Source organism: Motacilla alba, chromosome 11 (assembly GCF_015832195.1).
Source record: "Motacilla alba alba isolate MOTALB_02 chromosome 11, Motacilla_alba_V1.0_pri, whole genome shotgun sequence".
Lineage (NCBI taxonomy): Eukaryota > Metazoa > Chordata > Aves > Passeriformes > Motacillidae > Motacilla > Motacilla alba.
The window spans coordinates 6,674,724-6,816,398 of NC_052026.1; the positions used below are offsets into that span (position 1 = coordinate 6,674,724).

Sequence of the window (141,675 nt, forward strand, 5' to 3'; positions counted from 1 at the left end):
CCAAATCCCCACGTCCCCACTGCCGTGAGCAAGGATGCCTTCTGCTAGACCAGGTTGCTCCAAGCCCCATCTAACCTGACCTTGAACATTTAACGGGGCATCCACAACCTCTCTGGGCAGCCCATGTCAGGGCCTCACTGCCTTCACATGAAAGAATTTCTTCCCAATATCTAATTTAAATTTCCCCTCTTTCAATTTTTACCCACTATGCCTTGTCCTTTTTCTACAGTGGGCTGCCATGACATGGCAGATTGCAAAATACTCATTGAAATCACTTAGAGCAGCACTCGGACTTGCCTACGTGGAAAACTCCCTGCATGGGAAGTGAGTGGTGTAGGGCCACCCTTGGAATACCTCAGAGTAAATTATGTACAGTAAACTCACTAGCCAGCTCTGTGAATGCCATTAGACACTCCTGGCATAACACGGCTCTGGATGGCAGCACTGCTGAGGGCCTGAGCAGCTTCTCGTGGTGCTTGATGCCACCCTAGCAGGTGTATTTCAACTTGTACACTCCAAACACCACAGAGGCCTGTTCACAGACCTTGTGTTTAGTGCTGAACCTTTCCCTTGATTGAATAAGGTTTTCTTTCATGTTTGCCAGTAGAGTTGAGGGGTTCATATTGTCTTCACCACAGGGGTTAGTAAGGATGTCATAAGATGGAGGTATAAAGGGGCATCATGCCTACATTTAGATCAAGGGTTTCCTTCTCCTGCCAAAGAATCAACACTTCCTTTCCACAAGCAGAGCTAACCCTGTACACACCACAAAACAACTGTTTGTGCTATACATGACACAGTATTTGCTGTGCACTTTTGTAAATCCATATTCCCATCCCCCTTGAAGAGCTTGTTAAAGCTCTACAGATGAGGAATTTAGAAATAATTTTCAAAGCATGGTTACTCAAGCTGGAAGTTAGCTTTTAGCCAGACTTTAATATAGCTTCCAATATTGCAAATAAAAAATTGCAACTGCAGCTGGGTAGTTTGGTTTTTGAAATAACTACATCCATAATCTTCAAGAATAATCGAAAGTTAGCTAAAATTTCTGGCACATGTTTGTCACTGAGGGAGGAATTCTGCATCCTTTAAATGGACAAGAGACATCTATTTATTGTCATCAGAAAACAGCTCACCAGCAAAAGGATATCTCAAGTTTAAACAAGTTATGCAAATCTCGCAGTCCTTCTAAATGCCCATTGTAGGTAATTCCCTTCAAGCTTGCTCAGAACCTCTTTGGAACTTCACTTCAGGGCTCACAGAGGAGATAATACAAATACAGGTCATTTTTAAATGTTCTGCTAAATTTCATTTCATCTCAACTAGATCGGAAGATAAAACAGATGTACAGTATAAAGATACAGTATCTTACTTGAGATTTTAATTTTTTGCCTGACATAAAAAACCCTTAAGTAACAAGAGGAGTCACAAAGTAGGAATTCTGTATCACAGGACACTATTTTCCAAATAGAATGTAAAGACATGCAATCATTTCTCTTGATTCCTCTTCCAAAGACCTCACTATTTCCTGTGCCTTGAGTGCCCCATTTAGTCACTGAGTGCGTTGGGTTGAAGGCCTCTGACAGTTCCAAAGTGAGAGGCTACATCATTATCAGAGTAATGACTGCTTGCGTTTGGTTGTACTGATGATAGTATGGAATAGTTTATGGCATCCTCTTGTACATTTTGTTTTTCATCTGCCAATGAAGAAATGTTCTAATAGTGACAAACAGATGGGATACAGCATTTGCCAAAAATGAGCATGAAGCCTTTCTCACATTCTTTTGCACTTATAACCTGCACAAAACCACTGTCACCAGTGAAACTCTATGGATTATAAAATAAATCAAATTGAAATTTGGCCTTCTAAGCTGGAGATTTTTGTTTACTTGTTTACAACATTAAATCTTTAGATGCCCTACCAGATGATTTTCATAAAACCTTGGAGAAAACTCTGGAGGACTCTGTAATTAAGTGAGGGAAAGGCAAATAAGCAAAGCTTACATGTTCTCTTCCAAGTGTCTGGCTTAGTGCTCAACAGACGTGCCCATACTGGAGCTGAAGACAGGGCTGCTGGCAGAGCTTTTTCCAAACCCCAAGCTGGTCAGATTGGATGAACTTTTAAAATGAGAAATCAGTGTCATGTTTTCAGTTCTGATATGAACAGGTCAGCTGTACCTGTGAGCACAGTGGAGTAGAAACAAAGTCTTGGAGAGGTCAAGTTAAGTTTGCAGCAGAAAACCTCACACCAGGGCTCCGGCTTAAAGACATTCTCCTTTGGCAAAGAAGTCTGTGCCTTCTCCCATACTCATTCAAAGTCATTCACCACCACTCTGCAAAGACAGCAGTCACAAGGGAAGAGGAAAACAAGGAGAGGACAAAAAGAATGAGGCACAGGAGAAAATGCCCCAGCCAGTCTTTCTGCAGAGAGAAACAAAGCTGAATCCATGACCCCTCTGTTTTACAAAACCAGAGCCTTAGATCTAAAAATGGGGATTGCAACAAAAAGTTTTGGATGAAGACAAGAGGGTTAAGAATCTTGGAGCTCACACATGTGTGCAAATACATGCAGAGCTATGCTAAGAACAACAGTTGTGTGGGGATTGGCTGGAAACGGTACAGGGGAAAAGCAACAAGAAGGAGCTCATCATTATCAAGTGTGAGAAAAAGTTATCCTGAGACAGAGCTCCCATGAGGGGAATGCATCTTTGGAAAACAAAATGTGACCCATATGGTCAGGGATGTGACCACCTCTGTTGTCAGCACATGGGGACAGTGTGAGAACAGGAATAGTGAATGAACTCCCTGGGCCATGAGCAGGCTGCCTGATCTGCTGAAGGGAAATTTCATACTCAGTCTTCTGTCTTGAAAAGCACATGCTAGAACTGTTGGGAAAAAAACCCAGACTAATAACCTTTTGTTAAAGCTAACTCATAATCAAAATGCCATAAGACCAAGTCCATCTTAGGATTGTATATATAATTCTGGCTGCAGCACCCACCCTGCATGCTTGTTATGAACTTCTAGCGATTTTTAAATTCCTGTGAAAGATTAAAAGCTTTTCCTTGTTGCTGTGATTTGCCAGGAGGATAAGTGCCCCAGCAAATATTTAAGAAAAACTGTCTCCACTCTGCCAGCAATAATTGAATATTTTTTCTATCAAAAAGTTTTATTCTGAACAAAACCACTATTCACTTTTCTAATGAATGTTCTTTATGTTGCAGATAAGCCCTTTTGGGGCTTCCTGTTGAAAAAAAGAATGGCCATGAGTCCCCGTCCTTTGGTAAATCAGGAAGGCGACCCAGTTCCACTGGAGCTACTTAGAGGAGTGTAGCTCTGCAATGCTTGCAGAACCATGGTTAAAGCCTGCACCTCCCTCAGTTTAATCAGCCTGAAACAGCCAGTGGTTTTTGTTCAGATAATGACAATGGAGTCAAACTACTAGACACCTTTCATTGTCCAGACGTAGAACACGGAAGGTTTTTATATGGTTGTTGTTCTGAAACATCATGGTGCTGACATTAGCATGTTCCTCTCTCCTGTCTTTTCTCATTAGAGATAGGTGAGATGCTTCAGGGATGACACCAACATGCTACTCTTTTTTTAGTTACATACTTAAATACCTTAACTCCTGCTTGAAATGTAAGTTATGGGGCACTGTCACTCTGATTTTTTAAGACTTTGCTAAGCCTTCTGATGTTTGCATTCTTGTAACAAACTTTCTCACACACAGTTCTGTAAACAACTTATGTTTTGCATTCTTTCATGGAGGAGGAGGGAATTGATGGACTCTTGGTCTGTCCAGTGTCATTGGAGAGGTGGCACTGTCACCCTCCAATCCACTGTCACTTTTGGAAAACTATAAATGTTGGAGTCAGAAAATAAAGGTCCCTCTCTTTTGTTCACCTGAAGAGCAGCAGTGTCCGTGTCGTCTTTTCGTGTCGTATTACGACAGGGCACTAGGTGACAGCTAAATATTTATGTGCTCTGTGTCACCAGCTTCGCCTCACCCTTGCTATCCATCCACACACCTATCCCACATTTAACCTGAGAACCATCAAACAGATGTTCCCTCAGGATCAGTTTTTGGACAGGGTTAAGTATGAAGTAGGTTGATGTTCATTTGTCTCTGCAGGGAGAAGAAGGGGCCTGATTTTCTTGTTGAAGCTACTGGACCTTAAAGTCCATCAATACAGTGTGTTTTGTTTCCACATTGGTAGTGAGGAAGGAGAGTCTGGATCTGTGTACTGAATTCAATCAGGATACAGAAAATTGTCAGAAATAGCCCATACCTATGCAGACACACACACATTACCACACACATCTAGGAGCAGCTAGTTAAAAAAAAAATTAACAAACTGTAAGCTGTCTGGTGAGACCATCTGTAGAAATTTCATTTTTCCAGATAAAAAAGGCATCTATGTAAAATATATGCAAGGCAGGATAACCAACTATTAGTGTGCATTATGCTTTAACCTTATTATGTGTTTGCTTAGAATAACAACCTAGCTTGTTTTCGTGTTAGTGTCGCAGTAAAGTTCTGGGCCCCTCGCAGCGACACAGCTGACGGTAGTCTAGCTGCTATTCTGTGAATACTGTCATGGTTGGTTTGGTACATGAAACTTGGATGCTTTATTTGTATGCTTTGTAGTTGCTTCTGCCATCTTTGATTAATATCACCTGGAAATCCCTGCTTTTCTGCATGTAGTCACACCCAAGAGGAAAGCCTGACTCGGAAAAGATTAGTGTCACTTTGCTTTTTCCCCTCATCTTTTCCCTGTAAAGGAGGAGAGCTTTCTGATCACGGCAGTGTATCAGTAAAGATAGCCTAGATAGCAAATACCTTAAGGGCCTCAATCTCCTCTCATATGTCCCAGAATTAAAGCTGAAATAACTCTGTTGACTTCAGTGGTGTTTTATACCTGCACTAGTGAAAGGAGAATCAAGTTCTGAGCTTTGTATGAGAGATACTGTGAATTTTTTTCTTTTAGCTTGTTAAATAGACAGTACCAAAGGTACATTTCCATTAACAGGAAGACTGTGGTATTAAGGATGTCTGTCTTTCTCACAAGCTACTTACTCTTGTGTGCTGAGGTGATGATGAGGGTGGCAGCATGAGAGCAGCCCTTGTGCAGACTCAAGGGGCAGATTTAGAGGTCTTCCACACCACAAATGCACAACTTCTTTTCTGATGTTTGGGTCACTAACTCTCTTCAGTACAGCAACTGTCAAACAAGCACACACAAACCAAAGCTAGTAGCACAAAGTGTGTGTGAAAGCAAAGCCTGCACTTCACTTTTGCAAGCTAAAACCTTGGCCCACAACAGTGTGTTAAATACAGGTCTTGCATCAGGTCCAGCATGAGCCAGCTGGGCCAGAGCCAGAGAGAATTCTCAACCAGAAGTGGCCTTGTTAAACACTCTTTACTGGATATGTTTTTCTGCTCATTATTGATCAAGGGCAGGTTATCCACCATTATTTTTTGCTGTAGCCCAGGCAGCCAGTTTGATGCTGTTAATGTCTCAGAAAACTCTTCCTCTGGTTTCCAGTTTGTAGGAGGGGTACCTGCTAAGTGGGTATTCCCACTGCCTTCTTTCCAAATGATCAAGGGCCATTTCTCCAAATAATTGGATTCTTGTCTCTACAGTGCAGCGAACCAGCACAGAAGCCCTAAACTGTTTCTCGAATATTTTTACCTGAGTTTCTGTGACTGAAGTAAAGCTTGTAACTACAAAGGTTGGGTTTATCATTACTTTCAATTAATAACTTTGTCTATCCTTTTAATTGTAATTTCTTATTCACTTCAGGGAACTATTTACATATATTTACATATATTTATTTATACACTTCAACAAATGAACTCATATTAAAACAGGGCATTTCTCTGATAAGCTTAAACCTGTTTCCCTATCATTCAACTTCCCTTTCATTTAACCTTTTATTTTGTTTCTTGGCATTTTGTCTACTTTAAAACACTGCGTTTTGTTGCTAAAGGCACCTTTGGTTTCCAGATATCCTTCCAATTTTGTTTAATTCTTCTCAGTAAAATCACAAATTATACTGAGCATTGCATTGATTTTTAACAAAACAACTGGGATGGGCATATAACAAACCAAAGGAAGCCAGAAACCACGATCCTCTACTTCTGCTGCTAGAAGCCAAAAGCATATTACAATTCATTCCTGCAAGTCCTTTCTTAAGCATGTAATCCCAATTATGGACACAGTCCTTGTGGCTTCAGGGAAAGTAACTTCATGATCCAGAACTCTCCTCAAGAGAGAAAAATTCATCATCTTGCCTAAGAAGGAGTTTCTCTGGAAGCTATAGACTAAGGAGAGTCAGAGCACGACTGGAACTCTTTTTTGCATAACCAGATCAAATCTGGCCTTGGTAATAGTGAGAAATTATTACCATCTGAATTCTAATCCACGGCATATGCAGTCGGGGCTGGGTGGTCTCATTATAACTTCTAGGAGAGCAAGCCTCATCTCATAAACCACCACTGCAGGTGGCACTTCAAATGGAGGTCTGCAGGCTCAGCTGTGTAACTCCACTTCTTGTTGAACTCACAGAGCATTTTTAGCAAAGGAAATGCAACAAAGTCAGTTGTCTTCATATTTTCTGACCCCTGAAGATTCCCACGAGATGTTTATGATCATTATTTAGAGAAAAAAAAAAGAATAAAATACTTGAAGTACATATTTTCTGTGGAGTGATGTAAACTACAAATATTTAAGCAAACATCAGTAAGATGACCCCAACACTGAAGGCAAGCAACAATGAGCCCCAAAGAGGGGAATGCTTCCAAAAGATGTAGTCTGTGTTTTCAGGACACATGTACAAATAATTCAAAGTGTTTTAATAACCTGAACTGGGCTCCATATCAATTTACATGAAGAGCCTTAACTGGTGCCTGTTTACTGGCATTTATTGGGCTCCATTGCCAGGAAGGTCCTGCCTGCCCATCTCACCTCATTTCTGTTTTCACCTCCATGCAAACCTGGCCTATTCTGCCACAGCAACAGCTTGCAGGCATCCTTGAGTGGCATCCCTGTGGTTTAAAATTTGCATGGAAATTATAGCTGGCTCAAAAGCAAGTCCAAAACATCATCACCCATGGTGGCAGGACTGGAAGGGCAGCACTTCTGAGCACCCCCTCAACAAGAGGGTGGTAACTCAGTGAAGAGAAGATGCAGCAATATTTGCCATTCTTGGGAACAAATTTCTTAGGGCTGCTTGTCCATGAAGAGCCCTGCACTTTGGGCCAGACATGTTTGCTCTTGGCTAAAAACCAAGTTTTTACATGAGACAGCCTTGATAGGGAACTTGCTGCTAAGGCACAAAAGTGATGCTGGTGAACTAAAGACATTATTGTGGCTCAGTTAAGAGCAGATACTACTTTTATATTTTATTTCAATGTATTTTGAATTTTTCTGTTTTCAAAAGCATCTAGAATTTAGGAGACATGTATATATATAAAATAAATCAAAATAAATGAGGAAGTGACAGCATAAAGAACTGAAGACTTTGAATAATATGTTTCATTTTAAAATTACAAGAGCATAAATGCACAAAGTCTTAGAGGCCTCCATCCAACAAAGCACTTACATGTATACTTAATTTTAAGTCTCCCTACAGTCACGCTTTGCTGAACTGAGGCATAATAATGGTAAACTTATAGGCCAAATTCTGGACTGAATTCAGTAGATGCAGATGTCTTTAAAAGGAAACAATATGTGTATGTAGAAAGCACATCTCTAGACACGCATGCCTGATCACTTGCATTCATGTTCAGAAACTGTCAAATGCAGGAACATTTGTTTCCCCTGATTTAAAATACTTGCCTTGTTTGACACAGAGCCACTTTGCCAGCACGAAAAATGGTCTCTGCCCAGAAGACCTTACAATCTGAAATTTGGACAGATGAATAGCAGGTAAAATGTAGAAAAGGATGAGAATGGAAGAGAGCTGAAGTAATAGGCTCGCATGGTTATTCATTATAGACATGTGCATTCCGTGGTTGCCAAGTTATAAGTTTTAAATATAGAAGTTTACTTTTATGTACAAGTAATAATTATTAACAGAACACAAATCTTAGGGGGCTCTACAGATCATTTTGACAATCCAGAGTGAATGGGAGTTTTGCCACTCATTTCAATAGAGTCAGGCTTTTATTCTGAGACTCTGCTTTAACCCATATGTCCCCAAAAGGGAGCACACACAGACCTTTACAGCCCAGCCAGCTCTGCTCTGACCTACAGAGCCTGGAAACTGGGGTGCAAACATCTGGCAACTCCCAGCTCTCAGAAAGAGGAAGTGTCATTCATCACACATCTGTAATAAACAGCAGCATGCCAAGCAGCAACAAACCTTCTCCAGCCTTTCTTTACAGCCAAGCCTCCCAACTAACCTCCTGTCATCCAGCAATCAAGTAGGAGACTCTCATGGAAGAAGACTTGCTCCACAACACCTCAACCTGCAATTCTTCCACACTTCTCTGAGATGAAAGGGGAAGCACGCAGTGTAGAACTGCTGGGGAGGAATGGTCTGTGCACATGGCCATGCTCACAGCTCCCACCCCTCCTGCAACCCTGGGAGCTCCTAATGCCTCATACCCCCAAGCTCACATAGGAAAAGGGATTTAAAACTGTCAGGCAGCAGCTTTCACTATTAACTTGCAGTTTTGAAACAGCTGAGACTTAAAGGCTTTGAGGAAATCTGGGTCCGATTTTTATTTTTAGATAAACTGCCAGGGAAATAAATCACACAGTAATGATTTTCAGTAATTTTTATGGGAGAACTGACAACTCACTGTGGTGACTCAGTATTTGCAGAGTACTCTACAATATTGTGTAAGCACTTTAATTTCATCCGTGATTGAATGAATTCAAGGGGTCTGGGCTTTGTTCCTTGAGCACTTTGAAGGTGTTTCAGCATGATGTTGAAGGTAGCAAAGGACAGACTTTGTCCCTGTTGTTGCAGTAGACAGTTTCAGGAATCATGCAAAGTCGTATGGATTTAACATTTCTTCTACTATATCAGAACTTTCACCTCACCCAACAGAAATAAAATTCAGTTATTACAGAGATAGATACTAACCTTAATAAAGTCACTGGTAAGGTTGGAGTTATAAAGGGGTTGGCTATGCTCTTGCCCTGTTTCAGTGAATCTGTTTGGGAGGAAAGCTTTCCAGAAAGATGATTCTGATAAGCAAAATAGCTTTGTAGTACTAACAAAGAGAACCCCCTAAATATTGGAGGTTTTTTTCTTTACGAGTTTGGTTTTGGTTTTGTTCCTTTTTTTTTTTTTTTTTTTTTTTTGAGGGTTTTTGGTTTTTTGTGGGGGTATTTTTAAACTTCTCTCAAAAAAACCAAAAAGTGACACCCCTCTGAACCGAGGCACAGGCTCCTTGGGCTCTGAGTAAAGAAACTGGCATTAGTTCAGTGACTTCCACCCGGCTCCACGCTGTCTGAAAGGTCCTTTCACAGGGAAGTTAATGCAATATCTTGGCCTGAATTACCTCCTTTTTATCACTACCTCCATGCTATTTAGATATAGATTTTTTAGTTAAATGTACTTGTTAAATTTTAATGTTCTTTTGAAACACTGATGAATTCAAATACCACTATATGCAGCTTGCTGGGTCCAAAGAGTCGCACAGTGGGAATGAAGCTGTGCTCGAGCCATGCTGAAGTAGTTTAGCTGGAGCAGAGGATTTTTGTTTTTTCACTGGAGGCATGATGCAATAACCACCCAGCTGATAAGCTTTAACTAATTTGCAGTTTCCCATTTATTCTTATAAAACACTACAGTAAGCTATGTTTGGAGTGGGTCTTCCCCCACATTCCATGCTCTGTGACCTGATTTTCTCCCTGCCACATGTTCAGCACCCCCAGACACTCAGCTGTCTGTGTGAGACAGGCATGCCCTTGTCCAAGGGGTTGCACAGACAGTCACTGTCCCCTGGGCACGGGCCAGGCTGAAGGCAGCCACAGCCAAGTACACACAGCTGCAGTGCATTTGGAGTATTGCACAGACTCAGACTTGGGAGAGAACTAACTCTTAGTGTAGCAACAGGAGCAATCAGATATTATGTGAATGAGAGGAAATAAATACTGGATTCTTTACTTGCAAGTGTTCTTTTGGTTGGGATGATGGTTTGTTATGCAACTGAAATGTGAGAAAAAACAAGGAACCAGTAATTTGCTCTTGCACTCACAAGACAACACCAAATATCTCTTGAAGCTCAATTATGGTGGACAAGGAAGTATAATGGCTGGATCTGGTTATGTCAAGACAAGACAGGAATATTAGATCAGCTACCCCAGCTTGCACAGCAAAAGCTCCTAGACCACCAAAATAGGTTTGCATTAAGTTAATACTTTGGCCTTTGATTAACAGCTTCTACATGGCTAAATTTTACTGTTCAGAGACACCTTGTGATAGTCTGAAGACCACCAAAACAGGCAGAACCCATCATGAAACCCAGCAGAGATTCAGCAGGCACTTGGAAGCAGCAGCTTTATTTCCAGCTTCCACTTCAGTTTGCAGACACTGGTTGTTCTGACACATTTCCCTGCTAGCTGAAAAAGCTCCCTGGTACCCTGTATTTTCTTCCCATGAAGGTGCTTATACATTATAATTGAGTCACTTCTCAATCTTCTTTTTATAATGAAAGATAGAATAAAACAGCCTGCGGCCTTTAGAGCATAGGCAGCTTTCCAGAAGAGTTTATGAAGGAGTAGAGGAAGTCTTAATTTCCCTATTTACAATACAGTATCAGTCATCTCCCTTTTCAAACTTGCCAGAAGCTTTTGATTCCTTTTGGAAAAAGCTATATACTCACATTAAAAGGCACATAAGCATGTATCAGCTCAGATAGCCCTTGGTCCCTCAGCCTGTTTTTGAGGACATGAGCACTATTTATGACAAATCAATTTGGACTTGCATGGCAGGTAAAAATGTAAATCTTATCTAAAGCCAAAGCTCCAGTGCTACTTTAAACAGCAGATTTTATTTCACTGAAGTATTTTCCTTTCATAGAAGTAGATTTCAACTAATCTTACACTGATGTGAGAAAACCCTTTGCAGATGCCAGTGTCATTTCAGACTGTTTGCAAAGGCCACTGATTGCTGCCCGCACAGTCATCGATGGACAGGGGCTGCTCCCCTCCCAGCACCTTCTGGAGGGCCTGCCCGGACCTCTGACACACAGCTATTTTCTGAACACAAGAACCAGCATGCTTTGGTTGGTTTCTAGCATAAGCACCTGTGTATGATCTCATTATTAAAGAAGGAGTCAGTGTGGAAAAGCAAGTTTCACCTCTGGTGGCCCAGGTAGCATCCCCCAAGAGCTCTGCCTCAGCCCCCCTCTGGGAGCTCGGGGTGGCACAGACCTGCCAGGTGTGTGCCAGGTGCATGCCAGGTGGCCCCTCCACAGTAACTTGCTCCTGTGATGGTTCCACAAGTCCATCCCTGCCCTTGCTGGTGCCCAGTGGTGGCCCAGCCCCTGGAGCTATATCCAGCAGCTCCCTGTGAAAGCCTTGCTGTCCCCTTCCTGCTTCCCTGCCTGTGGCAGCAGCTCCCCTTGCTCATCACTGGGGACCCATTTCCATGAAATCTGGCAGGGAAGGCTCCCCAGTGCCCTGGCCAGCCCTGCAGGGATGTGCCTGAGCCACTGGTAATCGTGGCTCGTAGGAGGAAAAAGCTGCTCAGTTCCCTGACACAGCACAGCCACTGGCACCGATGGTATCACAAATCCTGTCAGGGCTTCCCTGTCTGGCACTAAAACCATACCTATTATTTATGGATACCCCTTTTTAAAATTAGATGATTACAAATTAGAAAATACATGTCCTTAAATCTGAAAGTGCAAAGAGGGGTTATAAATATGCTAAGTCATTCTTTTATGTGACCTGAATAATTATGGAAACTGTAAGAGTTGCAATTTAAAAGGGTTTTGAAAACACATCCTCTTTCAAAAGCTACATCAGTAGAAGGTCATCTGTGACCCCTGCATTGTGTGAATTTTCTGATGGAATAGATAGACCTAAAGTAAGATGACAGCTGCCCTCTCATAATTAGCGAGTAGGAGGCTGAAACAAACTGAAAGGCACCCAAAATATCAATATCAAAGCGCACACAAACGAATCGGCACGAAGATAAGCACTGTGCTTAAATCTCTACGAGGTGCCGCGCTGGGCTTAAAGGAAGAGGCTGATTTTTAATGCAGACACAATACATCTGTAATTATGATACACTACAATTATTGCAGCAGCACATGCAAATGCGCAGCCCGAGAGCAGGCTGAGCACACGGCCGAGGTTGTGCGGAGGGGCAGGCACAGCCCGGGCAGAGAGGAACCTGCACGTGCGCGTCCGGCTGCCACGGCTGCAGCCACCCGTGTGCTGCGCGCCGTGCGCCACAGCCGCGTGTCACAGCGGCCTCCACGCGTCACACGTCAGCCCCGTCACTTCTGATGGTAAGGGACAAGTCCCATTGTCTTCTGGCATATCGCATTTTCTTTGAAATGACTTGTCCTAGATTTTTAGATTAAAAATAGCGAGTATATAATTCATATATACCACATAAATTTTATATTAAAAAAAAAAACCCTTAAAACCATACCTACAGTACTTTAGTACCTGACTTGTATATTTATGTGACTATTGTTAGAAGTGACTAATTGGGTTTGATTAGCTTCATCATTAATATTCTGTCCATAATTTAACATGCTTCAATAAAATACCCTAAAGCGGTATAATGATTAGATTTCAGGAATATGTGTTTTGCAATTAAGTTGCTCTTGATTTTGATATGCAGATTAAGAAATGGTGGTCTCATTTAAAAAAAAAACTGCCCTTATTAACTCAGCAGTATACTCTGAAGATTAGGTAAGAAACCCAAGATTTTCTCTTTGTATATGCTAGTTAAAATGTATTTCAATCAAGCATATGTGGGCAAATCAGATTTGATTAGTTTAAGTTCACAGTCATTCTATCTAAATGAATAATGTGTCACCTAACATTGCAAAAATTTGATTAATAGTTTATCAGTTAATTAAAAATGGGGTTTAATTTTTCTTTTTTAGGAAAATGCAAGGTAGATATTCCTTGTCTTCATCATAAATGCAAATTATTTCAGCTTGAATCTATTGTTCCTTGCTCGCTTCTTAGCCAACTGGCAAGAAAATAAAGCTTTTAAAACTATCTCTTTTAGAGAAGCAGTAAAACTTTGTTTGCTTACACATATGGCTGCCAGTTGTCCAAGTTCAAGTGGGATTATTCCTGTACACGCTTATTCCTCCCCCAAACTCTGCAGGGACTTCTTGGAGAGAGCCTTGGACTGGCTTTGCTGCATCCCACAGCAGGTCCAGGAGGACTCTGCGAGTGAGGAGTCCAGGTGAGACCCACCAAAGGGGTCAGGGAGAAGAGAGGAGATTCCAGCCACTGTGGGGAGTAAAAGGGACAACACCAGGGGACAGCCAGCCCTGAGAGGGGAGCACCACAGCCCTCGGTGACTCCTGCTGGCCAGCATCAGCCCATCACCAACCCAGCAGTCCATCATGAGCCCACAGGGGCACAGGAGCAGGGTTGGCAGGCAGGGCTCCAGCCAGGCTGGGTGTCTGAGCACTGCTGCTGTGGAGTTGTGCCATGTGTGTATCTATGTCTTATCTGATTATATATAGAATATTATACAACCAGGGAGGAGGGCAGGATGGAGCTCTCAGTGGTGTGTGCATTTGTGTGAGCATTCTGTACTTGCCTGCTCTGTATCCCCAGCTCTATGTGTATACACACAGACATATCTATCTAGCTAGATATCTCTTTGTGGTACATGATTTGCCTGTAAATACATCTTCAGCCTTGCTGCTGGTTGGACATGAGCATGAAGCTGCAGCAGATTCACCTCTCAGGCCCTCAGATCCTGCTTGACATGTTTTCCTCCAACGTTATGTACGCAGAACAACTTGGAAAAGGAAGGGAGGGGAAACTTCCTCTATCTAAGGAGCTTTGAAAGTTGTTTACAAACACCAACATTAAGAAAATGGCAGTGCTACAAAAAGAAGCAAATATGAAAAGCTAAAAACTAGAAAGACAGAAAACTGGTTTCCTTCAAGAACTCAATTAAGTTATTTGGTGCAACCACATCATATAGTTTTAATTATATTCTCCCACATTACACTTTCTACATGATTTTACATTATCCAGTGCACAGCATGAATAGCACTCTCTGAGTTAGCAAGCGTGAAATATGTACATCTACACATGACTCAAGAACACAATCGAAGATGCTTAGCAGAGGCTTTCCTAAAGATGCTCCAAGTCCCCATGACACCCTAAGGAAAACAGCCAGGATTTTAGCAGGGAACCTAGCACAGCCTTCACACTGCAGGAAACACTCACAGGAGGTGCCTCTCATCACTCTAAGGGTGGCACTGCTATGGAGAGCAGCCTGTGCTCCCTGTAAGCATCACCATCAGAGCAGGTGAGATGGGCAGGATGGTAATTTCTCTGGTAACTCTTCAGCAACAATCAAGAAAATTTGCCTGCTTTTCTTTAAGAAGCCTGTTCCTTTTTTTTTTTTTTTTCTTTTTTGAAGTTGGATTTTAATGTTAAAACCAGTCCAGAATATTAAAACTACTTACTCCTAAACAGCCGGATGAACTCATGCATTCAAGTTCATTGCTTCTCCCCTCCAGCACTGTCCTCCCTCTGGCTCATACACACTGCCTCCAGTGCTCCAGGAGCCCAGACTGCTCCACCCTGTTTTCATCCACTCAAACATTTCTACATCCTTTTCAATCTGTGTAAATCAAACCTCTTATTTCAGTCCTTTTATCACTAACTCTTCCGTTCCCTTGTCACCTGTGCTTTATATCTTTATTTTCCTGCATAAGGCAGCCTCACAGAAATGACTGGAAAAACTATTACCCTTTCTCCTTCTCTCCATAGCCACTGTTGCTGCCACATCAGGAAGAAATCAGCTACTTAATTACAGCGTATGAGACAGATAAAATGCCAATTTTGCCTCCTATTTATAATGATCACTTAATTTTGCAGGCACCCCACAAAGAGCAGAATCTGCATGCTGGTCCCTGGTATTTTCATATTGTTATTAATAATCTGAGCATGAGGGGGGTGAAAGACAGAAGAGATCATATTTGCTGCTGTACAGCTCTGCACTAGCTATCATAACTGTAGCACAATAATCCTATTTGTGAGCAACTAAATGTATCTGTATTAATCACTGAGTCATACAATTATTGAAGTTAGAAAGGGCCTTTCATATCGAGTCCAACCATTAGCCCAGCACTAACAAGCCCACACTAAACCATGGCCCTTGGTGCCACATCCACACATCTTTAAACCCAGCCAGGGGTGGCACTGCCCCACCGCCCTGGGCAGCCTGCTCCAGTGCCTGACCACCCTTGCAGGGAAGAAATCTTTCCCAATATCAACTGAAGGCTATCCTGGTACAACTTGAGGCCCTTTCCTCTTGTCGTTTCACTTGTTCCCCAGGAACACAGCCCACCTGGCTGCGCCCTGCTGTCAGGGAGCTGTGGAGAGCAATAAGGTCCCCCCAAGGTTCCTTTTCTCCCGTCTGAGTCCCCCCAGCTGCTCCTCACAATGCTTGTGCTCAGGGGGACCATCACTGCCCTGTCCTGCTGGCCACGCAGGTACAGGCCAGGTGCCATTGGCCTGTGTGCCCACCTGGCTCATGTTCAGCTGCTGCCAACCAGCACCCCAAGGTCTTTTTCCACAGGCAGCTTTCCAGCCACTTTGCCCTCAGCCTGCAGCAGCACATGCTTCCCTGACATAAACAGTCCCTTCTGACCTTATAGACATCTTTTGATTGATTGAGAAGAAAGATAGAAAGGGAAAGAAAAGCATTATTTGATTATCCATTGAGTAAAAACAAAATAAAACCATTAACAGTCAAAGAACTTAAAAATCTCCAACTGCAAGTGGAAATGTACAGTCACAGTGACATGCACCCAGGCTGTATTAGGGGCCTTTGAGTAACCTGGAAATATGGGTCCATCAGGAAACACAGTTCACTTCAGTGGAAGCTAGGAACGCTCAGACTTCTTAAAATCAGGTCCATAAAGACTAACACCTAGAGAAGTGTGTCCCTAAGATAGCCAGAAGCTAATTGGTCATGGATAATAATATAACATGCTTGCCCTCCACCATTAATATGGGGCTGTACTAATATATCATGGCTTGGTAACATGGTATGAGTGGAATCTATAGCAAATGATTATGTCAATGGTCCATTAAGCAAATAGTACATTAAACCAATAGAAGAGCATTAGGTGTTTGCTCCCTAAATGGGTATATAGCAGCAGGTTTAGGATTTAAGACTCCCCAATAAATGCAATATTATATAAGCTGCAGGTTAGCAATGAATTTGCTCTACCTCGTTGATTTCCATATAGAACCAGACACAAGGAGCCTTCTTCTATCCTAAGGTTTGCACTGTAGCCAATTAATATGAAATATTTTCCTATGAAAAGCCATACAAACATGACCATGTAATTCCCTTCTAACAGAAATGTTTCATTAGTGTTTCTGATAGAGGTCATCAATTCTTCTTCATCACATTACTTCCATCTTATCCAGCAATTATTTACAATACCAATGACACCAAACACATCTCCTATGCTTTCCCCCCCACCAATGTTTGAGTTCAGCTTGTCACAAAAGTTTAGTGATGATGAAAACTCTTGGACAGGAGCCTGAGCAGGGTGAAACCCATGCTGTAGTGCCCTGATGTTGAAAGGAAATTATTCAGATGAAAGAGGTTTGACTCCTGTGCCCATTCCACCTGCAGGGTTGCAATGAGGACTTACAAAAAAAAAAACAAACAAAAAAAAAAAAAACCCACCAAAACAAAACAAAATAAACCAAAAACACAAAACAAACAAACAAAAAACTCCACCACAACAAATTCAACTTGTAACTGGAGATATTTATCCACAGTTCCAGGAATGCATTGGAATTGCAACACTTGCACAGGTCACCAGGCAGCCATCACCTGGCATCTGACCCAGCCGCGCCAGGTGGAAGCTGGACAAGCGTCAAGGTGAGGGGCACCACATAACAACAGGAAGGTCCCAAAGAGCTGAGTCCCTCCACTGTCAAGCTCTGTCTCTGGGCACAGCATTAGCCCCAAAGTCACTTCAGTCGTGTTTTGCTGCACAACCTCTACCAGGCACCCCCCAGCTTTGCCCGGCCTCTCTCACTGCAGCTGCTGAGAAAATTCTGATGAGAGGTTGGGTTGCTCTTTTCCTCCTCAAGCCTTCCAACCCTCATCTTCAAACCATCTGCAAGGAAAACCCCTTCCACCTTATAAAGAAAACACATGAGACCATTCTTCAAACAAACAAAGAAACTGAAATTAAATTATAAAAATCTTTAAGCATGTTCTCATGTGCTGTCCCACCAGCAGAGCACAGGGCTGATGTCCTTCAGCATGCAGCTAGGTCATGACAGCTATCCCTCCCTCACCTTCCCAACCTGCCTGTCCTGTACTCTAGATCGAGAGTCACCTTTTTTGTGTATCCTTTAACAAACTCGCGTAAATAAAAGCCATGTGGTATTGATAGACACTATTACTCTATAACAAAGACTTCAAAAAAACAACATGGATAGGAGATGCAGAACCCAAAGGTTCAGGCCAGTTACTATAAACTGAAAAGGAATTCAAAAATAAACCACTGAGTCACTCAGTACAAGCTGCAGCTGGGGCCACATCTCTCCCACTGTGCAAGCCAAGGAGCAGCAGAGCTTTTGGGGGCACAGACCCTGCATCCCAGAGCTCCCCCACCACTGTCTGTGTGGTTCAGGTGGCCAGCCCTGGTTTTGGGCAGCTCATCTGCAGGTCCGTGCCGTGTCCCCAGGCCAGGCAGGCTGCCATCACTCAGCGTCTCTTCTCCACAGCAGGGCTGTCACCACCACTCCCTCACAGCACGCTCCTGGGGTTCCCAACACGGCTCTCCCCACCTCTTCTCCCTCAAGGGCTGCCCAGGGTGGTTTCTGTGCACCTCTGCTGAGGCCCCCCTGGCCTTTCCCTTGCTGGGGTTTTTCCCCAGCACACCCAAGTTACAGCTCTTCTGCTTCTCTCACACATCAAGCACAAATTGCTCCCCTCCACATGTGTTTTCTGTTCATCGATACACAGATCTGGTGACAGTAATCCTCTCTAGTTTCAAAATGGTTAATGGTTTTGGGCTCAGCTTCTCTCTACTCTGTGTTCAGCTTTCTGGCCTCTACAAAGCGAGCATAAAACAGAGTTTCAGACACTTCTGTTCACTGTGCACAAGAGTAAAGTGCTTGAAAAGATGCAAGATAGTGAAAAATCAGTGCGGTGTGTTTCTGCCTCATTCATGCCTGCCAATATCATTTTAAAAAAATCAATAGATTGCAATTTGCATTCATTTTAATACATTTGCATAAACTCAGGCAAATACATTGAAAGCTTTGTCCCTAACAACTTTAAAGTTAGGCTGGAGCAAAATACCAGCACCAAGAGCTCATTGCAAGCTGCTGCCTTGGGGGTGCTTAAAGTGGGCAGGTTTTCCTCTCCCTGCTCAGCTCCACCTGGGCTGGGCAGGGAGCAGGGCTGGGCTCTGTCCTGGCAGCACGCTTGGCAAGGATGGGCACATCCCTCCTTACAGCAAGGCAACCGTTTGGTGAGCCCAGACTGGTTTTATGACTGCAGGTGAGTTCTCAGGCTCAGACTCTGAGCAGTCTGTTTTGTTTCACTCCCACGTTTTGGAGCCCGTTTTTTTGGTGTTAGGGCCCTGAGGAGCTGATCAGGCTCACACTACCTGCAGCAGTCACTGAGCAGGAGATAGTTCAGGGACACACAGAAATGTGGTTTCACATTGGGACACTGAGGCTGGAGCTGGCCAAAAATCTTTCTTCCCTTAGGTGAGCCCCTGGCTCAGATCTGTGAATTCACCTAGCTCCACCAGCAACTGTTCCTTTTTCCAAGAAGGACTGTATCATTTCCCAAATCCATAGCTGATCAGGTATCAAATTTGTTGCAAGACTATGGGATTGCTTTAAAGAGCATCGGGTCTGCTGGCTCTCAGCTGAGTTCAGCCAGAGCAGCATCCTCTCAGCCTGTGGCACAACCTGCTACGCCGTGGCACTGTCTGTGCCGTGCCAGGCACCAGGCACTTCCCGGCATGCCCGGGTAATCCCCAGCAGGCAGGGCACTGCAGCACTGGCAGGGAAAGCCACAAGCCCCCGTATCCACAGTGCACATCCCAAACTGGCACTGTGCAGCTCAGTCCTTCAGCAGGGCACACAGCCCACCCCAGCAGAGAGTCTGAGCAGAGACAGGGCTTCTCCAAGGCTTTCAAGGCACGTTGCTGTGCAGAAGGGATGCTGGTGGCACGCGGGCGCCGCGTGGTGCCCCTCGACCTCAGCAGCCAGCCACAGGCCACGAGCAGCACCACCAGAGCCTACCAAGAATTAAGGGGAGGAAAAATAACGCTGCTTACAGGCCTAAAACCAAAAATACGGGGGTAAAAATGGAATGAGTAGTGGCTTTTCTGCAAAATGTGTAAAATATCATCGAGAGAATAAAATCTGCAGTTGGCTGGAATATGAAGAGTAAAAAAATTCACAAATACACCGAGGCCTTCAACATTGCATCTAGACCAAAGGGGAGCAATGTGTTGGAAAAAATTCTTTCAAATTCAGTTCAGAGAAGCTGATTTCTGATGTTCTTCAACTCAGAACTTGGAATAATTTTTTCCCCCGTAGGAACTTATATAGAAATTACAAAGAAGGAAAAATATATAAAAAGCCAAGAAATAATGACTTTTTAATCTTTGATGATATCTACTCAGAGGGTAACTATCTACAAGGATTGCAAAATTTAACCTATCATTTCCATAGTGACAACAGAATTTATAGATTAATAGATTTATAGAATTTAAACATTTGGAACGAAACCATCTGGCTCCGCAATAGCCAGCCCCAGACTTAGTGCTTCAATAGCTAGAGCTCTTCTCACTGAACAAAAGCCAAACCTCAAGTCATCAACAGCATCTGGCTATGATAAAGCCCTGCTCCAACACCAACTATTCAGAGATGCTCTGCTAAATTAGCAGGATGCGCCTGAGAAGCTGAACTGCACAAAGGGGTAAGTGGAGGCACAGTAGGTGTCCTCTGGGAAGGCTGGAGAAGGTGCTGAGCATGTGCCTCACTGGGGCAGGAAGAGGATGATTGAAGCTGAGGAGACAGACTCAGTTTTTTAAATCTGCTCTCATAGGGGTCAGCTGCTGTCTGGGTGCTCACAGATATTTCCAGCTGGGGAGGAGGCAGCTCCTGAGAGCAGCCAGCGGGGTGGTGCCATGCCAGGGAGGGTGACAATGCGGAACCCAGCTCCACTTGGCCAAGGAAGCCACCTCCACACTCTCTCCCTGTCCCCATCCTCGGCCTGGGGACTCAAACCACCCCATTCCCCATCAGGGAAGCAGGATCTCCAGGGCTGGGGTGGCCAGAGGCTTGCTCGCCACCCAGCCACCAGCCCATTTGGAAGCCACTTCTGTTCCTCAGTGTTAAGGTAGAAATAGAAAACTTGAAACAAATCTCTGACATTTTATAACTGCATTTGCACTAACAAATGTAGACGACACATTTATTGACATTGTAACAACTCCTTCAGGACAACTACATTTTTTTAAAAATGGAAGAATAAAGATAAATCTCCCACAGATATTGCAATGAATCTTACCCTGACATCCTAACAGCTCTGATTCAATCCTTGAATAGGGAAGAGCTCATTAAAAATATCTTCCCCAGCCGCTGCATGGGGCCGATGGCTCCTTCAGCCCAGCCCCAGCGACTCCGGCATGCAGCTGGTGATGCCAGACAGGCACAATTTATGGTTTCATGAATTTGATGAAGTGATATATACACTCAGATTAGTATGTTTGTAAGAATTGTAAAGGTTTCAGGCCCAGATTTTGTGAACTACAAGTTTAATTGGCCCGCGATTACTGTGACTGCATATGCAAATGAGATCAGCTCAATTTCACATGTAAATGGCCATAAATTGGGCACGTGAGCCTGCTGTGGACTCACTGCCACTCGAGCCAGCCCCTGAGCTCTCCACACCTGCATCTTGCTGGGGCTGCTGCCCCCAGGATCCACCTCCACAGCTCTGTCAGTGTTGCTGGAGGTCAGGTTTGGGCTGGGCAAAGCACAGAGGGATGCACGACCAGAGCGTGGCAGGCAGCAGGGGCTGCCACCCAGAAACTGAGCCAGAGCCTCTCCAAGGAGGCTGCTCCTCTCACCTCCCCCCAGCTTCTGCCAAGGGCTCGTCCATGCTGGTAACTCACCAGCAGCTAGAAACCAATTTTACCCCAAAGTTTTTCATACAGGCTTGGTCGCACTTCAGAATCTTCACAAGTTTTACAGACTTCAGCACCTTCCCCCAAGGACAGCCTCTCCCTCCTGGGTTTTGATTCAAGCCAAGAAGTTCCCACAGTTAATGGGAATCCTGAGCCACAGGGTCGAGAGCGAGCCCTCCTTTGAAGGCCATTTGGCAGATTTGAACCCGGACTGGGGCATTCCCACCCAGGGCCTGGAGCTTTGGGGCACTGCAGGGCAGCATCTTGCCTTGCTGCAGAGCTGGGGACACCCAGGGGGAGATGCTGCAGCACCTGGGGACACTGCAGAATAGCCGCTCAACCCAGATAGAGCAGCTTCTGCTCTGTTTCCCTAAGCATCTCATTTGCACTCTGTAGTTGTTGTTGCTCTTCTTAACAAAGAAAGACTTCAGATCTTCAGCCATGGACTTGGAGCTCTTCAAAAAGAAAAAATTCAAAGGCTAAAAACCTAATATTAATGAAGAAAAACAGAGCTATGCGAGCCTGAGACAACTAATAACCTATGCAGAGCTATAAACTGATAAAGATTTGCTGGTCTTTAGTAAGAACCAAAGCACCAAGAGTTTTCACATAATAGGAAGACTCCTGCATTCAGTCTATGTGAACAAGATGCTTTAGGCTTAGTTTCCTCAAGACTTTTGTGCCATTTATGGACCATTTCTGCATGTAAAACGGGAAATTAGTGCACTAAAAATGACTTACGCACCAAATTAGTCTGTTTTCATACCCACAAAATCCCAAAGCAGCTCTATTTAACTCTGACCCAAGTATTCACCTCAGGGGTGAATTACCTAGAGAAGCTGGAGTCAGACAGAAAAGCATTTGCAGCTTTAGGAAGCTTATTTTACATATTCACCAATAACTTCGTTTTGTGGAAACAAGTGCAGATTTGGTGCATGTTGTGCCATGACCCAACATGGCAGGAACCCTTCCCACAGCACCAGTGCTGCTCCTTCTGACCACGTCTTTCTCTTTAAGATGAGCCCTAAAAATATATTCCAAAATAAAAATGAATCCAAGGTACCCAACCTCAGTAACCTGCACACGTTGCAGGGCCACAATTTCAACCCCCTGCTGCTGCTGGGCTGTGACTCTTACATGGGGATGGGGACACAGGTCTTTCATTCCCACATGGAATATTCCTTCCATGTCATTCCCTGCATGACGCAGGGGCTGAAGGCACTTGGGAAGGAAAGCTGAACACGTTGTACAACAGCCTCCCAGACTGTGGAACTTGTTCCCACCCATTTTGGGAGCATTTTCCAGAAATATGGAAGTCTCCTCCCAGTGCGGGAGGCACTGCTCAAAACTTCCCTGTAACTGTTTCTCAGCCTCTGGGTGTGGGTTAGCCTTCAGGAGGTCGCAAGTAAGAACTGGAGTAGAAATTTGTATCTTTTGCTCCCTTTACCTCCGTGCAATCTCCTCTGTTTACATCTGCAAGCTACATCAGCAAAAACATCCTGCACAGATGAACTCTACAAGTGCATAATAAATAAATAATAACAATAACAGTTTGTGTTAATATAGCACCTCTAATCCAATTATCTGAAAGCTCTTTGCAAATACTAATTAATTAAGTCTTGCAACACCCCTGTGACATAGGTTATTATTATCCCCACTTTATATATGACAAACGGGAGTCGCCAGAATTCCGCTTCCCTCGAGCACGTGTTCAGAGCAGCGCGGCCAGAGCCTGCGGGCTGTGCTCCAGCACCACACAGCACAGCACATCACTCTGGAAAGGGCTGCTCTTGGTAAAGACCATCACACTACAGCGGCAGAAAGATGGGAAGCTCCCCAGCCATTACAGGATACAGCCAGGGCCGGCCCTCATGCGCAGCCGAGCACCAGGCTCTGCTTGCTGCCTTCCTGCCCCAGAGGATCCCTGCACAGCCACACCGAGGGAACATGAGGTCACACCTCACCTCTCCAGCCCTCAGCACAGCATGAAGCAATAATTATTTGCCTTGGGTCTACTCCAAAGCCAGGCTTGCAAAACAAAGAGGTGCTGAGAAAGAGCTCAAGCCCCGAGAGTGCTCACAGGCCTCTTTCCTGCCTTTAGTTTCCTTCAGGTGCTGTGAATTTCAGCGTCCCCTGAAAACTCTGTAATTTATGCCAGGTGGAGCTAATTGTGTTTCATCAGGAAATGGTCCATCCCAGAAGCACAGGTGGGTGGAGGTTGCAGGGAGTGGTGCTGCCCAAGGGCTCCTCACCCTCTTGCCTGTGGCAGCCAGGGAGGCTTGGGCTCAGCCCCAGCTACACAGATAATCCACCCTGCTGCCTTTTACATGCCTCAGCAGTTTCAGTGCTCACCTTTTTCATGAACTTTTAGAAGGTACCCTAACATGGAAGCAAATAATTTTTAGCTTGCATTTTATAAAAAATTAATTGTTTCAAAGAAAGAGAGTTGCTGCTTGCTTTCTGCGGAATGCAGGCTGGGTTACTTTATGTATTGGGAAAATTGAGACAAAATATCTCTGAAAATGATTCTCTTTTGCTCTCTTTGGATAGAGAAACACATATGAAGGCCTTCTGATTTGTTAGAACTGTTTTATGCCCACACTCTTTTTAATCATCTGCTGTAGTCTGGAAGAGCTTTTGGAGCTCCCTGGACCAACCATCCAAGTCCTCTTTGGTACACCTTTGGCAGCATGTGGTTGGAACCATCCATCACCTCATTTCAGCTTACCCCAGCACCAGTGAAGTGGTGTGAAAATGGAAATATTTTACGTTACAGTTGTACCTTTTCAGGAACACGCTGACCTTTGCCCCAGAAGTGTGTTTCTATCAAACTCATCCCTGCAGTGCACTGAGCTGTGGTCTGCTTGGTAGTAACGGGGGAACCACCCTTTCATCCGCAGTGAAATCCATCCTCCCCGTTTTTAACATCCAAGTAATAAAATTCACACAGCTAAATGAAAGATGTTGTTAATTATTTTATGGACTCGCTGCCAATTCATTCTCTGCCGTGTTAGAGTGAGGTCAGTGGGTGAGGTGTATAGTGGGGTGCTGCTGGGGAAGCAGAAAGCTGCAGCGCCACACGTGCCACGTGGAGAAAAACGGGCGAGGAGGTGTACTGCTTTAAGTCAAACAAGATAAGGAGTGTTTGCCAGTTGATTACTAAACCTAGGAAAGATCAAACGGCTCCACTGGAGGAGAACTGGGTACAGCAGCTCGTAGCAAGCGCTGTGGCTAATTCCAGACCAAAGGGGAAGCAGGATAAGAGGAAATTTATGAGTAAGCTCTTGAAGTAATGAAACGAAAGTAATGCTGATTGGCCTCATTTGCAGCAGTTCAAAAGCTGATCAGCATCGCTGAAGTAGTGAAGGATCAACTGACAATCATTTCCGTGGTGAGGAGCGGAGCTGACCCGCTGAACACGGCCCGGGGGGTCCGGGCCCGGGGGCCACAGCTGCTCCCAAATCCCCTCTCTGCATCACCCGCTCACCTGCTGGCCCTGCCAGGGCAGCTCCCTTGGGAAACGGGGCCGGAGCAGTTCACGGGGCGCTGTAAAATGGGGAGACAGAGCTGGAGAGTGGGCAGTGCCCAGAGACACCTCCCAGGAGCTGAGCACCATGCATGGAAAGCACTGCCCCAGGGCAAAGAGGAACCTGTGACCAGGTGGGCTTCACAAGGACAGGACCTGGGCTGAGATCCCAGCAAGAGCTCCTGTCCTGGGAGCTGGAGGGGCTGTGGCAGCCCGGGGGACCATGGCCCCTGCAGCACATGATCTTCCCTGTGCACAATCACGGGAGCCAGGAACCGACAAACCCACATGAGAGCTGCTGGATCTTCGACTGCCCTGGAGCCTGTATTTAGGATAACAACGGTTTGTAGTGCGCTCACTCAGAAATGGGGCGGGGAGGGAGAGTGGCACATTTGTTACTAATATGCCTTTGCTTCAAGACTGACTCTGACCCGTGTCCCGGTCAGAGTTGTATGGGAATACATTATTTGTGAACACGGAGCCATCTGGAGCACATGCGATTCCACTGAATTTGGAAAAAACCATCTGCCTATAGGTTGCAATGAAACGCTGATGGAACATGCAGTTTATGGAAATGTTTGTCTCTTCCTGGCTGATGTGCTGTATTATGACTAATTTTTGAAGGCCACATTGCATTAAGTCAGGATGTGCAGTGGAAACAACATGCCTGATAAAATCTTATGTGAGACAATGAATTGTAATATGTACATTTAAAGACTGTAGAGGGGAAAAAAAGGGCCTTTTTCATCTACATATTGATTCAAGTCCTTACGTAAGCACAAAATCACTGACCATAAACAAATACAGCCAAAACCATTGTGTTTCCAGTAGTGTTTCACATACCTGGGAGGGAAAAAAAATATTAACCCCAAATTGGTAGAGTACTTTTGAGCTTTGTATTTTGACGCTGGACACAAGTGAGCTGGTTTCGTTTAGTCACTGTAATGGGGAGAATACTAATCCACTCCTGCACCAGCAGTATTACAGGACACAGTGGTTGTGCCTCAGTGAATTTCTTCCACACCAAACTATTCGCCTGGAGAACAAAATCCTCCAAGGACTCAAGAGTTCCCGCGTGTCTGTGCGGTAGCCCTGCCTGAGGCTCTCAGGGCCGGGCTGCTCGGCCAGAAATTCCCCGCACGAGAATCTTTTTCTTTTGGGGTGGGAGGAGGGACGGAGCGGCGGGAGGATAGACGCGAGTCTGTGGGTGCCGTGGGGGCATGCGGACACGGCAGAAGGATGCGGTACCGTGGCAGGATGCGATACCACGGGGGGGTGCGGTGCCGCGGGAAGGATGCGGTGCCGCGGGAAGGGTGCGGTACCGCAGGGAGGATGCGGTGCCGCGGGGAGGATGCGGTGCCGCCGGTGGAGATGCTGTACCGCGGGGAGGATGCGGGGCGGGCGCGGCGGGAGGCTCTGCGGGGCCGTGCGGGGCTCGGCGCGGCGGGGCCGGGCGCGGCGCGGCCCACGAGGTGGCAGCAGACCCTTTGGAATGCGGCGGCGGGGCCGGCGGCGGGCGGGGGCTCCGCCGGGACTGCCCGGCCCCGCCGCGCCGCGGGACCCGCCGCCTCCAGAGGGGTCAGTCTCAGGGAGCAGCGGCACCGGCCCGCCCCGGCGGGGCTCTGGCAGGGCTGGACGGTGCGGGAGCATCCCCAGGCCGTACCGGAGCATCCCCAGCCGGAGGATGCAGCCCGAGGGGCAGAGGGCAGAGGGGCAGAGGGCTCAGCCCCCTCTGCCGCCCGCCCCGGGACGCCCCTTCCCGCTGCCGGCACAGCTCGGCTCAGCTGCTGCGGGGCTGCCGGAACGAGAAGGAATTTAATGTTGTCGAGCTCTTTTAAACGTCACGACAGGAGGAAATTGTGCCTGGAATGCCTGTGGTTCCCTCGGGGCAGTGGGGCTGCTGAGGACACGGCAGTGCTGGCTCTCACACGGCCCCTCGCCCACCCCGTGTGTCACAGGCGGAAACAGGTTCCTCTTTTCCTCTTTTACAGGTTCCTCTTTTCCTCTTTTTCTGCTTCATCTGCCTGCCGGGGCAAAACTGAGCCCGAGCCGCCCTGCGCTGTCCGCGCTGCTCCGGGAGCCGTGTCCCCGGCGCTCTGCCCTGGGGACGCGGCTGCTGCGGCTGGGACCGGGCGCGCTGGGACCGCGGGGCTGGGTTTAACTACAGCCACACGGCAAACCCAGACAGGGCACCGTCAGAATTCAGCGGCTGCCAAGCGTATCTGGGGACCTGCGGGGTGATGGCAGATGGCGGAAGGAGTTTCTTTATAAACTGAGAATGCAGACGTGGAATTGCTGTCCACACTGATTTTCCCCCCAAAAGCGCTCGCTCGCTGTTAGAGACTGCTACACATCTCCGCAATTAAGCAGTCAAGACGTGCTGAATAATAAATGAGCACAGAAAGGCCTGGGCTGCAGCTGGGAGCGAGTCCCCGTTAATGTGACAAGTGCAGCGGGCACACGCCGCGCTGGCAGAGCGCTCCCAGCCCCGGCTGAGCCAGGGAAGCTCCCTCCGAGGAGAGCGGCGTTCTCCCCAGGCCAGTGCCTTCTCCATCCCCTGTCCCTCCCCAGCCAGCACGGGGTCCAACCCCCAAACACGCGGTCGCTGTCCCCAGCCGTCCCCTCTCTGCTCACGGGGTTCCCTTCGCGCCTCTGATACACGGCCCGCCGCAAAGGCGCTGCCGAGGTAGTCTGTGCACACGTGAGAATAAAGGAAAAGGTAATTAAAAGACACGACCTACATGAAGCAAGACCATCAAGCGCCTGTTACATTAAACGAGGTGGATGAGTCCTCCATCCTGACCAGTTTTAGGATTTATTTTTGGGCAAAGCATTAGCACAATGGCATTTTACCTCCCCCTCCATACTTTGGGTGGCAATATACCTTTGTTTAAAAGACTGTAAGGAGCAGAGAAGTGAAAGGAATGAATGTAGTTTGAGGTTATTGCTTGAGTGGGCAGAAGAACATGAAAATTCAAAACATCCCAGCATCCTATAGATGTAGGCAAACTCCTGGCTGTTCAGGCAACTGATTGTTCAATAAATGCAAATGGACAAAGCAAAGCATCACTGAACTTGAGAGATAAAGGTCCCCTAACAATAGAGGCTTTTTACAGCATTGAGTCCAATTTTTTTTCCCTGTTTGTATAAGTAAAACCCAATTTGAGCAACTGAAGCATCAGCTCTTTACAGTGAAAGATAATTTGTCTGGAGCAGCCAATAAGATAGTGTAAGATCCTCTAAAGAAAGCCCAAAATATGTATCCTCATTTCATTAATAAATGGCTTGAATCCAACCATAAAAACGATGTGACTTTAATGGTTTTTCCAACTGGTAGCCACATTCCTTGTTAGCGAGAGATCCCATGTGGGAACATTAAAGTGAGACAACCCCACACAGGCTGGGAGTGATGAAACATGACCTAGCAGCTTCAGCATGCATCAGAGGATGGAGCTTGGTGATAAAATATTCAGATAAGCAATTCAGCCCCAAATGATGCTCACTGTCCAGATTTTGAAACTGGGGTTTAAAGAGCTTCATATTTTGAAGTGCCAAGTTTCCATAAGTAAATATGAAACTGAAAGTCAAAAGCTGGTAATTATGACCTGGTTGTGCCTGGATATCTGTCTGGTTGATTTAAACATGTGTTTTGGGTTAGTTGAGGAAAACTATTGAAATCTAGCATCTCTTTGTGAATAAATCTTTCTGAAGTTGGCATGCCACAGGTAGGAAAGGTCATGTGATATGGTATGTTCTCATTTTTTGCTTCAGTAGACTCATTTTTTATTGAATAGCAGAGTAAATATTTAAGCAAAACTAGTGTAAACTGCTGGCAGGTATGCCATGCTAAGTAGCAATCATTTACTTTTAAATAATTAAAAGTCAATATACAAGCATAGCATTCTTGTTGCAGTGCAGCACACGGTGCCACTGCTCTGCCTACATGTCACTTCAGAGCCTGGTTTACTAACAAAGCATTTAGTTCAGCTCATTTGGAGGGAAAAAGAAAAAAGGAGGTTTTTTAATAACCCACCTTCTCTGTTGTGTGTGTTTGCAGGTGTTTTGGCCGTGCAGACCCCAGCTATTTCTGAGTGAGGCTGAGTCTGCATTACTTGTGGGGCTGGTAAGGAAAGCCCTGATTTCCGTTGCATTATGCATGGTGGAAGTGTCAGGATGGCTCTGATGGTGTTTAATTAAATATTTGGCAGTGTTTAATTAATTAAATATTTAAACATTAAATACTAAATAGGATGTGATGTCTGCTTAGTGGACATTATGTCTCAATAGCCATTAGTCATTAAATAGGACTCAAATTGGCCCTAGAAGACTCCCCTTAGCTAAGCAAGGTCTTAAGTACATGCACTTTTGGATCTTCATTAATAAGTAATAGAGGCCAATTCAGACTATGTAGCAACACAGAGATCCCTATTAATGGAAACATTAATGTCTCTGTTTGAGACCAGGCTCTCAGTCTAGACAGCAGATGAGCTGCTGGGGGCAGAGGGGTGGGATGGGGCTCCTCGGGCGGGCACGGGGCTGTGGCCAGGGCGGGAGGGCAGCGACAGCAAAAAGATCCAGCACAGCACCTTCCCTGGCAAGGACAGGGGTCCAGCCTGCCTGTGCCTGTGGTCTACCAGCACCACGATGCCTCTGTGGGACTGTTTTGGGTTAACTTTGGGGGATTTTAAATTCATGACACGGTTTAGTGTTCACACACGCTTAGGCTCGCTGCACGAGCCCTGCTCGCCCAGGGAGCCCTGAGCAGCCCCCTCGAGGTAAATGAGAATCAGGCTCCCTCCTCACACCCACCCTTGGCCACATTCCCACGAGCGTTGGCCACAGGCTGATCCAGCCAAACATTCCCACGTGCCAGCTCTCTCAGCCTGCCCTCTCCCCACAGCACCGGCTCAGCAGCTCACTCGCTGCACACTGAGCACAGGCAAAAGCGCCTGCTGAAGTGGGCTCTGTAAAAGTGAAGGGGACTGACGTTTTAAAGATTTTTCTGTAATATAATTTCAGCAGGGAAACAACATTTTACAGGCCCATGTGGTTTTGAATTTGCTAATTTATTATTCTCTATTCCCCAGACAACCACTAGTGGCAAACACTTCATACTTTTCACCTCGGTGGTATTTTTGGTAAGATTTATTGGTTTTACCATTAGATCCAGGGCTGCACTCTAACACACACTGACACTGCCTTTCAGCACCGTGCTGCTCAGCGGGGGTTGTGTAGCCCACACCAGGGACTCAGACTCCCTGGGGTCAACGAGCAACCCTGGCATCCACCCTGCCAGTGATCTGGGGCTTTTCAGAGTGTGATAAACTGATTGCAACTTGAAGCAAGTCTGAGATTGTTTTAATTGATGCTAAAGTCAAATTATAATCCAGATGGGGGATCCCTAATTAACTCAAGGTTTAACTTCTTTGGGGAACTGTGCTAACAAGCCAGTGCCATCAGTGGGGCTCATGGAGGGCCAGGGGTGGGCAGCCAGCAGGGCCACAGCAAGGGGCCTGGTGTGCTCCTGCCCTGGTGCTTCTCTGTGGATTCAGCATCCATAGATCTCCCGTGCCTCCCAGGCTGCAAACACACTGGTAATCAGATTGTGCTTCTGCCTAGTAGTTCTTACTGGAAATATCATTGAGTTAGCTCTTGAGGGATTTGTGTCTGGTGACATATATATTGGTAGAGAAGTCAGAGGTCGCCTATTGCAAAGATCATCTTGATAGGATGATTATGAAAAAAGCCATGCTGGTTAGAAGACCCTCTAACTAGATTTGGCCATCTTCTTTCAGCGTCACATTAGCAGATCCTGGTTTCTCTCTCAGTTTTAGTGATCCAATCTTTCTTCTCCTGAATTTCTCCCTTGGGAACTTTCTACACAGACATTTTAATATATCACAGTATTCTCTGCAGAAGTCATTTGCTTAATAAAGAGACTGGATATTTTTTAATTGTAATATTAGCAATGTTCAAGAGCAGCCACAATGCCTGCACCTACACCTGGCACGGGCTGGGAAGGGCTGGTCCTGGGCCAAAGCCATCCCAGCAGTGAGTCAGTGCTTTCACCTTCACATTTCCACCATGCACAGCTCCCAGGGCAGCTGGGACTGGCTTTGGAGGGGATGGTGTGGCTGCTGGGAGCAGTGCTCTGCACAAGATGTTCCTCCACCATTTTGCTCCACGCAAACTCCAGCTGGATCTTTTGTAGTTTTTAAGAAATTGTCAGTGATGGGATAGGCACTCTAAAGCAAGCACCCAATCAAATATTGAGCAGCACAGTCAGTCGCTGAATTACCAGCTAGCTGCCAAATGTAGGGTTCTTTTTCAGTTTTAACACTTCTTGTTGCACAATGTCAAGCTGTCAGAAGACGCTGTCTGCAGAACAGAAAACAAATATCAGTGCCACGCTGCCTAGCAGTGCACACAGGCTGCTCAGCATCCTCTGCCCACACCAGCTTCCCAGGTGACACGAGGTGAGCCCACACGAGCTGCAGGTGGGCTGTGCTGCTCCCCGCACTCACTGCTCTCCCACTTATTTCTCCTGGTAGCTTTGCATGCTTGTTGCGTGCTGTTAAAAGGCTTTTCATTTCCTGACAATTTATAAATATGTATTGGGCCTGAAGGATGAGGGTAAAGCAACTGCTGTTTCTTTTTTTAAAGAAAATTAAACATGACAAACTTAGTTATTCATGCAAACCATCCGCCTGTTATCTCTGATTATGCAGGATCCAAATGGTGAAGCTGAGTGAATGAGTGCATTCATCAAAGTAAACTGTCAGAGGCAGGAACACTGGGTTTAACCTACCCCTACCTATTCTCTTTTGTACTTACGTTTCATCATCTTCAACAAGGCAGTGCAGTTGCTTGGTATCAGGAGCACCTATTTCACTACCCCCCTCTCTTTAAGGGGGTTAATTAACCTCTAGAAAACAGAAGAGATGCTGTGTGTAGTGCTCTCCTGCTTTAAAACATCACTTCACCAGGATATTTTAGGCAGATCATATGGTGTTTCAGGGGCAGAGGCTGGAGCACAGTGCTCGTGTGTCCCTGCACTCACCAGCCTGAAAGGACGTGCAGTGTTTTGTTAAGCCTTGGCACTCGTGCATGTGTACCTATGTGTGGGAGAAATACATGGAAATAAACTTCACACACTGGGAAGTGACAGATTGATTCCCAGCCATCCACCAACCTGCCCCACAGCAACAGAGAAAACCTGGGACATGTAAACATGAGAAAATAAGAAAGATTGTATCATACTGTCTGAAATGTCCGGCAAGAGCCACTGTTTGCTGATCTGTTTCAGTGCAGAGAAGCTGCTTCAGACATCAGCTCTTATACTCAGGAACATCTTTGATTTATCTTATGAGGAAGATGGCCTTTACCTGGCCTGGGAGGATTGGATGGGGCCAGGTCCCTTCCTGAGGCACCAGAATCACAGAATGAGCTGAGTTGGAAGGGTCCCACAGAGGTCATCGAGCGCAGTTCCTGGTCTGGCCAGCAGCATCCCCAGGAGTTACACCATGTGCCCGGTGCCATGTGTCCAAATGCCTCTGACAGGCTTAAGCCATTCCTTCTTGTCCCCCACAACCATTAACAGTGTCCTGAATGGCACCTCCTAACTGGATGATGTCCAGGTGCCCACTGAGGCCCCCTCTGTCCTGCACTACCCTTCACTGTCAGTTCTACTCATGTTGGTGCAAGCCAGGGACCAGAATTTTAAGCCCCGTGGTGCTGTGCCATGCCAGGGGGGTTAAAGTGTCCAAGGATTTTTAGGGTGGGCTGGAGGGCAGGGAGGACTTCCTGCAGCTTGCAATACCTTCTGTGGTACAATGTAATGCTTTAGCACCAGGAAAAAGCCACAGCACTCTCCCAGCATGATTTACACTCTGGTTGAGTCAGTGTGACAGCAGGACTACTTAACGCTACCCTCCGCCCCCACTGTTACAGAGTTATGACTTTAAACGCCAAATATGAATCAAAAATTTCCTCTCCATTCAAGTCCTCCTTCTGCCCTTCTTATCTGACTCATTTCCAGGCTGCCCACTGACCTTCATGCTAATTGATCATTACTAATAGATAAGGGTAATGCAGCTTTTGAGCTGTGCTTAGTGTGTGCTTTGTGCTTCTTGATTGGCACCAGCGATATTTTTTTGCCTAGACTGAAATTAAATCAGAAGCCAGTGGACAGCACCCCTGCACACTGGAGTGAACTGCCGTGCTGCTACTGGCACGGCCTGAAATGACTGGAAGAGCCCAATTCCATCAGGGCTGGGCATTTGCAGGAGGCTGGGTCCCCCTAACAGCCCCACAGAGCACGCTGAGTGTCCCCAAGCCCTCTTCCAGCACCAGCTACCTCCCAGGAGGGTGCCTGAGCTCCCTGCTGTGGGTGAAGCACCCCCCAGCTGCCCTTTCCTGGAGGCTGAGGCGTTCCACAGGTGTGAATGAGCTCAGGAAGCCACGGGGCACTCCAGGTATCTGTGGAGCTGAGCCAGGTGTGCCTCTGGATCCAGGGCACTAGAGAGGATTTAAGTGACTTTGTCAGGAGTGATCTGGAGAGCCCGAGGTGCAGCTCAGATCACACTCGCTGCCCGCAGCCCCTCTGCAGCTCTCTAATGCTGGGGAGCGTGTTTCATACTCACATGGATTATTACTGCAATCCTGGAGATAAAGCCATTCATCTTCTGCGGCCCTTGGGAGTCTGAGAAGCTAATGCACATCACAGCAACAGGACATGTACAGCAAGCAGCACAAAGACAGTGAGAGGCACCTGCAGGAGTGCCGAAAGGGAGACAGGAGCCAGAGCAGGAGAGCAAATCTGCACGAGATACACAGATGTACACACGAACTTCACCAAAAATCCCACATCTTCAAGCACTTTCTGGTGAAGCCTTCAGAAATATCAACATGAGCTAAAAGCTTCAAACTCCTTTTGTTCTGCCACCAATTTTCTGATAGCAGCAATTATCAGCCTTGTTCTCAGACTTGCCCGTGCTTGGGAGCAGCCGCAGGTGGAGGCAGGTGCTGGTGGCAGGGGACACCCGGCCTGCCCAGCCCAGGTGTCTGTACATCTGCCCCTTTATCCAGCCACGGTGACAAAAGTAAGAGCACAAGTCCCAACGTCCCATTTTCACCAGCTTAAACCCTGGCGATGAGCACTCTAAGAACCCATTTCAGGCAGAATAGAAAATTAATGAGGGAATAAAAGAGGTTGAGTCACACATCTTACATCTCAAATATGCCTTGCACAAATCGGCCGTGATGAATTGTTGTATGAAGTCTGGGCAAGGCTCCTCGCTGGTCAGAATACTGATAAAGCATGTGTGGGGCTTCTCACATGTTAAACAGAGCTCATTAAGGGAAAGATGCTGTTTATCCTTTTAATTCTGACCACATCAGTCACTCGTCATCTTATTTGGACCCTATTTTTCCCCAGACTGGCAGGTGATATGATTGCATTGGCCTCAATACAATCACAGCTCACACTTTGCTTGACAATCCAGCAGCAGTGACCAGAGCTTTTGTGCTGGTGCAGCTGGGAGAGCCGGGTGCCTGCTCATGGACATCCCAGCCCAGCAAGCCCACGCGGCCGGCACGGGAACAAAACCAGGCAACTTTCAGGCCATGAATATACATCTCGTTCCGAGCAAAAAGGAGGCTCTCCAGCAGCAATGCCAAACGTGCAGATTAATGACAATGCTTTGCCTGTGAAAATGGCCTTGCTGAGTCCAAACACGTTCTCCCAAGATGCCAGATTTTGTAAGTTAGCAAAAATGTTGAGCTGTCTGTTTGCTTTAAACAATTATGTCAGCTCTGCAAGTAAAATATGTTCCCTTGCCTAACCTCCCCATGCTGCTAGGTAGGGCAGCATTTGGCTGGCTCTTGCTTTAACACAGACATCAGGGGACAGCTGGAGATTTTCCCTGAGAGGAGAAGGGCACAGCCAGTGAGGGGAGAGGTGGCAGGACCAGCAGCACCGACAGGACCCCGCAGCAGTGAGTGTTATCACCTGCTGCCAGCCCCAGTACCCCAACAGAGGTAAAAGCCCTGGTCAGGTGTGGGTTTAAGCCTTCAGCAGCAAGTAAAAACAGACCTGTTTTCAGAAGGCAATTCTTTAAGTGGAGATCTGGTGCCACACTTCATTAAAAATACAGTCCTAAAGCAGACAATACAAAGGAGCCTGTTGTTGCTGCTCCCACCTCTCTGCCCAAGGGACAGCTGCTGAAGAAAGAGAGATTAAATGATTTATCCTAGGTCACACTAGAAGTTTGTGGCAGAACTGGGAATTGCAGAGGCTCCCCTGGGTGCCCACCCAGTACATTAAGCACAAACTGAACCCTCTTGTCCTCAGCAGTGGGTGAGAGGCCAGGTCAGGCATTCCCTGTGCTGGGACAGGCTGTCAGAGCCTGGCTCTGGGCTGCTGAGCAGGAAACACTGGCTGTCAGCACCCAGGGCACAGCAGCAATATTTATATCAGAGCTAATGGAGGCAAACACCCATCACTTTGCTGTGATTTACACCCAGCACACCGCGGCCAAGCTGAGCCAGAGGAGCCCAGCCTTCCACCACCCTTCCAAAACCAGTGCCCCAACCAATGGGACAGGGCTAGGGCCAGCCTGCAGGGCATTTCTCCTGTGAGCAAACACTCACTTGACAAACGAGTCACACAAACACACTTACCCCAGGGCTGGCACTTGATGTGAGACCACAAGGGGCTCCCAGCCTGGAAAACACTGCTTGGACAAAGCTGGGCTAGATGGCAACAGCCTTGAGAGAACTGCAGTGGAAATAAAACCAGAGGGCAACCTAGTGACAGCGCTCAAACACACATCCCAAATATTTCATTACCAGTATCTCCAGAGCCCATCTAGGCAGCTTTCTGGTATGCGGAAAATCGGGTTTGGGAGAGCCAAAAAAAAAATCCAGAATGGTTCTGGGGGGTGTGCTGAGATGGTTGATTAGAATATGAGACACTTCGGAACACGTGGAGGGGGAAGAAACCAAACTCATGGAAAACAATAAAGCAAGCAAACAAGAAAACTCGCAAGAAGAATAAAGGGATTGTTCAGTTGTGCACTGCACTGCAGGGACTGTGGGGTGGCACAGCTGGGAGTCCCTGGGCCACAGAGCTCCTGGACACTCTGGTACCTCAGCCTGCTCTGCAGGTCTCTGCTCACACAGAGCTCCCTGGCCTGTGCGTGGAACCTCCTGCACCTTTTAGCCACTAATTCACAAAAGTAGCTTCTTGGGATGCAACTGCATACTGCATTAATCTTGTCTCAATCACAGCAAAGAACTGTGTGAAAATACACAATTGAAGGTACTTTCCATGCTATAATCATGTGACAGTTCTTCAGAGAGAGCAGAACTGTGCAACAAATCCAAAAGCCATGACACTTCTGACTGTGATGATTCCACTTCCAAGCTAGCAGCAGGTGAGGACAACACAGTTTGCTCTTTCCAGTATTCAAAGACAGTTTAGCATCAAAAAATCTTTCTGAGTGATCACAGTCCAGGAGAATACATCTAATTCCCTTTAAAATAATTTGGAGCTTCACTGGGTAGAAAATTGCTATTTCTGCTCCAATGCCAGAGAATTCCATTTTTAATTACAGAAATTTCTGTTATGCACAATTATAATATTCTTTCATATTCTCCCTCACTCTTAGCTCGAACACACTATTAGCTACTTAAACTGCTGCTATGCATCAGGCAGACACAGGTCACTCCTGCTGCACAAGAGTGCTGATGGTCCTGCCTCCAGAATCAGCTCAGACCAAAGAACAGAGGATGAAGCACCTTTTTTTTTTTTTTTCATATATTCCAGGACAAATTACCCTAATAATCAATGACTGTTTGGATGCAACCTTCAGTCAGATGCAATCAGAACGTAAAAATGTTAAATACCTTCTCCAGAGTGCAGATATATGGACTGATGCCTTGTGGAATGCAAGCTAAGGACCAGGTTCAGCGAGCAGAGTGAGAAATGCAATGTGAGACTCCACAGCAGAAGTCAGTGAAAAAGTGTAGCCCCTCGCTACTGCCTGTGTTTGCAGGATCAGGAAACAGGGGGATAAATTCTCATGTCCCAAACCAATAAACACAAAATGATCTTTACACAATAATTAATCATCCTGTAGAATGAATCAGCTGAACCAAAAAATATCAGCCTGTTTCTGAGGAGCTGTTGGGGGCAGCAGCTGGAGACTGGCAGCTCAAACCTGTCCCAGTCGGATGAGAGGAGAAGCCTCCAAGCACACAGGAGTGTGTCCAGACACACATCCCCAGGATTAGTGCTTGCAAAGGTGCAAAGATGATGAATGAGTTGCCTTAATCTGTGGCTGCATTAAACAGATTGTCTCTGTACATTTAGTACCTGCTTTTTCAGTTCCAGCGGGAATTTAGTACCTTTGCTGATCAGAATCGATAACTTTAATTGCTAGTTTAGAGTTAGGTGCAAGGTGCATTGACACTAATGAAAATTAGTTGCTTAATTTGCCAGTGACACCAGGGAGCACGCTGGGGAAGGCAGAGGGAAAGCCAGGCAAGGCTGCTGCTCTGCGTGCCCCATTCTGGGCACAGAGGGACAGAGGGAAGGGTGGGAACGGGGTGGCACAGAGGGACAAAGGGACAGAGGGATGGATGGGAAGGGATTGGGACAGAGGGATGGATGGGAAGGGGGGGCACAGAGGGACAGAGGGATGGATGGGAAGGGGCTGATGCAGCCAGGCAGCAGGAGGGCGTGCAGGCACTGGCCACGCTCTCCCAGGAGCCCAGGCAGGGGCCACATGGCTGCGTGGGTGGGCACAGAGCACAGAGCAGTGGCTCGGGTGCTCAGGAGAGCTGCCCTCCTGCTGCTGCCCAGGCAGGTCGGGGCACACACCGGGTGCCCTGGAGCCCAGGGAGGGGGGCTCCCCACGCCACTGGCACAGGCAGGCTGCTCTGCAGCCTCGGGGCTTTCTGGGCACCCGGCAGGTCCCTGGCTCCTTGAGGAGCAAAGCAAAGCTCTCCTCGTAGCCGAGCGAGCCCAGCGGCGCTCCGAGGGCAGCAGGGCTGTGCCCACCTGCACATGGCATGGGAGCCGGGCAGGGCTCCTGGTGGCCAGCACAGCCACCCCACCTCGCCAGGGCCGCCTCTGGCCTCTGCTCCAGCCGCAGCCTCTGCTCACCAAACCGAGGAGGCACATGCATCGACCCTCCAGGGTCTTCCAATGAAGCTCTTTCGGTGTGGATCAGAGTGAAAACACAGCTACCTTGCGGGCACACTGGAAGCCCTCACTAGCCAGCAATTGAAAGGCTTCTGGCTGGCCCCGTTCCCTTTGAAGCATGCCTGCTGGCTGTAGGTTTCTCTTGTGCTCCCTCGCAATTACAGCACTTTTCAGCTTCTCTCTCTCCTTTTCTCTTTAATTTAAATAGATTGAGAGGAATTAAAAAACCCTCATCAATCAGATTTATCAAATAAAACTGTTGAGGTAGGGCCAGCTGCAGCTACATATGTCAAACTCAGCTGCAGATATGAAAGGAGAGGCTGTAATTCATAGGGTGCTCAGCTTTTTGAGGGTTTAGCAGCAAAGCTAATCCCATTGCTATATTCCTAAAGCTATGCAGATGCCTCCAAGCTAGGCAAGGATCAGTCCCTGCACACACAGGTCTGTCTGGACCCTGCTCTCTGTGAAAGGAGGTGTCCGTGCTGTACTTGCTGCCTGGGCACATTCCTCCACAAGCTGCTGCAATGTCCCCCTTCTCAGGGCTTGGGAAGGACTCAATAGACCTTTGGTTTCTTTCCTTGTACCACACATGTGGCTGAACAACCTGGGTACATCTTCTGTCTGAGACATTGGGCACAGGTTACTCCACTTGTAAGAGCTCAGGTGAAAGAGAAGAGTAACAGCAAAACTTCTCATGGATTATTAACGTGGGTCAGCATTTCCCCAGCCTTTGCAAATTTTGGTTCACAGAGGTCCACTTTTGTTGAACACTATTAGCTGAGGGACAACGCTGCCAAAGAAATCCAAAAGCAGGTAACATCCCCAGGTACCTGCATGAGGATCTTGAGCCGTGGGTGAGAGCAGTCTTCAGGGGGCACGAGCTGAAAATGATGAGGAACAGATATCTTGGCAATGGAGGAAGTCAGAGGTGGCACAGTCTTCCCCCATTCTGTTAAAAATACTGTTATTTCCATGTGACCCCCAAATGCCCCTGTTCTGGGACACGAGGGGTGCCCATGGCTCTCCTGCAGATCCTGCTGGCCACTACTTTTTGTGAATACCCTGATCACAACCCTCCTTCCGTCATGGCAGAGCGGCAAGGGGAGCACTGAGAAACCACAGCATCCTCTCCTCTCCCTCTGCTTTTCCACACTGCTGTGGAATGGCCAACTCTGTGCAAGGAGCATCCCAGCAGCTGCTGACCACAAACAGCACCCCAGGACCCTCAGGGACAGACACGTGTAACGAGACACGCTCAGGGATGCAGAAGTGGGGAAGGACTTCATGGTTTTCCTCATGGTTACTTTAACAAGAGCAGAGTTTAAAAGCTGCTCTCTGCAGAGGTCGCTGCTGCAGCATCCAGCACCTTCCTCAGCAGAGGTGCCCAGACCTCGTCTCCCAGGGTAAGGGCTGTCAGCCTTCCCTCGCTCACAGAACCGAGCTGCTCTCAGGCTGCTGCCAGGCCCTCGTGTCCTCCAACAGACTCCATCTGCTGGTTTTTCAGACAAGCAGCTCCTACAAGGACAAAAATCTATCGAGTTAAATAATACATGCTTCATCTTCTGTTTCTCTCAGCAAAACGGTGCAATTTTTGGAGATATTTTGTAAATTCAGATTTATGATGATTATTTTTCATGCTATGGCTACCACAGTGACCATAGAGAATTTATGGAGGTAATAATGTATTTAAATAGCCAATTTTGAAAAAAACTGAGCCATTGCAATGGATTAACACTCAAACCATTAATATTCAAACGTATTAAGTCACTTGAAGGATTTTTTTGTGTGTATGCATATTTTGGGGTATATTCTCCTCATAATACGTGGAGAGAAGATATGCTTTACTGTTGACATTTAACACATTTTCTTTATTGCTTTTCATTTCACTGTGAGTAAAAGCGTTATTTGTCCACCCGGCCTTCCTTAGGACGAATGCCATCATTTCTGTTTGCAGAAGCAACCAAAAATTAAAGGAAATATTTTAGATGTCAACATTAAATGTCAAAAACTGTTTTTAAGTAATTAGTAATACTCTGGCACATATGCATTTTATTCAGAAAATTCCTGTTAAAAATATTCATTGGGGGATATTCAAATTTATTATGTAGAACAACATGGCATTAACGTGCTGGCTTCTATTTAATGCTTTGGATCATAGCAACAAAGATACCAATGGGAAATCATTAAACAAATATGAGATTTTTTTTTTGCAGAATAATGGGTCTATGTTTGGTATCACTTGAAAAAAGAAGAAACCCCTCACCGAGCTCAAACCGACAGAAAAAAAAAAAAAAAAGCAACGATCAGGCAAAGTACAGCAATATTATAAATGTTACCAGGTTTCAGAAAGTGATTTTGTGTTAATTCCAATGTTGACGCTGTCCGAGGCTGCTGAGGGGAGCGCGGGGTGCGGGAGCGGATGGACGGTGCCGGCAGGGCGCACAAAGGGCTGCCTCTGCCTGGGGGGCGGGGGGAGCTTTATTAATTATATTTCCTTTCGAGCCCTCACAATAACATGTCAGTAATGTACACATTCTGTAGTTAATTGACGTTAACGATTTGGCCGGCCGGGAGCCTCCCCGCGCCGTGAGAATCGCGGCCGTGCCGCGTTCCTCGGCCCCGCGGCGCGGCCACAATTAACTCGATGAGCGTGGGGCCGCTGAGCCGCCCCAGGGCCCTGCCGGCCCCCGCCTCCCAGCCCTCCCGGGGCAGCCCTGAAGGAGCACAGCCCCCGGCGCACAGCCCTGCACAAAGGGACATTCACGCACCCCCAGAGATGGCCGCCAGCACGCACGGCCACCCTGCCGCGGGGCACAGGCGGGGCTGCAGCACGCTGCTCTGGCTCCCCGGGCACTGCCACCCGGCGGGATCTGGGCTCTGTCTCTCGTGCAGGTGAGCAGCAGGTCCCATAGCCAGCCATCCCAAAAAGCCCATCCGTCCCAAAGAGCCCAGCCATCCCAAAAAGCCCATCCGTCCCAAAGAACCCAGCCCCAGCCGTCCCAAAGAGCCCATCCACCCCAAAGAACCCAGCCCCAGCCGTCCCAAAGAGCCCAGCCGTCCCAAAGAGCCCAGCCCCAGCCGGCCCAAAGAGCCCAGCCCCAGCCGGCCCAAAGAGCCCAGCCCCAGCCGGCCCAAAGAGCCCAGCCCCAGCCGGCCCAAAGAGCCCAGCCCCAGCCGCCCCACGGGCCTGCAGCTGCCCTCGAGGTGCCATCCCCCCGCAGGCTCTCAGCAAAGTCAGGTGCATGGTCACAGCTGGGAAGTGATGCCTCCCAAACCAGCCCCTGCCTGGGTTGCTGTGGTATTTCACCTGTGGTGCCACTCAGCCAGCGTGGAGTGCCCCAGATTCCCATGATTTACATCTCTGGAGTCAACCCTTTCCGTGACAGCAGCCCCTGGAAAGGTGGTTTGTCTTTAGGCAGGCAGCTGGGGAGAAAGCCCAATGGGCAGCAGCAGGATCCAAACCCACTGCAGCTGCCAGCACTTCCAGGCCTTTTGGAAATGGCAGGAGGAGCCTGGAGTCCTACCATAGTCCAAGAGCACATGGAAGTTACAGCAACAGCACCAGCGGGTTGCTCTGGGCAGATGCAGGATGGCATCCTGGTGTGCTGCACCAGTGCATTCCCTGCATCCTCCCAGCACAATGGAAGTCATGCACATTTCTCCATGAGGACCAGTAACAGACCTGCTTTTGTGTAGGGCATTTCCTCCCTCCTTGGGGCTACTCTTAGGCTCATCCCACTTCAGTGCCAGATGTGCATCACACCTGCCAGTGCTACAGCCCCAGTTCCTTCCTCTCTTCCCACCTTTGATCCTGCCAGCACAGAGCCTCCACCATCACTCATCCAGGCCGTGGCCAAGCACAGAGCACAGTGGCTGAGCCTGTGCTGCTCCTTCACAGAGGATCAGTAGCTTGTCTGACTCCTTTTTCTTCTTACCTGCATTAGCAGAAGTCAGATCTTCTTTATGTTGTCCAATGGAAGAAGCCAAGAGACAGGGAAGGGGGGAGAGGAACCACAAAAAAACCCCATGAGTCGAGGTTTGGTAGAAAATCAGGTTAAAAAGACCAACCCAGTCACTGCAAGCAAATACCACCCCCTATTTAGGGGTTTCTAGACCAGCCATCCCACAAGCAGCACCTCTCCCACTCCCAGCAGAACAGGGTGGCCCAGGCAGCAAAACATTCAACAAATTGTTCTGTTGCCACTTCTCAGGGGAAAACATTTGCTTAAAAACAGTCAGATGAATTTGGAGTGATCTATAGGGCACTTTGTTATGTTAATGACTGTTACCAACTGTCTGTTCTTTATATTAAAGTGTTGACTCATTGTCAGTTGGGGCGAGACAAGACAGCTTGCTTGTGCCTTGCAGTCCTTTTGCACTCACCCAAACTACTCATGTGAAGACACTTTAATATGAAGAGACACTGTCTGTGGCTATTATTAATCTCCTGACTGAAGCCCAGAATACTAATAACACCACGCAGGATCAGCTAACCTTTCCTCAGAGCATCCTTCATTCTGCAAGATTTTGGCCAAAACGAAAACATTTTTCTCTGCTCTCACAAGGCTGACAAGCAGACCTCCCAATCAGAGATGTAAAAAGGTTTTCATTTGCCCTCTCCTGTGCTCAAATAACGCCGTCATCATCATCATTCTGGCAGAGGTAAGAGGGGTGCCTCCTGCAAGCCCAGAAACATCAGCTTTACCCACATCAGACAGCAGCATTTGGCAGGTCTGGCTGAGGTGAGAAAGCAACTTGTTTATTCTCAGACTGATCTTAAACCCAAGTGTAACAACCAAACCTCACTGTGAGCTGTACAGTCCAAAAATGTCATTGGCATCTGGTAGGAAATGGAAGATGGATAATGGGGTGAAAAGATAAAGGTTATCTTTTAAGTCTTGTAATGGTCAATAACTTGACACATAGAAAAATTGGGCAGAGGTGCAGAGGCTGGTGTCCTGATAGAGTGCCCCCCCTCAAAAAAATCCACACACCTTGCACAGAACTGCAAAACAAAGCACCATATTACTCTTCTCCATCTGATGCTGCTGCTCTGGGATCCAATCCAAGACAGCTCAAACCATTTATCCTGGCTGCACACAGAGCACACCGTAGGTAAGTTTGTGTAACTGGAGTCTGAACACGATAACCTGAGCAAGTCACAGCTGTCCCTACGTCTCCTTTTGCCTTGGGAGGAGCCCAAACACATTCCTACACAGTTTCATTACATTTTTACTCTCTTCTTTCCAGCCAAACCACTTATTTTCAGTTGTATGTGAGGCCTCTTCCATCCATATTTAAGAAAAAGCAACAGTGCTAGATGCAGAGCAGTGTCTGCTCCCTGCCCGTGCACACCAGCCAGTCTCACCCTGTCAGCTTTAGTGGACTTCCCATCCCTGTGTCACCAACAGCTTCTTTCTGGAAACACATCTGTACCTAAGTTACTTTGGGCTCCTGACCCTACTAAGAATAAAAGAATCTGCCCCCCCAAAGGAAGAAAATAGACCCAGATTTGCTTCTAGCACCAGGAAAAACAGCCACCCCACATTTGTGATAACTGCATGATTTTCCAGAAAAATGTTTAGGCTTGTTGCTTTTCTCTGTCAGAAAAAAATTGTTTAGCTCTTGATTAAACCCCTTATTTCATTTCCAAGGAATGCTACTGTATACAGTTTGTGAGAGACCCAAACATTCGATGCTTTGATGTTGCCTTTATAGTATAAAAGTATAATATATGTGACCAAACGCTGAGTTTTAAATGAAGAGTGACCAATTGTAGTACTGCCAGAAAGACCTTAAGTGCATTTAGATTTACAGAAGCATTTCCCCTCCCCAGGCACTGTCTGTAAACAAAGCAACTTCTCTTTTTTCAATAGTCATGGGAATTTAGGAAAGCAACAAAACTCTTACTTCTTTGGCCAAACCAAGGCAGAAGTTAACATTTGAGACTCATAACAGCAAAAGCTGATAAAGGAAATGTTTTCCCCTCAAATAAAGACAGTTCTTGTCAGGCACCTGCTCTCCTCCACCCCAGGAGCAGGGCTGGGGCACATCTGACAGAACAGGCACCAGGTGGGAGAAGCTCCACACATAATTTTTCCTCATATCCCAAGCAAATACATATGCTGAGGCAAACATTTAGGATTTCATATTTTTCCTCCTTGAATATTATTGCCCATCATGCTGAAAATCAAAAAATCAGTGCATTATAAAAACATTTGTTTTCTTACTATATGAGTTACATGAGAATATGTTTGGCTTGGTAAAACAAACCCAGTTTTCAGGTAGATTTGCACCTCCAGTAGACAGTCTGCTCCCCTGCATTGCCAGCATCTGTAGGACCAAAGCCCCTGGGATCAGAAAGGTTTTTCTTCCTTCCTTGATAACCATCTCGTTTAATTTGCCCTCAAACACACCAGTCTGTGGAGTTTTGAAATCCCTGGTTTTATTCTGCCTACAAAGAATACTTCCTTTCTTTTTCTAATGTGAAACTCACTTTTAACAGAAATAAAAACCTTCATATACAAACCTACCCTTTCTGCTTAGCATAAACTTCTTATTTCAAGAGATTGAAAGGAGATAGCTCATGTAGCATTGCACTATTCTGCAGTCTTAAATGTTTGATTGTGTATAAGTTGTGGCAATAGTGGACTACTCAAAATTTGAGAGAAACACATTTTGTAACTTGAAAGCTGGTTTGCAGATAGTGTGGCTGGAAGAGCACAGGATCACCATCAAAATACTTACTGTCCATCAACTCAAGCCAAGTGGATGCTCTGCTGTAGTTTTCACTTCAAAGCAGAGAAGTTTCACAAACTGCTACAACAACAAGAAATGTACATGAAAGTCTGCTCATATTTTTACATACTTTTCTTCTGCCGTCTCACAGACACACAAAAAAATAAAATACAACCCCAAAACCTCTCACCAGTTTCTCCACCTTGACTGGTCACCCCGTGGCTGGGGTGAGAGCAGGATGACCAGAAGGGGAACAGTCCTGCTGCTTCCTGCCACAGGCAGCGCATGACAGAGCTACATCCCCTATTTGAAATGCCAAACCTGAACAGAGACCACAAGAGTCCAGGCCAAGCTGCTCCTGGCCTTGCCAGCAAGGCAGAGCTGCTCTTAATCCCCAACAAATTCAAGGCTAGACAAAGCTAACCCGTGTTATTTCACAGCATATGCCAGTGTCGCCCTTTTTTTGATGGTAGAGGCTTGTGGAAGATGGGGTATGAATGATCTGGTGCTTTAAGAGCTTGTTGATAAACACCCAGAGACAGCAGTTCCCTGAATCCCCAGAACAGAAGGTTCATGCCAACAAACAAGGGGAAGTGGGTACATCCAATGTCATCCTGCACGCTCACCAGCCCCTGCTGCACTGCACACTGACCCCCAGCTGTTCCACAAGGCTTTACCTTGCAGGTGTTACTCCAAATAAAGCCTGGAAAAAAGCCCATTGCAGGTTATGGCAACTCCCAAGCTGAAGTTGAGGTTCCCTGACATTTTCCCCCAGGAGTGGATGCTGCTGTGAGCCTCAAACACTGGCAGTGAGGTCTGACCTGACAGCCTGGCTGAAGAAGAGTGTCCCACCCAGCCGTCCTCCTGGATTCAGGCTGCTGGGCCATGCTGTGTGGGCAGCAAATAGCACCCAGGAAGAGAGAGAACCCTGAGCCAGGCCTGAGGGCTGGTTCTTACCTCCACCTTGTGCAAGCAGGGATGTAATAAACCCCTCGTGTTGTAATTCTGGAGAACCAAGAGAAGATGCTGACCTGAGACCTAGAAATAGAACCAGAGAAACCACCCTCCTGCTTTAGGGCAGACAAGCTATGCACAACTATTTCTGGGATCTATTTATACCAAAAACTATTTCTGTTAGGTACCTACAGCATTTACAAGAGCTGAGCATCTGGCTGACTCAGTGGGGACTGCCATCCTCCATCCTTTCCGCTCACCAGCCCTGTTCCCCTCCACCCCAGCTCACAGCTGCAGCCTCAGCTCACTCATTTGGGGCTATTTCCTTCAATGCACCCACAGCAACCCCCAACTTCCAATTTCACAGTGGCAGTAATGCAAAATTGGCACTGGATTCATTTCTGTTGTTCAGTTCTCTGATGCCCCCAGCTTTCAGACCAAGGTGAGGGTTTGATGCATTGTTATGACAAACCTTTCAGGAGGAGAAGATAATCATGCACCACCTGGGTTACTGCAAATTCAATTTACTTTGCAGCATGCTTTATGCTGGTCTGGAGCTATTAAGGAGAGACAGTTTCCAGTTGAGGAGTGTGCAGCACTGCACAGCTAAATTGCTTTCTCAGGATTGCCCAGTGCTGCCCCTCCTGCATCACCCTGGGGCTGTTCCCCCCTGGAGGTCTCTCCCCACCTCTTGGGTTAACACATCTGAGGCCAGAGCCTGCAGGAATATTTGGTATCAGCCTATCTTCTTTGCACAAACTTCAGCCCAAACACCCCAAACCTTTTTCTCTTACCTACCCAGGCAGAGCTTACTTCCCCCCACCAGACTGGGCCAGGATCAAAATTTAGAATAGGATCCACAAGCAAAGAAAAAGGGAGGAAACTCCCTCTTAGAGGTGGTTAGATTTTTTCTAATAGGGACAACTACCTTCCTTAAAATTACCTGCACTCTTCTCTAGAAATCTTCTTTTCAGCTTGTGGTAACCAATGCAATTTTTTTCAAGCTACCCTAGAAAGGCAGCACCAGACAGACAACACAGCATCCATGTGTGGCAACAGAAAACCAGAAACTATTCTTATAAAAGGTGAGAACATAAGAAAATGGCTCTCAAGGTAAGTGCCCCCAGCTGGGATGTGACTGCATTCCTAGCTGGGGAGCTGCAAAGCCACCATCTCCACGCTCTGAACACACTGCCTTCCATCAGAATAAAGGAGGCTTTCACAGAAGAAAGAATTGTCAAATTAACAGGATTACCACCTGAAGCAGAGATCACATTTGGAGAGAGGCCTGTTGTCTGAACAAGTTTAATTCACAGGTTATCTATCTCTCAGATCCTGGTTTCCCACACAGCCCAGAAACACATGGAACACCAACAGTCACTCCTGCATAGGCATTAACCACAGTTAAATATTTAGCTTAAACTGTAAGTGAAGACTTTACCATATCTCTAATATTGCCACAGGATATTTTCTTGAACAGTTAAATGCAATCCACATTTTTAGGAGGACTGTGAGAAATTAAAAAATTTGTGGTTTTGCTGTGAAACATCTAAAGGGAGTAAGATCTGAAAATAAACACCAAAAGGCCTAGCACCAAAGCATGGTTGCTGATTGAGGAATTAAGCCTAGAGACTACCTTTCAAGAGGATTAGTTTCCCTCATCCACCCCCATTTTGTGTTCTACATTTAAGGACAAAGCACCAAAATTTGTCTTGGCAAATCCTTCAATAATCAGCAAAAATTACATCCCCTTTTGTCTAGGACATGCAATTCTGAGAAATTAAAACCTCTCCAAATTGGCACCAGCAAACACATTCAGCTCACATTTGCACTTGTTAACACAGAACTTATAACCATGCATTGCAAGGAAAAAGAGCCAGCAGCACCAAAGAACTTGCTTACCATTAATTACCATAGGCATTTTTATTACATTAAAGCTTTAATATTTATCAGAATACTGGGTCAGTGAGGAGAAAATAGCAGAATAACTTAAAAATAATAAAAAGCAGACTTGCTGGGAACTATTGTTTTAAAAAAGAAATCTAATCAACAACAGAATAGGAGCTTCCTGAAATATTAAATACTGTAGCATTTAAGTTATCTGCAGCAGGACATGAGGAACCCTGATAGTCTCACAAAAGTTTTCAGTGTTATTGAACAGTCCTTCAAAATAAGCACCAAAAAACATGCAAAAAACAAAGAATCATTTATTTCTGTGTTCCCCTCCTCTCCAGAACCATCAGTTTCTACAAAATGTCCCACTAAGACCTCTGTGATTCTCAGACATTGCAAAGGTCAGAGACTTTCCTGTAACAAGGCACATACCTCTCCAGAATTAAACTCCGCATGCACAATTATTTGTCAAATACTGTGCCAAACCCCCACTCTTTAAATGATTTTTTAGGAAGAGGTAGACTTTTCCTACTGATCACCTCAGGGTAACAATGTAGACCAACCTGATTCAAGAATTTCCCAGTTAGCTGATCATTACAGAGTGTTAAGGAAGCATTCCCCATGTACTTGTCATGTCTATTATCCCCTCCCCAGCCTCCTGTACCTGGCTAGAGGAAATCCAAGTAGCCCAACATGACAATTCCACCTTAGTATCCAAATAAAAAGTTTCCATGGATAAGCCAATAGTGGTAAATAAATAAAGCAATAGTTACTACACTATTCATCCCCAACTCCCACACTTATTAATGGTCACAGTCTGAAAAAACCCTAACTGATCATGGTTAAAAGAAATATAGAAATATACATAAAACCAGCTGTCTTAGACAGCATTTTTATTAAAAATGAATACACAGAGACATAGCAGCTTTTACAGTAAAGAGTTTTTTAAAAGGCATCAAGTTGTAAGCCAACCATTCAAAAAAAGAGGCTTTGAAATGTTGTCTTCCACAGCACTTTTTGCCCATTTGTCAACAAGGGAGAGAAATCTGCAGATTACCCAAAGGACAAACAGGCACAGTAACTAATTTAAACTTCAAGCCCTTTTTCTGAACAGTTGATCAAGCATCACCCTCCGTAGCAGCATCTGGAGCACACTTCAGTGTTCTTTCAAGTGGCTGGTGTACTTGATCCATTTCTTTAAAATATTTTAACATTCAATAAAACTATTTCAAATAGAAAAAACTTCTGTCACATGAAAGTAAGGTTTCCTTTTCAGATTCCGTGAAAGCTTATGAACTTCACTGGCAGCATTTCTGTAATGGAGCAGGAGCTAAAACCAGCAGAACAGGCACTTGAGCAAAATTGTCTGTCAACAGTTCCTAAAGTCAGGTTGATTGCAGTCCAGAAGACAGTTTCTTACTACTTTGTGGTGGTGTAAGGACACCAGTGGGGAAAGGTGAAGTCCTATTTTGCTCAGCCAATATGGCTTGTTTTGCTTGAGCTCTGTCCTGAAAGCACATGAAAATGAGGGGAAAAAAAAAATCTTTACTTTGGTGTGTCTATGCAACAGATCAACAGAAATCAGTGTTTTGTAATCTGATAGATTGTTAATCTGGAAAAGCATATGCAGATCTAACTCTCCTAACTAATAAATCTCATAGTACACAGAAGTTACTTGTAGTACAACTCAAAGAGATCAGTATTAGTTTTTGGAATCTGATGATTAGCATTAGGCATTTATAACACACAAGCACTCCCATACCTTCAAGAAAGCAAAATGGAGAAACAATTGAGCAGGAAGAACTTTAACTCCGACCTAGAATTCAATAACCTAAAGAGAAAAACTAACCCAAATAGCTTAAACCACAATTCTTTGAACAAGATTTTGATCCTCCGCAGGTTTCTCACACTAAAAACCACTCTTCCTCCACTGCTTGTCACTGACCACTGTCACGTAACAATCCCACCAGATCAGTCTCAAGTGATTCACCTTTATTTTTCTCCAGATCAGACAAGACTGTATTAGTGGTATTTCCTAGAAAGGTCTAACACATGGTATTTGAAGTACCCCAAAGGGTAGAGAAATGCTTCTGATTTCTAGGGTAATTATATGCTTTTGATATGAGAGGCTGAAGGCACAGATTTTTAAATCATCCTTTTAAACAAAATACTGAACAAGTCAGTCCCAAGAAAAGTCTTTGTACCAAGAATTTTGTATCTGGACTACAACCTTATATCTTTTATCATCTAAATACACTCAGTCTCAACCTGCTTGTGCTTCTCTTAAATTGACTGTACGTTCACACCAAGCAAGAGATTCAGAGATTTCACAGATAGGTTTGTCTTCATGTGCACATACATACCAGCAAATCAAAGCTGTTGATGTGCGTCTGTATATTGTGCAAATCTTCAGGAGCAATCCCGCTAAAGTGTTTGAGTTTGGAGCTTCCTACTTCCCTCAGAGCCATGGCAAATGGGACCATCCATTTCACACAGTCCTCTATCTCACAGAACTCATAACCTGCAACACGAGACACACGCTGATCTGCCTGAATCAAGACAGAATATTTGTCAGCACACAAGATTTAAGTCTATAAATGCCAATACCTGAAACTTTCTGCATCAACTCAGATGAAGAGAAGTGATACAAAGCAGAAGCTGCAAGTATTCCATAGGTATATTCCAAGCAGCCAATATCCAGCACGCAGAGATCCAAGAGCTAAAAGACAATAGATGCTGAGTAAGCCTGGCAGAAAAATACTTTTCCAGGTGAAACAGCATTTGAAGAAAATGAGTCTTACCTCTGTTATTTGTACAAATATCTGCTGTGGATATTGCGGCAGCATTACCTCATAAAGATCATTTAAATATGCAACTTGCAGGTAAATGTTTAGCCACGATATAACTGTCAGTGGATTTAAGTTCCAATTAAGAGCCTGAAAGAACAGACATACACAAGACCTCAGTGCCAATTTAAGTTAAGTTCCTTAAACCATGCAAGATGGTTAAACAATCACAAGCTCTAATCCCAGTTGGTTAAGGCATCTTTAGAACATGCAAATCAAATACTCTCTAGCTCTTCCTGCTGATACAGTCAAGGAACAAATAATTTTGTTAATACACACATACTGGTGGATGCTTTAGATCATTTGTTGCCTAAAGAAAACACTGCTTTCTAATGAGTAAGAGAAATTGTGCCTCTTAGCAGCACCTCAGATTAACTGAGAAGCTCTGCTTTTAGTCTGATTATGCTATACATTTTTAAAAACTAATTCCACTTGTAAATATTACCTTCATAATGATCAATTCCATACTGATGATTTCATCTTCTGTACAGGCTCCATCTGTAACATAGGCAAACTGGTGCAACTTTGGTGGATAAATTTCCTGAAAGACAGGAGATCAAGTATTTAATTTGTGCAATAGGTTGTAACTAGTTTCATTAGTTATTTTTACAAAAAGTAAAGAAATAAACAGAACAACCACTGCTTCAGCCTTCCAAAACAGAAAGGGGAGGGGGGACAGCTCCTTATTCCCCCATTCTAAATCCTGTGTTCTCTGCCTTTAATATACAGATTTCTTGTTCCTCATAGCCTTCAACTCTCACTTTGCATGGATCAGCACAAACCTACATTGTTTGACTACAGCACCACTGTGACTGAATCACAACTGACATCAAGATTTTTAAGCATCCTAAAGAAAAGGCCTTTTATCTCTTGTTTAAGAATAGACTGAACATCAGTTTTTAAACAACTAAGAACTTAAAAAGCACTGTGTATTTTAGTAGATCAAATTGTTCCAGTAAATAATAGCTCAGACTATCATGCAGCAGGTACTCTATTGCAATGAAATTGCCACCAGTGGTCTCTGTATGCAGCAGCCAGCCAAAAATTCATGTAGCAACTGCAACTAAAACTTTAGATTTAACACTGAATTCTCTAATAAGAAAACTAGATAACATCACAGTATAATTTTACCCACTTCTAAAAAAACCAGGAATGTTGCAAACAAAACAAAAAAATCTTTGTTCTGTCTCCCATTTGAAAAAAATGATAGCAAGTAATTCCATAAAGCTTTCCACAATATGTCCAGCATCCAAGAAGTGTGCTGTGTGTCCATTCACATTTTTAGGGCAAGTAAAGCTGGAGACACTTACCTCAAGCTTTGCTGCTATGAATAGAGAAGTGACACCAATAAGCTGCAATAGTGTTTTTACAACATCCTGTTGTGTTGCCATAAAGCGATCAAAGAAATCTTGTGCTAAATAAAAAGTTTCTCTATGAAGTTTGTAGGCTTCACAAACCTGGAGAGACAACAAGAGATTACAAAGGTCAAGAACAGTGTTAAAAAGTCAAAACTAGATGCTATGTATGTATCCAAAAAAAAAAAAAGCATAACATAGACAAAAAATTTGTATTAGCTTTCGACTTCACTGCTATTGTGAAGTAACATGTTAACTAACTGCAAGAGTTAAACAGTTTCCTTTGACACAAGATGACTGTCATGATAGTAACTTCCAAGAAAAAACAGATTGGAGTGAAAACCCTTCTAGGAAATGCAAGCACATGTTCCAACAATGTCAGAACATCAGTTCCTCATTTTTTGCAAAGATCCATCATTCCAACACCTCAAAAGAGAAAATTCTCACAAGCACTTTAAAACTAAGAACAGGGAATATGCCATCAAGTCATCCAAATAGTGAAACAGACTCAGACACAAGAGGAACTGTAGCACATTCTGCATGACAAAAACAGGTAAGGCCAGGAGATGGATGTGATCTCAGAGCTACCCACCTTCCTTCTTACAGTGACTTTTGTAATTATTTGTTCAGCCTTTGTCTGCAGTGTGACCTTAAAAGCTTACCCCGTGTTAGGCACAAATTCATTATTGCCCACTATCAATCTAAATGAGTAACAGAATGTATTGACAGTCTGCAAATCATCAGCTCAGTATATCATATATTCTTTAAGTTTGGTGTCATTCATTGACAAAATTTAAGATGAAGACAAGTATCTGGAGCTAAACATGCTCCTGAAGTGCACTCATGACAGTTATTAGTGCACTTCAACAAAAGCACACTTGAGACACTCACAAGCACAGAAAAGCTTACCTCCATTAGCCAGTCTAGAAGGATGGTTCTCATCTTAGGCTGCAGCTGGGGGTGCCTTTGCATGTAGAATTTATCTCTCACGTAGGTCTCCTCTTTGTTTATCATGTTTTTCCATACATCATCCCTGTTTGCCCAGCTAAAAGAGATCAATGTTTAGTCTTGGATCATGAGACAGGAGGAAGGCAGAGCAGCAGCAGCCCAGCACACTCACCCTAGAGCTGGCAGAGGGGTAGCTCTGGTGGGAACACTGCTCAGGTGGATAAAACGCGAGTAATCGACACGAACGGGATCGTCGTCTTTGTCCGGAGTGGGAATCAGCATGTGGGCGTGCTCGTGAATGTTGGTCCAGGACTTCTGTCAAATCAAACACCAGATTTGACACTGCTTTTTAAAGTAATCATTTTTGCTGTAGATAGATATTGTGGCAGAAGTTAGGAGCATATCTTGCCAATGTCTTATCTCTTTGAACTGCACAGAATCACAGAATGGTAGAGGCTGGAAGGCACCTCTAGGTTTTTTCACCAAGCTCCCTGCTCACACAGGGCCACCAAGAGCCAGCTGCCCAGGACCATGACCAGAAGGATTTAGAATATCTTCAAGGATGGAGACTCCAGAACTATTTTGGACAACTTGTGCCATGCTTGGCTGCCCTCACAGTAAAAAGTGTTCCACGATATTCAGAGGGAACGTCTTCTGCTTCAGTTTGTGTCCATCTCCTCTTGTCCTATCACACTAAGAAGAGCTTAGCTCCATCTTCTTTACATCTTCCCTTCAAATATTTATAAACTATTGACACAAATTGCCACAGGCCTTTTCTCCAGGCTAAACAGCCCCAGCTTCCAGAGCCTTTACTTATCAGCAAGATGCCCTGGTTCCTGAATTACCTTAATGGACCTTTCTGGACTCTCTTGTATGCTCAAGTCTCTTTTTTCTGGGGGAGCCCACAACTGGACACAACACTACAGATGTGGCCTCACCTGTGCTGAGTAGAGGGGGTGCTGCTTATAAGCACAGTAGAGAAAGTTTGGGACTAAAGCTGAAGAACATTCACCCTCCTCTTTTGAAGGACCACAAGTATTTCATGGAAAGATACCCAAGTCAGAACCTCCTACTCTCATGCTGTGGTGGTTTTGTGTTTTTTTTTTTTTTTTTTTTTTACCAAAAATATACTTGCCCTCAAGTAAACAACAAGCAGATGGAATTCAAAGACCCAAATATGAGGTTAGAATTTCTGGTCAGGGATATGTATATAATATGCCTGAAGTCAAGCTTTCATGCAAAGCATCTCAGATGGTGAACACAGCAAAATAGTTTGTAGGATTTTGTACTCATTCATTTAGCAGAGTTAAGATAAAAACCCAAAGCACATATGACCCAATTTTCAGAATATAGCCAAGTACATGTTATGCAATTGCTACTAAACTATCAAGCTGATAATTTTCTATGTCAAATTCTGCCATGGTCTGCAAACATCAGCTATCCAAAACTTCACCTGGCATGTCCTTTCAACTTTTATTTGGACCAGAACATAAATCTAGGTTTACTCTTCTACCATCTAAGTCTTAAATAGGATCTTGTACACTTCACACAGTGCCCCAGGAAAACACTACTTTATTTGCAGTAGAATACAAAGCCAGCACCGTGTCATGGTGCCTAAGCAAATTAAAATTTGGCATTTCTGCTTAATAATGAAGTCAGCCATCTTGCTGCAACTTGATCACTTCTGCACCACTAAAAGGACAGAACTCCCTAATAGGTTTCTAATATGCTAAAAACAATGAATTAAAAACAAATTCACAATAATCATTAGGCACTATCAAGTAAAACACTATGTGAAACTTTGCCTCTTGCAAAAAAGCTTCCCCAGCTGATTTTTGCCATTTTTCTTACATATGACATCACTTTCCAGCAAAATGGCTCCTTCCTGCACCAGTTTCACAAACAGAAACCACTGACTTGATGAAACAAAAACCACATTTCACAGTTCTCTCACAGCTAAGACTGCTTTGCACTTTGAGTTACTGACACACAGATCAGTCTTTTTTCTTCTTGGGAGTTCTCCATGCAAATACAGCATAGCTACATACCCAGCCATGCCAGGATTTAATTTGGGTGGGGAGGAGGCAAAGCAAGGGAATAGTATCCTTATCTTAAAAATTACAGACTCCTTACAAACTGAAAGTTTGAATGAAAATGTTGCATCAGCATTGCTTAAAGTTAATTTTTGTCCTCCCTCAAAACTAGACTTTAGTCACACTTTGTTCTCCAAACTACACAGCAAGCCCAGCTGCCAACAGCCCTTGGAGAAGTGCTGTCTTATCAGTTAATCAGCAAACAGAAAAGCAGTAGATTATACAGTATCTATTTAAAGGTGCCTACTACACCAGCAGCTTCTGAAGGACAAGAGACTTGCTCACAAAGCTCTCAAAGCAGACACATCACATGCAACAACTAAAGATATTTCACCACCCTCAATTTTCTATAAGGAAATAGAAATCAAAGTTCAAGAGCCTCTAAGGTGTTTTGAAAAGAAGGGAAAACAAAGTTTTTGACAACATAACGTCACTTAACAAGACACTGGGGAAAAGATGTGAGCAACAAAAGTACATGGCTCAGCTAGAGACAAGAATGAAACTAATGTGCAAGGCCTCAAAAGAAAGCAGCCCATGGGGAAGGAGACAGGAATTAATTAGTGTGGGTGAGGGAGTGCCATAACTCTGGCACAGATTTTGGTTGAGAGAATGAACATATCAATCCGGCTCTTGAGTCTCTAAAACAGATTTAGCAAGACACTCAATTGAAAGCAAGAAACACTATCAAGAAACTGCATTACCTCACACTGCAACTGTAAGGAAATAGGAGCCACTACTGAAAAAAAGAACAGTTTAAGGTGGGGAGGGTATGAGGAAACCATGAAGAACTTCCTTTGGGCTTGCACAGAGCCAATCCAAAAGTGGAGACCTGTCAGAAAGCAACAGATATTACCCAGAATCTGTGCAGCCTAACAGAGGAAACATTACAGTCCTGAGCTGAACAGACAAACAGGAGCTGAAGCAGCACACAAGCAAAAACATCAGTGGGGAGAATGGCCTCTTCAAATCTATGTGGAGCCCAGCAAGAAAGCTTGGTGACTCCCTCAGTAATGTTCCAGGTACAGGAGCAACTAATCAGATGCTGATCTCTATCTCAGACCTAAGATCAAAAGACAGACTGGAGAAAAAAAGCACCTGAGAAAGCTCATTAGGAGGAGAGGTACCAAGAGGGAAGAAGGTGGGTGATAAGCCCATGAGAGCACCCAAGCCCATACAGCTCCAGACGGAAAACACAGGAGTTCAGAGGTGGGGGTCTTTATAAAGCACAAACATTAGTAGGCCTCAGTTTCCGGCAGCATGTCACCATTCACTGATACAACAATTATTCATAGAAAAAAGTCTTTAACAACTTTCAGGATATAGATCAGACACAAAACAGAGCAGGTTGACTACTGGGGTTATTGGTTATAGGCCAGACAGGGCCTCCAGTGAAGGACACCTAAAAATACAAACTGCTGAAACACTTGTGCACTTCGATGTGAGCCAGGAGCCACCAGAATGAGCTTCCACTGACAAGCAAGGAGTGCAGCAGGAGGAAGAGAATGACACAGAACTGCATTCAAACAGCAACATCGGAGGTTTTTCAGCATGGAAATCAATGGCAGGGGAACAGGCTTGTTTGTCACCCTTAAAGCAGCACCTAATACCATAGACAATGGTATCACTTCCAAGTCCACAGCCTTAGTTTGCCCATCAGAAACAGCAAGACCTATAATTCTAGCCACTTTTCAGTCACAGGATGCATTACTTTGAAGTATTGAATTTTTCTTTGCCATCAGAAGGGAATTCCAGACTTAGCTAACAGGACAGAAAAGAGTAACTCACACTATTAAGTTGGTCCAATCTCTTGGATAGCATAGGAGCTTCTATTCCTTTGAAATAAGAGTCTAAATGTCCTGCTCCAGATTAAAGCCAAGTTAGGTCTCAATCTGTGTATTGTTTAGACTCCTTTTTTTGTGGGCTTTGTTTTGTTCATTTTTTAAAACTGAATCTTCAAAAGTTAATCTAGATTAGTAAAAGAAACTTGAGGCTATTTTCAAAACACTTAGGGGGAACACTTCAACAATGCTAAAATCAGATTCTGAAAAACATCTAGCAAGGAACTGATCAGAACTCCTTCCTGAGAGTCTACTCCACCACCTTTACATGTGAAAACATTAGCTAGTTTAATCTAAAGAAACTAACTTACAGATTCAATTCTTCACTTTATATAGAGGTGACCATGCAACTTGCATCACAACTACACAGATTATTCTAATCTAGTTAGATGAATTTTGTTTTACATGGAGCCTCAGAAGTGTATTCATCCCCACAAAGCAGCCAGAATTAGTATGAGAATTGCTAGCAGAATTACAGCAGTGCCAGTTCTCCAAAATCAAACACAGAATTTATGCAATATTCTGCTGTCACAGACCTGATGATATAGCCACCCTTTCATCACATAAAGGGTAACGGCATCCTAATTAAGAACTGAGGCCTTATGTTCCACAGAAGCAAACTAATGAATTGACTATGAAGATGTCATAAAGTGGGATGTGACTCTGATATTTTGCCTTGTGGATAAACTAGTGTCAGTAAACAATTTATTTAATGTAGAAGTCATGTGGTATAGGCTGCAGTGGATTTATGGCTGCTTGCATTTTAGAACTGTCGTGTCTCCACAGAATAACTGTCGCCCTGGCTATCATTCCAGCCTGCTATACTGCTGCTGGAACCGTAAACATATTCTCATTAGTGGTCCATGGCAATTTATATCAGAGAATAGCTTGTGTCACACCATAGACTGAAGAGCTGCTGCTGTGCAGCCAAATGTTAGCTTTTTTAACCAGATCTGGAACAATCTGGCTACTTTGTCACAACAAAAATACCTGATCTATGTAAGGAAAGATATACAGGTGTGATATTATTCATTGTTTATAGAACGAAAGGGTCAAATGCCTCCAGCATCCTATAATGACCTTGAAAAATTCTCAAGAAAGATTTTTGATGCCTACTGCCTAAATTATCTAAGTTTTAGTTTACCTATCCATCCTGAAGTAACACTGAATGGCTACTAGGCCAAAAGCACAAACAAGAAGACAAAATTGGAAGTCTTTATCTGCTCTGAAAGTTGAAGGTCAACATATGCAAAAGATACCTCAAGTTTCCTTCCACTGTCTTTCTGGAAGACAGTAAAATTGGGTCCCCATTGAGATTTTCTAATAAATACCTCGTTATTGTGCAATAAACATGCACAAGAAGGCCTTGCTCAGTTTAAAGAGAATGAATATTCTGGTGAAGGAGAAAGCTGCACTGAAGGACAGGCAGCTCTTCCTTGTCAGAAGTGAGAAATTAGTTTAATATACTGTGCAAAAGAAAGACAGAAGGGAAGGAGAGATCCCCTCATTAAATGCTCACCATTTGAGCCCTGCTTAATATGTTGACTGATAACTAGTGTACGCAGTTGCAACAAGCAGAGGCCATTCCAAACAATGATGCCCATCTGTTATGGTAGCACTTCAGTCTTAGAACTTCCAGCTGCCACTTCGGGTTGGATGTGCCACATTATGCACAGCCTGGCCTCCCAAATGAGGACAGGCTGCACACCCTGCCCGTGACTCCTGCAACTTCAGCATCACCCTGGGTGTGCAGTGACAGGCTGAAGGCTCGGTGACAGAGACTGAGCACGAGTGCACGTGATCAGGGAAAACGGGGAATGCACCTATTCCAGAACACGGGCTACTCAAGGTACAACGGCATCACACGACATCCAACAGAGATACAAAAAGCATCTGCTTTTTCAAGAATATGGAAAGCACACAAATGGAACTAGAGGACACCAGTAAAACTAGCGTTGACTTTTTAAGTTGGTTCATTCTACATGCCTTCCTGAGAAAGGCGGCAATGGTCACAATCAGCCTCCACTACAGGACTGATTTTCACAGGTAGAGTGACTTTATAGAAATATTTCTTTGTTCTGCAGAGAAACAAAGCCTGTTTTACCATACCATGAGCATCAAGTATTCACATCCAAGGAACCCCTTACTTAAGTCTGTCTGATAATTACCCTTGTCAATGTGAATAGAGCTGATCTAGGAGAAAAGAGGACACTACTTTCCTCTTTGCCAGATAACAGAGAAATAGAGACATGACTACAAGGAGAACCACCTCAAGAGACGATCCTGTCTGCATGCTTAAGGAGCACATGTTCAAGGTACATAAGCACAGGCCTGTACTGTTGCACCTCTCTAGAGAAGTAAATGCAGAGTAGGTCTGAAGGCTTGACAGGTGCACCCTTGCAACCTCAGGACAGCTGAATTCACTTCAGCATCAACATAATGCTTCAGATCAACACAGGTCTTCTATCTTACAAAGGCTTCAAAGCTACACATATGAACTGAATTGTTCTGCACACTCCATCATCGACCAGGGCCAACAGTCCCCCTGGCCCTCTGCAGCATGTGGCAGCAGCATACCTGTTTCACCACACTGCCATAAAAAATCAGGCACTGCAAAGTAAGACCAGGGTTAAGTAAGACAACAATATTTACATGTAAGGTCAATTCAATTACCTGTTTTTCGCATGGCTTTTTTCTAGTCATCTCCATTTTAGCAATTTCTTCATCAGGATCCTGTAAGAACTACAAAAAGCGACATATTATTTCCGGGGTGCAAACCGCGGGACAAGCAGCTGTTGGTGGCTGTGACACGCGCCCGGTCCCGCAGGCCCACCCTGCCCCCGGCCCACCCTGCGGGGCCCGCACCCCAACAAAAGGCGGCGAGGCCGCGGGGGCCCAGCCCGGCTGCGGGGCGGGCGCTGGCCCGCGGGCACCGGGCCGGGCCCGCACTCACCGTGGCCACATCAGCTTTCCTCTTGCGGGCTCGCATGGCGTACTCCGCACCCGCGCTCCCCGCAGCAGGTCCCTTGTCGTTCGCGCAGTCGCTGCGGAGAGAGGGGAAGCTGAGCGAGCGCCGGCCGGGGAGCCCGCCGGGGTGCCCGGCCTGCAGGGCCCCGCGCACGGCGGGCCCGGCGCACTCACCGCTCCCGGCGCATGGCATCCGCCTCGGCCGGCGGGCGAGCCGAGCGCCGCGCGGGACGGGGCCGAGCGGGCCCGAGCCGCAGACCCCCCCCCCCCCCCCACCCGCCAAAGGCCGGCAGAGGCGCGCAACGGGCGGCCTGACCGGCCCCACCGGCTCCCCCCGCCCGCCCACCGCCCCCTGCCCGCCCGCGCTACCGCTCACTCACCGCCACACCGGCCCTCGCCGGCCGGGAGCGGGCGCCGGGCGGGTGGTCGGCGGGTGCCGGGCCGGTGGGGCAGGGCGGGAGGCGGGCGGGTTCCGCCGGGCGCCAGCTGCCTCACGGCGCGGCCGCTCCCGTCCCTGCGCGCGGCGCGGGCCGCGCCCGGCGGGACATTTAAACGCGCGGCGGCGGCGCGGGGCCGCCTCCCGACCGCGCACGTGGCCCCGCGCGCGGGCCGGGGCGGGGCCGGCGGGGCGCGGGAGCCGCGCGGAGTCCCGCGCGCGGCAGGGGGCGGGGCCGGGGCGGGGCCTGCGGATCCCGCGCGGAGCGGGGCCGGAGGGGCGGGGCCAGGGCGGGGCCCGGACGCGGAAGCGGCGGGAGCGGCCGTGGCACGTGCGAGCGCGCCGGGGTGAGCCGGGCCGGGCCGGGCCCCGGGGCTCAGGATCCTGTCCCGGACTCGGTCCCGGCCCTGTCCCGGGCCGCGGCGGGAGGCGGGGCCGCCACCATGGCCTGCCCGGCCCGGCTCCGCTCACGCCCTCCTTCCCTCCCCGCAGGCCATGCAGCGGCCCGCGCTCTTCGGGCGGCTCAAGGCGGCGGTCGTCGGGATGGTGCACGTGGGAGCGCTGCCAGGTAAGCGGCGGGACCCGGACCAGGACCAGGACCGCATCTGGGTCGCCGGCCAGGGTCAGCCCTTAGCCCGGCTGCGGTCCCCCTGAAGGCTGTCCCTTCACCGCCACCACGGGCCCCTCATGAGGCGCCGTCAGTTTGGGCACTCCCCGCTTCGGAAGTAGAAAAGGCGGGAAACAGTTCCACATAGGGACCTGGGCTGAGAAAACGAGGATTTGGGCTCGGTGAGCTCTGTGTTTCAAGCAGCGAGGGCTAGGGAGTTGCACGGGTGCGCGTTGCGGTGGGATGGAGGTTGGATAGAGCTCTCATGCCCTTAGAGACAATGGATAGGAAGCTCGGACAACAGGCGGGATCTGTTCCAGCCCGGCCTCCTCGTCCACCCTTCCAGGGGCTCAGGGTGGGCAGGGCTGCTCAGGACAGGCTGATGCCCGGAGCTCGGGGTGCCCCAGGTTTCCCCAGAAGCAGCCCCCAGGCTCACCCTGTGCTGGGAGATCAGGCCAGCTAACAGAGCAGACACAGGGCTCAGCACGGTCCCCATTTCAGACCCCACTGCCTGACCTTAGGAGCCCAAATGTCAGAAGAGACTTCAGTCTTAAGGCAAATTCACTGATCTCAACGAAGTCTGTATGTGTGTATTTCTGCCATGAAGTTCAGATCCAATCATCCTTGTAGATTAAGGACTGATGTGGTCTTCAGGGTAGCCAGGACTTGGTGAAGGGAAGGAGAAATTTTGACTCTATGTTTCAGAAGGCTAGTTTACTATATTATGATATATATTATATTCAAAAAGACTACACTAAAACTCTACTAAAAAGAATAGAGAGAAAGAAATCATCAGAAGGCAAAACAAGAATAGAAAAAAATTAATAACAAAAGCTTGTGACTCCCAGAGAGTCCGAGAGCTGCTGCTTCCTTGATTGGTCAGTAAGTAAAAACATCTCCCATTGACCAATCAAGGAAGCACCTGTTACATTCCACAGCAGCAAGTAACAATTTGTTTACATTTGTTCCTGAGGCCCTCTCAGCTTCTCAGGAGAAGAAAATCCTAGCAAAGGGATTTTCATAGAATACCATAACTACAAAGGACTGCTTTCCCTGGTTTTAACCTCTCTGTTGTTTAGCATTGGTGTTCTGTGCTGACATAGAGGCCAGTCTTGCCCATGGGCTGTATTGCCTGGAGCATCACTAATGCAGGATAAATTACAAGCATGTGAGTAGGAAGCTAAGAGCAGACCTAGTGCAGCAGGGGATTGTAGCAGACATTCCTCAGGTCTGTGAAATAGATTTAGGAGCTGAACGGTTACAGCAGCTCTGCCAAGTTCAGCTAAGGAAAGGCATGTCACAAGGAGATAGGACAGCCTTTGAACAAATTTGCCCTGTATGTCCCCATGTGCAATCCCCATGGATGTCCTGCCCAAAGCTGTTACTGTCCACGGGTTTGGTTTGTGCATGCCCTGGGGTAAACAGCATTGTTCTTGCAGGGACACCAAGAAGTTCTCTTCCATTGACCCAGATCATTGATCAAGCTTGTCAAGAGGCAGAAGTTTACAAGGATGCTGGAGTTGTAAGTTTTGGTTTCTTTCTTCCCATGATGGCCATTACACACTACCACTTCTGCACAGCCAGAATTTTAAATTGAGCCTACAGTTCATCAAAAGCATCTTGAAGCTCATAGATTAGAGATGCTTAAATCCATGTTGTTTATTTAACACAGGAAGTAGGCCTTCTAGATTACAAAGAAAAAACTAAGATAAGTATCACCTGCACCCAAAACAATTGAAAAAGCTTAGATTCAAATAGTGCAATTCAAGTTGTTTTGAGTCTGATGAATCAAGTCAATTTAAGGAGTTTAAAAAAAAAAGTGGCCTGAAATGTGGGCTATTGCTGGCGTTCAAGGTCTCTGGCTGTAGAATGCTTCATCAATCTAGTCTGACAAGCAACTGTATTTTTAGCTCTGTCCAAGCCTCTGGTTTCCTGAGGTCGTGGAGGTGTGCCATGTGCACAGCTGATACACTGCATGCATACCTCAGGAACCTGGAGGGTGCAGGATCACTCCACAGCTGTGTTTGTAACAAAACAGCACAGATAATTCAGGATCTAAAAAAAAAAAAATGAAAAAAAAGGCTCAGGCCCTTTTCTGCCCTCTCTAAGCCTCTCTCCAGGCCCCTGGCAGCAAACATGCCTGCTTTGCACGTCCAGAAGAGCAGGCCCAAAAGGCCATTCTCAGCCAGAGGCAAGAAGAGACTGCTGTCAGAATTGCTGTTGGACCTGAAGTGGTGTAGTAATCTTCATAGGTCAGTAGATTTTAACAGGGTGTATGTCCTTTTGAAAGGTCAGATATGTTTTAAACATTTCATTACACCTTGTCTTGGGGTGTTGATGTGCTTTTTCTTTGACCTGCCCACAGCATTATGAACATTTTCTGGTGGTGTACTAATGTCCAAGGTTTGAAAATGTCTTTAGTGAACAAGCAGTCACTGCTCTGAGCTGCTATTTTCAGAAAAACTTTATTAACAAGCTGTTTGAAACATTTTTAAACTATAAATTAGAATGATACTATAAAGACAGAACAAAATTGAAAACCATAGAAGACCAAGGTCAAAATGCAAGACAAGTCACACAAGGTAGGTTATGGGCAGAGCCCTGGTAAGGCTAAACTAGGAAAGAATGCTGAGAGTAGAATCATTGAAAGGACAGACAGCACTGGGGTAGAATGATGGTAGTAAAATGGGTAAATTGTGGGGTAAAAAAATCTAGTGGGCTTCAGTACCCATGAACCAGATGAACATGTGTGAGATATCCACCCAGTTAGAATAGTCCCTGAATGCAAGTTGAACAGAACAAGGAAGTTTTCTTCCTTTTCATTCCTCCTGAAAGAACAGGTGTGCAGTAACTCTGTTTTCTGTACTGTGCCTTTCTATTTTGTTGTTGCAGTATCACCATGAGGTATAACATGATTTGATCTACATCAGAAGAGTGGCAAACACTAATCTCTGCCTTCCTGTGCCAGAGGAAGTGCTTGCACAGATAATCTGTAACTCATAAAGCCATTGCTCCACACTGCAGTGCCTGTTTGCCCGTTTCCTTACATAATAATTGCACATGGAAACCTTCAACAGCAGGGGGAAGACACCAAATACTCCTGAAGGTGAAGGAAGGCACAGAAGCAGTTACTGCCGCTGCTGGCATGCACAAAGCTGGAGCAGCTTTGAGATAAGTTTTAAAATCAGTACTATGAAATAGTTTCAATTTGGCTTTTATACTTTGTCTTTTCAACAGTTGTACTGAATTCTGCAGTTCCAGCTCTAACTGGTTTACCTTTTCTGCAAACTCTGAACTGGAATATATCTTTAAAGCTACCTGTCAGGAGACACCTGAGGTGAATGCAGTCATCTCTCTACACATTTGGACACATTCAGGGCTTAGAGCTGTAATTAACCCATTTTCCTATAGAAGTCACAGGAACATCAATATACTGCCACACCAGTCTTCATTCGAAAGGTCTGAACAGTGTTAGAGAACAGAACAGAACAGAGTTAGAGCAATATAAGAAACAAATATTTTATTAAGGAGATCAGTCTCAGAGATAATCAGGAGAGCATCCATAAATACCAGTAGGGTTGCTTAACACTTTCTGCAATTTAATTCTTTAGGTTTTTTTGTGTTACTTTAAGAGAAATGCAAGTTTTCATAAGAGATGCTTTGAGGAGCTTCCCAGCTTTTACACAGAGGTCACTACTTCCAAACTGATCTGGAATGGGAATCTGTTTGGGTTTCTTGCTCAGTATTCCAAAGGAGCTGTTAGGCTGTCCGTTTTTCTTGTGGAAGAAGAGCTAGAGAAAGGGTTTTTTTCCCATGGATGTTTGTACTGACAGTGTTGCCAAATGCTGCCCACAGTAGCCCTTAAGAAGATACAGAAACATTTGCTGCTATTTAGATGTTTACATATTGTTTCAAATTGTTCCAATTGGTGTTAACATTTAAAAATAAAGTGTACGGTCTTGCTCACTCCATCTGTGTTGCACTTGGAAGTAAATCGTGGTATATTCAGAGTAAGGTGACTTGTCTGGCACATTCACAGCTTCACCAAATAAATATGAAAGATTTGTGATATTAGAGCATAGTAATGAAAACAAGTGAGTGCTCAGTTAGGAAGCCATCTGTGCTCAAAATGTATATGCTTTGTACTTGTGTGTTGCTAAACAATGAAATTCCCTAGACAAGATTTTATAAGCAGCAGGCTATGAGCCATTATAATCCCTCCAATTTGTGCCTACTTTTCTTTAAGGAAGAGGCAAAATGTATCTATTCAGGTTAACTTTTATTCATTCCATTCAGCCTGGCTGACATTTGTTTCGGAGCTAGAAAATAGAGCACAGGTTCCCACTTGGCTGTTAGTTACTGTTCCTAACTGTAGCTACTGGAGTAGCTGACATTAAAAATAGTTACTAGTATATGTTTTACACAGGTGTTTTTAAAAAATGAAAGAGTAGTAAGCCTATTGCTCTTATAACTACCGTGATAACTGGAATTCACAATGCTTAGAATTTAATAACAGTGGGGACAGGATAAAGTAGTATTTCTGCATAGAAACATGCAGGTAGCTTTCACTTTGATTACAGAGGTTAACGTTTCAAATCTCAGCTGTATTACAGGAAAATAAAATAGCAGACAGATTGCCCACAGCTACCTCCTCTGGCACGTACAGGAGAACATGAGATAGCAGCTTACTGCTGTTTAGGCAGTGATCTACTCTGGAGGTGAGTTTTTAAAGAAGTTGCTAAGAGCTGTGCTTACAAGCAGCAGTTAAATGCCCTGCAAAGGCACCTGATTTCCTTTATAAGGGGCACATGAGGGGCGTGGGGGTAATTGCTGCCATTGTCTTAGTCCCCACTTGAGCCTGTATAATAACAGGGATGGTGGCAGGCCTGCTCCCTTTCTGGAGGAAGGAGTAGAGGTGGTGAGCTTGGAGAGGTTTGTACTGAGGTGCCTGTGTTTGCAGGTAAAGCCTTTCTCTGGGGACAAGCATTGGGGTTAAAGTAGCCTGGGAAAGATTGTGTTAGGTCTATGCTGAGTGAAAACTTGTGCAATTGTTACCTCATTTGTGGTTTGTTACTGTTTTGAGGCTTTCCTGCTGTAATATGTGTGAGGCTGAAGTGTTTTAAGAGGTTATTTCTGTAAGTGGAATGCAGCTAAGGAAATTATTTTTCATATAGTTAGAGAGCTAATTAAAGGACCTATTTTTCAGTAGCTAACTGTGATACAAAGGGCACTTCTTGTGTAGCACTTCAGAAGTCTTTCAAAGTAAAAAGGAAATACATTGTTTGAAAATTACTTGTAATAAGGCTATTGCATATAAGCAACACTTAAATTATCTTAACATTCAATGGGAAAGGAGCACAGAAGGCACTTGCAAGAGTTTTATCTCATACTATCTACGTAAATCCTGCTTTGGAGGATATAATGCAGAAGCAGTTTCCATAGGCTTCTAAACCATAAGCTTAAGCTCCAAGAACTTTAATTTAGCATAACTGTTTTCTTTTCCCCATTTTAATTAGCTGTCTGATAGTACTGAAGTTTGTTTCTATACATATCAATTCAGTAAACACAAATCTGTGGTGTTATATTTTTATTTAAAATATGAAAGAAAGCTTTGACTTAATGCATCTGTAATTCAGCTTTCTGTATTGCAGAACATATGTTGTTCTCTTTTTAATTAAACAAAGCATGATATGCAAAAGAACAGTCGGATGGTACCAAAAGAATAACACATTATGAAAGTTCTACCAAAAATATTCACTGTAGCTGTGGACCTTGAGGCTATAGGAAGAGGCATTTGCTGTAAAGTGAATATAGTAAATTTAAAGCAGGAGGGAGAACTGTTGCAATCCTCCCATATGCCTGCGTTTTGAGTTAGAATTTAATGAGACACTTTTTATGTGTAGTACCATGGCTAGGGGTTTTTATAACTTACTAAATGAATTAATTCATTAATGTAGCTAATGGAATAATTTGCTTTATGCAAATCCAGAGCGGTCAAAGTAGTAGCAAGTTGTGAAAAGCTCGGTTTCACTGTGTAATTCTGCCAGCCTATTCTCTTGCTTTTTTGGCTACTAGTGTGGCTCTTTAGGAGCTGAGAATTTAGAAGCCCCATTCCCAGCTGCCTTTTTTCCTGTTGAGATTGATTCTTGACTGCCTGAAAGCCTGGGGATGCTGTTTTGCAGATCCTGGTTCCTGGCCCTTATGATAAGTTTCACTGTGTAATTCTGCCAGCCTATTCTCTTGCTTTTTTGGCTACTAGTGTGGCTCCTTAGGAGCTGAGAATTTAGAAGCCCCATTCCCAGCTGCCTTTTTTCCTGTTGAGATTGATTCTTGACTGCCTGAAAGCCTGGGGATGCTGTTTTGCAGATCCTGGTTCCTGGCCCTTATGATAAGCTTGGAGTTTCCCTGATGCCCAGATTTTGCTGAAATCTGCCAAGCAGGGCATTTCTGAGTCAAGGGCTTCCAGGCTTCTTTGGCCTCATGGAATTACCTGGTTTTGATGGCTCGTTGCATTTTTTTGAATTTGCTTTGTTAAAGTATTTTAGTTCTACATTAGTCCTTTTGCCGCATGCAACTAATGACCAACTTTGCGTTCTTGCTGAGACTTAAGGGATTCATTAGCTGTGCCTCAGATACCAAGACCATTTAGTCAGTTCAGGTTTGTTGGAGCAGTTGTAACCTCATTCCAGAAAAATGACTAAAAATTGGGAGTTTTTTTTATTGTGGTTTTCTTAGGACAGGTCGTTGTCTTTGTCATATGGCTACATCCCATCACAGGTACAGAAGTGTGGATGTTCCATTGAGCTGGACACACAAAGTCAAGTGCAGATGTTTTGGTTGGTTGCCATATCTGGTGCTCCTTTGCCTAATTCAGGTTTTCCTGGGCTGGAATGATGTAATTGAGTATGCTGGTGAATGGCATCACATAGTGCAAAGGTCTGATGTGGAGTGTCATCATATCAGGTCACCTTTTCCATTAACAGGGTGTGTCCCATTGCTTTTTAGGTAGCATGTCCTTTGTGTTTTTAAGTACTGGGCTGTGAGTAATTTGGAGAAGGCAGCTGTGCCCTGGTGCGTTGGATGTTTGCAGGTTGAGTGCTTGGACTGACCATGCTCCACTGGATTATTTCCTTCTCACTTTTCCCCACCCTCTGTTGGGTGTTCATTTGTGATGCCTGTGCCTTAGCCTGTAATTCAGCCATTAAATACTGGCACTATTTAAATACTGTCTTATCTTTTACTGCCAGAAGGGCTTCCACACTACAATAAAGATTAGAGAAGTGTCACATATAAAAGGTTTTTTTTAAAGGAAACTTTTTTTTTTGTACCCCCTTCCTGTTTCTCTGTGTTATTAAAAACCAAGCTGCTATGTTTAATCTCTAATTGTATTTTTTTCCCAAAAAAAGTTCCTTCTATTCTTGTTCAGTTACCATCTCTGTGAAAGGTAAAGCTCTCATTTTAAAGGATTAAGATGTGTGATAAAACTCCAGAGAGAGCAGAATTTATTTGCTATATATACAATTAGTTTGTCTATTAAACTTCTTGCATTTTTAGAATTAAGCTGGTGAGAAACATCTTGTTTTGTTTTTTTTCCATCTTCATACTGCTAATGCAAAATACCAGGCATGGAATATGTTTCAAGGTTCTACATTTACTCTTGTTATTAATCCTTAACAAAATTACATATTATCTGCAGTTGTTGCAAACTTTTTGGTATAGCCTATGCAATGATTAGAAATGTGCATGGCATCAGGTAATGTACAAATTGTATCAGCAGAGTGTTTTATCATCACTCCATTGTCTGCTATGAGTATGTCCATGTGGATGGAGAGGTATGATAGGCAATAAATAGCAATATCTCCTTTCCAGTAATTCTCAATACAGAATAGGAGAAATATCACTAGTTCATATTATGGCAATTGGCACAATTACAGTCAAACAAAAAATCCCTTTATTTATCCAAAGTAACACTTATTTTCTGATATTAATTGAATTGAAAATTGCCCTGATTATCTCAGAGCCCTCTGTTACCCAAACATACTCAATATCCTGTATTCCCCTTGGATAACTGAAGTTTGACTTTACACTATTTTTAATGAGGTATAAGATTTAACTCATTTGCCTATAGTTCACATTTTAGGATGGATCAAAGGAACCCAAATTGATGAATGTATAATTAAAATCACATTTATTTCTCTTCATGATTTCACTGCAAATACCATGCTGTTGATGAAAGCACTTCTCTAAGTGGTTGTGTGCATCAAATGCATCAGCACAACTTGCTGTAGATAATCCTCTCTTTGAAGGAAAACCTTTATTTACACTTGTGTGTCTCAGTGCACGGTATATAATGGTGAACTGGCCACGTTTGTACGTGCAATGATGTATTTTTCTCATTCTTTCCCCAGGATGGGTTGATCCTGGAGAACATGCACGACGTGCCGTACACGGTGCGCCCGGGCCCCGAGGTCACCGCGGCCATGGCAGTGCTCGGTGCTGCCGTGAGACAGAGCTGTCCCCGCGTCCCTCTGGGTGTCCAGGTGCTCTGTGCTGCCAACCAGCAGGCAATAGCCATTGCTCTGGCTGCAGGTAATGCAAGGGGCTCCTCAGGTGTTGCTGCTGTTGCTGTGGATTCAGTCTCCACAAACTGCACCTTGTGCTGGCATAGATACCGTGGGAAGCTGACTGTGCCCTGGAAAAGCAGCAGTTAGGTTCTGAGAAAGATGCCTGCTTAATTAGAGTGGGTGGTACTTGTGCACTGCTTCAGTTGGAGGCTGCTAAAGGCTGCCACCACAGCTTCCTAGGTGAAACCTGTCTAAATGTAATCATTAGTTTAAATCTGCTGGTGTCTAAAAGCCCCCTTTGGTGTAACTTTTAGTTATTTCAGTTATATTATATGTGAGGATCTATTTAACCCGTGGGGGTTAAGCATCTTGTTTCAGCATCTATATGTTGCTGCTACTGTTGTCCATGAAAACTAGGTTTTCATTGTCCTTTTTAATGAATGGGTACAATGAAGCTTTTTATCTAATGACAAAAATTGAGTGTATAGATAGCCAAAGTACTTAAAATTAAATTGCCTTTGGGGGAATGAAATATAAATTAATCTATCCTTATTGCAGGAATCCTAGACTTGGCTAAACTTCCTGCTCTTACTGTTTGCTGAAGCAATTTTAGTTTTTCATATGTAACCCTCCCTGATGTAAAGGTGAAGGCTGGCTTAATATGGAATGCCTGTGCTTCCTAAATTCACAAATTGAGGGTTAATGCATGTTTTTGCCCAAATTGACTGTCATTATGGTAAGGCTGCATGTTTTTGCATGCACAAATTTTATAGAACCAGGCAGAAGATGCTGGTGTTAAGTGAAAGCCATACTTCAAGTACAATCATGTAGGCTAACCTATCTGCAGTGGCAGTTTTAATTATGCCTAATATGTTCTAAAAGCTTTAAATTCTTGTTAATAGATGTGTTTTGAACTGGCATTTTTTTTGTGAGCTTTAAAATCAGATGTTGCCATTCTCAAAGTATCTAGCCACTTGACAAATTGAGAAAACCTACTTTTTATTGCTGCATTGGAACCTATATGAAAACCTCAAATATAAATGGCAACAGAAGCCAGTTTTGGTTTTTAGAGGTTGCTGCATGTGGGCCACTTGAGGTGTATAGGTATTTAGAAAAAATAGCACATACCCTATTTTTAAAAGCAATCCTTTGAGGAGCAAAAATCATCACTAAATAAGGGATATGGTCTGGGAACAATGTATTTCTCTTCTTTGCAATTATTAATGGAGGGGAGAATTCCTGGAGGGCTTGGGTTTTGCTCAGCTCCGCTACTGTTCTGCACTATTTCCTCTGTAACTGTAGAACACCAACCAGGAAGGGCCTGTGTTTAATGCATTTCATTGCACTTCTCTAAAAATGATTGTCTCAAGTTCACTGAACAGGGAAGCAAAAAGAAAATCACTTCAAGCAAAACCATAGTAAAGTGGGTACTACTTTGTAGATAGCAAATCTTTAAACAGCTTTTCTGTAGCATCGTAGTCGTGGCTTTAATGTCAATACAATTTTGATAGGTAGCTATTAACAAAGCAAATCCTGTATGCTCTCACTACAAAAATAACTTGTTGGAGGTATTCTAGGTGAAAACCATATGTAGCATCTTCTGCCTACTATACAGTACTATGTATACATCTTCTGCCTACTATACTATGCTGTTGCATTTTCCCTGTGGAGATCCCTGTCTTTGGTAGGAATAGCTGTTCTTAAGAGTACCACACAGGGAATTCATAACTGGTCTCTAGGAGAAGGTAATGATTTTATTTTGTAAAGGGTGGAGGGAAATCCACAGGTCTGCAGTGTGACCAGGAGCTCAACTAGCTTGAACAAGGACTGTGCCTGGGTGACCCTGGGGCACTCACCATGAATCAGGGCTCAATTTTTAAGTTTATCTTATCTCATAAATTTAGGAAAAAATGTTTCAGTTGGAAGGGACTTTAAACAGTCATCTAGTCCAACTGCCCTCTCTACCTGAAGCTGCCCTTTTCCCTTTAGGAATCAATTACTGAAATTCCAGTTCTGAATCAGTCTTCATCAATATAATGACACAGTTGATAGCTGATTAATGAGGCTTCATGTCAGCAGATACCCCAAATCTCTCTGTGTCTTTTGCAAACACAGCTTTGCTGTCTGAGCCCATTTCTTTCCCTCCTGCACCAGCAGAGTGGGAATTCACTTGCTATCATCCACAACACTGGGTAAGACAGAATTAGGCAGAGCTGCATGCTATGGTTTTTGCTGTGCTTTTTAAGTGCCACCATATTAATGCACTGGTGGGGGGAGGCAGCTCAGCTGAGAACTGCAGCAGGGAGCACCCAGAGGTGCTGTGAAAGGCAGGGAGTGCTGTGGATCCTGCTGGGAGTGCTGCTGGAGACCTTGCCCCTGTGCCTGCAGCCCATGCTGAGCACGGCAGGAGCTGCTGCAAGACAGTGTCCTCAGAAGTAGTTTTGCAGCACAGACACACTGTGCCTCCAGTGTCAGCAGCAGACAAAGTCAATGCTCCTCTAAGAGTTCTGTTTATTAGTTTTTATTGGATATTCCCTATTCTTGTTTTCCAGTGAAACTACAAAATGTCTTGTTCCCATATCAGTCAGAATTGGGACTGCCTATTAACTATTCAATGGCTATTACTTTTCAACTTGCCAAATGTGAAAGTAAGCAGTAGTATCATTCTCACAATTTTATGAGCATAAAAATGAATTCATTAGCAGAATCTGATTATGGCTTCATAAAACAGAAGGGTAATGATATGGTGCCTGCACCTATTACACTTGGTTAAAAATTGCATTTTCATGGCCTCCAAAAACCCAGATTGAGAGTGCAGCCTTGTTAAACTAAGTACAATCCAATGTTTAGCAGAAAGTCTTATATTACTGCACTTAGGAAACACAAACCAAGCATCAACAAACAAGGTGTAAGCAGTGGCTTCAGTAAATGAAATTACTCAATGAATAGCTCCTGTCCCAAGTTAAAGCTTGATTGCTGTGGAAGTGTCATGTCTCTAAGCTCATCCACTGTTTTATGATTAGAGAAATAATTATTCTTCCATAACTCTGAATTGTACTGTAAGCTTGAGTGATGTAATTAGAAGCTATAGCTTTTGTTCCTAGATGTAGAAATCTCAGTATAGCTATTTGCACCGTGTTTACCACCCGGTGTCTACAAGCACCTGCAATGGTACTTGTGGCACACTCTTCTTGTCTTTGGATCCTGGGAATACTCTGTGCTTTGCACTAATCTCAAGGCACAGGACAGCTTGCATTTGATTTGGCATCCATCTGTGATGTTTCTTGTGAGCTGGAGTCTGTGTTGCTAAGCAATGCAGGCTCTTCTCTATCAGGCGTAAGCTTCTGTTTCTGCAACTTCAGGGCTTTTGGAATGAAACTGGAATTTTAAAATAAACAGACACCTTGTCATTTGGTAAATAAATTTTCGAGATCAGCTATGTTTATAGTTGGAATGTGCTAAGGTAATGCCTCTGTTGCCTAATCAGTTGTGGGTAGGATTGCATTTTTGATGACTGTTTCCACATGCATTGCTTTCCTTTGAATGATGTCAGCTCTAATTAAATGTGCATCTGACTCCAAAGCTGGAGCAGTAGCAGAGCTTCAGAAGGGCTTGCAAGACACCTCCAAAGCAGACTGGAAGAGCAGCAAAACTGCACAAGATGAGTGCAGAGCTTTTACAAAAGAGGCAGCTTTTAAGTGACAGGTTCAAGGCTGTGAAAGCCAGGAGAGAAGTGGGGATTGCAATAAGGGAGTCTGAGTTAAATCTTGTGCCTCACAGCTGTGGGCTTATTGCTCTGTGGTCCAAGGCTCCAGTCTTACAAGAGAGATATTTCAAGGCTGTGGAGGGGGGTCCTGAATGTCAATGACTGGCCCACATGAAGCAATTACAATTCATAATCTTCCTCTTCAGTACCCGTTCCACAAAACCTTCCTAGTGACAAAATTTAATGAATATGGTGGAACCTGTGTTACTAAGGCATGGCAGAATTGATGGCTGGAGTAGAATGGCAAATGTTTGAGTCTTCCTAAGCCTCTGGCACAGCTCTAGAAGCAATTTGTTGATGTGGTTCTGTGTAGGAAACACATGCTATGTTCAGATGGAGTCACATGGGTTGCATATAACATGCTTCAGGCTGTGTTTTCTCTTCTAATTTCCTAAAGAAAAATGACAGTGCTATTCCTCTGTAAAAGGGGAAGAGATGCAAGTTAGTGACCCTTTTTGGAGAGAAAACACGTCATTACAATGGAGAGCTGTGTTTTGACCCACCTACTCCCCTGCATGGCACATCATGGCAGCAGACAGGGCAGGGTGGGCAGCTGCCTGTTCTGAGCCACACAGGGACAAACTGAGGGGCAGAGAAGGGGACCAGGGGCTGGGGGAAAACTGGTGGGGTCAGTGAGAAAGATGGGAGCTGAAAGCAGTGAGATGGGAAGAAGTCAGAGAGAAGAGGGGCAAAAATAAAGAATGGAAAATATGTGGAAAAGTGAGGTGGGTTGGTCCTAGAACATGTGAAACAATTTGTGTTGGGATCAAACAGGAAGGACAGTGAGGTGAATTTTCATTTGGTTTTGGTGTTTTTCTTTTCCAGTTCTCAGTTTCAGGCTAAAATGTTGCTTTTGACTGTTTTCAGGTCTTGATTTTATCCGGGCTGAAGGGTTTGTGTTTTCTCATGTGGCTGATGAAGGGATTATAAATGCCTGTGCAGGTGACCTGCTACGATACAGAAAACACATTGGAGCAGACAACATTCAGATTTTTGCTGATATTAAAAAGAAGCACAGGTAAATACAAGCAAAATTTTATGCAAATAAATAATGATCTTATATTTTTCTCCATTTTCTGGGGTTTTTTAATGTCAATGTTCTTCCAGGAAAGTTAATCATATAGGGAGAAGTTTATTATTTAAGCACAGACTTGCAGTGCTGCAAGGGGATAGACTTAAAAATAAATTTGCAGCTGTAAGTTGCAAGTTGCTTTATCTGTGATGTTTGTAGTTGTTTAACCTTCAGGTTTTCAGTATGCCAGCTATGAAAGCCTTGCATCTGGTATTGAGACTTTGTATGCATGTGTAAATGTCTATTATGTTTAAAGAAGTTTTGTTTCTCAAAGTTAGGCATCCAAGGTTATTTTTTAGTTATGAAGGCAGTTGCCATATAAAAACATCCAAGTGATCATAGTTTGGCATTTTAAAAAGCTCTTCTCTTTCTTCTCCTTCCTGCCAATAATACTGATTCCTGCTACTTAAATCAGTGCTGTCTGTGTAAGGGTTATGTTCTATGATTATCAAACAGAAGGAACTTATGACAGATAAATCCAGTTTCTTTTCTGTTTATACTTTATCTTAGCTGTCACATGGTACTTTCAGCTATTTAGATGTCACTCTTTGGATTTGTTTTTTTTTTTTTTTTTTCCCAAGAAGAACTGCTCAAGTGCTATGTATTATACATGCTAAATAACCTAATTAAAATGTTTGTGTGTAGTATGTGAGCAATCATGAGAATAATCAAGTTTGGAAGATCTTAAATATGTAATAAGCAGGTAATAAATTTCAAAAGAGAAAGGAAACAATGCAGTATGGTGGTCAGATGAAGCTTTTCAGGTCCTTTCAGAGCAGTTCCTTTCTGATTATTTTTTACTTATATATAAATGCAAATATACTGCATTAGACTTTCTGTGAATGAAATTGCATCATGTCATTTTTTCATCTTGACAATTGATGAATTGATATTTGGATTATACTTCCCATTTTTCAAAGAGTTGATATTTAAGAAAGGCAGAGAAGTTTTTGTTTCATGCAGACACATGAGCTCAGAAGGAAATGCTGAAGGACTTCTTGGTTGAGCTTTTTAATGTAGAAAAGTACAGCTTCCACTGAAAGCTGCTATGCTCCTGTTCTTGAAATGAGGAGAAGCTGTTCTTGTGCCATCAGCACTCAGCAGTGCAGCATGTTTGCCATAGCTGCTGTTTTCTGTTTAAATACAGAAAATCCAACAGTGTTGGGTGTTCAACCAGCAATGGCTGGAATTCTTTCCAAGTTTGGGACCACATAAATTAATAGTTACTATTGCAATAGGTTTCAGACAAAGTGTGTCACCCATACATCAAAGCCTGCTGTTGAACAGCTGGGATGCAGGTGTAATTGATGTTTGTAATTGCTGTGTAAGATGATTCCTGTGGTTATATCAGGTATTAACTATACTTTCTGTTATTGGACTTGTGGAGGTTGTTGATTCTGCCCTAGGCAACAGGATCTGATTTATGAATGAGGGCACATCCACAACTCCCACTTGAAGTCGGAGAGCTCTGTGTGCTCAACACTTCTGAAATACAGGTGCTTGACATGTAAGCAGCTGTCTCAATTGACACTTGGTGGTTCACACTTAGCACTCGCTCTCCAGAGCCAGGAGACCCGGAGCAATCACCGATCAATGAAGGAAAAGGTTGATTTTCAACTGCTGCTGGGGTGGCAGTGTCACCTGCCGGCAGCGTCACCTGCCGTGTGAAGCTGGACGCTGCTAAAGCAGCCCCGGGGGGTTCTGCCAGCGGGAGGGTGGGGACGCAGGGTGTGGGTCCCTCACGTGTGACAGCTGTGTCTCTGCAGTGCTCACGCCCTGACGGCCGATGTCAGCGTGGCGCAGACGGCGGCCGCTGCCCAGCTGTTCCTGGCCGACGGCGTGGTGCTCACCGGCACGGCCACCGGGCACCCCGCCGAGCCCCGGCAGCTGAGAGGTGAGCCAGGGCACCAGGGAGGGGACAGCTGAGAGGTGAGCCTGGGCACCAGGGAGGGGACAGCTGAGAGGTGAGCCAGGGCACCAGGGAGGGGGCAGCTGAGAGGTGAGCCAGGGCACCAGGGAGGGGACAGCTGAGAGGTGAGCCTGGGCACCAGGGAGGGGACAGCTGAGAGGTGAGCCTGGGCACCAGGGAGGGGACAGCTGAGAGGTGAGCCTGGGCACCAGGGAGGGGACAGCTGAGAGGTGAGCCTGGGCACCAGGGAGGGGACAGCTGAGAGGTGAGCCTGGGCACCAGGGAGGGGACAGCTGAGAGGTGAGCCTGGGCACCAGGGAGGGGACAGCTGAGAGGTGAGCCTGGGCACCAGCCTGGGCACCAGGGAGGGGACAGCTGAGAGGTGAGCCAGGGCACCAGGGAGGGGACAGCTGAGAGGTGAGCCAGGGCACCAGCCTGGGCACCAGGGAGGGGACGGCTGCAAGGTGAGCCTGGGCACCAGGGAGGGGACAGCTGAGAGGTGAGCCTGGGCACCAGCCTGGGCACCGGGCAGGGGGCAGCTGCAAGGTGAGCCTGGGCACCAGCCTGGGCAGAAGGGAGGGGACGGCTGCAAGGTGAGCCTGGGCACCGGGGAGGGGGCACCAGCCTGGGCAGCAGGGAGGGAGGATGCTGGGGACAAGAAACTCTCATTGTGGTATCACCAAAGGGGTATCGGGACACACAAAGGTGATACAGAGATTCCATCATCAGAAGGCTTGAAAAGGCACTTTATTATTTGAAATCCACAGTTCTTATAGAAACAATGGTGGACTGAAGACCTGATTGGCCTTTAGGAATCTTCTCTCACCTGTTGGTCAAGAAGGGACAACTTCTTCTTGTAAACATCTTTGACAAACAGAGATTGCCTGCCAGGTGCAGAGATTGTGATAATAATTGTTTTAATTCTTTCTCTGAGCTTTCTCACAGCTTCTCAGGAAAATCCTGGGAGAGCTGTGTCTCTCTCTGTTCAGAGCTTATGTGACTACCACACTGTGGGGTTTGGTTTGATCAGAATGATCATATTTGAGGCATTACTTAGATGGGCTGTGGTATGTTTCTATACAACAGTTTGGCAGGGCAAAAATGACAATTATTCCAAGCTTTTATAACACTGAGTGAAGCCGAGGCTGAAAGAAAATACTGTTTCATTTGTAAAAAGCCCTAATATAAGAAAAAGCCACTTTATAACCCTAGAAAACTAGCTATACTAGAACTAGCCATATTAAACTAACTAGCTAACCATAAATCTTTCCATTGAAGAGTTCAGTGCTTTTATCTTTCACAATGAAAATTGAATTCCTGCAAGAAAAGGGGCATTTTCATAAGGCACCAAACATTATACCAGGGAAAGTACTGCTTGGAAGATTTTCAGAAAGAATACAAATTTATTGGTAGACAGGAAGATATTAACATCAAAAAAAATTTTAAATAGTGTGGACTTTTGTCAAGGGAGACTCATTTGACCTATGAGTTCTGACCTTTGCAGAAGTGCTATGATTCTTGATATTTCTATATTAGCATCAGTTAGGGCTGTGTTCATGAAACAGTATTGCTCCCATGCTGGAATTAAAGTTCTGTCATGGGGACATTTAGTTTTCAGCACTGGTTTTAATTTAGATCAATGGCTTGAATTTGAATGTCTCACTACATAAAGTAGAATGTGTATTTTTTTAGGTTTTACTTTACCCAATATGCTGTAACTTGGTATGTTTTGAAGTTCCAGTGCACTGTATTGTATTATACTTAAATATTCAACTTAAGTTAGGAGATCAGCATGAAAAACATACTTTACCTGTCAGAGATAACCTGGACCTCAACAGGTTGTATTTGTATCTTTTGTGTTGTATTTTTTTATCTTTTGAAACAACATAAAATCATTCCGTGTTTTCAGGGCTTTATGTATATCACACAGGCTTTAGAGCATTTAAAATGAATGTTGAACTTGTCAAAATAGTTCTTATTTCATACACATTAAACTTTTTGCTAAAAAAAACCAGATTACAAATTGCTATGCCTCAGTCACCAATGCTAAAAAGAAAATGATGGCTTGGTGTGAACACTGACCTCTTGAATTAGCTGGGTCTTTTGGTACAGCAAATTAGAAATGATATGTGTAACAGGTGATACTGGAAGCTGTGCCTGCTTCAGAGACTGCAAAATTTTGCTAATCTAGAGATCCATCCCTGATTGTACTTAATGTCTCCACTGTTATTAATGCAGATCAAATAACTTAAAAAAAATTTTGATATATCTTTGGGCAAAATCCTAGGTTAAATTCTGCTTCCATGTATGCACATGCAACCTCTATTGATTTACTGCATCAGAGAGCAAAACCTGACCTGTAGGCCAAGGCTTTTTTGTCACAGGACCCCAGCCAGACAGAACCATAGCTTCTGCTTTTCTTTCATGTGAACAAACTTGTCAGTCCCTGTCTCTTTCTCTTTCTGGGTCCAAAGAACAAAATGAATCAGAGTTGGCAGCTGTAATGAAGTACACATTAATTCTGTGTTTGGATTTGTGTTATGAAAGCAAGAGTGTGCAGATCATGGGTTTATTGTACTTAGATCACAGCATTTTGGATGTTAGCAGGCCCTCTCATGAGAAAGATGTCTTAAAACAGGTAAGAGAAGAACTTAAAAATTCCACAGTATTAAAAAATGACAAATTAGGCATATCTATGTCAGGAGATTCTTAAAAGGGATCAGATCTACAGTCTACAAAGTTGGTGTTGATGTGAGTGAGATTTTGCATTTCAGGAATTTATGCAGCCCTGGCAGTGCTGTATTACAGTGATACAATTGGGCACCTTTCATCACACTGCAAAGCAGCTCTTGAAAGCAAAGCTGAGAGACAGATGAGATTTTTGTCATGTCTCTTTTTCAGCTTTGTTGTGCAGTAATATAGAAGTGGTTTTGTCTTTGTGTAGAATTGATTGATTTGTGATGGGCTGTGGGAAGTGTTTCCCTGTCAAGGCAGAGATGTGTGCTCAGTCAGGTTTTGTTTGCAGTTTGTGTTGCTGCCTTCTGGAGGCTGGCAGGCTCTGCTCCAGGGCTGCCTGGGCACACCAGGGCACCAGAGGCTGAGGGAGTACGAGGTCTGAAAAATCAGACTTCGTGTTGTTAAGGAGCAAGAACTATAGCTGAGCATTTTCAACTCATTAATAAACCATCTTTTCATCTAAGAGATTATAGAAGTTCCAGTTTGCTGCCTTGTGGAATGTTCTTTGGTTGGATGTGTGATGTGTGAACCCATCAGGTTTTTTCTTGGGCTATAACTGCTGAAATACCTGCTTTGCATTCAGTTTGGATTTTGAGTGACCAAAGCTTTGCATAATGACTGCTCAGTTATCTCTTTGAGCAAAACAAAGTGTCTCAGCTGAGAAACCTGTGGAAAACAGGTACATCATGAAATCCAGCAGCTGGCTGTGACTGTCACCTCCTTAATTACTGTTCATAAAAGGGGCCTGGAGACTGGCTCACCCCCTCTCATCTTTTGATGGCCAAAATAGAGACTGCTGCCTGTGTGATACCCTCAGAGATAGAAAAAGTACTGATCACTCACATCTCCTGTTTAAGCCCTAAATTTAATGACAGAGAAAAAGTCCTTTGAATTAAAAACCTAAAATGTGTTAAGAGGGGAGCATTACCATAAACATAGTGTTGTGTATGGTACAGTGATCACTGCAATGAGAAAGCTGTTAGAGAAGAGTAGTCAAGCAAGTTATTGGCACAGTGGTGCTTATTTTTACACCACTCTTTGCCATTGTTTTCAAGCTAGGAGCACTTGGCCTTTATTTCATGAAACTTGTGCATACCATAGTTCAAATGCTTTCATTGTGCTTTGCAACCAGGCACGATTTCATTGGGTTTTATTAAAGACCTGTGTGCAGCTGTGCTGCCACAGGAAAGAGCACAGTGCCCTCTAGTTACAGTCCACTGGAACAGAGAAATCTGTGTAAACTTCAGCATCTTGTTCCTGTAACATCACAAAATTGTCTCCTTTTTCTCACTGTGTCAAGGAAAAAAAAAGTCAGAAAAAGAATACCAGGAAAATGAAGATATTTGAAGCAGAGCTCTGTGTTTAGAGATACTTTGACAGTGACTGAACATTGCCTCACAAAAGCACATCTCACTGCTGTTGCTTTATTTTCTTTTACAGGTTAGAATTTGTATTAGCACAGCCAATAGACAAATCACCTTCTACTAATCAACTTTAGGCCCTGATGTGCTTGGAAAGGACTTTAAAAGTAGCATCTGTAGCATACTTAATGAGGTAACACAGTGCACACTGAGCACTCCCTTTGCCATTCTTCACATTGTCATTCTGGATAGATCTGCAGCCAGGAGATGTGTGTGCAGTCTGTGTGTCACATGTAGATCACAACAGCTCTTGATACCTTCCCCCTTTGGAAGGCTTTGGGTTGTTCTGGAGTTTCACATCAGTCTCAGGTTTCGCTGGGTTTTTTCCCTTTGCCCAGCAGGGCTGAGCTGTTGTCTCAGACCCACATGAACTTGCTCTGTTTAATTATTTGGCTCTTTGTTTTTCCTGCTGATGTAAGTCATTATGAAGCAACTCCCTGCTAACGTGCTTTACGCACTTGTAAGAACAAATATTGACTTGGAGCCTGGTTCCTCTGGGGATTCAGTCAAGTACTATCACAAATCTGTGGTCAGATGCACCTTAATTGTGTGCTGGCAGTGATGTAAAGCAGATAGGATATTCCTAAGCGCATACAGATATTATATAAATAACAAATAAAATTTAAAGTAAATATCCTATTTTTTAGAACAGGATATTTGTAATAATGCTATAAGTAGCTAGAAATTAATTATTTTGTTGCTGTAAGCAGAATGACTAAGAATATCAAATATGCATAGAAATAACTTAAGTTTTAATCATATATGCATGAGCCATCTGATTTGCTGTATATTTTCAGGAAGGGCTGTGTTGACTGGTTTTATTTTCATGTTAAAAATCTTTTTAAGAGGGAGTTATTGTTCCTAGATGGAAGAATGGTAGCGCATGTGACCTAAAAAGAGATTCAAGAACATTTTAATTGATCCCCTTTCTTCAGTGAAGTAGGAAGGTGATAAATAATTAGTCTTCCCTGAAGCATAATTAATAAGTTAGGCTTCTGATGAAACTTCATTTAAACAGTGTTTTGAAGACAGACTTTTATTTGTTGCATGTGTGCTTTCCCAAGTTACCTCAAGCTATAACTACCTTGCCATCAGCTTATCACTAATTAAGCCAATTTATATGTTTTTAAAGGTCAGAAATAATGGCTCACAACATTCCTCTAAGGGATGAAGCATCCAGTCCTATGAGTCACTCTTTGGATGGTCAGTTTGACATAAAATGATGAGAAGGCTGCTTAAGTAATTCTTGAACTGGGTTTTTTTTTCCTCCTCCCAAAGCTAGTACTGTATTTTGAGTCTTGTTTTTGTCTGTTTCTCCTCTTGAAACCAGGTAAAAGGTCAGATGATTAAGTAACACGGTATATGGGAAAAATAAAGGCTTTTTTATTCCATTGTCATTCTCATACTGATAAAAGAACACTTCTCTTTCTGGCTTTTGCTTTCTGGAAAAACTAGCTGAGCTGTCAGTGGTGCCTGTATGATTCCAGCTCTCTTTCATACAAGCAAATATAGGAGGTATTCCAGACAACAGAATGTAACAAGTAAGATTTTTTTTTTTCTCTCTCTTTAGAGCTGGAGGTGTTTTTTCTAGAGAACCTGTGTCATTCTGGAATAGAAGTAATAAATACCACAATCACAAATTTCTCGATACATTTGTTTTTCTGTTGAAAAACTAGGCAAATTAGAGTCTTTATGGAGAGAGTTTCAAAGACACGAATTAACCCTGATTTTGGTTTTCTTCTCCTCAGAGGTTAAGCATGCTGTGAAGATTCCTGTGCTGGTTGGGTCTGGAGTGACTCTGGAGAATGTGAGGAATTACTTGGATGCAGATGCTCTAATAATTGGTTCCTATTTCAAGAAAGAAGGATATTGGGCAAATGCTGTTGATCCTGACAGAGTCAAGAAATTCATGGAACACATAAGCAAACTGAGGGAATGAGTTTGTCAGCAAACACAGTTTGTTTGTGCTTGTTTGTGGAAATGCAGTGTGGTAAGTCCTACAGAATTAAAGCACAAATGTGTGGCCGAATGGCAAATAATACCAAATAAAAATGCACATCATCTCCATAACTAGCTGGGAAGCTTGGTGACATACTGCACGATAACCTGGTGCTCTGATGTTTGCTTCTAGGCAGCACATTTCTGTGGTGCTCAAAGCTACCATCAATGCAAAGCCAGCTCTGAAATCTTACGTGAGATACTCTCCTCTAAGTTAAATGCTTATGGAGTTAAAGAATTTTTAGAAAATGTTCATCACAGGTGAGCTGATTTCTATTTTGCCTTTTAAGTACAATAGGGATGCCCTAAGTTTACAGCTAAAAGTGTTGTAAATTGGACCAGTTAATTAGCCTTTCAGTTTCCCCATCTGTAAAATGATGATAATAGCACCTACATCACACAGAGGCCATAAGACATAATGAAGGAAAGAATGTACAGCACTTTCATCTCTCCAAATGAAGGGCTCTTTTAAAGTTCAAGATCATTATTTTTTCATTAGAATTGTGCATTTATACAATTGCTACATTTTTGTAATACCAGACAAAAATTTAAGATAATTGGGGTATTGATTTACTTACAATACTTGTTAGAGAATAAATGTAAATATTTAATTACATTTTAAGTAGATTTGGAATGTAGTCAAAATGCTTTTGCAAAAACTGGAAATTTTAATAAAGGTTTATTATTTTTCAGCAAGCACCTGCAGCTTTGTACCTCTCTAGACTAGTAATAGTGATGTAAAAAACTTCCTTGGAATATACAAGGTATAATTACAATAGAAGCCTTTCTACCAAAGCCACAGGTAAACAGTGATTTTTATTTTTCAAGTAAAATGTAGAGGAAAAATATTAGTCTCACTGTGTCTGTTGTAAGAGAATCCCCTTGAATTTGATCGTTTAGCTCTAAGGAATCTTAGAAGAACCCAAGGAATGCCTGTTATGTCATGGCTGCACAAAATGTGGGCATTTGTTTTCATTCCTTGGGACTGGGAGCTCAGCTTGTCCTTTGGGATCTCTTTTTCCTTGACATGTACACATCAGGCTTGTGCTGATGCCAATGAAAGTGAAACTGTGGACATCAAAGCAAGTATACAGGCATGGGGTTTGTGAAGGCTGGCAGAGCACCCATGCTTCTCTGAACAAGATACATCCTCCTTCCAAAGATAAAAGGATTTTTAAGATACTTTGTTTTGTTAACATAATGGTGATTCCAGAGCATCACAGTATGGTTGATTCTAGAACATCACAGTATGAGACTGTCTTCTCAGGTTTCTTTTTTCTGGACTGGTCTGTTTCCCACATGACTCCCATCAGAAGCAATGAAATCTCTTAGATGCATTGCCCTGCTGGAAAAGATGTTCTCTAGGTCCTGTGGCAACCATGGCTTTTTCCCTTTTTCTCCTAAATGCACTGACACAGCTTCAATGCACAGAAATCCTTTCAGGTGTCTGTTTGTTGTGGCTGGCATTGCTTTGCTAAAGTTCACATTTACACAGGCACTTTAACCTGTGTCATGGTGCTTCCCCCAGAACCAACAATTGTGTCCCAACCCCATCCCTGGGCCAGCAGGAGCACCCCTGTGGCCTTACAGGGCTCAGGATTCTAGCTGGAACCTAACCCAGCTTGTACCAGCCACACTCATGGGTGGGGAAGGGAGAATTGAGGTTATCTTCTTCAGTCCTTGCATCTGCAGCTCTCCAGGCTGTTGGTAGAGGCAGTGCAGAATTATTTAAGGATCATGAAGATGTTTTTGAATTTGTAATCCACACAGCCACAGCATCTTTGCCAGGTAAAGCAATGATCTGGTTTAGTCTCACAATTCTTAGCCTGAGTGATAAATGTTATTTGATGTCCTGTGTATTGTGAAAAACACCACGTTAAAATAAATTCCCTTAGATAGTGTGATATCAGTCTTTTAAAATCAGTACATATGTTTGATCTTTGTGCATTTAGCACTGTTTTGTGTATGTTTCCATACAGCATTGCACAGACGATGCAGTGAAGGTTGTCCCAACAGCTATGCACTAATACAATTGTTACCAGCTTTGGAAGTTATTTTCAGTAAACCTGTGAGCTTGAAAGGCTGACATGCAAGCAATGAGCACTGGTGCTCTAGTGCCACGAGAGTAAAAATCTTCAGTCAGCTGAAAACTACAACAGGTATACTGATAAGGATTGTTCAGTGGTGATAATTGTTTTCAAAGAAACTGGTACCTGTTGTCAAAAGTCACATTCACCACTGTGAGTATAAGAATCTTGTGTTTGCCAGGGTGTTTCTTGAATCAGTTTCTACTTACTCACATTCTAAAAACTCAGAAGTGCCTGAAAGTCAAATGGGTTTTCATCTGAATAAAAGGAGGGGGTAAGTGAGAACTCCCTCAGTGCTGTATGCAAGGTCCAAAGGCAGTGATGTTATACACAGTAGTTGTTTAAGACACCAATTGTTAAACACAGTAGTTGTTTAAGACAGAAGCCTCAATGAGTTGGTGTAATGCTCATAATAATGCAGTGACTACTGTAGACAGCACTTTGACTGCCAGGATTTCATGTCTCACACTGTGTGAGGAACACCAGCACTTGTGGAAGGAACAGGTCATAATTTGGGTCTGTATTCTTACATATGAAAGGTAAGTGCAGAATTTGGGGAACAGAAGTAAAGGAGAGCTGATTTTCACGCCTGAAAATGTGACTTATCACCAGCTCTATATCATTCTTAGTGCCAAAACTATTTGTCTAGCAGCATTAAGCATCTGCTTGCCTGTTTCACACAGATGCTGTAAGTAGAATTTGACCTTTTGTTCCGCAAGTGTTTGAATATTTAACGTGAAAATATTAAGTTATCAGAAAGGCTGACTCTTTTGGGAAGACTGTTCAATTTTTATACAACCCAAGTTGTTAAAGTACTTTGGAGCATGATCAACTTCAGAGCAGAACAAAGCAGCCAGTGCTAATGTGTAGAAACTCCAGAAGTAAATAACAGCTGTTCAAGAAGACTTCTATTAAATATGTATTAATTAACTTGAAGTGCATCACTTAAATATGTGAAGAGATTATCTTGTGTTAATTTACATTAAAACACACAGCACTTGTTAGCCTCATTACACCACCCTAAGTATATCCTAAGCTATCACCTCATCTTACACTCAGTGTTTTGTTGGGTGTTGATTGCTTTCGATTTGCCCTTTTAAAATGTCAGATAGTGGCCTCCATTTCTTGTTGGATCTCTTCTTTCTCTCAGGTTTTGCTCTTGCATAGTAACTGTTCTTACTTGTGCCTCTTCTGTGCTGAGCAGAAAGAAAAATAACAATAGGTTGTGAAAATATAATCGTAATTGTCCACGCAGACTTCACAGGTGGATCCTGCTGTTAACCTATGCACCAGCAGAGAATGTAAGTGTCCATTTGTATAGGAGAATTGTTTTAAATGAAGATTCAGTATCACCTTTGGACCAGGAAAGATAAATAGTGGAATGGAGTCTCTTTAATGAAATTATAGATAAATAAAACACAGTGCTAATAATAGTGGTCTAAATCAATGTGTCAGTCTTCAAAAACTCTCATTCCATCCATAAAACAAGGTGGACTTAAGTATAAACTCATCTTTCTTTCTATTTTGGCACTGAAAATATATAAACTTACAAGATTTTATTTAGTGTCATTTTAGCAGCAGATCCAGCTGCTGGGCTGTTCTTTGATCCATTACTCTGACTCCACAGACTCCCTGATCACAAGTTGGAGTCCAGTTCTTGTTTCTCACACCTATCCCAGCACACTCCTCACTGGGGGGAGAATGAGGAATGTGCGAACTTGCAGGCAGGCCCTGGCAGAGCAGGAAGGGCAATGAAACCAAAATATTTGGCTTTAGCAGAACCTTGAAGTCCTGGACAAGTTGCTCCACTGCATGGCTCTCCTGGGAGAAGTGAGTGGGGGTGTTTGCTGTGCTTTCAGGTTGTTTGCAGCCTCTTCATTAAGACTCTGAATTTGCACCTAGGTTGTGTTTCCAAGATTCTTTGCTGTATTTGTGCTTAGGGTGACATTTTTTCCTGAAGTGAAATCTGGCTTTGCAAGGTAATTATGGCAATATGGAAGTGCTACCCGTAGAGAAATCCAGGCTCGGAATTCACAGCCCTTTGGTTCAAGAGCAGGTTTAGATGCGTGTATCTTCAAAAAAAACCTTTAAAGGTGACTTAAATTTAACCTTCACTGACTTTGCCCTGACATCCAGGCAGTGTTTGCTGTGCTGAGGAAGTTGAGTTTAGGAATAGAACTGACTGTGGCTTTTTTCTTGTGCGTTTTCAGTGCTTCTCTCTGTGACTTAAAGGATGTATTTTTCAGAAAGGGTAGAGAACTGGGCTGAGATACTGGTTTTGTGGGCTGAAATGCCATGGTGTTTAGTAGAATTGACCACCCCTGCAGTGAAGATGGTTTTCCTAATATCCAACATAAACCTCCCCTGGTGCAGCCAAACTAAAAGGCCAGATGGTCTCTAGTGAAATCTTGAGAGTAGTAGATGCTTTTACACCCTAATCTTTAAAAGCACAGAAAATTAAAGGTGGAAAAAAGTCTTTCTGCAATGCAAACAGGAAGGCTTTCACAGAAGGTAAAAGGGTTGCAATTCACGACATAATCTGATTCTTTTGATTCTTTGCTTACCGTTAGAAGCTTTAGAAGTAGTGGAGCTAAGGAGAGCCTAAGATGTTTCTTGTTAAACACTTAAGGATAGGAAAAGATGTATGAGGGTAATTATCTTGATTAAAAAAATTGATCATCTTAAATAGGTATTTTTCAAGGTGCTAAAAAGGGATTTTGCTGATTTGGGCTGAAACTACTACTCTCTATCTATGTTTAACTCCTCTCTTTCCTGTCACTCAAATTTTTGTTGTTTCATGAAGTAAATTCAGTGTCAGCCAGCAAACGTTAGTGTTTTATAAATTCTTTTTTAAAAGGATATCCCTCCTTTAAAAATGAGTGATGAATGAATGAGGGACATTCGTGCATGGGACAGATGCTGTCTGGTGCATGGGTTACTGGGTGTTTTGTGTATTAAAATGCAATTTCTCCCCCTGTCCTACCACCTGTGCAAAGGGAGATGGAATATTGTGTACAGAGTAGGAGCTGATGAATTGGTGGGTATTTAGGACCTTTTTATTACTCAGTGAACATCATTAAGGGTAAAAAACAATATACATCTAAATTTGGCAAATCTGATATGAAACCAAGTATTCGGGATAGTAGTTGAACTCAGAATTGTTTGACTTTGTGCCTGGTCAATATGTTAGATGTGCCATGTCACATTGCTTCAGAAAGAGGTCACAAAACAGAGAACATTGCAATCATGTTTCATACAAATGTAGGAGGAATCCTAAATTCAGCAGTAAACAAAAATGAAAAGGAAGGCAGCACAATAAGGGCAAGAAAAGATGCTTAAGTTTCCCACAGTTCCTGCCTCATTGTTTATTCCAGCTTCCTGTTTTTTCAGTCTGCTTCTCGAGCCTTTCTTGTGCATATACACAGATTATGGTATGCACAAGAATAAGCTGAAGGCAGAAACTGACTTAATGAAGACATTCTTGTGAGAGAGAAGATTTTGTTGTCCACAGATGCGCAAAGAAAAAGAGAAAAGCAGCTGCCCTTAGAAATGGAGTGAAAGAAGAGCAGAGTGCCACGTCATGGTGCTTTACTCAGAATCTGGTGTGTTCAAAGTCTTTGAGAGCTTCTGTACTGTTGTGCAGGGATGTAACCAAGAGGTGGAACAAGAAGCTTTTGTAAGTCTCATGTCTTAGATACTGTCCTGAGCGGTGCTGACTCTTTGCCAGTTTTCAGATGGCAAATGAGGATAAAAGGAAATAGCTTTCATAATTCTGGTATGGATGACACTGTTACTATTCAGTTTTGTGTCAAAAACTTCTTTTTCCTTAAGACCAAGCTATTGAGAGAGTCATGTGCTGTCATCCTCCTCTTCAGAAGAGGATTCTGAAGGGCAGAGGGCCTCAGCTCACTAGTTCCCATCTCTGTGGAAAATTAGTTTGTCTTTTCTGAAACCTTTGAGGGCAGGGACAGTATAAATGTGGTGAAAAAATTTGTGTGGCAAGTGGGTGTGGAGGTGAGGTGAAGTGGAGCTGAGATACAGCAATTAAGTGAAGGCTTGTGGTCACTTGGCCTCCAGAGTTAAGGAGTTAGGGATGTTGGTTAGCAACAATTATTAAATTTAAGGGATGTCTGCACTACACCCATAAGGCTGTGAGCACAGGCATCTGGGTGAATTGGGCTGGTTTATTCTACTCTTTGTGTTATTTGTTTATCAGCTGAAGCGTTTATGAGAGCAAATGCAGCTGGTGGCATTTGGGCTGTGGAAATTATAGTTTGTAATACTCTTCTAACAGTAATTTGAGAGTTTAAAGAATTCTATAACTAATATTTCAGTCATGCACTGAAAGCCTTCAAGTTTTAGGATTTTTTTTTTTTTGCACTACCTTTATCAAATAGCCAAAAATGCTATAGGATTCCTCTGAATCACTAACCATGGCTGCAACAGCATACCTGGTGAAATAGATCAGTGGTCCAGTCTGCTTTGACAACTACTATGTAACCAAATATAGGAGAGAGAGAAGAGAAAATTTGTAGGGCTGGTAGTGGCTTGTATTTTTCAATAATTTATCAAGATTCGAGAGCACAGATTTCCTTTGGGAAATATTAGTTCTAAGGTTTACAAAGTGCCTCAGTTGTAAATACCCATAAAAATGACAATTTGGTAGGTCATATTTATTCTTAAGCGGGTCAAAGGACATTAGCGTATTCCTACTGCATAAATCTGTCAAGTACAGAATTTCTTTATGCTCCCAAATCACAAAAGCACCTCTTACAGTCAAGGAGAAAGCATCACATTATTGCCAATCAAGGACAACAAGCAAGAATATTGATCTCTACCCAATAACTTTTGCCCTGCTCACTAAGTTTTTATTACTGAAACTGGACACATCAAGGGATTGGATTTAATATATACATATAGTGGTGATTTATTACAGGAGGAAAAATATGATCTGGCCTTACTTCTGGCTCAATATTTTAAGACTTATTTTATTCCTTGCATGGAAGCTTTTTCTACAGACAAAGTGTAAAATTTCCAGCTAGCCCTGGGTGTGCACAAATCTTCAGCTCGCAGAGGTACATTGGCTTATGGGTGTATAAGCATCCTGCCTTTGGTGGCCTTACAGTCATGAGTCTCAATTTTAGGAGTTTATGTATGTGAAAGTCTATATAGGGGGATTGTTACTTCAGAGAGACATCACTAAAGATGATCTTGGGGAGAGAGGAGAGGAGATTGAAGGGCACAAAAGGTCTGGGTGCTGCTTGCTGAGCCTGGTGTGAAGATATGTTGGCTTTCTGCTCATCTGTGGAGCTGTGCCTGTAAAACCCTTTGTACAGGGGCTGTTTAGCAGTATTAAAACAAAGCAGAGGGCCAGCATCCTGCATCTTGGTCTCCTGTTGGTGAAACTTGATATTTTTTGGTCATTTTTGGTTGATTTCTGCAGAGGATTTGGCCTACTCCACAAATAGAGCATATTTGAACTCTGTCCACAGTGATAGCTATGGCTTAAAACAGAGGTAGGATCAATCAGCTGCTTTTTAGAAGGGAAGCGCATCTACAAAACTGAGAGTTCTTCACCACAGAATTCCAGAACGGTGGACATTGGAAGGAGCACCTAGTCTGACCCACCAGACCCAGTCTGACCCAAAGCACAGTCCACTGAGTGTTGCTCAGTGAACAGGTTGTTTGCTCCACTGAACAGGTTGCTCAGGATCTTGTTAGGTTTTGAATGCAAGGATGGTGTTTCCACAACCTCTCTGGGTAACCTGTTCCAGTATTTCAGTGGTCAAGAGTAAGCTACTGAGTTAAAAATACAGGCCATGTAAGTCAGCAGGACCAGATATCTGTTCATTTTGCATCCTAGAGAGCAGCCAACTCCCTGTGTAATTATAAGCCCTGCTGGCTTTTTACCTGTCTGGGCAAAAGATACGAGTTTTGATTGCTCTTTGGCCTTTCAAGAGCTGGTCAGCCCTTTCACAGAATAAATGCATGCAGAAGTAGCTGATGGATTTGCTGCTCATGTTCATAATGCTCTGGAGAGAGCTGGAGAGGCCATACCCCACTCTCCATCATTTCCTGACGGAGCAGGAGAGGGACACACGCTGAATTTCTCCAGATATGTCCTTCCCAGACTTTTTGTCAAGAGGTTATGTGCAAGGATTATGTGTTTGTCAGGATTTCCAGATGTCAAGTAATCCCAGCACAGGAGCAAATCCTACCGTGCCTGTAGAGCAAACCTGACACTCCCTGGAAGTGCCCTGCACGTGGTGTGCACACTCCCACTGCATCTGATGTGGCTGGGGGTCCTGTGCATGTGCCCTCCTGTGGATTTCCACAAGCACAACAAATTGGATGTGACCCAAACATTTTGGATTAACTCTGCGTGTTCAGACCATCTGTGCAGCACATGTACCACTGGGCTGGTGCTGCTTTGAGGATTGGACACAGTGCTTCTACCACACAGCTCCTGGGGATGCATTTCAGTGTAAGAAGAGTTCAGAACAGGATCATAGCACAATCAGAAATCATGCTTTTTGCTGGGAACCTCTAGGAAGAATTCTGCCGTAGGAAGAAGCTGATTTTTTGGGTTCTTCAGCCTCCTGACTTGTTACAGGTAATTGTGTAGTCAGCCTTACCCTGCCTTCAGGGTGCTTTCCTATGGCACAGATTTCAGAAGGATCTCAGAAGGCAGTAGCTTTTGATTTTGCATCTGTGTGTCTTAACTAGAACATAATTTCTTCACCAACGAGAATTCAAACCAAAAAGGAAAATAAAAAATGTGGAGTTGAGATGAAAATATAACCCAGGGTATGCATTGTCTACTTCAAGTGTCAGGTGGAGATGCTGAGTTCTGCCAGCTGCCTTTAAAATCACCTCTCAGAATCAAGCCTAGAATGAGAAAGTGACAATGACTTCCATGTCACCTTTTCAGGTAAATACAGAAAGCTGTAGTTGCCAGAGCAGTGATGAATCATGGTTTCCTTCCATCCAAAGAGCCTTGGGCTTTTTCCTCATTCAAACATTTAACTTACTTGCAGAGCTGACAGAAAAGCAGTAGATTTTTTTCCAAATATCCATTTGCCTTTCCATTTATCTACTTTGATCTAAAATATAGAACCTGATAGATGCCCTAGGTAAATCAAACATTTTCCGTCTGCCAAAACGGTTTTGCAAATGCTTATTTCATGCCATTACCATTTTTCTGTTTCTAGCAGTAAATCAAAAAGTATCAGCCATTCATCCACTTTAAAAGTAATGCCTTTCCTTAGCATAATTACACATACCCAGTGGAGATCTGTGTGCACAGTAAATCTATTCCTTTAAAAGGTTTCGCCTTAAGTACCGCAGTGACACAAATTGGTGAAGCGCAAATTTATTTATTTAAAAGGTTTATTCTTTTAACTGATCGAGTAACTGTTACACATCCATTGTTTGGGTTGGGTGGGGAGGGCTTTTATTAATGTATCAGATTTAATTTTGCAGCAGATGTTTATGTAGAAAGGTCTCACTCCGTGCAGGACTTGTATCAATTGATATGCATGTGTAATTTATTCTCATTACAGGTTTATTCTTAACTGGTGTTCAGGGGGTCTTCACTGTATCTCTAGTAGATCCTTGAGAATTAAATAGTTTAACGAATGTAATGAGCAAGCCTGAAAGAAGCACACGTAAAGCAGAATATGGATTTGGGTATTACCTCTCCAAATTTGCAAATAATGTAAGTACAGTATGAAAAGGGAGTGAGAAATTGCCAAAAATAAATGTCTTCAAGTAATAAATGCCCCGGATGGTATTTTGGCAAAGCAAAGATTAAAAAAATGGATATTTTCATCATTCTCATGTAAACTTGCTCATCTTTGTAAGTCATGCTTGTAGCTCTCAGGGGTGTCAAACCTAAAGCAGACAAGCCCAGCTGGTGGAAGCCTGGGAGTGAAATGATGAATTTTTTAGCAGATCTGGGTTTATTTTTAGGCTTTATAGAATTATGTTTCATTTCCCTCTGAGTGAAATTGTAGGAAGTAGCTTAGAAGAAAAACAAATTAAGAAACTTCACCAGAACAGCAAAAAATAGCAAAACACTGGACCCTAACTACAACTGAGCACAACATATCCTGATTGCATTTGAAATTGTGGCTACAGTTTAGTCCTGCAAATATTTACATACATACTCAGTTTATTGCACATGAGAATTCTTGAAACAAGCAGTAAGTCTGAAGAGACAGCAGACTGCAGGTTAGGTTATGGCATGGGGAACTGAAGAAAATTTCTAGTGGGAATATATTTTCTGTGGATATGTTTTCCATGGTGCTGAATGTGGGAGTAGAATTCCAGGTGTCTGGATTTTGTTAGGTTATGCAGTAAAAGAAGTGTAGAAACATTTTGGGAGAGAGAAGAGTTCATAGGAAGGTTCTGGGTCTGGAATCTTGTTTCGTTAGTGAAGATAATTTCATTAACACAATCAACATATTCAACCCTATGATTTCACACTATCAATTTTTGCTGACATTACAGATCTGTCAACTCTTTCCTACAGTTAAAAAAGAAAAACTGCATTAGTATCCAAGGCAAGTCTGGGAAAATGCCATGGACCTGGGATGAGGAGATGCATGTGATAGTTACAGATCTAGCAAGGGCTGGTTTTTGCAGGAAGTTTATTACATGCAGCCACACATCCCATGTCCATTAAGGCCACTCTTTTGAGATTTCATTTTAAGTGAACTTGGCTTTTGGGGGTCTTTTCTAGTACATGGAGTAGATCAGATGTTGCCAACCATCCTTTTTTTCCCAGAATTGATGGTGGTGCTGCCATGTGGTTTTTCCTGTGATAGAAAATGGATTTGTAAGTGACAAAGATGCCTCTTTATATGCCCTGTCCTAGAATGTGCTCCTGGGAGTGCTGGGGACTGCAGCCTTCCCCACTGAAACAGCCTCCCCTCTGTTCTGCAGTTGGGAACCAAAGGAGCACCTTAAGGGGTGAGAGAGTACCTCAGCCTCCAAACTGGCTCAATCTTTGTCTTCCCATGCTGTTTGCATCGATGCTAATCAATGTTAATTATGGTAGTGGGGCTTGTGATGTACTCATTATAAAAGCCATCCTATTTTTCTGTGCTTGTACAGTCTGTCACACAATAGAGCCCTGATTGGGGTTCCCTAGATGCTACAAATAGCAATACAATTTGTTATAATAATGAATATGTGGTTCATGGTGTAAGACTACCAAACTCAGTTCATGGAGCTTGGGAGCATCCCTTGATAATTGTTTGCTGTTACCACCAACCATGGCATTCTGGATATATCTTGACAGCTGAGGTCTCAGCAGTAAACCCGTAAAGTTTTTGTTATTGTTTTAATAGGTGCTTCTTTTTAAATGTGCATTTGAGTCTGTGTGTTTTGGTGTAAATATGTGCTTGAAGTTAGCTGTGCTTAAAAACTCTTCTGATTCAGCATCCTCACTGTGCTGGGTTCAGGATCCCACCACCCCTCCATGCCTGCACTGGGAGCTGGTGGGTGCTGAAGGATGGGGTGCCAGGGTGTTTCTCTCCTAGGCTAAGAGGTGCAAGAGTAGGAAGGTGCTTTGTCCCAGGTGCTGAGCAGCTGCTGGGTGTGTTTGTAACAAGGGTGCCCAGCTCCTGCAGGGGCTGGAAGCCCGGAGCTGGGAGCTGATGCTTTCCTTCCTCCCAAAGCTGCAGCCTCCTCCTCAGTTACTAAGAGCTGACACCCAAGAGGTGCAGTCTCCTGTGATGGGTTTGGTTCAGTCCTACTGTTATCCTCACTGGAAATCTCAGCACCATTGTTTATATAAAGTAATTTGTGTAAATACCTACAATTCCTCCCCTCACTCTCTACTACCTTTGTGAGTTTTAGTGACTTATACAGACTTTTTTCTTCCTTTTTTTTTTTTTTAAAGAAAGTTTTCCAGAGTGTTATTGCTTGTTACCTGGTTTGTTATGGATATTGGTTCCAGTCTCATTTTTTCAATTCCCACTAGACTGCATGCTTGAATTTTAGTTACTTACATGCAGTTTAGGTGTGTGATTATCTGCCTGACTCTACTTTTCTGCTGGAGTGCTGACCAAGCCTGTGTACAAAAATGTTTTAAATTGTTTAGATGTTACATTACCTCTCTTGAGTGTGTATGTTGTTTTAAGAGGAATTCAAGTCAGTTGAGAGCTGCTTCTGTGTTTGTAATTAATTTAAAATATTTATTATAGCAGCTAGATTTTTCCCTGCTAATGGTGCTTTACTGAAATTTCATGATCTACAGCACACCCTAGTGATATCTGGAAATCATGAAGTTACACCCAGTCAATTTTATTTCCTTTGTGGTGAAGCACATCTTAGGGCTCCAATAAGCAAATCCAGGAAAGTAAATGCCTAAATGCCTTTGTATCCAAAATAAGAAGAGGGTTTATAAAGCAAAAAACAGCCTTAGAAACTGATACTACAGGCTAGTCCTCTGTGCAAAGAACATCTGTATAATGAGTTCATCTGGCTTGCAATCTATAATGTCTGACATGTTTAACAACATGGGGAAAAGCAGCCCAAGGTTATGTGAGAAGAGTGAGAAATATCTCTTGGGTTCCCTTTCAGACTGGAGAGAGCAACTAGATATAAATAAAAGCATTGTGGAGGAAACCTGCAGGCAGATTTCATAGGTCAGAAGCGCGAATGATCATTTAGTCTCTTATAGCCAGAACATTAAAAATTATACTATGTATTAAATTCCTCCTTTTGCAGGATGTTAGGTCACTTGGTTTTTCAGGTGGTGGTACCTGTATTTAGTTTTGAGTGGCCATCAGGCTCCATATCATGCTGCAGAGTTGTGTGCACCTTCCTAGCTTTTTAGGTTATCGTCCACTCCATTTTTCCTGGATTTCTGTATTTCAGTCATTTATTTTCCTCTGATTTGTCTAAACACAGAGACTGTCAAGGGTTCTGAATTGGCTGCTGTTGACCCTGTGATGGGGTGAGAGGAGAAAGCAGGTTTTGAGAAGGAATCTGACAAAGAAGTGTAAGTAAGTAGTCAAGAAGGAAGGCAAATATTTATCAGAGGTGAAATCAAATAGGTGACGTGTGGATGACACTGAAAGAAAGTGAAAGGAGTATGAGCTCCAGCTTGGCTCAGCTGGAAGATCTGATCCCATATCTCTGTTTCATGTACAGAGCATTCCTTGTCTATGTCAGGCAAAGCTGAATATGGGGTCCTGCTTTCTGGTTCTCTCATGCATGAGAAATCTGTAATACTTTAGGGAGAGACAGGTTTCCTCTCAGACCTCTGCATTTCACTCTTGTCAGGTAATCCAAACAATAATGGAAATTAGTATTTTGTTTTATGTAAATAAAAACAAAAAGTTTGCAATAATTTATGGTATTTATTTAAATGACATGCAAATTACTTTGTGAAACTTAGGGGGGGAAGCAGCACAACTGAAACAGCACAATTGTTTCCGAGAACATTCATTTCAAATCCACATATAATATTTCATTCATGCTTAATTATTTCCCCAATGCTAGTCTAAGCATTACTAGTTTCCTTTGTCTTTTTGCTTTTGCATGCAGCATGATTAGCAAAACTGCTTGTGCTCTACCAACTCCTGCACATATGGGGTTTAGCCTCATTGTTCAAGGGGTGGAGCAACAAGCAGTATGAAGACTCATGCTGCCAAATTTGGCACACGTGAGCCCTCCAAAGTATACAGATACCACCCGTTTCATTTAAATCCCTGTCTATATTTTGCATTGCTACCATAATGGCAACTCCATTGTCTGGGTGTATTATTTGAAGCAGCTTTTCTCCCATTGTTTGTGCACTGTAATCCTGGAGGTTTCTGTAGTCGTCGTGAGCAGCTTACGTGAAAGAAATCACTTAGCTTGCAGTGAACCTGCTGGCAGAGGCCATGACTAAAGCACGAGACCTGTGATCTTTCTGAAGAAAATCTCTTCAGTAGATTGCATAATTTCTTGTTTTCATGAGACCCCGTTCTCAGCTTTGGACTCAGGATTTCCTTTCGTCACCTCTGAGGCATGATGGGAGTATCAGCTGAAAAAAAAGAGCAGTGATGCAATGATGCTGGCTGTGGATGTGTACCCTAAGAACATTTTATGTACATCTCAAATACTACCAAAGAGACACAGCTCCTGTTTGTCAGAAATTTAGGACAGTTGTTTATTCTAACTGCAGCAAAGTCTTGGCCTTTTATTCTTCCATGGTATTGATTGAATTGGCACATCCTGCTGTGAGTCCTTCCAACAGACTTTGAAAACTTAATGCTCATCTGTTTAGGGAAGAATAAAGAATTCCCTGGAACTTATTGTAGAGAAAGAGCTGCCCAGTTCTTTCCCTTTCTAGCATTCAGTCACCTGCCTGGGCAGTGCCCTCTCCTCCAGCGGTGTTTGCATCTCGTGACTGTGTCTGCACACACTGTTGTCCATAAAGCCATTCAGCATTAGCTGTTCTTTACAAATTATGCCCTTTACTGGTTTTGCATGCACATAATTTTACTCCTGACATGGTCATTTGTGACATTTTTAACGAAGTGGCTCCCAAGATTAGGGCTGCAGAAAGCCAACAAAAGGTCCCTTTGTAATTTGCAAAGTTTCCAGTACATTTTGTTTCCAAAGTCTAGCTCATGTTAGAAGACAATATAAATGTTATATAAACAATGCCCTACTCTTCATTTAGCTTAGTTCTTCAGAGAACCCCGCCACAGCCACACAGGCATTATGTGATCCCAAAGGGTGACACCTTTGTGCTTGCATGTGACACTGAGGGATGACCCAGAAGACAGTATTGAAATCTGCTAAACTGGGAGTCTGATCCCATTTTAACTCATTTGAGCATTTGCAGTGACTTCTGGAAGCTTCAAATCTGGTCCATCATTGTAGAGAGTGATTCAAATTCACCTTTTCATCTTTTTGCCTCCAACTTAGCACAATAAAAGAAAGTCAGGTAAGATACTCTGTCACCCTGATTTTCTAAGACTTTGCTAAGCCTTCTGATGTTTGCATTCTTGTAACAAACTTTCTCACACACAATTCTGTAAATAACTTATGTTTTGCATTCTTTCATGGAGGAGGAGAGAATTGATAGACTCTTGTCTGTCCAGTGTCATTGGAGAGGTGGCACTGTCACCCTCCAATCCACTGTCACTTTTAGAAAACTATAAATGTTGGAGTCAGAAAATAAAGGTCCCTCTTTTTTATTCACCTGGAGAGCAGCAGTGTCCATGTCATCTTTTCGTGTCGTATTGCGACAATACTCTGTACAAGCTGGCCTCTTTCACTCTACTGCCCAGCTTCCCCTCCTGCCTGCCACATGATCAGAACTCAAATCCAGGAATGCTGGAGAGAATGATTCTGTGTTCCTTTGGAAAACTGGGCCTCTCATTCAGCGCCTCTGGAGTGGGTGTAAGGTTGGAAGTGAAGTCAGCCAAGGACCCTTGGCTCTGGTGGGACTGAAACCAGCTTCTTTGGGCTTACAAAGCCCAAAGCATGTCTCCAAAGTAATGTGTGTTGGGGGCCAGAACTGCACACATTACTGTCCTCAGACTCCAGAAGCAGCAGTGCACCTCTCACACCACTGAATAGTACCAAGCAAGGAAATGTATTGCTGATGTTATTCCAGACACCTGCAAATGTCATTCATCATTGATACTCAAGTGTTTTGTTCCTTAACTGAATGTACAATCGGCATTTTAGGTCTGATTTTGATGTTTGTCTGCTTTATGTATGTCCTTTAATTGGAGTTTTGACAAAAGCTCAGGTGCACTATTTTAGGCACACTCTACAACAGAGTGGCTGTAGGAGATGGGGATTTTTTTCTAGCTCCTCTCCGGGAATCTTTCTAGTTCCTCTCTGGTATTTTGTGTAGCTATTTTTTAACCAGGTTTTTATTTCCACATCAGTGTTCGTCCACGTTACAACCTATAAACATGTAAGCTGATTTCAGGACACTGACTTTTACATTCAGATTGCTGTAGCTTTTTTCTGAAAAGGTCACAAAATGACTATACCACGTAAACACAATTAGTGAATTAGGTTGCTGAGGAAGTAAAAAACCAGCATAAATGACTACTGTAAAAGAGGCTAAAAGAGCAGGAGACAGGTTATTCCATTTGCAGGTAAGAGCATGCTTAAAGTGCCTTTAACAGCTTGCTTGGTTAATGCTAGCTAGCAATGTGTGCTCTGTTCCAAAGCACCAGCCTATATTTTTGGATCATCTTTCAAGACTGAGATGATATAAGGCAATTAATAGTGTTTTGTGACCTTCTGCACCAGTAGTCCATCTTTCTGGCATTGAAACTGATTTTGCCCAACTTGGCATTTTATCACCTAGGAGTACACGGGGAGATCAAAGAGACACCTTTTTCAGCAGCAGTGGAATGATTTAGTTGTGTCACACTGTTCTTCAAATTCACCATTTCTTACAAGCTGATGAGGCAAACCTCTTCTTTGCTTAATATCACATAAGGTACATTGAAAGGCTGTGAAGAGGCAGATGTTCTATAGCTTCACTTCATATGCAAAAACCTGTTATTCTTTATTTGCATTCAATTAGAAGTCAGACCCCGATGAATATCTAGTGTAGAAATGGGGAAAAGATTTGCCATCAAGCATATGCTTTGCTTGTAGTGGATCTCAGTAACCTGCTAGTGTGTCTTCCTGCAGTGATTTGGTCATTTCAATGTATTAATTACACCTTCCAGCTCAGGGGTAAAGAGTGTTAATAGGTGACAACTGGAGTTATGTTCCTGCTTTTAGAAATACTGCCTTTTCTCGCTCCTTTTAAAAAGCCATTCTGCAGTTGCAGATTTCCCTTACTAAGGAGCTCTGCTTAAGGATTTAAATGCTGTAGCATTACTTCCATATTCATTTTCTTTTTTGAAACAGTTGTGCCTTGTTTGATCCTTGTTTGAAGGCTCACGATTCTCCTGGCAATCCTGAGTACAATCTGAGGAGCTCAGAAGTTATAAAACTGTTGTTGTCAAGAAGGGAAGGTTCAAATGATCGCTGTAATATGAAGCAGAAGTGGCAGACTCTTCCAGAACAGCTGCTGTGATTGCTGTGACCCTGTAAGAGCACACATACGAGGGTATTACAGTACCTAGGGAGAGATGGAAGTTCTCTGGAGCCTGAGATATCAGAGCCAGGGATAAGCAAAGCAGCTCTTCATCACTGCAGCACAGGATTTTCCAACCTTTGAGGGGGAAACAACAGGAATCTCATACCCTCCTAAACTGGGATGTGATTACAAACTTGCTTTGTTACATTCTCCATCCCCTTTCTTCTCTGTGGCCCACTCCCAGCACATGTTCTGGAGAACACGTGACATTTCTTCCTTTTTCCTCTTTCCTCTTTGCTTTGATCTAACATTAAATTAAACCATCCTCACCCATATCCAAGCAATGCATTGACACTAAAGGAAAACCTTTGGAGTATTTTTAGGTGCTTTGCAAACTTAGACAAACAGATCAGTATTACTTCAGGCATCAAGTTTGGAATGGTTATTTGTCCTGCCACTGTAAAAAATTTCAAGATTCAAAGGGAAAAAAAAAAGGTTCAACTAGATGAAATCATGAAACTAATTTTGTCACAAACGATTGCCTAATCATCATGTTTTCTCTGGGATTCTCTAGCATGGAATAAAATGTAGAGAAACAACCTTTTTTCTGTGGAACAACATAAAGTGTTTCACCTTGGAATAAAAATATCTGTCAGGGTTTCCTGTGAAGGTAATACCTATTTCAGATAATTGCATCAGGTGTCTCTGGACAGTTTCTCCAGACTAAGCCTGCTTCTGATGAGGATTTTCCCAAGATGTACTAAAGGACAGGCTGAAAGCCAGAATGAATCATTGTTTTGGTAGCAACAGCTCCTCTGCAGCTGAAACCATTTGTGGTGCCCCTTGGTCTATCTCTTAGTATGTCAAAAGCTGTGCAAACATGAGGCTGAGGACACAATGAAGGGGCTTGCAGTCATTTTGGGTTCTGCTGTATGGCAGAAATCTGCCAAGGGCTTCAAACCAGAACGCAAGTGCACCACTGCTGTGGTTGATTTCTGATGCCTGCTTTTGACACATAATGAGGATTTTTGGGGGTAAAAGTATGGCTTTTATCTTGATTTTTAAAAGCATGGAGATCCTAGTAACCTGAAGAGAAAAAATAGATAAAAGATCCTGATACAGGTAATGAAATAGTGAATCAATGCTGATAAAAGGGATGGGGGAAAAGCAATGACATCTAGTATTTAAGAGCCCAGCTCACTGCAGTGAAGAGGGAATCACAGAATGGGTCAGGTTGGAAGGGAACAGAGTGGCCCCACCTCCCTGTTCAAACAGGGCCAAGACCACACGGTCCAGGATTGTGTCCAGGATTGATGTGGAATGTCCCCAGTGAGGGAGACCCCACACCCTCTGTGGGCAGCCTGTTCAGTGCTTGGTCAGTGCACAGGAAAGTTTTCCCTCATGTCCTGGTGGAACTTCCTGGGCATCAGTTCCTGCCTGTTCCTCTCGTTCCACTGCTGAGAGCCCGGTCCATGCTCTGACGCCTCCCTTTGGACACTGACAGCCAGGGATGAGGTCTCTTCTCTAGGCTGAGCAGGCCCGATTCCCTCAGCCTGTCCTCCTAAGAGAGATGTTCCGGTCCCTAAATAGAGAATACAGTGAGATTATTGACAGGATCGGACGTGCAGCAGGACTGCCTTGAGCTGCTCTCACTCCCCCAGTTCCTAGAATTAAAAAGCAAAGGAAGGTCTGTAGCCGGAGCAAAGCTGTCGCTGCGTGTGCTCAGGAGGCCCTTCCCGAGGGGCAGGCGCGGAGCTGCGGCTTCCCCAGCTCCGTGAGAGGAGCTGCGGGCTCTCCCGAGCTGCGGCTGCCGCCAGATGGAGCCGCCGGGCAGCGGGACCTGAGCGCGGAAAAACCGAACCAGCGCCGGGATCCTGCCCGAGCCCAGCGAGTGAGAGCTGGGCTGACACATGGGCATCGGCGAGCGCTCACCCGGGAGAGGAACAGGCTGACTCCATCAGATCCTGCCTGGCAACCGCGGACACCATCGTATCTTAACCCAGCGCATGCAAGAACCAGATTCCCGTTAACCAGATGGCCTGAAAGAACCAAATTCCCATTAACCAGATTCCCTCAAGGAACCAGATTCCTGTAAACAACCAGATTCCCTCAAAGAACCAGATTCCCGTAAAGAACCACATTCATGTAAACCAGATTCCTTCAAAGAACCAGATTTCCTGTAAAGAACCAGATTCCCATAAAGAACCAGATTCCTGTAAACCAGATTCCTATAAAGAACCAGATTCCTGTAAAGAACCAGATTCCCGTAAACCAGATTCCTGTAAAGAACCAGATTCCCGTAAACCAGATTCCTTCAAAGAACCACATTCTCTCAAAGAACCAGATTCCTTCAAAGAATCACATTCATGTAAACCAGATTCCTTCAAAGAACCAGATTTCCTGTAAAGAACCAGATTCCCTCATAGAACCACATTCCCGTAAACCAGATTCCTTCAAAGAACCAGATTCCCTCATAGAACCAGATTCCCATAAAGAATCACATTCCTGTAAACCAGATTCCTATAAAGAACCAGATTCCCGTAAAAGAACCAGATTCCTGTAAACCAGATTCCCGCTGGCTGCAGCTGAGTCAGCAATTGCGTAAGGCCGTAGTGCGATTGCAGCAGCATGTACAGTGTTAAAGGATCTATACCCTACACAGGTATCCTACATTTTGATTTCAGCAATTTCCATCATGCTAAAAAACAGGCCTAGTAAATACCCACTGATGTAGCCCCTAATGACCCGTGTGTATTTCTGACTGGAGTAGTGAAGTAATGATTCCGTTTGGCACGGTGATAAAAATTCCCTCCTTTGAGGATTGGCAGATTTCACTGCTTTTAATTTTGCCCTTTGGAAAGCTGCTTGCAGCTGGAATTTGGGGTGTTACTTTTTAAAATGTACATGGCATTTAGGTTCTTTGCTCGTTTTAGGAATTACATTTGTGTTTTACGTCCAAATCATAAAAATCAAGAGCATCAGTAGACCTGTAACATTTTGAGTTGTTACACAGAGAGTTATTTTATGTGATCATATAAAGCATGGGGAAGTTAAGAAGTCCCCAGTGCAGCTGCAGGAAAGGGACAAAAACCATGAGTTATATTTCTTCTTCATTTTCCCATCCTGCATTTTTGATTTCTGAACAAGGAACTGACGGGAGACGGTTTATCTTAAATCAGAAATGAAATCATAATGAAGGCTTAGTTTACAAAGCAAAAAACCTCTGTTATTGAACCATTCTTGAGGAAATGGCAGCATTTTCAACATTTGACAGGAACTTTTCCAAGACTGTAGTGGTATTAGGAGCCAGTGTGGTATTTCAGGAGCCATATGTGACACAGCTGTTTTAATGCTCGTTTGATTGCTCCTGGTGCTCTATCAGACTAGTACACTGCATTTTACTAAGCTGGTGGCTGAAACAAACCTGGATGACAAGCATGCAAAAATACTGTGAGACTAAATTCTCAGAGTAGGGCCAGGCACCGTTCTGTGGCAGGCAGCCTCTTTCCTCCTCCTTTATCCCAGCTCAGATGGGACTGGGATGTTCTGTTCCACAAGCATGTTCTACAATCATAGCATTATAGAATGGTTTGGCTTAGAAGGAGACCTTGAGGAACATCTTGTTCCAACCCCCTGCCATGGGCAGGGACACCTTCCACAATCCCAGGCTGCTCCAAGCCCCACCCAACCTGGCCTTGGACACTGCCAGGATGGGGCAACCACAATGCCTCTCCTTCCCTATTCCAATGCCTCACCACAATCCAATAAATTTTTCCTAATGAAAGCAATGAGAAGGAGATGTCTTTACAAACAAACTGTGCACCTGCTGGCAGATTAAGCCAGATAGTGATAGGGGAAAGAAGCAATGAGAGGAACCAAATATTCCAGAGGAATTCCACTAATTGACACAGACTGCAGTTTACACAAGGCCATGCTAAATTCTTGGACTTACAGAAAGAAAACCAGGATGCACATTAGAAGAGGCTCTGTATTAGGTGCTTTGGGAAGTCTGTACCTCTCAAGCACTTCAGCTACTGGAGACAGAGAGGGGAAAATGGGTCTGGGAAATTAGAATAGAAAGAAGGCTGCATCCTCTAGCAATCTTAGAGACCCCAGAGGAAATGCTCCATGGCCTCTCCCTTTATTCAAATAAAGCTACAGAGCTTACTCCTCTGTCTCCTTTTTGGACATAAGCCTTTGGCACCGTGAATTAATTTCTTGACACTACTCTCTAATCTAAACCTGCTCTCTGTCAGTGTGAACCCATTCCCCCTTGTCCTGTCACTACACGCTCTACTAAACAGCCTTGCCGTATCTTTCCTCCAGGTTCCCTTCAGGCACTGAAGGCCGCAGTGAGGTCATCCCAAAGCTCCTCCGGGAGGAACAATCCCAGCTCTCCCAGCCTTTCCTCGCAGGCGGGGCGCTCCATCGCTCTGACCACCCTGCCGCCTGCCCCGGGCCCGGCACAGAGCCCGCGTCCGCCCGGGCGGCTCCCGGCCGCGCTCCGGCCCCGGCGGCGGCACTCGGCCCTCGGCGGCGGAGCAGGCGAGGCGGGGCGGGCCCGAGGCCGCGGCGGAGAGCGCGGGTCCCGCCGCCCGGGCCGGGCGCTCCGCGGGGCCCCTCCTCCGGCGCCACGGCTGTTTGGGGCCCGGCCGGCGGAGAGCCGGGCGCTGCCGCCGCAGGTAGGCGGGGGACGGAGGGGAGGAGGGAAGGAAGGAAGGAAGGAAGGAAGGAAGGAGTGGTGCGGCGGAGCGCGGCGCTGGCTCTGTCCGTGAGGGCCCCGCGCCCCGGGCCCGCGCCGTTCGCGGGTGCGGCCGCCGGGGCCGCGCTGCCCGCGGGGGGAGCGCCGGGGGAGCCGCCCCAGCGCCTGCGGCCGGGCCCGGGGCTGGGGCCGTGGCTCGGTGCGGCGGTAATGCCCCTAAAGACCCTCAGGCCCCACTGAAGGCCCCTTGCGCTGCACAGAATCCCCGAGTCATTATGGTGGGAAGGGAGCTCTGAGATCACCCGGCCCAACCCTCCTGCCCAGGCAGGGCCACCCCGAGTAGGTGGCACCGGAGCGCGTCTAGGTGGGTTTTGAATGAACACTTCATTCCTCATTTCTCCAAGTCACAGTGCGGCTGGAGCAATGCTTCAGCAACGGTAAACCTGAAATTAACAGGAAAATGAATAAAGAAATAGCTACAGTGTAATTAAATTTCGGGTATTTCAAAGGATTTATAATTACATTTTATGCTCAGCCTATTTTAGTCATAACATTTTTAATAAATTTTGAAGCATTCAGAACATATTGATTCATTTTAATGAGATGAAGCTTTATGTTTTTGCAATGAGTCAGGGAAAACATACTTAATTTTCAGGCTTAGTTCAGATTTTGAAGATATCACTGCCGTGTGCTGTGCTAAGTACCTCTACAGGGGAACAGCTCTATTTGTGTTTCTGAGTGTCAGCTCTTTCCTCTTTCTTAACTGAAAGTCTCATTATTTGCTTCAGTATCAGCTAGCTGATGAAAGCAACCTGTATCTTGTTTGAATACAGCCTTCAAAATGGAAAAACTGTTCAGGAAATGGGGGGAAAGAATCACTCTTAGTCTGTAATTAGAAGGACAGTGAATAGGTCTATAAAAATTCAAGGGCAGAAGGAGTTATGGCCAGTCTTTCAAAGATGCTTTGTAATTTAGCAGACCAGGTAAGCTGCATATCCTAAGTGCCTAGACAGGTTAGGTGCCAAATTTCCTTTTATTTCAGTGGAATGAGATCATTCCCACTGAATATTTAGCTGCATTTTAGGTATCTAGGAACCTTGTAAAATCAGCTACTAGGTCCCTACAAGTAGTCTGCTCATCTAATGAGTGAATTTGTTACCTCTTGTGTTAAATAGACCTATTAAGTGCTTTGATTATATTACATGCTTTGATAAATACACAGAAGAAGAGCAATGCTCTTAAGGCCTCAGTTCTTACAGAACTATATTAAAGTGCTCTTTTATGCATTTCAATTGAATTCAAGTTGTCTAGCAAATAGAAGAGTTTCTTACCACATCCTCATATAATTGAAACTAAAAGAAATCTGAGTAAATATATAGTCAGTAACATATTATTACAGTAAATATTTGTAGGTACAGTCAATTCTCATGGTTAGGAAAGAAGAGTACCAAATGCTGAGGTGAGAATGGCAGTAAGCATACTTTAACTGTTATGCCACCAAGCAGGAGAAAACCCTTTCTTAGCAAAATAAATGAAAATTGCAAATGCAGAGCAGGTTCAAAACTGGTATATTTACTGGCTGCTGATGCCAATCATTATTTATATCAGACAGGCCACCTGCTTTGCAGGTTCCAAATACTAGACCAGGCTCTCAAGGTAGGATTTTCAGAAAGTGATGGTTTAGGAGCCAGATGCTGCTCGTGCTTACAGGATGTGTAGGGACCAGTGGTGAGACAGTCCTCCTTTGCAGATGGACTGAGTGTCTTGTGTCCCTGTCTGTCCACCAGCTGGTATTGAAATAATTGATGGACTTCTGGCCTGTCGAGTCAATCAGGTGATGTCTTCTTGCACACTGTTGTTTGTGAAGTTGTGTTCTTTAGTCTGTCTCAGTGTCTGAGTGCCTTGTGTTTGGATTTTCCTCCAAACACATATCACATATCTGTTCTCATATCTCTTATAAAAGGTTGCAGTTCATAGAGAGCTGTTGCTGTACAGTTGAGAGGGAAGAAATTGTCACGTTCTTGTTCACCACTATATGGTGTCCACCATGATACGGACAGGCACAGGTAAGAAGACTTATGTCTGTGTCTTCCCAGTGGGTTTGGAATGAGCTGCGTGGGTGGGATTTTGTGCTGTGTACGTGCACGTGGCAGAGATGTTCCCTCCATGAGAAGCTGCATGGAGACAGCTCGATGGTGGGGCAGGCTGGGTGCTGGTGGGAATGTCTCCTGGGTGGGCATCTGGGAGGAGGCTCATTTTTCTCTGAGTGGGATAGTGAGCACAGGGATAGAAGGGCTTTTGCTTGTCTGAAGTCATCCTGTGATGAAGGGGGAAGTAGGGGGATGAGATGGGAATGTTAAGCTGGGAACAGCTGAAATGAGGCTCACACCGTTGAGTTACCTGGGAACCCTCTTCAGTGCTTTGTATTATCAGGATTTTCAGTGAGTTGGGTATGATGTTGTTGTTTTAATTCTTTCCAAAGCATTTTTCTTCATAAAAAAACCCGCTGGTTGTAGGTACAAAGCTGAGATGTTGGAACATGATCTTACCATTCCCTTTGGACTGGGAGAGGAGGAGCATTACTCCCTTTGTTCCCCTCTCCTTGGGGTGAAAGAGAGGGAGGGAGCATCAACTGAAGTACAGAATCTAAGACTTGGGATCTCTGGGAAGATCACGAAGACACAAGGAAAGCAGCCATTAAACTGCAATAGAACAAAAACATTGCACAACAAAGCTTGGATTCTCAGCAGCTTCATGCTCTGGAGCGCTTTGGTTTGTTTTTTTCTTTAGGTGCTGCAGATTCTCAGTATCACGTGAAGTCAGTAGGAGCTGTGGGGACTTAGCACCTTTGAAAGCTGGACACAGCTTTATGGATGTTGACATTTCTATCCCTTCATTAGACCAAATCTAGTGTTTTACAATCCTGATGTTTCCTAATGTCTGGGTGAATTCAGTGGGGAACAGTTGGTTGCTAGAATCCAATTGCACATTAAGTTACAGGTCAGTTACACCATCAGAGTTTATAAATGTTTTTGGCTATCATGTGATTGTACCTCTAAGACACAAAGTTTACAGCTCCTTCTGTGCTGTTCTGGGGTAGGATCCTTATCCTTCGTAGCACCAGTGGCATTCTGCAACATGACTATCTTCATGTTCTGCTTGTTTGTGATTCTGATCAGTAGGTTGATGTCAGATGCAACTTTGTGCTCCACATTCTTGCAGTTGACTTCTCACAAACCTCACCAGTGTGTGAAGTGTTAGAGGTTTGCAGCTGCAGAGCTTTAGAAGCCTTTTCCTTGATTTCCAGAGCGAGCTGGCTGGCTGCTGACAGTTATTTAAGTGGTTTTCTTGGTAGGGGCTGCTTGTCCTAATAGCAGGTTAAATGCTTTTGTGGTGTCTGTGCTGCAACTTGTTAGTGTATTGTCAAAATATCTTTTAATGGCCTGGGGTGTGTGGTTCAATAAATACCTGCTCACTGAAAATTGCCTGATTGATCATCTTGATTCTTAACTGAATTTTTTAATGGAATTCCTAATCCTAATTCTGTGTGCCAAATGGAGGAATCTGGGATTACTTTACATGTTAGGACATGGTTCATGTTTCAGTGGCTCCCACTCTCTATATACAGTTTAAAAAAAAAAAACCCTTGTATGTGCTGTGCCTCAGGTATTGTGTTCACTAATGTTCTCTGCACAACTTAAATTATAGTGAATATGACAAGAGATCATAGAAATATTTGTAAGAGTTTAGAGAAAATGGGTGCTCCTTTGTGAAGTCTTGGAGAGTTTTGAGTGTGATGCTCACATCCAGAAAGAAGCAGGACCCCTCTGCTCTGCCAAGAGCCTTGTTCAGTCAAGCCAAAAAAAGCCCAAATGAATGTTAGCTTTGCAAATGGAAATTTCCTTTGGGGAAGTTGTGAGGTGAGTGATGTGGTCAGTAATTTAGTATGGGAAAAACTGCTTTCAGTTTCTGGAATCCCAGTAAGTTTCTGCTTTATCCTGAAGCTGATTAATGAGTTCCAAATTTGCTTGCCACGGATTCGTACACCACCAGGCAGCAGTGTGATTACCACTTTCCTTATTGCCTATTTTTTAGGTTTAAGTCAACTGCACTTTGAAGCTAGACATTAAGGAGTGTTTTATTTATCCAGAGAAACCAAGGGTAGCTGGTCACCTTTGCACTGTGTACCCTTTGCCATGTCACTGTGAGGACACCTCGCAGGGCCACCCCTGTGGAAAATGGCAGTGCAGGGGACTTTGGGCAGCTGACTTCAACCCAGTGCTGGAACCTGGTGCTGCAGCTGCAGGCGTGTCTGCACATAAAACATCATTGCACATCTGGTTCAATTGGATTGCTTTAAGAAATTGTAGTTTAGGAAATTTGCTCCCTCAAACTGAGGGAGCAAAGCTGATAATTTTACCATCAGGGAGAGCCCTGGGTTGTCCCATCCGTGCTGCAGAGCCTCCATCCTGAATGCTTCCTGTGAGACATGGACTGAATTTAGCCCAGAGAGGAGATGCACATTGTTTTCAGCAGTTGGGTTAGTCTGAGCCATGGCACAGAGGTGAAGCACAAGCACAACTCAGTGTCTGAGAGGAGGGAGTGAATCCTGCAGCACTTCAGCCTGCTGGGGGCTGCTGTGAATGGCACTCTGAGTAGAAAGCTGCTCACCTTTGGTTAGAAAAGTTAAAAACAAACACTTCATTGTCTCTTTTCCCATCATTCCCACGCCTGGCAGTGGGAGCTGTTCCAGTTGTATGTTCTGGGGTTTTCCCCCACTGCTCTAGGACAGGCAGAGCAGCCATTGTTCATGACTTGGAGCTTGAGCCCTATGGAATGAGATAATCTGTAACTCTGGGAGCAGAGTGTGTGGCTCTGCTGCCACTGACCAGCACCCTCTGCCACTCTGAGCTGCTGCTGGCTCATCAGCCTGCCAAGAAGCCAAAAGCAACAGTGGTAGAATGGTGGACTTGGATGTTTCCTTGAGACTGGCCCAAAGATGATTGCAGTAGTGAGAGAAATCAACTGTTTGATGGTTTTTCTGCTGTGCCTCTTTGCAGCTATGGAACATATGTGATCCCTTCCCAAAAGCCAGAGCTTTCTTCAGTGTCAGCAGTGCTTGGATCCTGCAGTGACCTGGATGATTTGCAGTCAGCCATTTTAGTGCAAAAGAAAGCTTTCTCTGTTGCAGGAGTTAATTTTTAATATGAAAAATTGTGTGCTACCACTCCTCTTTCACTTTGCACTGAGGAGATCTATTCAGGAAGGACTCTGAAACATGTTGGCTTGGGCTGAGATGGTATTGCACACACACTGGGATAAGAGGTTTTCTAGGGTCTGAAAAAACCCCAGAAGCTCATCTGTTCTATAGTGCTGACATTCCATGTACAACAAGAGTTCTGCAACATGTCTATATGTGATTTTATGTTTAATCCCATTGAATACTTTTTTGTTTGTTTTGCGTTATCCCTGGAAGCCCTTTCCTCAGCTGGTGTGCAGAGTGGGAAGTATTTGTTATGAGCAGCAGCAAGGGGATGAGGTGGAGAAGTTTTGGTCTCAGAGTGCTTGTTCTGAGGGACAGGTCTCTGTCCCTTGCTGAGGACATGTGACAGCATTTCACAAGCTGGGGTCCTGTGTCTCTGCTTGCTCCTTTGTGAGACTCTCCGGGCACCTCTGCTCTGAGTCCTGACTCCCTTTTCCATCCAGCCCTACCTTTCTGCTGGCTCCAGAGCACCTGAGCGCTCAATGTCCCAGTACCAGCTCTCTCCTCCAGCACTTCTCAGGCACTTCTCAGTTGCTACAGACAGCCTCCTGCCTTCAGAAATCAGCATGGAGCTGTTTAAACATGTAGCCAAGCAGGAGGAGAACTGATATGTGAAAATAATTGATGGATTTGTGGTAAAAATTAGGACAATGCGAAGATACCTGACAGATTAGTCAATTATAATCTGCTAGCTGTGGCAGAGGGAAGCTCTGTCTTTTTCCCAGAGCTGTGTGTGATGCTGAACACACATGGGAATTGCAGAGGCCAACAGCAATGTACTGAAGACTTTGATTCTGTAGACTCTCTGAATTTGTTATGAACCCATTTTTTTTTCTGCTCTAACACGTGATCTCATTGGCATTTCCATAACCTTCAGCACATACTGCACGTGGCGGTTTTCTGAGAATCAAAAGTGAAAGCATTTACTCTTTCCAGTGTTTGTCCTTGAACACAAGGGATTTTTTCCCCCTCAGTTCATTTAGCAGCTAGGTTTCATCTCGGTTGCAGTGATCAAAAGGTAACTTTACCATCTTGTGCAGGGTTTGGAGACGCTGGCATGCCGGTGCGTGCTGATGCTGTGATGGCGCTGCTCAGCCACGTTGCCACGGTGAAGGGCATGCAAGCTGCTGTCACCCATTCTGGCCGGGGAGCCATGCTGACAGGTGCCTCAGCATTTGTGGGGGGGATGCTGGGAGGCCCTCCTGGAATCGCTGTAGGTAAGTGCTTTGCCTTAGGAACAAAAGGATGGTTAAATCTTAGACATCAATGCTTCTAGCAGCTTTTGCATTAAGTGCCCCTAAATCAGTTATTGATGTTCTCATAAAAGTCCCTTGAAGATGAATTCAGCCATCGTAGGCTTTCAGTATTTCTGTGCTATCTTGGGAAAAATTGCTAACTGAGTAAAAGCTGCAAAGGAAGAGTTTTTGTCTAATGAAAAATTGCATCCCTGTGAGTGCCTAGGTGACTTTTTAGGAACAGTCTCTGGGGGTGGCAGCTTTGGTGGCAGGGTCAGTTCTGCCCCCTCTCCATTGGGAGGGTTCTCTCTCTCTCTCTCCTTCCTTCCTTCATTCCATCTGTCTGTCCATCCCAGGCCCTGTGTGCTCTGGGCAGTGCTGCCCTGTGGATTGCTGTACTGCACTCACACTGCTACTGGAGGGCAGCCCTGCAGGGCTGCTGGGCTCCTTTCTCAGCAGCCACAGGCACATCAGCTAGATGTAGATCCACCCCTCTGCTGTTATCCTGATACCCTGGGGCCTTCCACTCACCCCAGCATGTCTTGTCCTCCTGGGGAGGGTGGGGCGTGCCCGTGGTAGATGAAAGCCTGGATGTGTCTGATGGGTTTGGTCTCTGAGAACCTGCAGGGCTGGGCTTCAGGTGTGTAGGACTGCAGTGTGTGACTGCTAAAGACCCAGAAAGCTTTGACCACTCTGGGAGTATCTAGTAAGAGATTATGACACTGCTCAGGTCTGGTGTTTTCCTTGGGCAAGGTTTTATTTAGCAGCAGAGCTTACCCTCAGGGAGTGTCCCAGGGAGTGTTTTGTTTCTGATTTCTAGCTTGAAGCTATTCGTGTTGATTGTATAAAGGGTTTCTTTATGACTGCTGGGGATGTAAAGAGCTTTTTAAATCCTTTTTGATGCTTTGAATACTCTTTATAAACCTAGTTAAAGCAGACACATACACAACTCTATCATGATTTCTAATTGTGGTGGGAACATTGTTGGTGAAGGCTGTGGATGGAATTCCAGGCTTCAACATTACCTGGTAAAGACTAATGATTCCCTGTCTTTGCTAGGAGGAGCAGTGGGTGGATTGCTTGGATGGATGACTTCTGGACAGTTCAAGTCAGTCCCTCAGGTTTTAATGGAATTGCCTGCTGCTGAGAAGGAGAAGCTCTGTACTGAAGCCATGGCTATTGTCAAGAACTTAGACTGGACTGATGCTGCTCAGCTGATTGCTCTTGTAATGTCAAATGCTGCTCTCAAGGAGAAGGTGTTAGTAGTGCTGACCACTTACCTTACCAATGAGTTAAAAGCACAACTAAAATATGTAGAATAATCCTTTCCAGAGCAGGATTTTTATGCTGGAATACATTTTACTCCCTTCGTTGTGAATCTTCAACACAACAATTACTAGTTATCAGTACTAATTATAAATATATGCTGATCTGAGTTTGGGGTGTTCAGTTTTGGTGTTTGGGGGTTTTAAAATTTTTATCATTTATTGTTAAAATATTTTATTTGTGTAGATTTGTAAGGATAGTATTAGATTACTGCATTATCCTGACACTAACTTGCTATGAAATTCTGGATTGCTCTGCACTAGGACTAATTGAAATTGCTGAAGGGAATCATGCTGCTCTTAGGCTAATGTGTCACTTGTGAAAGTTTTCAATGTTGTTTTGTTTTATTTAGGAGACTTATACTGTTTAAGTGCTTTAATTTTTTTTCCCCTGGGAATGACATGTAAGGTGCCAAAGTACCTGGGGCACTTTGAAGAATTTTACCTGATGTTTGTTTCAGCCCTGCAAAAGAATGTTTTATAAGGAAGTACACTACTGTGAACTCAAAAAACTCAATCTGTACTTTGTTTGTCACTTTTCTATTGTAATTCTTGAGTTATCTTTTTATGTAAGAAATGAAGCAACTACTTAAACAAGATTTCAAGTAACAGAAAACAAACTGTGAACACTGTCAATTCCATTTTCACCAGGCTCCTGTGCCCTAGGATTGACTGTGAACACTGTCAATTCCATTTTCACCAGGCTCCTGTGCCCTAGGATGGGAGGGTGTGGCATTAAAAACTGGGGTGTTTTATATGAGCCCCAGGATGAAGGTTGTCATTTGAGCATTGGTTTGTGGACTGGGTCTGTACAGCTGGGCCTCTGTTTTCATTAAAATCTTAATAAGAAGCCTCCTAGTGATCTGTGTGTTGCTTTAAATGAAAGGAACACTTCAGGAGCTGAGGCAGGCCTGCAGTGGGCAGAGCAGTGCTGGTGGGCTGGGGTGATGTGCCAGCTGCAGTGTTACTGTAAGCACCAAATGCTGTGGTGCTGAATGTCCCAGCCAGTTGGTCACATTGCTTTCAAGGCACTCGCAAGACAAGTTTGTAGGTAGAAAAATGTGCAGGTGTGCCTTCTTTTTATGTGAAGACAGAACTGAAACTGTTCTTCAAGTTCATTTTTTTTGCCTAAAATAAAGATCTATCTGTGTGTGTGTGATGAGGTTTTTATAAGTTAAGGTTTATCTGGTGAAACTTTAAACTCAGAAGCTGCTGTTGTATGCATTTCATTAATTTACCTCTGCACAAACCATTTGCGTTTGATCAGTTCAGTGGCATGGAGGGCAGTGATTGTTCTCAGCATTTGATAACCCTTTTTCTGTGATGTGAGAAGGAGGTGAAAAAGAATGGTAAGTGGGCACTCCTAACCATGTCAGTGTTTCATAATGCCAAACCTGGAATCAGTGGGGTTTCCATTTCATTGGCAGATTGCACGCACTGCAACTTTTAAAAGATTTTACAAACTATATCCATTTAAAAATACTATTTTTATTAATCCAATTAATAAAATGCAATTTCTGGTTATTTCACAAATTAAATTCAGTCTTTCGAAAATAACACACTTCTTGCAGTGGCAGATGATTGAATGATCCAGTGGGATGGAGTTGGCATCTATGCTCAGCTGTTCAAACCCAGAATGAACAGAGCTGACAACTGATTGTGAGGCAGACCATGGGAAAAATGGGGGTTCCAGTTCATCTGTAATAGTGTTTAGTATTTTTAACAGACCTTTACAAGTTCCAGTGGTTTCAGACATCAATATCGCTACCCCCATTTTACAGGTATTCATAAATTTGGGCCCCAACATAGGTAGTGATTTGATTTTTATCTCTTGTATCCGTGTAATAGACATGGATGGAGTTCAGATCATTTTACTCTGGCCCGCTGCTCTCCTGTGATACTCTAAGAGTATTCCTTGAAATGCTTTTTATTGTACCCTTAGAAATTGTAAACCAGTTAGAACTGCACTCTTAGCCTTCGCTGTGGTGTAAAAGGGGCATGTGTTACATGGATGCCAACAGAACTCAGCTCCCAGTAGTTCAGAGTTCTGTACAGACCAGTCCTAGCTCAGTCAAACCCCACTGCTGCTGAGCTCCTCAGGAACTTTATGCCACAGAGGAGTACTCTCTTAGTCATTATAATAAATTTGACTTCTAGAGGTTTTCAGATGACTGGAGTAGAACCAGAGGAAAGGAATTTAATTCTGTTTGGTCTCTGTATCTTTATTTAACAGATTTGACGCTCTTGGAGCTCCTTGGAAGGTGGCAGGTTTTCAAAGTGGCAGCAGTAGGTTTGCAGACTGGTCTGAAACACATTTCATTGCTGGCAATGGAAGAACAGAAATAAGCTCAATGCTCATCTCATGTGAGTTTGGACTTGAGAGAATGAGGAAATGACCACTCCTGGTGGACACCCTGACGCTTAACTACAGAGGGAAAATGAGTGTGGCTGCCACAAACATTTTGTTGTTTGTGTTTGCCAGTGGTTTCTAACAGTTTATATTGCTGAATGCTGCAGGAAGAGCAAATTGTACCTTTAGTGCTCTGACTGCAGCCCCATACTGTCATACTGAGGTCACCACGATATTGGTCTGTAGCCTTGGGTGGGAATTTGGGCGAGATAAAAGCACCCTTCAGCAGATTTGATCATCTGAGGGAGCAGAGCAGCTACACGAGAGTGTTTTAATGTCCCTCTGCTGCTGCTCTTTGGTAGAGACATGGCTGTCCACCACTGCAGCCCTTGCTGCTGCTGGAAACAGCCACAGGCAGGGGATGGCAGCTTCTGACATCCATTCCAGCTGCATAATGTCCAGGCTGAGTGTGAGGCACAGCCATTGCCTGGGAAACGATGTAACGCAATGCCAGCCGCTTTGGGAAGCAGCTGAAAGAGTCACTGTGGGGAGATGCACATATTTATATAAAGAAGCCATCTGTGATGCTGGTTATTAACCTGGTTTGGTTGTAGATGTGACAGAATCAAGCTAGGTTTTCACTGGCAGATGGTGTATTTTTTAGTCAAAAATTCTTTTTTTTTTAAATTTGGGCTTTTTTAAGCTTTCTGATTTCAAAACAGAAAACAACACAAAGTGTTCTGTTAGCAATGACAGGGAATATATATGCTTTTTTAAAAGGCAGTCCTAAATTCAGATACAGACTAGTAAATGAGACGTGCCATCTAGTGGCAATTAGATTAATTCTTAAACTCAGCCTCTCAAGGCTGCCTCAGCATCTGGATAACACAGTTAGTTAGCTATTTTTCTATGAAAAGTAAGGTTGCATTCTTTTTTTGCTCTTACTCTGTCAAATTTCTAGCTTTAGTGAATTTGTATTGGACTAAAAATATCTGCCCACCTACAGCCTAGACTAAAATTTATATGCATTCCCTGCAGAAGTTGGCTCTTTGGCGATTATCATACGTGAGCTGTGACAGCACAAATATTTACTGCAGCTGCGTGTCACATTTCATTATAGTGAGAAAATACAGAATCAGGCAGAGGAGGGCAGTTTACTTCTTGATTACTGAGGGACAAGTGGATTTAGTGAGCTGAGCAGCAGCCGGTTTGCAAAGGCAGATTGTCCACAGTGGAACTGGGAGCCAGTGAGGAGTTTGGTACCTGCAGGGCTGCATTTCTTTGTGCCCCACAAAGGAGGGTGGTTTTTAGCTCAGCCTGTTCACACAGTATTTGTAACATCATCTCTCACCTCTTAGGCAGTATGAAAAGTAGGGACCAGCATTCCATGGGCAGCCTTTCCAATCAGCCTCTCTCCTGCACACCCGCACCTGAAGAGGGCTTTGCTGGGCAGAGCATTCCCAGAGGAGCCGCTCTGCAGGGCTGCTGGCAGCAGGGCCGTGCTGTCCCCATGCAGGGCACACACGGGTGTCCCTGTCCCTCCTTCCCAGGGCAGCGTGGGCTGGGCTCCCCCGGGGCTGCTCTGTCCTGCCCTTGCCGGCTCTGAGCGGGCTGGAGAGCGGCCTTGTGCCTGAGCGCTCTCTGGGGAGGCTGAACCTTCTCCTGCAGCCATGGTAGCTGAAGGTTCTCCTGCAGGGATGGTGGCTGAACGTTCTCCTGCAGCGATGGTGGCTGAACGTTCTCCTGCAGCCATGGTAGCTGAACGTTCTCCTGCAGGGATGGTAGCTGAAGGTTCTCCTGCAGCAATGGTAGCTGAAGGTTCTCCTACAGCGATGGTAGCTGAACGTTCTCCTGCAGTGATGGTTGGCTGGTGGCTGAATGTTCTCCTGCAGCAATGTTTTGCTGGTGGCTTGGGACACTCACCCGGCTTCCCCATCAGCTGCTGTGGTGTGCGGGGGTGAGGGCAGCTGCCAGCTGGTGGTGGGGGCTGTGTGAGCGGAGTGACAGTGACAGTGACAGTGGGGTGTGATATTCCAGCATGTTGTCGGTGTTTGATTGTTTCTCAGCCTAACCTCGGGTGGTTGCAGCAGTGTGGGGTGTGGTTCTATGGGCTGTAGCCTGCTTGCAGGCTGCTGTGCCCTGGCAGAGCTCTGGTCCCTCTCACAGGTCACAATTTACAGCTCCTGCCAAATGTGCTCCAGCACGTGGGCACGGGTGGGGTGGGATGACTGCCATCCCCCGCTCCCACTAACACTCACCTCTTTAGGGAGGAAACCCTGTGCTTCAGAGGGCTGGGTGGGCCAGGACAGCTGCTCTTTTGAGGCACAGCTCTGTTTGGCACACTGGCATAAAGCTATTGAGACCCAGAGTGTGTCCACATTTCTTTCAGATGATTGCAACCCAGTGGAGATGAGCATGCTTTTTCTCACTTTGGTTGGTTTGTGGGAAATTAGGGCTACAAAACTCACTGAAAGGTTATTGGAAGGAGATTGCAATATTCAAAGTCATTAAGCAATTTGAGATTACACAGCCATACTCTCATGGCACACCTGTTCAGAGGGTCTGGCCAGGTTTGCTTGTACACATGGAAGATGAGTCAAATCCTTACTTCATCTCCTGGTCCTTCTTGATTGTCAATGATTAGCTAACTTTTTTTGACAAATCTTTTCTTTCCTTTGGGATATCTTTCATATCCTACTGCTGCTGCCTTCCTGCTAGCCTTCCTGCTAGCCCCTTGGCCTGTTGGGCTGACAGGAGGACTGGCATATGTGGTTTGCTGAGACTTCTGTGACTGTCCTGCTGTCAGTGCAGGGTCTTGTTCAGGAGCTGCCTGTGCTGTGTTCTCCCCAGTGTGGGGCCCTCTGGGGCTGGACAGCAGGAGTGAGTCCTCCATTTGATGGAATGGCATCCCTCACTGTCCAGAGAGGCCTCTCTCTTAATTGTTCTGGTGCTTTCACATACACACACTTCCAATCACTTATTCCAAAATTGATACTCCTGTTCAAAACTGTGCAGATCCATGTGGAGATGAGATTTTCCCATCTTTTTCCTCGCAGAGTGACAGCAGCTCCAGCAGAGCTCACTGGGGACTGAGGGGCAGGCTCAGGGTTGGATCCTGTGCAGCTGCAGTGGTAGGACATGCTGAGCTCAGTCTCCATCAGCAGTTTGGCAGTGCTGGTGCAGCCAGAGGATGTAAAAGCAATGCTTTTTCCCCCCAACTAAAAGCTCTTACAGAGAAAGCAGTAGCTTAGGCTGTCACTGCTTGATCAGCTGATGTATAACTCCAGACTAATTGAGTAGCAGCCTTTCAGCTGGGTTGGAAAGCTTTTAAAAAACCAAAGGCCTTTGCATTGAAGTGAACTAAAGCTATTAGCCCCTAATTAAAACATGAGGTTTCATCTTTACCTTTCTAGAGATCACAGAAATCTATGTATTTTTCAGGCTGTAAGCCAGAAATCAAACATTCATCATGTAATTGCAGTAAGTGTGGGCTAATACTTCTCATTAAGTGTGATTTATGAATTCCAGAAGAGCCTACGAGGTAAATATATAAAATTATTCTGAAGTCTGCAGAAATGAAGGTATTCATTTCTTTGGATGACTGTTCAGCAGGAAGAATTTAATGTGAACATTACAGCTTCCTATACTCGGTACAGACACTGCATTTGGACACCTGTACCTTTGCAGTTCCCTCTGAGCCACTGCCCATCTCTCACCCCAGCTCACCTTCAGCTGTCAGCTGTCAGCAGTGTGGCTTTGAGGCAAGCCCATTCTGCTGGCCCTCAGAAGATCTGTCACCTCCTCTGGCTCTTCTGCTTGTTTGCTGGGTGACCTCGAGTAACTTCCCATCCAGATCCTGAATGTGCTTTTTGTTAAACACTTTGTAATCCATCAGTAGGAAATGATGTGTTAGAGAAATGTGATAGCACTGTTCTGTAGCTACCCAGTTTCTGATCCTGCAGTCAGGACACGAGCATCAAAGAAGGAATGTAATAAATGTTAGCAGAGCTTCACAGCAATCAGGACAAAGAAGAAACTGCTAAGTTTTGAAATGTAGCTACTTTCTTTGTGGCAGGGGAGTGAAAGATTTGCACTGATGTTTGACCTTAACTAATTAGACCCTGTACAGGAGTGTCTAGCAGGATGCAAATGCTTTGTGTTCCTTATTCCCTGCTCAGCTTCAGTAGGCAGGAGTGAATTAGGGTGACATTAAATCTGTCCTGTGCTCTGACATGCTGCTTTGGAGTAGAGCACTCTCAGATTACTTTGTGCATGTAATCTGAAGACAGAACGAAGGGTTTGTTATTTCGGGATCAGTCAGTGAGATATGATGAATAATCTTGGTAATTTTGGTTCATTCTACAAAGCTTTGAAGCTCTTATTTTTACCTGGCCCTGCTGCAGCTCCCTGAGCAGCTCCTTGTGCTGAGATGTTCAGGCAAAGTAATGGGAGAATCAGAATCAGCTCCTGAACATGTACAGAGACGAGTGTTTGCAGTGGGAGAGACCATGGAGCCAGTGCAGGTGTGTGTTCAGCCTCACCTGCACCTCCCCAGGTGCTGGCAGTCCCTCACAGCTGCAGGAGATCTGCCTCTCCTTATGAAGTGGGTAAAGCCTGTCCTGGGTGTTGGTAAGCTCATTCTTCTGATATTGGTGTAGATTCCCAAAATCAGTTTTTGTTCTCGCCCAGATAACTGTCCAATGGATATTTCCTCTCCATTTCTGCCCTCTCCCTGGCAGACAATTCTGCTTGATACTGATGGAAGTTTTCTGCAAGAAATGATCCCAGGGCACCTCTGATTTTTGACTGCTATCTGCATTTGCCCAAACCTCTCTGGCTCTACAAATCCTCCTCTTTTGGGAAAAAAATGAGGAGGCCATCTCCCTTTTCTACCTTGCTCTTCAAGGTAAATTTTAAGCCCTACATAACCAGTTTTTTAAAATCCTAGGTTAAAAACTTGCTTCCTTTTAAAAGAGCAGTGAAGGATACAAAAGCTGAATGTAATATTCAGGCTTGAGAGAGATGGGGTGCAAGAGCAAATGCTTGGTTACTCAACAAAGCAGGGGATAGGGCAAAATGGTCCAGAAAATAGTAGACTGTAGCAGAGTACCTGCTGAAGTATCAGTAGGAATCAGCTGCCTGCTCTGTGCCACAGTTCCTGCAGCAGACTTTGACCAAACTGCAGTTTATAAATGGTTTGTGCAGGAACACAGTCAGTAATAAAAGGCTAACTAGGGTGCTGGTGAGGAAGGCTCCTGGATCCGATTTTGCTGGCTTCATTAAAGGGGCTTGCATGCTTTTTCCCAGCCGTTCTCTCCAGGAATCTGTGTATAAAAACATTTGTTCCATAACCACAGCTAACAGCCTGGCAGCCGCCTGCATACTTGAGGCTTTCTGCTGTCTGAAGTTTAACTCTGCAGGAGCCCGTGCTGACGCTGAGTCTAATCCTAATTTCAGACTTTCATGTCCTGAACCCGGCCCGTGGAACTGGGGCTGCTACAATGGCAGCAGCACATCCCTGGTGAGTATGGGGTGAAGATCAGCCTTCACTCCATGCCACTAATGATAAGTACTCTTGTAGTGCTTTGTGCCTTCAAAGTGCTCTGCTCTTGCTCAGTAATTGAGCTGCCTTGTGACAAAGGTATGTGTTTGTGCTGTGCCTGAAGTGACTGTGCTGTGCTGTTATGCAAGAGACCGAAATTGGATGGTGTCTGCAGATAGCACTCAGGAAATCAATTAACCAACTACTGGCTGCTCACACCCCAACAACAGAGCCAGCTTCAAAGCTGCCCCATGTCCTGTCCTTTGGTTAGCCATGGCTTGTCTTTGGGATCCTCAGATATTCATGGAAAGCAGTGTGTGCCAAGTGTTTGACCGTGTGGTTGCAGTGTTTTGCAGCAGCTCCGTCTCCAGCCACACCATCTCCCAGCTCAGCCCAGAGGATGCAGCCCCTGAGTTACACCCAGGCACTGCTGGGCTCAGCCCAAGAGCCCCAGCTCTGAGCTGCAGCTGCTGTGTTCCAAGAACAGGATCGTCCTGCTGTGGACTGCTCCCAAAGGAAAACAAGGTCACGCCGCGCTGCGCTGCTGCAGCAAGGAATAGAGGGGATGCTCTGCTTTACCTGCAACATTTCAAAACCTTGCTGGGCAGCAAAGGCACCTTCCCACAGCACCCCAGGGCCTGCCAGCAGCTGCAAACATTGCCACGAGGCTGCAGTCAGCAGAACCCTGCGTGTTGGTAAATGCCACCAGGAGGGCAACCCTGACTACACACTGCTGACCTGTTTTCTCTCAGGAAGGGGCTTGAGGTCACTGGACACATCTCTGACAGTGCTCAGCAGTGAGTCAGAAGGCAACAAGAAGGGTAGGACAGATGGGAAAGCAAACCAAGAAGTAAATGTAGTTAGGTCACTGAACAAACCCAGGTAGCTGCCACATCTTGGATAGTCTGTGCAGCCTGCTCGGTCCACTGGCGTTTGTCCTTTGGGAGCCAAAGAGGGCATTGCAGGGCTGGGAAGGCAGGGTGCACCCCCTGAGCTGGCAGAGGTGAGGGGAAGTGCTTGTTCACACGGCGTGACAGGGAATTGTGGAGCTAATTGGCACAGGATGCTCCAAGTGCCAAAACAACAATGTGTTCAGCAAGCGATTAGGCAGACTGAGAGTGGGGACTGCTCACCCTAACCAGTGCCTCCACGAGCTTCTCAGCAGGCTGACAGGAGACTAAAGCAGCAGAAATACTACTCTGTAGAGGCCTCCTCAGGGCTGTCCCTCATGATTTTGGGATAGGTGAACTCTGGCTCTGGGTTAGTCAGACTGCTTTCATGTTCTCCCAGTTCCTGCAGTGCTGTGCCAACGCATGTGCTGCTGTGAGTAAAACACAGCAGAGGACCTGCCAAAGCAATCACGCTCTGAAAAAAGCGTGGCATTTTCTGTGTTGTACAAAAGGGGTTTCCTGTGCTAGGGAAGACCTGCCCATTTGCCTTTGTGTCTTTTATTCTGCTCAGGAGTGGAGCCTTCCTCTCTCGCTGCTTTCCCATGTACAAACAAGTGATTAAGCAGAGGACCTGACCTCTCCAGGTCCATCAGTTGCAATCAGTTACTTCATGATCTCAAAATTGCAATACCAACTTGAAATTAAAACAAATGCCTTTATTACTTGCACCCTAGAGGAAATGTCTTCAAGCTACCAGAACCCAAAAGACTAGGGGAATTTTAAAGAGGGAAATCTTTATTCACACCCTTTCAAAGTGGAAGTTGTATTAAGATATGGTCATGCTATGCTTTGTTTTGCAGAATCTCTCTTTATATATATATATATATATATATATATATATATATATATATATATATATATAACAAGCTCCTTCTGTTCCCCTGTCTTGCTGTCACTGCTGAATGTGCAGCCAGGAACTCTCCAGCTCCCAGAGGTGCCTGTTGTGCAGGGCTGGTACAGCTGGGAGGGAGGTCCTGCTTGCAGCAGTCTTGTCCCAGTGTAGCTGGATGAGCTGGCCCCAGGAAAATCCAGCCTCCAGAGGCAAATTCTGGTGGGGAGGATGAGCAGAAGGAGAAAGTTCCAGTGCTCTCAGTGGGAGGCAGAGCTGGGCAGGAGGTGATGAGCCTCCTGAGAGCTGTTAAAGCCACATCTGTTCTGGAGCAGCCTGTCAAAGTCTGTGTCCAGGGTGCTGTGCTGCTTGTGCTTGGGCAATGCCCAGCTCCTCTGCCAGCTTCCAGCACTGGGCCCTTCCCCCATTTCCCAAGGGCAGCAGCATTTCCAGGGCTGGGGGCTCCCCCACTCTTCCTGCACTGCCCAGATGGTTCTCCCGAAGGGTGAGGGTGCTGAAATGGGGGAAAGCTCTGTGGAGCTCTGACTTGTAAGGGCTCAACCAACAAACACATCCTTTTGGATCCCTTCTGTGCCGCAGCCGTGGCTGGGCTTTGGCTGCTGAGTGTCCCTGGGGAGAGAGGGAGGCTGTCAGCTGGTGGGAAGGGTGCTGCTGCTGCTGCTCCAGAGGCTGTCCCTAGGCTCCAGGGTGTGATGAAAGGGCTGCCTCTGCTCCAGGGCTGCACCAGCTGCATTCCAGATCCCGTTTTTCTGGAGGTAACACCTCTCCAAATGTGGTATTACAGGGAGCAGCAGCAGGACTGTTAAGTCCTGAAGTAGCCAAGTGTGACAGTCTCCATTTGTCATTGTCCCCAGATGAACAGCTCTTTGCCAGTGGATTTTGTAGAGCCTCTCATCATTAGGGCTGTTTCCCTGCAAACAGATGGCTGCAGTGTGACACCCCGAGTGCCTGTGGGACCAGCACAGACAGAGGGGCTGGCTCAGCCTGCAGGGGCTGTATCTGCCTCCAGCCTGGTGCTGCTGAGTGAACAAGAGCAGCCCCACACCCTGCAGGATGGATGTGCTGACACCAGGCCCCTCTGCTGAGGCTGGGGGAAGGCAGCTGCCCTGTTGGAGCCCCGGCAGGAAGCTGTGCTGCAGAGCCCCTTGCAGCAGGCTCAGTGCACAGCATCATGCTGCCCCTGCTCCCCGGGCCCTGCACGCAGCTGGGAGTGTGTCAGGGAGAGCAGCTGGATCCTGCCCAGCCAAGGCAGCCTCCCAGAGAGGAGACAGCCCTGCACTGGGTGCTGGGGAGCAGGGCTGGCCCCAGGCTGTGCAAAGCCCCACGGGAGCGACTTCTGGACTATGAACAGCACCTGGCTCTAGGGGCTGCTCAAACAGGAAACAGGAGTGCTCAAGGACATTTCGGGGAGCATCTAGAGACTCAGGTCAGTTTGTCTGGAACTTGCTGCTGAGCACTCATCAAGTCAGAGGCTCTGACACCAGCCAGGGAGCTGTGACCTGGGCGCTGGTGGCTCTGGGTTGTGGGTTGGTTCTGGCTCTCACCCTGCTATTGGAGCTGGTTGACCCATTTGAGGATGCCTGTGAGGGGCAGTCCTGAAAGCACTCCGGAAATCCTTTCCATATGAAGCCACTAAGGCTCTGGTTTTAGCTTATAACTCTTCCTTTAAAAAAAAACACATGATTTTTTTCTTGTTGCTGTTAGAGGGGAAGAAACCTGTCTGGCCTTAAGTTAATGCTTTGTCCTTCTCAAATCCATTTTTTTCCATAGGCTGTCACCAAATCACGTTGTGTTTATGATTGTAAAAGAGGAGAGGTTGGCCAAAGCTCAGCAGTCCCTTGCTGCACGGGGCAGCCTGGGCAGCAGGATCCCAGGGAGCAGGATGGCTGCCAGCAGCAGGTGCTCTGCCCCAGGGTGTGTGCAACAGAAGGCGCTGCACAATGGAGCTCTGCTGAAGTAAAACCTTTTCTCTAGCTGCCCTCCCCCTGTCTCTCCCCTCCCTACAGGACCAGGCTGGGAGGTTGTGTAGCTCGCTCTGGGCCATGAACTTCTCCATGGGAGGTTTACAGAAAACCTGCTCATTGCTGCTTTGCATTTCCTGCCCTCACTGGAACTGAAGCCAAATGCCAGCTTTGGTGTTGCTGGGGGTTCACCAGCACTTCACAGCACCTCTCTGCCTGCCTCCTCTCCTCCACCTGCAGCACGGGACCACAGCAGTGCCTGTGTTTGGAGGTTTTATGAACCAGGTCACAGGCAGGAGAGGCTCCCTCCCAAACAGCTGCAGAGCACTGGGGCTGTTGTGCCTGTGACAGGTAAGATAAAGCAGAGCTGGCTGGTCATGCCCTGCAGTGCTGTGCACCCTGGTGCACAGCCTGTGCTCCTGTCCTGGGGCCCTGGACACCATCTCCAGCACACAGCTCTTGGGCAGGGTTTCTTGCAGCTGTTTTGTGTCCACCATGTGGGACAGCAGTGTGACATCTCCTTCCTGCCAGCACCATTCTTAAAGGTCCATGGCCTGCAGCAGACAGGGTGAGAAGCAGAAGCCTGTGCTTTCCATTGGAGACACTACTTTGGAGCTCAGGAGCAGCCGGGACCGCGTGTACTCCTCAGCTCCTCCTCCTAATCAAAAACCCAGCCTGAGTGAGGAGCATGAGAAAATGCCTTGCAGCAGAGTTGGAAGGGGCTGTGAGCTGTGGCAGAGCCAGAAATCCAGCTTGGATAGAAACGGAGTGTTTGAGTAACTGGGAGCAAGACTCCTTTGGAGCAGCTGGCTCACTTCTCCCTCCTGAGTGCTCGTGAATGCTGAGTCAGCACCGTGCTGGGAGCTGGGGTGTGCCCGAGCTGTGCCTTGGGACAGCAGAACACAGCTTTCCTTGAACCTTTTTGATCCTTTATCTGGAAAGCTAATCTCCCCATTGCCTTCTCTTAAGCTTTCATGACTGGCTGCTGCACCAGTGCCATCCTCTTCCTCCCCTTGTAACCAGCTTTGGAGAGCAGAAGAGCATGGTGTGCAGTGGGGACACCCTCAGCCTGCTGTGCCCTTTGGGCTGTGACACCTTCAGGCAGGGGTTGAGCAAGGAACCTCTTCTGGCACAGCTGATGACAGGGAGCCCTTGAGGAGGAGGCTGTGACCCCACAAACCCTGCAGCTGTTCCCCAAGGTGACAGGAGCTGCTGCTCTTCCTGGCCACGTGGAGCTGCAAACTGCAATGAATCTCTGCTAAGGGCTTTGTTGAGCTAAAATAGAGAGAGCACAAACCACCAGGAAATGCCCTATTAATGCACTGGAGATAGAGTCAGGCTGGAAAACTCCAGGCTGAGCACACAGCCTGTGATTTAAAACCCATGTGTTCAGCAGGCCAGAAGCCAGGAGCCCCAGGCTCCAATCCCAGTGCTGAGCTCCACAACAGAACTTCAGGAAGACGGGGAGAGGCTTTGTTTAAATTTCCCCATGTTTTCCTGGGCAGGATCCTTTTACCATAAGCATTAAAAGTTTAAGAATTGCTTGGTTTCTTGGGGCTTGCAGTTGGTGGAAGATGTGTGCATCTCCCCAGAAGCCATCAGCAGCATGCACCAGAAAAAATGGCTGGCTTGTTTTTGGTGGTTCGTTCTGATTTTTTCCCCTGCTGTGATTAAGAAAAGCTTTTGCTCACCAAGAAGGCATTCTTTAGAGGCATGCCTGTCCCTCATTAGAGCATAAAAGCAGTTCATAGGTCTTTTGGGGCTGGCAGTAGTAAGACCTTCTAACACACAAAGTAAGCTGATCTCTAACTGAACTAAGGATTAGGTCCCAAACTGCAGTACATTTCTGATTGGATGCAGACTCAGCAGCTGGGCTATTTTTGGCTCGGGAACCACTCTAATGGCTGTTTATTTTTAAGGTCATTTTCTGTTTGCATAGCATGTACACCCTTCTGGTGGGTGGGAGGCATTGTAAAAACAATCACTGCTGTGCAGAGTTAGGAACTAAGCCTGGAGAGGGATGGAAAAAACAGAACTCGGTGTACTTATTGCTTTAAAGCCCAAAAACATCTGCTTAGGTCATAAGGTTTGCTGGCCCACTCTGAGCTGTGTCCCCACCGGAAAAATACTGTTCCAGTTAATACAGACTACTGCAAGGGATTGCAGGAGACTTGGGCAAAGCCTGTCAGACAACAACACGGTATAAATAGAAAGGAAGCAGCAGATTTGATGCTCTTACCTTCAAACAGTAAATAGAGACCAGAGCAGTCTCCCCACAGCTGAGGAGCCACCACTTGTGCTGGGCTGGCCAGGCCTGGATCCCAGCTCCTGTGAAGACCTTTGTTCAATAATAACATGCTTTATTGTCCTGTTTTCCTGGCTCCTTCCTGTTGGCAGTATCTTTATTCACACAGTCAAGTGATACAAATTCACTGGAACAGTAGCAGTTTATAAAGAGAGTAAGAATAATTATCTTGAACTGAAATTTAAAAAAAAACACATGGCCACCTGTCAAGCAATGCTCTGCTTGTAACAGGTCATGGTAAGGAAACATTTTACAACCTTGGCAGTGTATTCCCAGCCATGTTGCTTTTCCAGACCACAAAATACACAATACAAAAATATACTAAAAGTAATAATGGAGTTTGTAGAAATGTCTGCTGCAAAACAATTGCTGTTGTCTGATTTCCTCTATATTTACTCCCACGCTACATTATGATAGAATACTTGAATAAACAGAGTTTACTTCTAACTGAATTTGAACTTTAAAGTTGATCTCAAGTAAACTGTAAAGTCTTTGGCTCCCATCCTTGAAGTACATAAAGGACCTTAACTTTGGACTCGTGAGACTGATAAGGCAGGAGGTGAGCCCACAAGTGAGAATCTGATGCCTTGGGCAGCAGCCCAGGAGGGAAGGGGAAGTTGAAGTGCTGTACTTCACAGGATCTTAATTTGGGGTTTTTCCCTGGATTTTTTACAGACTTTTAACAAGTCTTCCCTGGGCTCTCCTTTTACCTGATAGGCTTGAGATTTCAAGTTTCTAGTACTCTGGTACAACCGCCTGTGTTTGAGATCTGGACTCTGCCCTTAGTTGAGTGAATTGCAGTACCTCTCTCCCTCCGAATTTCACTGCTCAGTGTCATCTTCCCTGTCCCTTTCCCCTCCCCTTCCTCCCTCCTGGCCCGGGACCACTGGCATGGCCTCTTGCCATGTGAGAGAGAGCCGGGTGCCCCAGTGCTCTGCTGAGGCTCACCCCGAGCCCCACAAACGCTCCCTGCATTCCAAGTACCGCTCTCTTAGTGTTTCAACCTTGAGAGACCGGGAATCCAGTGCTGGCCGTACTGTGCAGGGATGAGCAGCTATTCCCTCAGGCTGGCACGCTTGCAGTGAGAATCTCAGAATGCTCATGGAAAGTGACATCCAGAGTGGCCTTGCCATGACAGAGGAACACACGGTGAGCAGGCCAATGTGTTCAACTCTGGGATTTCATGCTCCTTTTTCTCCTAAGAGCCAATCTCAAAACATTTAAAATGAGATGTTTTAGCAGAGAGGAAGAACAAGGCACTGAAGGTGAGCTCATTTGGCCACGACTGATCCACAGGGGGCTCTCCCAGTCCTCAGTGCTCTTCACTGAGCTGTCCTCTCTATGCTCACATCGTATGAGACGTTCTCAGAAGGGAAACCTTGTCTCAGCTCTGACACCACACACAGGGGCCAAGACCCACCTTCCAAGGCATGGCCTTCAGAGAAATCATCGAGAAGGACACACACTGGAGGCCAGAGGTTGGCTTCCCAGTGTCTAAACACCACCAACTCCCAGAGAGGTCAGCTGTGGAAAGATGACCAGGACACCTGTGAGGTATAAAACTCTGTGTCTGCTGGCCACTGCTCAGCTTTCTCATCGTCAGACTTGTCACTGTCATCGCCGCTGGAGGGTTCGTAGCCCTGCATGGCAGAGGGGATCGGCTCCGTCTGCCTCCGATCCTCCTCTGCCTCCTTCTTCTTCTCGGCCAGCAGCTGCCTGTAGCACAGGTTGCAGACCCTCAGGGGCTTGGGGGACAGCCGGGGCATCAGGAACCTCTGCCTGGAGCAGTCGGCGCACACGACGAAGCCGCACTTGCGGCAGTGGTGCCTGCGGGTGAGCGTGGAGAACTTGGTGTGCGTGCAGCGCATGCAGATGTCCGTGGCCTTGTCGGGGATCCAGGGAGCCGCGGGCTCCCTGCAGGGCTGCCGGCCCGTCTTGGTCAGCAGGTGCTTGATGCACTCCTCCAGGTGGCTGATCCACTCCTTCCTCTCCGTCAGGGAGGCTGCCGACACCACAAAGGACTTCTTGGAGGTTTTAATCATCCAGCGGTTCTTCATCTGCAGGGTGTCTGGCAGCGTCTCCAAAGTGACATCTTCCAGGGGGATGATGTGCTGCGAGTTGTACTTCCTTTTGTTGATGATGATGCTGCCGTAGACCAGGATGTCGTTGAAGAGGAAAAAGATGCGAGGCTTTGGCTTCTTGCGGCATTCTTTGGTTAAAATCCCTTCTCCCAGGAGCACCCTGCCCGGCAAGGCTAAGGGCTGCCCAGAAGCCCCAAAGCAGTTTTCCACAGCAGCGATGCGCTGGCTGTTGATCTCCGTGTTTGCCAGATGGTCCATCATGTCCAGCTCGCTCTGAAGAGAGGAAAACAAAGAGGGCAGTGGTGAAACTGCAGACAACTGCACCAGGTGAAGGTGAGTAGCCAGTGGATGCACAGCTGAGGTGCTCCTGATGCAATCTGAGGCTACAGGTGATCCCATGAGCACTCCTGGCTCTACTCTGTTACCTTCCTAAATAAAACCTTCAAACTTTCTGACCCCATTTCGCAGCAGCCCGGGCTGTACTGGGATGGTTCAATTTGCAGCAATGGAAGCCCTTGAGGGCAGTGCCAGGTTCTTCCTGGTTGTGCTTTTTACCAGTGTTCCTGTGTGCCCTTAGAAAAGAAAGCTGCTTGGTCTGAACCTGATTTTATGCAGATCCACAGATCTGCAGCATAAAAGGGTCTGGAGAGCAAGGCTCCTGTTTCTGACTGCACATCTGCTTTCTCAAGGATTGCTTACACACACACACCCCCCGCAGCTCCATCCTGGGCCAGAGCTGAGGCAGGAACAAAAGAAAACTCTGTGGTATCACTTGTTCCATACGTGACAAAAAGGGTAAAAAAGGAAATTTAAAAAGCCTTCATGATGTGAATAAACCCACAGAAGCTAAGCCTCTCCTCTGTTATCCCAGGACTGATGGTGCTTCCAAATGCAAGACACATCATTCTGAAAACAGTCAGCTCTGCTTAGAGGGGAAGTGGAATGCAGCACACTCATCTCTGCCACACCTCTGCACCCTCCTTCTCACAGTCTGGGGGTTTGACATTGTGCCGTGCTTTTGTTCTAACAGGAAACCCAGGTGAGGGTAACCCTGAAGTGAAAGCAGCTGCTTGCCCTTGTCAGTGTGCAGTAAGGGAGGTGCTCCCTGTGAGTCGATTTTCTCCTTGCCCCTTGCAGGCTGGAGGGTGCTGCCCAGGGCCAGCTGGCCATGGGAATGTGAGTCATTTCCTCCTGCAGAGAGGTAGCTCAGCCATCACAAGGCACATCACAGGGCCATGTGCTGTTACCCTGGTTGCTGCTGCTGGTTGATGGAAGCACTCATGCAGAGCTGCTCTCCACTGGTATCCCTGTGCTCCTTGCCCAGAGTCCCTGCTGCCAAGGAGGCTGGAGGGAAGAGGAGGATGACAACATGCCTGGTCCTGTGTGTGTGGGACGTTCTACCCTTGCCCCTCACCCCCAGTCACCCCTTTGCTGTGCTGGAAGGGAAACCACAGAGCTGCTGCAGGAGGCTGCTGCACACCATGCACCTCTCAGCTGACCCATCTGGCAGGCAGACCGGGCAATTCCTCCGAGCTCCCAGAGCTTCCTTCTCTAGGGTGAAAAGGCACAAGGCCAAGACATGGGTTTAGCCATGGCAGACCTAAATGGAGTGACCCAGCCTGCAGGAACAGCTTTCGCTGAGGGGCACTGAGTGCTCCTGAAGAGCTGCCTTCCTCGGGGTCCCCTCGAGCTGGAGGGAAGGATGTGAATCCTCAGGGCCTCAAAGCCCTGGAGGGCACCGGATGGGGCTGGGCACTGTTGGGCACATCCACGCATGTGGCTGGGCACTTTACATTTACTGAGTGCTCTGGCCAGGCTGCAGCCAGAGGGGGAATCCAGGGGCTGCCTCCAGCAGCAGGGGCTGAAAGCACTCCCCAGCCAACCTGCCATGGCACAGATGTGCAGCAGCTGGCCAAGGGTCTGTGCCTTGTCACCAGAGAGGAGAGAGCCTTCATTCCCAGCGTGGCTCCATCAGCCTGAGTGCATCTGTGCAGGGAGAGGAGATGTCCTGCTGCAATAAGCACCATGTGTTTTTACCCTCTCCCTCTGAAATACACCAATGAGGCCGAAAAGCAAACAGGCAGGGCAAACTGTTGTCCACAAACTCCCTGACTAGGGTTACCCAGACTCCCACCTATCCTGGGATGTGGTCTCTCCACAAATCCCTGGCTGAGGAGTTTCTGTGTGAAAGAGCAAGATGGGCACACAAATTATAAAGGAAAAACTCAAATTACAGCTTTGAACTCAAATTCACGTGTGCAAAGACTGTGAATGCAATAATATACTAGCAAGAACTTTGGGCACCAGCAACACCAAATGGGCAAAACCAAAGCAGTCCCACCAGTTTCCTACCCTCTTGCTTCTGGGTTAGGGAGCTCTTAGCCTACCTCTTTCATTTCATGTAGCCCAACCTCTCAAGAACTTATGGTACTTGACATGACTCTGTTTCTAGGGATCTCTGCACACCAGATTCCAGTGGAAACTAAAATATTTTGTCAGGTATAAAGACCTTGCCTGCACAGAGCCAGGAAAGCCGAGCTCATTTCCAAAGAGGAGTGTAAGCTCTGCTGCTGTGAAAGCTTTAGCTGTTGCACTGACCTGGGTGCCTGCACAGAAAGCTCTTGGACTTACTGCATGGAGCAAAAGGAGAAGGGGCTGGACGCAATCCTGTAGTGTGAAAGAAACTGAAGGTGAGCTCTCATTACACATCAGGCTTCTACTTGCTTCATACCTTACAGGTATGTCCTTACTCCTCCACCCTCTGGTTTGCTATGTTGTTAAAATACCACAAGTTAACCTAAGAAAAGCCAACTCTGTCGTGGGAAAACCTTCTCTGCTAAGACTAAAATTGTTGGCTGCTCTAGCCTAGGGTATTTCTTGAAGGAGTTTTCGTGGGATGCAAAAGCAGAATGTTTTCCTCCCATCTCTCTCTCTCCCCTCATGCATAAGTGTCTGGAGAACAGCACAAACACATAATAAAAGTAAAAAAAAAAAAAAAAGGTAGGAGTGGGACTTAGAGTGCCTACCTTTAGGCTTGGACAACTCACTGTTCCTCTGTGTGCTCCCTGTTCAGTTAGGTGGGGGGGAGAAACAGCCATCTGGGGGGCTGACTCAACACATCCCACCACAAGCCAGATCCATCCTGCCCCGAGTTCCACACAGTGCTTGGCTTGACCAACCACATAAAACCCAGTTTCATGTTAATCCTGTGACTCACTGCAAATAATCCACAGTTTGGCTTTGGAATGCAAGCACTCTGTGAATCTGGTAAATAAAGATAGCTGCTGAGTGTTACTGTGGTCTCCTTTCCTGGGAGATGAGAGCCTCTCCCTTTGGAACAAAGTGAGGGTATGAAGTCTAATCTATTTTATTCACTTTGGTAAATGTTTTTTTTCCTGTTTGCTCAAGTTTGCTGTGTCAGGTCAGCATGGTCACAGTGCTTATTAGCAAGTGCTACATATGCCCATGTACACATGCAGCAGCAGTTCAGCATTTACCCAGCAGAAATTAGGGTGGCAAGATGTTTTTCTGGCACACTGCTTTTCACAGAAGTTTCTGGCATGGCAAATTCTGGGTTTTTTTTCATCAAGATCTGCTGGGTCTGCATGTGATCAAATCCTATGCAGTGAATATGACTGATGTTCAAAGGAAAAAAAAATACAGCTTGGCACTCCCCTCCAGAAGTAAGCACGCCACAACACTTAACAATGAGGGCTTGTTCACTTGTGATTATAAACAGCCATGTTGATGCCTGCCAGGCACAGCATTTAAACTTCAGCTCACGGGTCAGCAAATCTGGCGTATGTTCTTCAAGTCTGTATGTACCTAAGGCTTAGGTGTACCGATGCAGAGAGCTGTTCTACCCGATCCTTCCATTCCTGCCATCAGGCAGAACTGACAGCCTTGGTATCCACTGCATACCTCATGCATACCACACATGGGATGGTCCATGACACCCAGATCTGACTCCTGAAGGCTGCCAGCAGAAAATGCCCTGAGCCTCATCTCTCTGCAGCTTTCCCTGAATCCCTCCCTCTGCTCTGCTCTGAGAAATCTCTCCTGGAGTTAGGGCTGGCATAAGCTCCTGCTCACCAAGGGCAGCAAGTAGGATGCATCTTCCCGAGCAGGCATTTAGAGCAAGAAGAACAAAGTTCCTCTCCTTTTCCTGCCCGAGGGCATTTCAGCTTGCTTCTCCTTCTTTCCCGGCATGCTGTAACTGCCGGGGTAAGGAGGGCAGGCTCCGGTACCCCCCTTCCTGCCATGCTTAGGGGGAACCCAATTCAGCACACGTACATTTTGACACTGGCTGGCACATGGGGCCTTTAGGAATGCCACAGTCCCAGTGGGACACGGACTGACTGAGCCGCCAAGCTGCTCAGCGTAGGGCCAGAGCAAGGGCACGGCCGGGCAGGGCTTGCAGGGACTCAGACTGATGCTGCCGAACCCCGCTGCTGGCAGCCTGAGCTCAGCTGTGGCTCTTGCAAGTGCCAGCCGGGCTCAGAGGCGCCCAAGCAGCAGAGGAAGGGAAGGAAGGGAGGAAGGAAGGGGGAAAACCACGAAACTCAAGGCAGAGCCTTACCCCGTCCGTCCCCCCCGTCCCTGTCCCCGCAGTCATGCCGAGGCACTCCGGCCGCTCTCCGGACTCGCGACCCGCGACACGCAGGGCTGGCTGCGAGGGGGAACCGCCGAGAAAAGCCACAATTGTCCCTCCCTGTCCCTGCCAGCGCCCGGGAGCTCACGTGCCCCTCTGGAACAGGCGCAGGGCCCGCGTACAGCTCGGCAGCGGGAGCAGCCTCCGGGGTTTGGGTACACGAGCAAAGTTGGCAACTTAAAAAGTCCCTCCAAAACCCCACCACGCCCGCCCCTCAAAACCCCAACTCGCCCTCCCCTCTAAAAACCCAACACATCCGGCCCTTCGGAACGGCGCTCGGGCCGCAGGCTAAGCACAGGCGGGACGGGACCGCGGGAGCCCCGGGACGGGCAGCGCGCACCGCGGGAGTCCCGGAGGGGCAGCTCACACCGCGGGGCCCCGGCCGAACCCGGCGGCACACACGGCCCTCCCACGCCGCTCTGTCCCACGGCGGGCGGGGCGCAGCCGCCAGACCGCTCCTGTCCCCCGCTCCGGCCCGGCAGCGGAAAACCCCCGGCTCTCCCCTCCGTCCCGCCCGGCGCCAAACCGAACCGAAACCCGAACCCCCGCTCACCCCGTACCTGCCGGCCGGCCCCGGCAGCGCTCCCGCGGGCCGCGCCGGGCGGCTCCGCTCCGCTCCAGCGCCGGGCCCCGCCGCCGCTCCCCGCCCACCGCCACCGCCGCCAATGGGCGCCCCGGGGCCGGGCGGGGCTGCCGCGGCTGAGACTGCCCCGTGGGGCGTGAGCGGGACTGCCTGTGCCCCGTGTGCGTGTGCCCCATGGCTGCGTGCCCCATGGCTGTGTGTGTGCCCCATGGCTGTGTGTGTGCCCATGGCTGTGTGTGTGCCCCATGCCCGCCTGTGTCCCATGGCTGTGTGTGTCCCATGGCTGTGTGTGTGCCCATGGCTGTGTGTGCCCATGGCTGCGTGTGTGCCCCATGGCTGTGTGTGCCCCCTGGCTGCGTGTGTGTCCCATGCCTGCCTGTATCCCATGGCTGTGTGTCCCATGGCTGCGTGTGCCCTATGCCTGTGTGTCCCATGGCTGTGTGTGTGTCCCGTGGCTGTGTGTGTGTCCCTGCCTGCCTGTGCCCCATGGCTGCGTGTGTGCCCCATGGCTGCCTGTATCCCATGGCTGTGTGCCCCATGGCTGTGTGTGTGCCCCATGGCTGTGTGTGTGCACGTGGCTGCGTGTGCCCTGCTGACACCCAGCACCCTCCTGCACCCTCTCCTCTTGGCCCCACAAGCACAACTCAGTGTATTTAGTTTGCTGGCAGTTTTAAGTTTCAAGTTTCGTCACTGCTAATCACAGTATATTCCATGAGCACATGGATGATATAAAGATTGCTTGAGTGATAAAGTACTCCCAGTGTTTTACAGTTCAGAAGAGGGATATAAATAGAACTACACGTTACACTGGTCCAAAACAGAAACCAGACCTGCTCCCGAGCCTCGGATCACAGCTTCTAACCACTTTTGTGGTTACACTTACAGACATTTGTGTAGAGAACAAGCTATTAACACCAAAATTGACGTTGCAGGGAAATCTTTTGCATTCTTCTCTCTCACCCACTCATGACGGTGCCAGGAGGGCGGTGGGGTGGGTGGGCAGAGGCTGTGAGTGTCCCCCTGCACTGCTGAAGGTGCTGCAGGCAGCCGAGCTCTGGCCCTTGCCAGGTGCAGTCACACAACCCCAGGCCTGTGCTGATCTATAATTCAGGGGCTTCCTCGCTTTCTGTAATAGCTTTTCTATTTTTAATGGGAAGTGATGGACCTGTCAAGGTACAAGAAATATTTTTTTTTCCCAGGTTTTCATTTTCTTTGGTAATAATAATGTGGGTTGGGAAGCTCACGGTGCACTTTAGAGCTGAAGTGCTTGGCAATCAGGGGAGTTTCCACAAGACCTTATTTCTTTACACTCTGTTTGTGTCAGACGAGCAGATAAATGAGGACACAGAATAAGTTCAGCGCCTAGCAGTGTCCGAGGGAGGGCTGCAGAGAGGGCCATCAGGTCACTGACAAACCCCCGAAAACCTGGGAGAAAGCTCAGCACAGAGGGGAGGCTGCTGGGCTGAACAGATTCAGGTTATCACTACATATATAGTGATACATATAATAGATATAGCTATATGTCAGGGCTTTAGTGTGGGGTCTTTGCAGTCCTCCTCCCTTTTATGTGGGACTGAGCGCTCTATTGGTGGAAGGAGCATGGTCTGCCTTTGCAGACTGCTTCTCACACCTGGGAGCTGGCTTGTGTTGAGCTGGAGTACCAGCTCTCTGTCCTGGCTGCCTTGGGAGCAGTCTGCTAACTCTGGGGAGATCTGCCCGGCTTAGAAATGAATTCTCTACAGAATGCTGGGGGTTTTTAAACAAGGTCTAACTGTAAATATCTGTAAACTATAAATAGACAAAGCACTGAACTAAATATGCCAGAGTTTGTCTTAGCTGTCAGACTAATTCAGATCTAACCAGACACAGATTATTACTCTGAAACTGGTTTTTTGCCTCCTGTGTGCTAAAATTATTCTGAATTTGCTCCCATATGCTAATGAGACTATGCTAATAATAGTCTTTATTACTGTGATGTAATACTTTAATTTCTTTTTCTTGTTGTTTCTCAGTATGCTCACCTGGACAACACATCAGCCAAACACAGCATTGGGTTGGCCAAACCACCTGGGATTTGAAGGTTTTTTTTCTTTGTCAGAAGTGGAGGTGTGCTCAGGCAACTGCTGCACGAGGCCAGGGAAGCCCCGAGATACACTTTGTGCTCGCAGGCAGTAAATTGAGAGCTGACTTTCTGTTGGTATTTTGTTTGTTTGTTTTGGAAGCTCTTCCACACTTGTTTGAATTCCTTACTGAGATACAAACTGGGAGTTTCACCAGTAATCTTAAGAGTTATTTGATAGGCAGGCTCAGGAGCTCTGTTTTTCCTGGCTGTAAACCCAAACATTTGTGGGACCACTTGAAAAAGCTGCAGCCTAAATTACCAGCTTTTAATGCAACTAGAGCAAGGTGAAGAGACTTTATCTGCTTGCCTCTGGCATTTTCTCCAAAGCCACTTGTTTCTCAGTAGCAGAAATATCTTGCCCAATTGGGATGCAATAATTTTGAAGCAAGTAAAGGAAACTGCAGCTGCTCAGCTGAGTCAGCCAAAGGTAAGCTCTGCAGGGGAGAAAATGTTTTTTTATTATCTTCTAGTGGCAAAATTACTACAACAGCCTGCAGGAAAAGATTAGATTATAATAGTAACAAAAACATCTGTTAAATTCTCAGCTCAGTGTATGTTTAGTGCACGTTTGGAAAAGAAGTAAAAACAACCCAGGCATTTGATAAAATTCTTTTGAATAAAACTCAGTATTGAGACTCAGTTTGGGATGTTAGGAACCCACTGTGATCGTAGGATAGCCAGTGGTTTTAACTAATTGATGACATGGGGCATTTAATCAGTGGACAAGACAGCTTTTAGCAATGGAGATTTTATTGAATTGAGCTTGGCATACTGCGACCCAATGAAGGAGTAAGACAGCTTGTGTTCATCATCCAGGTACCTGTAGGGATGAGTGACCTCTGTCCTGATGAGAGTGTGGGGGGTGAATGTCTGATCTGGCTCCTGGGGGATTCTGCTAATCAGCCTCTTCAGAAATGTGTGACTTGCCACGACTGATTTGTGTCTCTGAGGCCCTACCAGCTCCATCTCCCTGCTTTAGAAATGAGCTGTTCCAAGTCTGAAGGTGCAGAAGTCACATCCATGCTCAGCTCTGTCAGTACAGGCTGGAACTTCAGCGTGCCAGTCTCCAAATTCTCCCAGGTCCCCAGGCCTTGTGGCTGCTGCCCAGCGAACCTGTTGGAGAGGCTGCTTGTGCCTTGGGCCATCTCTCAACCCCGGTGCAGGAAATTACTTCTTGAGAGGCTCTGGAAGCCTGGCTGCAAAATGATTGCCCAAGTGATGAAAGTATTCCTGAAAGCAGCCTTTGCTTGCTCCTCTGCCCTTTGCACAAAGCAATGCTCAATCAACGTGCTTTTGTTTTTTACAGAGGCATTGCTGTTCTTTGCATGTGTGCAGCACTTTATCCTCAGCATCTGAAGGGCAGCATAATTCTAATAACTGTGAGGGTTTGTACCCTTCTCACAGGGAGTTCCACTCTTGGAGAGTTTCATTTGGTCACAGGGTGCTCGGTCACTCACACAGGGCAGTGGCTCATTTGCTGTTCTCTTCAGCAGCAATGGGCTCTGGCTCAGAGTGAATCACCCGGGAGCTGAGGAACACCCCCAGAGCCCCTGACTCACAGCCTGTGTGCCTCACCACAGGGCCAGCCCCAGCTCACCAATCTCAGTGACCCTTACAAAAGCTCTTCTGTGCAAGGACGACAAAACCTCTCACATTTGCAGATTCTGAAGTTACAAGTTTGTCTTGGTGTTTGCTGCACCCTGCCCTGCTCAGCCCTGCTCCATGAGTGCAGAACTTCAGTCCTGAATAACCAATAATGATCAACAATTTCTGAGTGGATCGAGTGGGTTGGTCATGATGAGTCTCCAGGTGCACCCAAGAACTGCCCGGTGCAGGGACTCACCACAGGGGAAGCTCAGAAGTCTGAGCTCTCCTGACGAGCAGGATGGGTGAGCACACACTGATGAACAAGCAGGAGCTCTGGCATGCTGCAGCCCCTGTTCTGAGTAGTGCTCCCCAGAGTGGGAACAGGCTGGAGTTGAAATACAAAAGGTAAAGGTGAGGAAAAGCTGAGGTAAGAGAATATAAAATATCAGCACTGTGAGAAGGTGCAGGTGTTCAGTGCAGAGAGGGATGTAATATTAGAACAAAATGTGTGAAATTAATGTGGGGAAAAAAGAGGTGTGTCTAGAAAAGTTACTGAATGCATTTTTCAGCATGCTGTGAGAGAGTGCTGCACCTTCTGAGCTCAGCCTTCCTTCCAGAAGGCACCATTCTGGGCACGTTCTTCTGAACTCTTTTCCTACTGCTGCTATTCTGTCTGTACAGTGATCTCCTATTCAGTGTGCTTTTATTGCACGAGATAAATCATGGTGAACAAATAACTGGTGAGCAAGTGTTTCAAAGACTAAACTGAGGTAGATTAGCCATTTCAAATATTGAAACAGGGAAAAAGCATGGGGAACAAGAGTGTGATAATCACTGGTTAATGCAAAAAGATGTAAATGACTGATTGACTGATTAGTCAAAGACAAATAAAAGAGTGTCGTTCCTGAACCCTGCTTTGCCTATGGATATAGCTTCTATTTATGTGAAGAACATGCTTTGGTCTCTTTCCTTTGTATCTGCTACTCAGGCTGAATGTGTGAGTTGCTCAGAAAGGAAAAACCTTTTCTTTGTAAGGGACCTTGCCCCACATCAGTGTCTTTTGTGCAGAGAGGCATCTGCTGCCATTGCCTGGGGAAGGTTCATTCATTGAGTGCATGTGCAGAGAGCTCTGTGAAAGGGGAACAAAAAGGAAAACCTTTGTTTCCTTTTGTTATCTTCAAATATAAGGGAACACAGCCATGCGGTGTGGTTTTTTTCCCAAGTTGTTCTGCTGACATCCTGAAAACCAAGAGAGCAAACCTCAGCTTGGCTGAGATCCCCATCCATTGACATGCTGGATCTTTAAGTGCAGAGGTGCTGATCTGAACGAGGAACTGGGGATTTCTTCTGAGGTAGAAGAAGTTTGTTGGCTTTTAGAGATTGTGTTGCTGCCTGGGCGGTGCAGGATGTATGAGATGTGACACAGAGGATGTATGAAGGATCACACCTTAATTTCTGAAGTGTAAAAATTGGTGTCTGGTTGAGAAACCAGAGGGATGTTGTGTAATAGGAGGTTTGTGGTTGCTGTTGGGGGACATCTGAAGGAGAAGCTGAGAATTCTGCTCCGTACTTCAGCTCAAGCCCTGCAAAAATTGTCCAGGTCCAGGTGGTGCCATTCTGCCTCTTTGGGAGAGTTTTGGAAGAGTTAACATTTTCCTGAGATTTCTCTCTTACTGGTGTGCTGAAATGCAGGATGCTTTGGTTTTCTTTTTATTTTTTAATTTATTTTGGTTTTGCTTTTGTTTTTGCTCTTGCTTGTGTTTTATCTGTTCCCAGAATGACATATTTCATCTCTAACCTCCCCCCTGAAGCAGCTGGGGGGAGGCACTGCAGGTTGGCTCTGTACCATTTGGGTTGTTTGATTTCATTAGCTTGGGAGCCCTCACAAATGCCTCAGGCCATGCACCTCCTCGTGGACTCAACTTGGGAGAATCTCTTGTGCTGCTGCATGCATTAGCCTTCATTAATACAATTAGCATAATAGCAATTAGGATTCATTATTCCCAGCAAAAAGATAAAGCCGGTAATACAAATCTCTGAATCGAATTCCTCAGCGCCTTGGCTTGGGATTGGAGCTGTTTGCTGTTTATATCCTTCCATCTTCTAGAAAAAAAAAGAAAGCCATGCAATTGTAAAATGGTCAGAGAAATGCCCCGAGATGATCTTTCAGGCATGCTAAATAGGTGAAGTGATCGATGGGACCCTCGCAGCTCACACAGCCACTCAACAGTCAAAACTGCAAACTTCATCTTCTTCAAGCACAAAAGCTACTTAGTTTCCCCATGTTGAAGACTTTTTATAATAGCAATAAGACAACTCTAGAGAGAGCCATCTAATATTAACTCCAGGGAGTAATCATCTAATCACAATCTGGGGGTGATTTGAAGCACTCATCTGGACCAAATGCCTCACAACACCCCAGGAGTGGTTTTATTGCATGATAGCAGTACCCCATTGAGCCTTATTGCTTAATTAAAAACAAATTCCCAAGTAATTTTTTTGCCTTTCCATAAAAACACAGTAGTACATAGCATGTATAAAACATCCATTAAATGATGGTAGATGCAAATTTACATTGTGAGATACAATCCGTTTCTTTACCACTTGGGGTTGAAGTTAAATGTAAAACCATTTCCTATAATCTGTGCACTGCTGTGTTTAGAGAGGAATAAATATGGGAAAGAGAGGTTCATTGTAGGATGCCTTGTTTTTATTAAGTGATATGTTTGGTCCCTTACGAAGGAATTCAGATTCTCATCCATCTTGCAGACGCAGGAGTCAGTCACCATTGTGGCCTTTTCTGCCTCTTCCTGGAGATTTCCTCAGCTTGCTCCATTCCAGAGCAGCTTCAGAGGGATGGTGTCCTCGTGTCTGGGGTTGCCGTGGCTGTCAGAGCAGAGAGAGCAGAGCTGGTGCTGGCTTTGGGATCACACAGCACACTGAACGGGGGTGCCCACATGTCCTATGTGGATTCTGCAGTCTGACAGGGATTGAGGCTGGCTGGTGCATGGTTTATCCCCTTTGTGGTGTGCCCACAGCTGACCTCAGGCTGCCCTGGCTGTGGCTGAGGTGTCTCCCAGTCCTGCAGTTTCCCTGGGAAGACTGCTACAGCTGTGCAAGGGCCCCTGCTCTGCTAGGGACCCAGACTGGGCATGGGAAGAGTGTGAAAGTCCTTCCAGCTTCTGCAGAGGAATGCCTGGGCTCCCTGACACCTCTGCAGAGTGTTTTCACAGCCCCAAGGACGCTGAGTGTTGTTTACATGGGAAAAGAATAAGATGAATGTGTCCTCACAAACAGAGCATGAGAATCTGCTTGTAGATAGGGCCAGGGACTCGCAGATAGGGGAGGAGGGAAGAAACCATCAGTTCTAGAAAATGTTACTAATTGACACAGACTGCTGCTCACCCAAGGCCGTGTTAAACTCCTGAACTTACAGGAAAAGAACAAAGGCTTCATACAGTTATGAATAGTGCTTTGTCATAAAAGAAAAGATAAAGAGGTGTGTGTATTACAGGGGGCATGGAGTAGAGGATTCAGGGGGTCTGTACCTTCAGAATCCCTCAGCCAGTGGGGAGAGGAAGAGGGTGATGTGGCCAGGAACTTAGGATAAAGAGGGGACTGCATCTCCCAACAATTCGAGAGACCCCATGGGAAATGCCCCGTGGCCTCCCCCTTTATTCAGATAAAGTTGCAGGACTCCTCTGTCTCCTTTTGGGACACAAACCTCGGGTGCTGTGGGTTTTTCTGCATGCATGTTACAGGCAGAGGAAGCAAATCCAAGTTTTTAAGTGTTTATTGAAAATCATACAGGGAGTGATGGAGCCACTGCTCAGAAGTCCTGGCAGCCAAAGCTGTAATTGGGCTTTTGGCCACAGCTCTGAAATAAATGGGGGCCAAAAGGGCTGATATGACATTTTCCTCAGATTTGTTTATTGGGCTGCCTTTAACTGAATGGAGACAATCTTGCAAGTACAAATTTTTAAATAAAAGCTGAGAATTAATAGTAACTATTATTCTGGAGCCTTCTCGTGGGGTCTACAAGCTCAGGATAGAGGATGACACTTGTCAGTCTCTCCCACTGTGGGCCCCACTGTGTGTTGTGCACATCCTCCTGGTTTCCCCATCACATGGTGGTTGCCCAGGGGAGCCATGTGTGAGTACCTACTGCTGCATTTGGGGTTATGGAGGCAGTGTGCTTTCTCCTGTACTTAGATTTTGTAAAAAATAATGTTGAGGGTTGTTTTTTTGTGAACGCTTCGATAGAATGCTCTGCTGACTTCATTTTTAATGTGTCATTAGAGACGTGTTAAATGTTGTGGTGGAGGATTTGATATAAAGAGGTTGCAGCATTGTACTGAGAAAATGGATGAGAGTAAACTATTGCCTGCTCCTGCTGCCTGAGAGCAGTCTGAACGAGCAGCTAAAAGAATAATGAAACCTGTGTATTTAAAACAGTTCTGTACCAACCAGGGACATTGCCAGGTCAGAAAAAGACATGAAAGAATCTTACAGTGTTCTTGAACAATAAACATTTTTACCTGAAAGATCTCTGCTGGCATTATTAGGAATGCCATTATCTTGCTTTGATCTCTAGGAGTGGCTGCTCACACTGACCCAGAGCAAGCAGCCAGCAAAGGAAAGCCCTAATGGACTTTAATACCTTTAGTGAAGGGTTTCTCTTCCCATCAGATGTGTGTCATTTTACAAAGGCCCCTTTCATCTCAGTGTGCCTGCTGGAGCTGGCTGGCAGAGTGGCTGTCACTGCTCCAG

At 45.3% G+C, this 141,675-nt stretch overlaps 4 protein-coding genes and 2 long non-coding RNA genes across 12 annotated transcripts; 3 read left to right on the forward strand and 3 right to left on the reverse strand.

Annotated features, from left to right (window-relative positions):
* The first annotated feature begins 24,578 nt into the window (after positions 1–24,578).
* LOC119705578 lies at positions 24,579–27,194 on the forward strand. The gene is made up of 2 exons (XR_005258267.1): positions 24,579–25,244; positions 26,894–27,194. It is a non-coding gene; the product is annotated as an uncharacterized LOC119705578 (long non-coding RNA).
* A 21,426-nt stretch (positions 27,195–48,620) lies between these two features.
* CCNE1 (cyclin E1) lies at positions 48,621–60,674 on the reverse strand. The gene is made up of 12 exons (XM_038148532.1): positions 60,649–60,674; positions 60,122–60,424; positions 59,728–59,818; positions 59,448–59,516; positions 53,016–53,158; positions 52,805–52,940; positions 51,851–51,997; positions 50,986–51,081; positions 50,496–50,630; positions 50,302–50,413; positions 50,058–50,215; positions 48,621–49,202 (listed from the first exon to the last, which is right to left on the reverse strand). Exons 1-12 carry the CDS (start codon positions 60,672–60,674, stop codon positions 49,080–49,082), a joined length of 1,539 nt encoding a protein of 512 aa, XP_038004460.1. The 3' UTR covers positions 48,621–49,079.
* On the forward strand, positions 60,456–83,076 carry LOC119705515 (uncharacterized protein F13E9.13, mitochondrial-like). 4 transcript variants are annotated; one of them, XM_038148068.1, is made up of 7 exons: positions 60,456–60,524; positions 60,670–60,745; positions 62,224–62,306; positions 69,193–69,373; positions 73,982–74,132; positions 75,953–76,080; positions 82,001–82,937. In XM_038148068.1, exons 2-7 carry the CDS (start codon positions 60,673–60,675, stop codon positions 82,189–82,191), a joined length of 807 nt encoding a protein of 268 aa, XP_038003996.1. In that variant the 5' UTR covers positions 60,456–60,524; positions 60,670–60,672; the 3' UTR covers positions 82,192–82,937. The 4 variants fall into 4 exon arrangements, 2 of the variants coding, with proteins under 2 accessions (XP_038003996.1, XP_038003994.1); XR_005258255.1 differs by lacking the exons at positions 60,456–60,524; positions 60,670–60,745 and having other exon boundaries at positions 61,805–62,306; positions 82,001–82,242; positions 82,384–82,937; XR_005258254.1 differs by lacking the exons at positions 60,456–60,524; positions 60,670–60,745 and adding an exon at positions 82,944–83,076 and having other exon boundaries at positions 61,809–62,306; positions 82,001–82,511.
* Positions 83,077–91,805: 8,729 nt separating this feature from the next.
* On the reverse strand, positions 91,806–103,605 carry LOC119705517. Of its 2 annotated transcripts, XR_005258257.1 has the most exons (4): positions 102,823–103,605; positions 101,331–101,437; positions 99,261–100,980; positions 91,806–96,377 (listed from the first exon to the last, which is right to left on the reverse strand). It is a non-coding gene; the product is annotated as an uncharacterized LOC119705517 (long non-coding RNA). The 2 variants fall into 2 exon arrangements; XR_005258256.1 differs by lacking the exon at positions 91,806–96,377 and having other exon boundaries at positions 98,141–100,980.
* Positions 103,606–103,925: 320 nt separating this feature from the next.
* On the forward strand, positions 103,926–112,773 carry C11H19orf12 (chromosome 11 C19orf12 homolog). 2 transcript variants are annotated; one of them, XM_038148069.1, is made up of 4 exons: positions 103,926–104,080; positions 106,064–106,166; positions 110,404–110,580; positions 111,658–112,773. In XM_038148069.1, exons 2-4 carry the CDS (start codon positions 106,136–106,138, stop codon positions 111,918–111,920), a joined length of 471 nt encoding a protein of 156 aa, XP_038003997.1. In that variant the 5' UTR covers positions 103,926–104,080; positions 106,064–106,135; the 3' UTR covers positions 111,921–112,773. The 2 variants fall into 2 exon arrangements, with proteins under 2 accessions (XP_038003997.1, XP_038003998.1); XM_038148070.1 differs by lacking the exon at positions 103,926–104,080 and adding an exon at positions 104,194–104,464.
* A 13,478-nt stretch (positions 112,774–126,251) lies between these two features.
* PLEKHF1 (pleckstrin homology and FYVE domain containing 1) lies at positions 126,252–133,230 on the reverse strand. 2 transcript variants are annotated; one of them, XM_038148413.1, is made up of 2 exons: positions 133,174–133,230; positions 126,252–128,235 (listed from the first exon to the last, which is right to left on the reverse strand). In XM_038148413.1, exon 2 carries the CDS (start codon positions 128,221–128,223, stop codon positions 127,402–127,404), a length of 822 nt encoding a protein of 273 aa, XP_038004341.1. In that variant the 5' UTR covers positions 128,224–128,235; positions 133,174–133,230; the 3' UTR covers positions 126,252–127,401. The 2 variants fall into 2 exon arrangements, with proteins under 2 accessions (XP_038004341.1, XP_038004342.1); XM_038148414.1 differs by having other exon boundaries at positions 133,167–133,219.
* Positions 133,231–141,675: the final 8,445 nt, after the last annotated feature.

Excerpts from the sequence above, each read along its gene's own strand:
- CCNE1 (XM_038148532.1), bottom strand. The coding sequence starts at position 60,674 with ATGGCCTGCGGGGAGGGAAGGAGGGC. Across the intron at positions 60,425-60,648 it reads TGCGGGGAGGGAAGGAGGGC|GCCCCGCCCCGGCCCCGCCC; the intron begins GTGAGCGGAGCC and ends CGGGATCCGCAG. Across the intron at positions 59,819-60,121 it reads CGGCGAGGGCCGGTGTGGCG|CGACTGCGCGAACGACAAGG; the intron begins GTGAGTGAGCGG and ends CTCTCTCCGCAG.
- LOC119705515 (XM_038148066.1), top strand. The coding sequence starts at position 62,079 with ATGTCACAAGGAGATAGGACAGCCTTTGAACAAATTTGCCCTGTATGT. Across the intron at positions 69,374-73,981 it reads AGCCATTGCTCTGGCTGCAG|GTCTTGATTTTATCCGGGCT; the intron begins GTAATGCAAGGG and ends GACTGTTTTCAG. Across the intron at positions 74,133-75,952 it reads GATATTAAAAAGAAGCACAG|TGCTCACGCCCTGACGGCCG; the intron begins GTAAATACAAGC and ends GTGTCTCTGCAG.
- C11H19orf12 (XM_038148069.1), top strand. The coding sequence starts at position 106,136 with ATGGTGTCCACCATGATACGGACAGGCACAG. Across the intron at positions 106,167-110,403 it reads CATGATACGGACAGGCACAG|GGTTTGGAGACGCTGGCATG; the intron begins GTAAGAAGACTT and ends CATCTTGTGCAG. Across the intron at positions 110,581-111,657 it reads CCCTCCTGGAATCGCTGTAG|GAGGAGCAGTGGGTGGATTG; the intron begins GTAAGTGCTTTG and ends TGTCTTTGCTAG.
- PLEKHF1 (XM_038148413.1), bottom strand. The coding sequence starts at position 128,223 with ATGATGGACCATCTGGCAAACACGGAGATCAACAGCCAGCGCATCGCT.